At 39.2% G+C, this 106,210-nt stretch overlaps 3 protein-coding genes and 1 long non-coding RNA gene across 9 annotated transcripts; 1 reads left to right on the top strand and 3 right to left on the bottom strand.

Moving 5' to 3' along the window:
- Nucleotides 1-9,806: 9,806 nt before the first annotated feature.
- Nucleotides 9,807-23,606, bottom strand: LOC111582898 (RNA polymerase II elongation factor ELL-like). Its single transcript, XM_023291769.3, has 12 exons — nucleotides 23,307-23,606; nucleotides 20,666-20,710; nucleotides 20,423-20,544; nucleotides 19,678-19,838; nucleotides 18,380-18,678; nucleotides 18,039-18,163; nucleotides 14,113-14,596; nucleotides 13,934-14,018; nucleotides 13,788-13,854; nucleotides 12,941-13,112; nucleotides 11,076-11,120; nucleotides 9,807-10,950 (listed from the first exon to the last, which is right to left on the bottom strand). The coding sequence occupies exons 1-12, from the start codon at nucleotides 23,439-23,441 to the stop codon at nucleotides 10,822-10,824; spliced, it is 1,869 nt and encodes a 622-aa protein (XP_023147537.2). The 5' UTR covers nucleotides 23,442-23,606; the 3' UTR covers nucleotides 9,807-10,821.
- A 6,499-nt stretch (nucleotides 23,607-30,105) lies between these two features.
- Nucleotides 30,106-41,468, top strand: LOC111582900 (ankyrin repeat domain-containing protein 34C). The gene is made up of 5 exons (XM_035957938.2): nucleotides 30,106-30,380; nucleotides 32,213-32,428; nucleotides 33,430-33,612; nucleotides 35,287-35,503; nucleotides 39,241-41,468. The coding sequence occupies exons 2-5, from the start codon at nucleotides 32,216-32,218 to the stop codon at nucleotides 40,224-40,226; spliced, it is 1,599 nt and encodes a 532-aa protein (XP_035813831.2). The 5' UTR covers nucleotides 30,106-30,380; nucleotides 32,213-32,215; the 3' UTR covers nucleotides 40,227-41,468.
- Nucleotides 36,103-39,350, bottom strand: LOC111582906 (uncharacterized). 2 transcript variants are annotated; one of them, XR_002747360.3, is made up of 4 exons: nucleotides 37,817-39,350; nucleotides 36,974-37,163; nucleotides 36,337-36,551; nucleotides 36,103-36,240 (listed from the first exon to the last, which is right to left on the bottom strand). It is a non-coding gene; the product is annotated as an uncharacterized LOC111582906 (long non-coding RNA). The 2 variants fall into 2 exon arrangements; XR_004849091.2 differs by having other exon boundaries at nucleotides 36,103-36,263; nucleotides 36,368-36,551.
- Nucleotides 41,469-42,049: 581 nt separating the features above from the next.
- zgc:110158 (uncharacterized protein LOC553590 homolog) lies at nucleotides 42,050-81,492 on the bottom strand. 5 transcript variants are annotated; one of them, XM_055006055.1, is made up of 18 exons: nucleotides 81,248-81,492; nucleotides 73,732-73,804; nucleotides 72,957-73,018; nucleotides 68,871-68,955; nucleotides 56,172-56,261; nucleotides 52,367-52,450; nucleotides 51,024-51,083; nucleotides 50,841-50,907; nucleotides 50,200-50,264; nucleotides 49,046-49,107; nucleotides 48,586-48,631; nucleotides 48,135-48,170; nucleotides 47,981-48,032; nucleotides 47,647-47,717; nucleotides 47,151-47,229; nucleotides 47,015-47,043; nucleotides 46,792-46,893; nucleotides 42,050-44,958 (listed from the first exon to the last, which is right to left on the bottom strand). In XM_055006055.1, exons 1-18 carry the CDS (start codon nucleotides 81,301-81,303, stop codon nucleotides 44,788-44,790), a joined length of 1,290 nt encoding a protein of 429 aa, XP_054862030.1. In that variant the 5' UTR covers nucleotides 81,304-81,492; the 3' UTR covers nucleotides 42,050-44,787. The 5 variants fall into 5 exon arrangements, with proteins under 5 accessions (XP_054862030.1, XP_054862029.1, XP_054862031.1 ...); XM_055006054.1 differs by having other exon boundaries at nucleotides 47,978-48,032; nucleotides 81,248-81,491; XM_023291767.3 differs by having other exon boundaries at nucleotides 44,815-45,239; nucleotides 47,978-48,032; nucleotides 81,248-81,488.
- Nucleotides 81,493-106,210: the final 24,718 nt, after the last annotated feature.

The raw sequence follows: 106,210 nt of genomic DNA, 5'->3' as shown, positions 1-106,210 counted from the left end.
TACTATGAGGTTTTTACAATGATGGTTCTACTATGAAACCAGTTTGACATGTTCAGGCGTTCTTTGTGTGAAAACTCAGAGATTTCAGGTATCAGAAGGTGGTTTTCAACTTTCTTTATTAACTTTCTGCTTCAACTTTAAACTAAATTTCCTTCAGTAAGCTGTGTTCCTATTGGCTGTCCAGGTGGCTGCTTGGTGTTATTAGGAACACCTGAGCAGCTCAGTGTCTTCCTGCTTTATTTAGCTGCAGTCAAACATTTCCTCTGCTTCTCTTCACCACAGAATCGGGTTTGGCTCCATTGCTTTAGTTTGTTCTTTAGGCTTTGGCTTGCAGCTTCCAGCAGTAAAATCGTCTTTAATGTGTTTCTTGGTGTGTTTTAGGGCTTTGTACTGGATAGTTGTCTTTGTAAATGTGGTTCTTTAGCCACAGTTAGCACATGGTGCTAATGTGTGCAGTGATTAGTGGATTTGGTACAGCTGAGTTGTGTCTTTATCTTGGCTGTAGTGAGTCTTCAGAGGTTTTTGGTCAGACACATTCTGTGTTCTTGTTTGTGAACCAACGTTGGTTGTCCAGAAGGTAAGAGTTCCTGTCCTGATTCTCTGTTCTCAGAGGTTCTCTGGTAGGCTGCAGGAGACTTTAGCGTTTGGGTTGTGCTAGTTTGGTTTTTGTATGGTTTCATTTGGATGACTATCTTGAGGCCCCTCCATGTGGTTTAGTGAGGTTTTCTGGAACAGTTCTACAAAGCAACCTGCAGCAGAAGAGACTGAGAGTTTTTAGGAAGTTCTGGAGATCAGACTTTAGAGCAGCAGAAACATTTGTCAGCAGTTTGAGCAGGAGAAGGTGAGCTTCAGAGTAGAAATGAGATGGAAACCTTCTTGACCCGTGTGGTGAGGTTTGAGCAGGTTGTGAAGAGTCTGTAGTTCTTTGGTCTGAAAGCACAAGAAGAGTCGACTCATTAAAAGATAAAACAGGAGATATTGTTGGTTCTTCTGTCACTCAAGTTTCCAGTTTCCTTAGACTGAATATCAAGTTTATATTTTAAATGATTTTCCATGTGAGCCCAAGAAGACTTCAGTAAACTCCCTCCATCCCCTGGACACAACATATTTTATTACCATGTTAAATGTTTTTTTTTTTTTTAATGTTTTTGAGTTTTAGCATAGTTTTAGCACAGTTTTTTCTCTTTGCTTGTTTAGTTTTGTCATCTGTGTGAAAGGTGCTAAACAAATAAAGTTGAATTGATGAACTGAATAATTGACTAAGTCATGACTGTGACAACAGAAGTATTTTCATTGTGATTTAAGGGTTTATTTCATTTCTAAGGTTGAGGTTAAAATCTTGACAGAAAAAAAAGATTAAAGAAATAAACTACATTTTAAAAAAGCAATTCAAAGGAAAAAGACATCTAATACAACAAAACTTTTAAAAAGAAAATTAAACATTAAATACAAATAAATTATATTAAACAAAATATTAAATAATTAAACAAAAGATACAAAACATGTAATTATGAAATTAAACACATTTTTTAAACAAAAATATGAAACATTAAAGATGAAATGTTTTAGATAATTAAACACTTAAAAAATAAAATTAAATGAGAAGAATATTAAACATTTTTAAAAATACAAAACATTAGATTATTAAACCTTTAAAAAGACAAAACATTGAATTAAAAATTAAATGTTTAATTAGAAAATTAAATCTTAAAGACAATCAAACTTTAAATAGGAATTAAACAGAAAATACAATGAAGCATGTAAAAAGAAAATTAAACATTAAAGGGTGGTAAAACATTTAAAAAGAAATACCTTAAAGATTGAATCGAAAAATTAAACCAGGGGAAAGAAAAGGAAATTTTTCAAACAAGCCGATAAAACGCTTGAAAAAACAATTAAACATTAAAAAGACAAAACATTTGGAAATCAAATCAGACATTAGAAAAGAATAAAAGGTGAGAAAAGAGCAAAACTAAACATTTAAGAAGAATCAAACTAAAGACAAAACATTTGAAAAGACACCAGTTAGATTTTAGAAGATCAAATTAAACAGAAGGGACAATAAAACGATCAAAAAGAGCAAAAACAGATAAAAGTGTGAAAGCGTTTTCTAGTCTGAAATGAAAACATCAAGTTGTTTCTTCAAATGTTTCCTCTTTCTATGTTCTTGGTTTGATTGTGGACAGATTTACTAAGAACTCATTCCAGAAAACTGCTTTCCAGATAAAGTCTACTAGTAGTTGAAGGCATCGATCAAACTAATGTTACCTTCTGATCTCCACAAACTTTACTGTTCAGTGAAGAGAATCAAAGTTTGTTGAGGATTTCTAAAAAACCCACAGGTGAAGGTCTGAGAAGTACTCGGATGGTCTAAATGTGAAATCAAGACTCATGGTCACAAGTTTTAAGGCTTCTGTTAACCATAAAGTTCAAACTAACAGAGAAGTACTGAGAAACTTTTAAAATTTCAGTCCTCAGACTGTCTGAAGGTTCAAACTAACAGAGAACTACTCATGAACTTTTAGGTTTTCAGTCCTCAGACTGTCTGAAGGTTCAAACTAACAGAGAACTACTCAAGAACTTTTAGGATTTCAGTCCTCAGACTGTGGAAAGGTTCAAACTAACAGAGAACTACTCAGGAACTTAGAAGATATCAGTCCTTGGACTGTCTGAAAGTTCAATCTAACAGAGAACTACTGTGGGACTTAGAAAATTTCAGCCCTCAGACTGTGTGAAAGCTCAGGTCCTGAGGACTCGGGAGGTCTGGAGGCTTTGGAAAGTCTTGGAACTGAGGGTTCCACCCTCCAGCACAAAGGCTGAAGCCCAACCTCCTGAGAAAAACGGTCGAGACGAGACTCAAGTTAAAAAAAAAAACTCGAAAACGACAAAAAATAGATGATAAATGCGCAAAAAAAAGAAGAATTAGTATCTGAGTGTGTAGCTCAGGGGATAAGAAGACAGACTACCAAGTGGAAGGTCGCAGGTTCAAGACCCACCACCGGCATTTTCTTTCTTAGTCTTTGTCAGGATTTTGATAAAAACTTAAGAAGGGTCTGGTCTTGAACCAGCGACCTGCAGCTCCATAGGCAAATCCTTAACTCACTGAGCTACAGATCAGATGAAAAGAAATAATTTCGTCGTCCCTTTGGCATCGTAGTTTCTGAAGTGACCACATGGGTGGAGCTAAGGCGGAGTCTGGGTGGAGTCAGGGCGGAGAGTAGGCGGTTAGGTGGGTGGCGGCCTCCCCCCTCTACTCCCCCACCTACCCCCACCACCCACCACACCTTCCCCCGCCCAACGAGTTCTTCGAGTCTCGACAGGTTTTCCCGAGTTTCTGGAGTCTCCACCAGGTCGGAGGCAGAACAAGTTGTCATGAAGAGGTGTTGAAGTCGGCCAGGATGGAGTGACTTTTTACAGCGACTAGAAGGACGACGACCAGAAGAGCAGGTCTTTAACCAGCATCCATAAAATCCATGGAGTCGGCTCCAGAGAAATGAAAGAAGGTCAACTTTTATCAACTTTCATCCAGATGTTCAACTTGATATCTTTACTTTGACATTTTTAGCACCACAAACCTTTAGTGTCACACTTTATTATCATTTATTAGGACTTTAATGGAATCCACCAGCAGATTTAGTTTTTGTTGACAAACTTTATTCTTGTCATCGTGGGACTGCAGTATTTAAAACTCTTCCTTCTATTTGACCTCATGTTTATTAGTTTTAGTGGAGAAAGTTATTTTAGTTGTCGATTAGTCTCTTAAAAACCAAATAATTAATTGGATTAGTCAAGAGGTTTAAATTTCTTACTTTGTCATATTTTAAATATGACAAAATATATAAAGTGCCTTGAGACAATTTGACCTGTAATTGGCATTATATAAATAAAATTGAATTCAAATTGTATGTATCTTGTAATGTTGGAGTAATTCAGCCATATATGTTGGAAAACACATTTTCTTTGACCATTAATCTGTTTGTTTTCTCCAGTAATTCATTTCTTGTTTTGGTTTATAAAATGTCAAACCCAAATACATTCAGTTTACTGTTATAAAAACCAAAAAGATGCATTCATGATGCAGGAATCAGGCAGTTTTTCACTTTTTATCTTAGTTTAGTCAGAAAGATAGTTGATAAAGTGTGAATTGTTGCAGCTTGTGAGCCGTAGAAGGTTTTAATCTTTGGGGCCGAGTGTCAAAAAACATTTAGAAACAAACATCAGCAAAGTACTCAAAGATGTGAACATCATTTGCATGACAATGTCAAATTAAAGGACACTTATTTCCAATGTAAATGTGTGATATTCATCCTCTGGAGCTTTCTCTTCACATCGTCTTCCATCTGGACTGCTTTGGTCGGGAGCATGTGCAAGAAACATTTGAAAAACTGCACTTTAACATCAATGAATGACACTGAAGTTTAATCTCTACATAAATGAGACTGAGTCTGGATGTGCTGCTCTGTCATTAACTCCTAAGTTTAGGGAAAGTTCAAACAAAAGAGGACAGTTCAGATAAGACTTGAGAATGAGCTTATTTTGAACAAACATCTCAGACTTTCTGAGCTTCAGCACCTCTAGCAAGATATTTTAACAACAAGCAACTCAAGAGATCCAGAAGTTGGAGAGAGTTAGCTTTAGCTGAGCCAAAGAACATGTGGGACGCTAACCTAGCAAACATTTCAGACTTTTCTCTGTGAATTCTGAGAAATAATTTCCTATTTAATGACAGAGCTACACATCTTAACTCAGTCTCATGAAAACAGACTCTAATTCAGTGTCATCCATCCATCCATATTAAAGTACAGTTACCCAAAATGTTTGTTGCATGAGCTCCAACAAAACCTGTCCAGGTAGAAGGCCACTTTGACAAACAGGAAGTGGGCGATTCCAAGCAGATTTATAGAAGGGGGAACTAGACTGTACTAAGTGTGGTCCAGTATAGAGGGGTGTTTTGTGGGTTTTTAAGGCTGATAGTGGTTATTACTGAGACATTTGGAGTCGATATTCATTTGCAGTAAATGAAAGTATTTAAAATCTTGGAGTTAAACTTAGAAGAACACAAACTCTAACAGGAAACTTTGTTGATACGTTTTTGTTTTGTTTACAGATGTTAAGTTAAAGGAGTTTTATTTATACATTCCTGAAATGACAGATACTAGAACCCGGACACTATTTTATTTTATTTACTACAGAGGCATTAATTTAGATCTTGAACAGATGAGATGTTAATTTCTCTCTACGAAACACAGCAATAACAAACCATCAGATGCTGAAATCCTACCAGAGAAATGATAAGTTCTGTTTTAAGAAAAAAATTTGAACTGAGCCATGTTGGTTTTTAAAAAAGCTGACTTTTCAGATTGAGACAGATCACTCCAGAAGACAGAGCGACCACAGGTAGATTGAGGTTCAGAGCCAAAGTAGCGCCATTTTTAAATGTATTTATTACCATAAATCAGTAAAAAATAAAATACTGATGATCAGTAAATCAGTCAGCCCACAATTACTACAATTCTACAATGTATGTCTCTTTCCTTTGACTTATTTGTACCATATACGATGTATATGATGGCGTTTTTTCATACCAAAGGCTATACTATGATGTTTTCTAAGAGACATACAATGCTACTCTGTTTGTTTTGCCACTAGGCCACTGCACTCCTCCTCTGTTGTTTTCTGGATTGTACTCAGCTGCATGCCTTCGTCCATCCGGCCTCCGTTGACTCGTCCCACCCGCCGTCTCTGGAGCTGAAGCTGGATTGGAACAGACCAAAGTACAGTCCAATCACGATGCCAGCTGCCTCTCAAAAGGCTCCTTCATCTGGCAGGTGGCGGCACTTCTTCTGAGGGGAAGCTGAGCTGGCCCGGCAGAACTTTGGAGATGTGTTCCAGTGGTTGGTGGATGTGTAGGGAGATAGAGAGGGACCTTTGACTTGTTCAGACAGGAAAACAGGAAACCCATTGGTAATTTTAGTTTAGGGTATGTTTTGGGCTTGAAGAGGTGAATAGGAAGAATTTTTTTTTTGTATTGATTATCTTTTACATTGTTCCTGGTTGGAATGCCCAACAATGTCAACATGAAGTTCAGTTTTAGTTCTGTTTATTTATTTTTATTTTACTAACACCCATTTGTTTTTAACCCCCTCACATGTTGTGTTGTTGTAAACTTCCTCTTTCAAATAAATACTCATCTAACCCTCTAGAAACCAGCGTTTGGACTGTTTTTGTGTTGCTCCTCACCTACTTCACACAGCCAGGACAAAACAACGTTTTGTGGATCAAAGGCTGTACTATGATGTTTTCAGAGCGACATGCTATACTGTGATGTTTTTTGAGCGACAGGCTATACTCTGACGTTTTTTGGGTGACATGCTATACAATGACGTTTTAAGAGTGACATGCTATAGTATGACGTTTTTTGGACGACATGCTATACCCTGACGTTTTTTGGGCACATGCTAAACTATGACATTTTTTGGACCAAAGGATATACTATGACATTTTTTGAGCGATATGCTATACTATGACGTTTGTTGGACGACATGCTATACTATGACGTTTTTCGGACCAAAGGCTATACTATGACGTTTTTAGAGCGACATGCTATACTACGACTTTTTTTGAGCGACATGCTATACTATGACGTTTTTTTGGACGACATGCTAAACTATGACGTTTTTTGGACCAAAGGCTATACTATGACATTTTTAGAGCGACATGCTATACTGTGACATTTTTTGGGCGACATGCTATACTATGACTTTTTTTTGATGACATGCTATACTACGACGTTTTTTGAACGACCTGCTATACTATGACGTTTTTTGGACCAAAGGCTATACTATGATGTTTTTAGAGTGACAGTTGTCGGAGTCCTTCAGTGTCTGTTGGTCTAATCAGCCGAAGGTCTGAATTACTGAACTGAAAACTGATTAAAACAAGACAATGGACAGTAAAACTGTCTGTGGAAAATGTGCTGCTCCTCTACCGATAAATACCAACAAACTAAAACAAACTTGGTGGAAGTGTTGCTTTTAGTGATTTTTTAATAAATAGCAAATATGAGGCTTTTATTGTTCTGAAGTAAAAGGAAACGTTGCTTATCCGTAGTTTTGCTAACTTACCATTAGCTGCACTTTCACCATGTTCTAACTGACAGATAATTTTTTTATATTAAAATTGCTGCACTTCCATTGTATATTTGGTAGTTTCTTAAGTTGCTGCTGTTTCATTGCAATTATATTTGAATAACATCACTTTAAATGCAGATAATTGAAGAAAAAACTGGCTCTGAAATACTCAATGAACTGATACGTCATCTAGTGTTAAACTGAATAAGAATTCTTAATAATATAAAATGTAACTGACTGAGCTGTATTAATTAAATCAAGATATTTCAAATTGAAAGAAACACAACATTGACTGAAAGATTTCAGTCAATTAAACCTTAAATTCATTTACCAAAGAAAACCATCCTTTAATGTCTTACCTTAAAATGACCTACATTTTAAAAAAATATTGGTGCAAAGTTAAAGTTTCACACTAAAGATTAATCAATGATGAACATTTAATTGCTCAGCAGATATTCAGGACTACTGACAACTGGGGCTGCCACAAACGACGAATCGCCTGCACACCATACATCATCAAAAGCGGAAGTGAGCGCGCAATGCAACAGAAATCACCGTCCGAGCGGATGTCCACGCTGTATTGTGCATATATAATATATGCATATACTATATATGCACGATACAACGCGGATGTCCGTGCGTGTTCCGCGCTCTGCTCGGACGGTGATTTCTGTTGCATTGCGCGCTCACTTCCGCTTTTGATGATGTATTGTGCTCAGGCGATTCTTTGATTCGTCCTTTGTGGCAGCCCTACTGACAACACAGAACCTTAACCTTACTGTTTTTAGGTTTTCTAAACGTTACATTAATGTGAACCAGCGTCTCCACTGACAGTTTTATTAACTAAATGTACCACATTACAGTAACACAACACACTTCAGCTGTTTACATGAAACTCAACACGAACATTGTTAGCTTAATGCTACGTTAGCTTTAATCAGGCTACGACTGAGCAGCTAGCTCGGTTAGCATCGCTAACATTAAAACTGATACTTAACGGATGCTAACTTTCTTCTCTGGTCAACACACACAGAAATAAACTCCACCAACATCTGGAGTGCATGGCACACATTATATCTGACACTAAAGCTGCATATAAAGTGCATTTAAAGCAGCACTGATAGGAAAATAAACATTAACTTACCAAACTATCAGTCCTTTCAGTGTCAGCCGAAGGCAGAAAACTGGTTAACACAAGCCAACGGGCAGGAAAACTGTGGAAAATGTTCTGCTGCTGCACCGATAAATAAACCAACAGCTATTATATCAGAATTAATCCAAACCAGGAGAGCAGAGTCTGGGCTGCCTCCTCCATAGGCCCTGTCAATCATTCCAAACCGGACTGTCAATCAAGTAGTCCCGCCCCCTGGCTTCGCAAAACTTTAACGCTCTATAAAAAATTCAATATTGATTTATTTTAAGATCGGCCACCTGATCTCTCATTTTGACCATGGAAACTAACGGAAAAAAATGATATACAGTCTATGCACCACTCTGTTTGGCTCCACACTTGCTGATGACCACTTCCAGTCTCAGAAAATGAAAAAACGGACCTTTTTTTTCGTTTCTGTCTCTGATTTTACTTTTTGTTATTCTAAATTTAAAATGAAAATCAAAGCATTTTTAAAATTTCGTATATCCCTTTTTGATCATGAAAAGGAAAAACGCCTTGTATTTCAATTTTAATTTTTGTATTTTAAAACGAAAATCAAATAGCCACTCGTTTTTTGTTTTTCAATACCCGTTTCAGAACGGAAAACCAAATTGCCAAAATATACACGGACCCTTTACTTAACTTTTTACTACCAGGGAAATTCTATCCTGTGCACGATTTGCCAGACATGCTTTTGTTTTTTTTTTTTCCCCAAACACAGTTCCCTTGGAATATGTGCAATTAAACTGGGACATTGGTTTAAAAGTGAATTGAAAATGTCTGAGCACATACAGGAGACAATTTGTTGTCTATAATTGATTGGATGCATATTTTTTCTTCCAGAAAATGAAAACATGTCTTAAGTTATAGGTTTTTAATCTAATTCTTCATTTATATTTTCACATTCTGAGGTATTCATATTAGGTGCACTTTTGAAATTTTATAGTACATGAACAAATTTAAAAATTGACTAACTCGTGTTTAAATTCAGATTTGAGGATTCTCTCAGATGTACGATAGAACTTATTTTTAGTGCACTTGTCTTGAATAAAGCACTGATTAAGAGTCTCTTTAGGACTTAAGTTATGCAATAGCATGTATGCAGTATTTATTCACAGTCAAAGTTAAAAATAAACAGGTTGTACTTAAAATATACCAAATTACCTGACATACTAATTGTTTATGTGGGCTATCTTTGTAGGTTTTTTTTCAGCTGTATATCTGTGCCCATCTTTTACATTTGTATAAATACACTAATCCTCTGGAATATGAACATCTAACGCAAGATGCAACTCATTAGGGAAATTACACACATTTTAGATCTAAATTAAAAAAGGTCACAAGGACGTGCTTGATAATAAAAACAGTGTTATCATGAATTCATCATCACATACAATATGATCTGTTGTATGCCTAATGTACCTCATTTATGCCTTCTCTTTGGTCGTTTTTTAACTTTAGGGTTTTTATTGGTTGGCTTTATAAAGAAAAAACGTATTGCAAATTAGGAAAAGCATCGCAGAGTAAATACAAATGAATTTATTTGAAACTCAGACAAAATCTCTTGATTTATTCATCATGCTTTCTGTAAAGTACACAGCATGCCACAAAACCTCTTTAATTTCTCAATTCTATACCATCTCATCCTACAGTAACAATAATCCCACAACTTTGCTCCACCTGATAATGAAAACCTGTTTCAATTTACACTTTGATCAAAGCTCATACTGTACATTCCCTGAATACATCTTTTAAGTTCACATTGTGATCAACCTAACAGTCCGGTGTGACCCTGGAAAACCACCTGAAAGATAAAACCAGTCAAATACTATGAAACCCAGTCCAGAATAAGGAACCATTGGAGGCAATGACTAAACTCAGGACTCATTACTCCCGAATTGACGGCCAAACAAACACTGATCTTCTGTGCAAAATACTTATGGACAGATGTCTCCTCAGGACACATCTGCATCCCAGCTTCCATCAGAAGTAACTCTCACCTGACCACACATGAGCTGTCTGAGTATGTACAGCATACAGTTTTCTCATGCTTCCAGCGTAAAACATGAACACTGACATGGCCAACAGAACACATAAGCAAATATTCAAATTGATTTAAGTCACAAAGAAACTAAAATGTGTGATGAGAATGGGAATCTACAAATGATTGTTTTTAGGCTTAGCACCTCGTCTCCACATCCATTTGCAGTTTAAAAGTAAGAGTTTAAAGACTTTTGCAAAAAGCTATTGTTACTCCCTGTGCCCGTGTCATGTTGCTATAGTCGTAGCCCTTCGGTCAAACCAGTTTCAAAGAAAAGATCTCATATTAAAGGGCTACCTTTCTGTCCACCCTTACTGTTGCACAGCTGGCCTCCACAAATGTCTCCCAACCTTGCTGACATTTACAGCAGGGCTCGTGGGACTGCGTTCAGCCATAGACTCCAGCTCGATGGCATTCAGCTCAGCAGCGTGATCCTTTTCTTGCCTCAGGATGTTTTTTTGTACTCGATAAGTTCACTCGTCTCCCGGTGAGGCTCTTCAGTTGGGGCAGGAATGGTCCACACTGAGCTGCTGCTGGTCGTACTCTGATATGAGCTTCTTGATGTGGGCCAGTTTGTTGTGTAGATATTCACAGCGAACTTTGTCCTGGTTGTAGTTGGGGTTGGACTACAAAGGACAAAAAAAAATAACATCTAGATTATGTGATAGCAAAAAAAAGAGAGAAGTGGTGTCACTGTCTATGTAGCAGCAGAACTGGAATAAGTACAGACAAGTTTTAAGGAAGTTGTTACCTTCTTAATTTTGCGATACTCTTGAAGAATTTGATTACGAACCGTCTGCCAGGGAAAAACAGAAACAAGACTTCATTATTATTAATTTAAATCAAGTTAGGTAAATGTTGTAATACCATTTTTGTGTGAGAAAAAACAAAACAAGAAAGCTTTCAAAGAACTTTAACTGTACTTTTAACGCTACTGTCCCATATACTTACTAATATGCAAAACTTGAAAATAAGAAACAATAGAGTCTTAACCAAGTATTAGGATAACCTGTATCAGTTGCTGTAAAAAGACATTTAAGTTTAATTACTTCCACTCAACTATAATTCTGGAGAATTCCTAAAAAACACCTAATTTGACATTAAATTGCAAAGTTGAAGTAATCTTTATTATCCCTGTGGGGCAATTTGTCTTGCAGTCAGCAGCACACCACAGTGGTACACAATTCCAGCACACTTTAAGACTACATAACAGACCAAAAATGTGACGATAAAATTGAATGAAATAGATTAAATGCAATGTCTATAGCTGCTGAAATATAAATATATAAATAAATATATGCATAAACAAGGTTTTGCCAGATTGGAAACTCCAAAGTTTCTTATGAAAAACATAAGATTTCAGTCAGAATAACTATCTGTGGCTTTATAAGTACATGTGAAAGACACTGAGGGGTTTTAAACAAAATACCAAAAATAACTGCATCAAGATTTGACAGTGATATCGTGATATTTACAAGGCTACTGTGTTTTTTACTCTGCCAAGGAATGCAGCAGAGTTATGTGATGATCGGCGTATGTTTGTCCGTCTGTCTGTCTGTGAGCAACATTACTCAAAAACAGAACAATGGATTTGGATGAAATTTTCAGGGAAGGCCAGAAATGACACAAGGAAGGACCACCTGATTGGATTTTGGCAGTGATGCGGCTTATACTCTGGAGCCATGGATTTCTTAAAGTTTTCTCAAGATAGCGGCACGGCGTCACTGTAACTATGACAACAAGTGAACGCTACATCAACTGCCTGCTGACGATCACATGATTGAAATCCTGCTACAAATTCACAAGTGCCTTTCTTGTTTTTCATTAAGTACTGTGCATGAAAAAGACAAAAACACAAAATGTAATTTTATAGTAGTTCTTGCTTGTGATAGGATCCAGCTATTGCCATTTAGTTAGCAGTCAGTTTCTGGAATATGTGGCGCAAAGTGTATTCAAAATAAATTGAAACAGATGCCATTTTCTTAAACACAGGATCTATCTTGTTCTGGCAGTGCCACGTTTGCATGTGTTTATTAAAAACATATGATGTATGGAGATGAGAACGGTAGAGGACCAACTTGTTGAGTTTAATAGTTTGGAACTTTCGCTTAATACTCGAAAATATGCAGATTCAATTCTTGATCAAGCATTACTTTGAGTGTATAATGTCTCCAAGTTTCTCACTAAAACACTATGACCCAAGAATTTCCCCTTAGCTATTGAACTTTGTTCATTGTTGCACTCCTAGTCAGTGTATCTGAAACAGTCATTTTATGAAAATGTCATTGAGTGTTCTTCCTCTGAGGTAGCGTCAGAGTGAAGAGCAAAAATCCATTGATGTCTAAAACAAAGACTCATTACGCACAGGGAGGCAGATGAGTGTGCAGCAGGAGGGCCAGACTAGCAGAAGTTTCAATGGAATTCTCTTGTAAAGGTGGCACGATTTCAAGCTGCCTACAGCCTCTATTCTCTATAAAAAACTACAAAGTTACAAGCCTACAGCAACAGGAGGTGAGTGTTGATCTAAACTTAGATTTTATCCCTTGAAAAGCACCGTATGACTAAGCTTTATGACGGCTGTGAAATTATCTAGGTGCAGCATTTCCTTCCATGTACCTTGTACTTATGGGACTCGCGGTGAAGCTGTTTGAGCTGCGTGTCCAGCTCCATGAACTGCCGCGTCACGATGTCGATGTGAGCGTGCAGATCTCGGTACTCGCTGTACTCCTTGTTAAAGTCCTGTTTGTAGCTCTGCCTCTGGTCAGGGCTGCAAATCGCTGTGTACTTTCTGCGCAGAGACAGTAAAGAGAAAGCACTGGTCAGAGCAGACACAAATTCCAGAATGTTGTTCAAGGAAAATAAAGTAGATCAAGACAAGAAAACAACCTTTACTTAAGCCTCGTGTTGTCCTGAGGGTCAAAATTGACTCATTTTAAAGTTTGAAAATGCGGAGAAAAAAATATTTTCACAGTGAAACTTCTGACGTCCACATTTTTGGGAAATCTTTTTTGGTGGAAAAAAAACAAATGTTAAAAATGTTTCTGAAGAACATTCACATAAAAATCAACCAAAATCCAGCGAAATTCACTGGATTTTGGTTGATTTTTTTGTTAATGTTTTGTGAAGAAAATATTAGAAGTTTTACTGATATATATGTAATCACTTTAGATATTTTTAGGATTTTTTTTGGAAGATTTTTGCTCATTTTTTGTAAACATTTAAAATAATTTTCTTGCCAAATTTGGGGGATTTAAAAAAAAAAAAAAAAAAAAACTTTTAAGGGAAACTTTTAAGGAATTATTGGAATTTTCTTCCTGAAGGTTTGGAAATTTTCAGAAATTTGGGGGATTTTTTGCTGAATTTTGGGATTTTTTTCAGACAAGGAAACAATATTTTTTGGTGCCCGTAAATGAAGACAACAGGAGGGTTAAATGGAATACATCTACAAATAAATGCTACTTACGATAGATAATCTGCTGTGTCGTTGTCAACTTGAAGCACTTTAGAGTCAAATAAAATGTCACTTGGCTCTGAAAGAACAAAACAGTGTTAGTCAATTGGAAAAAACAGAAAAACTAACACTTCAGGTCACCGATGCTCAGTGCTCACCTTTACAATCTGGGGAGACTTTGTTTGGATCCTCTGAACTGCGATCTTTTCTTCTGTCTTTCCTGTCTCTCCATCTGTCCTTCTCCTTAATAATTAAAAACAAATTCAAGTTAGCAACAGATGACATTAAAAGGGAAAAAAAAAAACATAAAAACCTGAAGAAGAAGTAGCTTTCTCACGTGGTCTTTGTGTTTGTGTTTGCTCTTTTTCTTTTTGATAGCGTGTTTACTGAGATCGGGCACTATCATAGGGGACGGGGAGCGATCACAGTTCAGTTGAGGGGAATCATTTCTGGCTTCAGTCTTCAGCTGAATGGCACAAGTTGGCTCGAACCTTTTAGCCACCTCTGCTTCCTGCTTACAGACTACCGAAAGGGAGTCAAAAAGTTTTTTAGGATCCAGCGATTGCCTTTGTCCATTGTCTGCCGTCACTTTTGAGTCTTTATAAGCGGTTTGTGCAGACGGCTTCGGCTTCGACTTGTCGTTGACCGTTTTGCTCGACAAGTGGGATATTCTGGGCTTCTTACTGGCCAGAGGGTCAGTGTATTCCTCTGGCAGGGAGTGTTTTGGACGGTGGGCTGGCGAGGAGTTGGGGGTGTCTCGAAGCGGGCTGACCTGGGCCTCGGGGACAGTGAGGAGGTTCTGCTGTGGTTGAAACAGTCTCCTGCAGAGAAAGCAATGCACATTAATCACAACTAGTATTTTCTTACGTGTAATGGACAGTATGGCAGCCTGCAGATAAACACATACTGATGTGGGAAAGAAATGTTGTGGTTAACAGGTGCAGCAAGTGTTGAATGTGAAACCTCAGACCAACATAGCGAACAATAAAAACACCGATAAAAAGCTGCAGCTGTGTCACCTACGGCCTGCAGTTGGTAACTGTTTACTTGTAGCACCTCTTTTTCAAATGCACAGTACTGAAACGTTTTTTTTAACCCCTTAAATAAAATATCAAGCTATTAAACGACACATAAGGAAAAAGGTAACCCAACCAAAATTCTGTTAAAATTTTTGTTTCTTCAATGTATCCGCTTTTGCTTTGGACACTCACACCAGCTTCATGTACTCATCACCTGACATGCCTTTTAGCCTTTACATGTATGCTGAGCACTTGTTGGATGCTATTCCTTAACTTTGCAATCCAAATAATCTAAATTTATCTGAACTGATTTTAAGGCGAGTGACTGCGGAGGTCAGGTCATCCGATGTCGCCCTTCGTCACTCTAGTCCACGGTTAAATAGACCTAACAGAGCTCGGGGTTGCATTTCGGGTCGTCATTCCTCAAACTAGCTGAAACGGTGCATCACTGACATGCTGTATGCTGTGGTAGTCGTGCCGTTAGCTTTTGAATTCTGAATAAATTGTCCAGTTTCATTGATTGTTTTTGCAACTGCTTCTGAAAGAAGGCATGAATTTTTAGGGGCTGACTCACCTTCATGTCATGACATCTACTGAATACCAACACCTACTTCAGTACCACACAACTGATGTTTCAAACAAACTGGCAAACTCAAAGACTTACATTTAAATAAATGTCTTTTAAGTCTATATCTGTTGCTGAATGGACTAAAACAATGATGATTCTGCCTATGGCCCACTGAAGAAAGTACTGCAGTTTGTGATACTATCTGAAGTATCACAAACTGGGTGTTTTTTGTTTTTTTAAAAATTTATTTAGCCTTTATTTAACCAGGTCGGTCCCGTTGAGATACAATGACCTCTTTTTCAAGGGAAGCCTGGCAAAGACAGCAGCCACAGAAACATTAAATTGCAACAATTAAAAACAGACAACACTAACTCACTCAACAAAATAAATAAAATGCATGTGTCTGTGGTGATATTCTGGTTAAAAAAAAGTAATATTAAGTTAGTGCAAATGCAAACTGAGCATGCCCTATTGTTGCAGCTTCGCACTAAAATCATTTAAATGGTGAAACAGGAGTTGATTTTTATCATATATTTGCCACAGGAAACGTGTTTATTTCTGAGCGCAACACTAACTGCTATCTTTCATCAAAAACGCTTCTACACAACAAGATAATGGTCCTTTTTTTTGCATTTTCAACTGCAGATTAGCTTGAAATGCTGCATTAGTAATGAAAAAAGGAGCAACCACAGTAGGCTGTCAGGTTAAGAGCTGCAAGCAACACACTGCACACCTCCAACTTCTCAGCGAGGTAACCACCTTTCACTTTCACTGTGCCCTGCTGTTCTTAAAGTCACACTCTGTGCAGAATAAAATGAGATCATGGTTGCTCACTGAATAATGGTTAAGGGCTAATTATTGCTTGACTTCTTTGTTAGAATGACAGCAGTTTGTTTTGTTGCCCCCAGAATTTTTTGACTCGTGTGTTACTACTGAAAATTACGAGTGTTTCCAAATCACCAAGGCTGAAATTTTCAAGATTTCCATTTTAAAAAGGCAACAAAAATCCTCCCATAATGTTTGAAAGCGTTCACTTGTTAACTGTTAACCAATGCAGGTTGATGACTGACTGTGTTTACATGCACATGAGAACCGTGTGAACATTCAGAAAGATGATTACACATCTGCTTTCTTCAGAAGGAAATTGATCAATCAAGACATCTATCTGGGGAAATCGGGCTTCTCTAGTCTCCTGACTTAGTTCAGCTGAGCTAACGCGCCAGGAGTTTTGCAATCCTGACAGATTTAACATCAGGTTGCATCACGCTCTAAAGAGGAAACTTCACAGACACCAAACTGCAATATGCACGATATTGCAACTCTTGCAGTATCGCAGGAATATGCACGTAGCAGATACCACATTAAAACTGGTCATCACTCAATTTCCCAATCCAACACATTTTCTCATTAAGACGCAGTTAAAGGGTATTCAATATAGGCTCTGTATACCTACACAAATATACTATGAACTGCTCTTATATTTGACCTGTTAAATTCTACTATTGCTTTTCTATATGTCCACCATATAGTAAAAGCAATAACAGAGTTTAACCCTCTATTATTGTATATTGCATCGTGCTTGAATGCCCTCATTGCCTCGACATGCCCCAGCCTCTACATCATATTCTCCAGAGGTAAAGGAACATGCTTGTTTCGAACAGACTGCAACTAATTTTTTTATTAAATTTTTTGGGGTGGAAAAGAAATGCAAAAATTCCAATTCTCACTAAAATCGCTACCAATGTTGCAATCTCAAAATCTGTCTGAATAATTGCAAGATAATTTTTTTTTATGTATATTGGTCATCTCTAATATACAGATTGGACAGCAATGGCAGGCATATCACACACAGCGGGATATTAAGAAAACTGTGCAGTGATCACATAGGAAGGTAGATGTAATTTAAAAAAAGTCTGTGGTGCAACAACTTGCCGTAACTCTAATAATACTTTCCTGTGAGAACAAATAAACAAAAAACAAAAGGAGAAGGCTTGATGAGAAAATGGCTGGGGAGATGTAATGTGAGAACTGGACATAAGATTGTAGGTTCATTGTGTGTTTGTCTGGTTGCTAGCATAATAACAATAACCATCCCGATGTTAATTTGCATGTATCAAATATGTGTAATATTATCCAGGCAGCCCTGATGAGTCTGCGAGCAGATCAGGAGGTTGACAGTTGGATCTGTAAACCGCTTCCATTAGCAAATAATCTGGGCCTAACACTGGTTCAGACGAAAGTCCCAGACCAGATTTTTCCTCTGCTTGTCAGGAGGTAAAATAGGGATATATCACCCTGAAAGTCCTGTAGTGTGAGCCTGGCTTTATATGAATTTGTAAATTCAGGTTGTTGCAGAAACCCAACTGTAACCCACAAATGCATATAGACGCAAAAATTGATCAGCTCCCATTAGTGAATAACGATGTTCTGGCTGAAAATTGTAAATGAGAAACACAGACTAAAGAAAGTGTGCTAAAAGGCCAAATATTTTCGTTATATTTACCCTACCTCCACAATTCTTTAACAAAATACTAACACTGTGTCCTGGAAGAACCCTAGAACCACTGATAGTTTCCTGAGGCTGCATAGTTTCTGGAAAGCTTATTTGATTAACTACATATTGGTGACATTTTCATAATGCGAAAAAGGCAGGAGGTACATCCTTATTGGAGTTACCTGACGAGAATGCGTTTAAGGAGCTGCTGGTCCCCTGAGGTGTAGCCGGGCCAGTCCTTCTGCAGCTCCTTGTACAGACTGTCCTTCAGAACAAATGTGTTGTCTCTGCTATTGAGCTGGCCGACCTGCACACACAAAAACAGAAAACAACAGACTTATTTTCAGCACTCAGTGTTCACAGTTACCTCATTTTATACATTTTTGATCTGGGGTGAATTAGTGTTTGATCGCCAAACATTCATGTGTACAATGTGCAAAACGGCAGTTTTTGCAGCGACGCATGCTCCAAAATCCTTCCTCCTGTGTACATATGCATCTGGGTTGAATGGAAGAAGACTTACCTCTGTCAGAACCGAGTCCAGCACATCTTTGTCTCCTGCTGTCAGTTTATCTCTCTGCAGCCTCAAGATCAGCTCAGGCCTCTTGTACGGCCTCAGAGCCAGCAGGTGAGTTACTCTCTCCCTGAGGGGTCTTTCCTGCACGTCACCCACGCTCTTCCTGTTCGACGCACAGGCACCTTTCTTCAGCTTGGACGGGCCGACCCCCCTCTTAATGCTGCTGAGAAGGGACTGGCACGAGGGTTTGGGCTTGGTCAGGCTGGCCAGAGCAGGGGGTGGGGCTCGCACCGTCACCTTCTTGCCTATAAAGAAGCAGGAAAGCTCACATCAAAAGGAAGCCCGGCAAGAATAAAGCAAAAAATATCTTCAAAGGAGATCATGGAAGGTTCACGGGGGTTTTACTGAGGTTTCTATCATCAAAGCTACCTTCTGCTGCGCTTGTTTTTCTTAAAATGCTGCCCATTAGAAGGTGACTGGGTTGTAAATGCGCGTTAACTCTTGCTATTTCAGGCTGGATGCGGCAACACGACTCTTTCCACCGCTAGAATTGTGCATCGCAGAGGAAGCATTTGACCCCTTCAGGAACTCACACTCAGGGTAAAAAGCTGCATCTCTGCGAGCAAAAGCTGCCACCTAATTTAAGAAATAACCACATGGTTGCACAAGACTGTAGTGAGTACGTTTTTTTTTTTTTTTTTTTTAAGCTTCCTTTGAAGGCACATACACCACCCATGCTCACACGAACATATTCGTATACGTTAGTTTTCATGATTCTTTGTGTGCATTCAGAGCGAGAAGATGACGCCATCTGACATGAATGTTTAGAAGGAAGTGGTTTTGTGGTTGGAAATAGAAAAACAGCGGTGGCACAAAAAAAAACCTAGCTAAATCACTGGTTGTATTGTGTGTATGTATGTGTGGTAAGTTTATGCAAAACAGTCTGTATGATCTGAGTTTGTAGATTACAGAGACACATTTAAAACTACACAGTTAAAATGTAGACTTGAATATATACTCTAATGTCTATGTGTGTGTCTGAGGTATAGAACGTTACCTAATAGGTAAAACACACACACAAAAAGGACAAAACATGCAGGAGAAAACAAGAGAGATTGTTACTATGTCACTGGTTACCACACATGTTGCCACAGCAACCGATGCAATATGGCTGACAGTGTTTTCTGGATGTTATCAGCACAGTACAAATTTGTCCTCAGGCCAGTGTTATTTCTTAGCAGGAGTTATGTGTTGTATAACCACGCAGACTCTGTGGACGCGTGAGTGTCTTCTATACTTCCTACCCTGGAAACGCCCTCCATGTTTGATGACAATGGCCCCTCGGCTGCGTGTCTCCTCCTCAGCTTGGGCCATGCTCTGACGAGCTTTATCGTACGAGTCATCTGTAGCGTTCACCGTCATCTTCTTCTGAATCACCCCGAGACACGACAGCTCCTCGGCAGCACTGAGAAGATGAGCACAGACAGTGATCTGACAGAGCTTTCAGGCTGCTTCCACACGTTATCCATTTCAAATAAAGCCTTGTTTTTCAGTGCAGGGTTGCTTTGGTGAGGATTATGCTTAGTTAAATGTATTATCAGATTAGAATGACCTCTATATTTGACAAATTATGAGGTGGATTACTCCTCAACTTGTCGCAGCTCCTGACATTTATCAGAGTCACTTTGCACCTCTGCAATTTCTGTGCTTTCCTAGACATGTACAGTCAGGAACCCTGGGTTTCCCCTGGCATTTAAACACAGAACAGCAGGGTGACTTTCACACAGCAGCGGAGCGGAGACATTTTAAAATATTTAAACACATTCAGGCAGTCAGCTAATTCTATATATAGAATACAAAGTAAACATATAATCATGTCATCACTGTGGAACAAAAACATGCTTACAGCCCTCATGTTTTTGCAACCCTACACTTATGACCTGCTTTTTTCCCCTTACAATCCAATTTAATCAGAAAAAAATTTGACCTGTGCCAAAAGAGTTGAGGTTATTTGTGTTTAATGTGACATATTTAATGCTTTTTTTTTACCCAGTGCTGAGCTGTTTGACACAATCAAAGCTTCCATGTGGATTGTCACGGGCAACGTTAGTCACGCCAAAGGTGAAAATCCTCACTTCATCTCTGTTCTCCGAACACGGGATGGTGATTTGCTGCGAGAAAGAAGAAGAAAACAGACGCAGACAATAAGATTTAACCTCTTTAAAATGTACAAAACATATGAGATGAAATGATGAATTACTGTATGCGAGTAGTAAGATTGGTCCTTCTTACCCCTTTATTGCCACTAAAACAGATGGTGGGATGGGAAGACGAGCCCTGGAGAAAAGAGCAACACGTGATTGATTTACATGTGTTTTGGAAACCCATGAGCATGAACATACAGATCCACACATGTACATGCATGCAGATCTGATAAGACACCAGCATAGATATATGTAAATCATTCAACACAGATGATGTTTTGGTAACTGTATGAGTGCTTTTGACTCCTTTTCTGACTGATATTCTGACTTTCAATTGCCTAGGCCGATATTTATAGAGCAGGGTGGCAAACGGCTGATATACAATACAAATATCGTCCTATTGGGGTTTTTTCTGCTGCTGTTTTTTTTGCATCTGACACAACTGAATGAGACACAAACGCCTGCATCTTGTTTGCTTGCTTAAGTAGATCTGCTATTTGTCTTCAGCTCACTCATTTTTATAATCACAAGCATATATTCAAATGCAATAGTGACATAAATGTCAAATCAAAAAACCATGGATGAAAAATAAACAGTATTAATCAGCAGTCGCTCACATTTTCCTCCCGCTTAATGTGTCACAAGTTTCAGTTTTCTTTTTTTTATGGCATCTGTAATAAATTTCGCCCTTCCACAGCATTGGAAGTGCAGCTCTGAACCATGAAAAGTAACCTATTAGCTGCAGTAGCCACTCAGGCCCCAGTAGCCGGTGCAGACTGACCCAGTATAACCCATTCACATGTTAATCGGCCTACCACTAGCTAACACCCATTTGCTTTGTGTTCCGGAAGCGCTTTCTTTGTAAATGTGTATCGTGTATGACAGAAAATCTGAATTTTTATTTGTGTGACAAACGAACCCCACAGATGAAGCACGTCTTAATATTTTCTGTTAAACATCTGTGTACAGGTCTCAAGTACTAATGCACATGACGAAACGTGTCTTTTTTTGTCTTAGGAAGACGCTGCAACTCAAGAACTGTCACTGAAGTCATCATCTGTCTGAAGACTGCAATTTTAATCTAAAAAAAATACTGGAAAGAAGCCAGCTTACAAGATCGATCATGATCTCTGCCCGAGACTGGCCAATCTTAGTAACATCAGCTTCTATTAACACAACACACCTTAATGTCAGAGCCAGCTGTCAGTGGTGGAGTTGCATTATGGGTAATGTAGGTTTTGATGAGAAAGAACATTGCATAGAGTAAAAAGGACATTATTTGTGGTGCTGGTGCACTGAATCTGGATCTATTTAGGAAAAGTGGTCTCACATGAGTCTGACAGTTTGTAGCGCTAATACCATTCAATAATCCCAAACCCATCATCAAACTGATGTATGATAAATGCTAAAATTGGATCCTGTCACCACTTTGTAATCCTACCTTAAGTGTTTATTTTCCTCCTGACCACACATATGTGACTATAGACGCTAAACAAAGTATTCATTTGTTTATTTGCGCATACTAAGTGAACTGCTCTGCATCTTTCCCTTAATCCTAACTGCAAAAGGTCCTCCAAGAACACATGCACCTTTCTGATGCTTGTGCATCAAGTGTCCTTTAAGTAGATTCAGTTTGATTTTAAAAGAAAGAGGGCCAGCTAAGGTCGCTGCACCCTGCCGTTCAAATACTGAAACACTCAGAATACAGTGAAATGAGGTGTCATCTCTCGCAGCGGGTGAAACGGCCTGCTGGAATATGCAGAAATGACAGGCTAAAGTGACACATTTTCAGCACGGATGGAAAGTATGTGATGGCTAGAATCCGAGATGACCTTTGCATGGAGAGGATCTGTAAAGTCCACCTGTTGATGAGCGCAGAAAGTGGGTTGGCAGCCAGTGCAGAGTCTGGCCCAGCTGCATGTGGAGGTGGTGTTGTTTATAAATATATATAAATATATCTGTGATCTGGACAAGTAGGTTGTGAATAGCCACACTTGGAGCTATATAAAGACACCAAATGGATGCACAGGAACAAGTGTGTGCATGTTGGACTCACTCACTCACAGTGCGCCAGGTGTTTTCCCCTCCTTTCTGTTTACCTCATCACTACACTAAACATGACAGGAGCCGTGTGGTTTTCAGCTTTCATCAGAAGTGCTGTCATTTCTTCACAGAGGAGTTTCCAATGTGCATTACAAGGAATTAGCGAATTGAGGAAGTGTGCATGACTGTGCTCGGCTTCCTGCAGCTTCTATTCATCTGTGGTAAACTGGGTCAAATGGTTGATTTCTGTCTATTTGATAAAAATGATTTTTCTCTCATAATATCCTCCTCCTCCTCCTACTACTACTCCTAGCAGCCTTTCCCTTTCTTCTCCAGCACTGATTAGCATTCACAATACTTGCCAGCAGCTTGTGAAGACTTGGCTAGCAGCTTGTTACGAGCAGCATCACACACAGGACAGCGTTTCCGCGTCGTATTATGCAACATGTAGATCTATTTCATAGCTAAAAAGGGGGGCATATGGGAGAAAACAACAACAACAACAACAACAGAGGACGGTGCTGCTGAACTTCGGCCGAAATGCGAACCCGCCTTCCTCGCCTCGTCTCACGGTTCCGTTTCAAACTAAAGCTAACAAAGTGCTACAACACATTCGGCCGCTAATGTTTGTGTTAGCTAGTTATTCCAGGAGGAAATAGTGAAAAAATAAAACATAAAGCGCCCACCTTGGCGTTGTGAAAGCCATCAATGGCTCTTGCCGCGCTGTCAGTGAGTTTGACATGAAAAACCGAGACGTTACCGCCACCGCTCAGTTTACCGCTGGACAGTCCGTAGCTCTGCCGCTCCTTTAGCGCCGACATCCCGCCGCCGATCCCGCCTCCCGCCGGGCTGTTCTACCGAGGACCGAGAGGCATGAACAGACACGAACATGGAGCGGAGGAACCGGAGGGGAGAAGGACGGAAGGAGCTCCAACGGATCCGTGTGCCCGCTGCTCCTCCGCCGCGCGCTATTCTGGAGTGGATCGCATTACGTCATGGCGGCTGAGCTGATTTTATTGGCCCAGAGACATAAATAAACCATTACGTAGGTTTACGTAACCACTTCCACTTTTCACCGTGCTGCTCCTGCTTTCTGCAGATGAAGGGAATCACACTGGAGTGGACAGCTGCCTGTAGTTTTTACTGATTTATATTATATAGATTTATATTTTTATTTTTTAAATAAGCACGGCGTAAAGCTTGTGAATGGCTAGAAAAAGCGACTAGATGAGGTGAAAAATGCCCAAAAGACATTTAAACAAATATTAGCATTTCTGTATGGATATTTTTGACCCACAGATCTTTCTTTCAGAGGACCTATAATGAATCTATAAAGGAATCAAAATTAAATATTTTTTGTCACAAAAATGCATGTATTTCAATCACTTCATCATAGAAAGTTCAGAGATATAGGAGTATTTGAACATTCAATACAGCCATGATATAATGTATAATAATAAATCTTAGAGTTTTATTAGTACACCTCAAATCAATCAATTCAAAAATGAATTGGCAATAATCAAAAAGCTGTAATTAAAGTATCAAAAATAATGTCTGTATGTGTTGTCTAGCATTTATGTTGCAGTTAAAGTAATATTAGAAAATGAAAAATAAATATTTGTAATGACTCATGAGATAAGATTTGTTCTCTAAGACATTTAACCAAATATTAGCATTTCTGTATGAATAACAATACAGATTTGGTCTTCCTTTTTTTTTTTTTCCAAAAAACCAACAATGACTCTATAAAAGAATCAAATTTAAACATGTATATATTTAAATTTAACTCCATCACAGAAAATTCAGCATTCTAGGAATCATTACATATTCAAGACTGCCAGGATATACATGATCTTTACAAGTGTATCTAAACTTTTGTTCATGATCAAAGTGGCTGAAAGTCTAAGGAGCACTAATGAATCTTATATAGTTTGATCAGAGCATCTAAATTTAAACAGTTCAAAAATGGCAAAATTGACATTAATCAAAAAGTTGCAAAAAAAACCTATCAAAAATAATGTCTGTTTGTACTATATAGTATTTAAGTTCCCATTAAAATATCAATAAAATTTTTTTTTAAAAAATAATTATTAATCACAGTGACTTGTGATGTAAGATGTATCGGCACTCTAAAAACTTATTCAACTGACCTATTTGCACCACTTAAATAAATGCATGATTTTAAAAGCCCAATATAAGCCCATTTTCAAACTCCAGAACTTTACTTGGATTAAGCTTGCTGTGGGAAAAAAAACAAGGACAAAACAAAACAAAACAAAAAAATAAAGGTGATATGATATGATATGATATGATATGATATGATATGATATGATATGATATGATATGATATGATATGATATGATATGATATGATATGATATGATATGATATGATATGATATGATATGATATGATATGATATGATGATGATATGATGTATAAAAATGAATATGTAACTTTGATACAGATGGGCCTTAATCCAATCACAATCCATCCATTATCTATACATCACTTAATCCTCATCAGGGTGGTAGGGGGCTGGAGTCTATCCCAGCTGACTTAGGGTGAAGGCAGGGGACACCTGGACAGGTAACCAGTCTGTCACAGGACTACAAAGAGACAAACATTCACACCTATGGACAATTTAGAGTTACCAGTTAACCTCAGCATGTCTTTGGACTGTAGGAGGAAGCTGGAGAACCCAGAGAAAACCCATCCATGTACAGGGAGAACATTCAAACTCCATGCAGAAAGATCCTGGGAAGGCGAGGACGTGAACCAGGGATCTTCTAGCTGCAAGGCGAAAGTGCAGCTCTCAAATCACAATGACTGCTTAAATTAGATGTTCCTTATTCACATCCTTTAATAGCGTCGCCTTTTCTGGCTTTGCACCAGCTTCATATTGTATGTAATTTAAACTCTCTTTTTTTGCATTAACTGGTTTTAAAATAAATTTGAGTTTAGGTAACTTAATGATATTGACTTGATAACTTCATCTTGAGTTCAGAATTTCAAATCCCCTCTTCTATCTTAACATGTTAGGACTGATTAATAAGCCTATTTATATATTATTAAGCTGGGTAATTGAAAATATCTTTGATTGTAAAGGGAAACACTAATTTCCTGAACTCAATTTACTCTTTTGGTGAAACATAATTTCATTAAAAGTTGTCATAAATCTTCAAGATTTTTAAAATATATTTGTAAGAGATCTAAAACTGTTGAGGATAAAGTACTTTTGTGTCTTTTATATGGTTTTGTGGGTTTTTTTGTCTTGGTTTTTTGGTAGACTTTTATTGATTCTTGTTTTTCACTTGCAAAGTTTTGTAAAAATGTAGATTATAATCATGTTTTTTATTAGAGTTACTATATGTTTTCTATTTTGTATGAAACTAATGTTTGGTTTTTTGTCATGTTGTGCAAATAAAATTTATGGCTTTGCACTTTGAGGAAGGAAATGAGGAAGTAGAAAACAGCTGACAGAACATTATTTATGATCTGAAAGCAAAACCAGTCTGGTCAGCCTGAGTCAACAGTACAGGTCTGTCAGTCTGTAATGTACTGAGCCTAATTCAGGGTTTGTGTGGTACAGAAAAAAGTATTTTTTAAACCATACACTATAATTTTGTTTGATTTACTCTCATTTAGAGAAAAAATGTGCTGAGGCACATACAGTGAATGCAGACATACTCAAATAGCAATAAAAGGCTACATCAGACTAAAACAATCTACCTCTAATAACTGATATTATAATATGTTGTAACATGGACTACGTATATTAGTGCTATAAACTAAAGCCCCAAATGAACAAAAATGAAGAAAGAAAAAGAAGAAATCAAACCTCAACCAGCATAAAGTGAGCTTTGTAAAATGTCGTGCAAAAATGTACTGTAATCTACTGTACATCCATCTGTCATATCAAACAGACTCTCGGCTTTTTCCAAATCACTTCCTGTCCTCCTCTGGGACTCAGTGGTAGCGTCCAGTTTCCACAGCCAAAGGCAGAAAGCCAAAGGCACAAACAGACCTCTGAGCTCAGGTTAAAGCGACATACTGCTCAGATTGGTTTTTAAAAATGCAATACTGTCACAAGCAAAAGTCATTTTAAAAAAACATTTACTCAAATAAAAGTAGAAAAGTAAGAGCATAAAAATATACTTAAACTACGAAAAGTAAAAGTACCCATTAGGCAGAAGGGCCCATTTCAAAATAATACACAGTGTCATAGTACAGGATTAAAATGATTGATAATTTAATGTATCTATTACTTTGATGTTGCAGTGTTTAAATGTGATGAATTCAACTTTTTCATTCAGTGCTGGGTACTTTAATCTCTAACTAAAAAGTGTGTTGGTTGATTATATTTTGTGTTATTTATCAAAATCTCTAAACTAACTGTATTCAAAGCTTTAAAATATCTGTTGTGATGAGAAAGGTGTAATATTTGCTTCTGGAATCTAAAGTGTGAAGTACACTTTTAAATTGTACTCAAGTGCAAAAATTCCATCTTAAATCACCAAAAATTCTAAATAACTTCTGTTCCACCATCTCTGATTTGCCTGAAATTTTTCTAGCAGAATATATGGATATCTATAAAGATATTTGGGAAATTTTAGCTTGATATATCCAATATTATCGTAGACAATTTTTTTCTAAAAAATGCCTCTCAACTCACATTTCAGCACATTTTTTTGTGCTTTGACATTTGACGCAGCATTTGGATGACAATATCACAGGAACTTATAAAGAAATGAAAACATTTCATTTTGAGAATGACTTTGAAACACATTTTGGTTTGTATTATTTTTGACAAGCAGCTATGGTTCAGAAAATATCCCTAGCTGGATTCTGCATTATCAGGTTTTTGGTAGCATGAGGGTTAGGATTACAGTTAGGGTTAGTTAATGAAGTTAGCTAACCCTAACCCTAATGAAGTCTGGAATTTTTACACTTTACAAAGTCGTCCCAGAGGCCAGATTGAACCCTGTGGTGGGTCGGTTTTGGCCCACAAGCCGCATGTTTGACACCCCTGATCTAAATGATTCTGTAGACAGGGTCAGAACAATACAGGGAGAAGCAGAGCTCAGTTTTTATGCTCCATCTTTTTAAATCCTACTTATATGTATATTTGTTATATTATCTGTTTTGTATAAGCTGTTATGTTTTTATAAAAATCTGAAATTATAGTTGTGTGCTATCTACATGATCACATAATCAGAGTTTATGGTGGTGATGGTCATATAGCTCAAGCAAGTTTCAAGAGTCTGCTGGTTTTCATTCCCACATACAGAAGTGAAACCTGGAACTGGACATACATAAACTAGAAAAGCTCCCAGAGAGCGCAGTACCCCGCCAGGGCCGTTCATCCCCCCATACTCATTTTGGACGACATACTAAACTATGATGTTTTTCTAAGTTGTTTTTTGGGCCCTTTTGTTATTTTTTTTCAATAAGTAAGTAGAGAGGAAGACAGGAAAGCAGGGATGACCTGCAGTAAAGGGCCATGAGCTGGAATCAAATCTGCATCTCTGATGCAGTCCTGTTTGTGAGTCACCCTCTCAATCAGTTGAGCTACCTGGGCCATTTTTTGACATTTATGACGTTTTTGTCATATTTTGGACCACATACTAAACTATGACTTTTTAGACGACATACTAAACTATGACATTTTCTTCCACATTCAGTACGACATCCTATGATGTTTTTTTTCTAAGTTGTTTTTTGGGCCCTTTTGTTGGTTTTATTCAATAGAGAAGTACAGAGGAAGACAGAAAAGCAGGGAAGAGCACCTTTTTGTACACATTTTGGACAACATACAAAACTATGTTGTTTTTTTACACATTTATGATGACATACTAAACTATGACGTGTTAGTAACATTTTGGATGACATACTAAACTATGACATTTTTTTGTCCCTTTTGTTGGTTTTATTCAATAGGTAAGTAGAGAGGAAGACAGGAGAAGACCTGCAGTAAAGGGCCGTAAGCTGGAATCAAACCTGTGACTGACACAGTTCTGTTTGAGTCACCCTCTCAACCAGCTGAGCTACCTGGGCACCTTTTTTTCAGATGTTGGACAACATACTAAACTATGATGTTTTTGTGACATTTTGGATGACATACTAAACTACTACAAAAGCACTCTGAGAGCACACTACTCCGCCAAGGCTACTTAGTTGACGTATCATTTCCTTGTATGATTTCCAACTGATAAATCACAGTCAATTGGTAGTAGGATCGCAATCATGTGATCGTCAGCAGGTAACTGATACAGTGTTGTGTCAGTCTTGTTGTCATGGCTACAGTGACACCATGCTGGCAGCTATATCTGGCAGTGGGAAATCCTTCACAAAGCCTTGGATCCAGACTATAAGCCGCATCACTGTGAAAATCTAATGAGGTGGTTCTTGTGTCATTTCTGATTTCCCCTGAAAATTTCATCCAAATCCGTAGTCCGTTTTTGAGTAATGTTTCACACAGACAGATTCACAGACAAACTTACGCCGATTGTCACATAACTCCACCGTTCCTTGGTGGAGTAACAAAACTGTAGTGGTAGCATTAAAAAAATGGTCTATAAAAGTGTTCTGCTGCCAAACACACTGGTGAGGGCTTTTAACAGTCACTGTAAATTAGCGTTTCGCTCAATAATGATTGAGATTCCAGATTCCACTCTGCTTTCGCTGTGCTCCTAACAGCTTCGTTAAATTGCTTTTTTAAACTTGGTTAATTTGAATCGGTGCTTTGGAAAGCTCCTTTGGTAACTTATGAGACAACTCTGTTTGGCCAGGTGCGGTTAGCCTCCACACTAATCCATTTGCACTGCTTTTTGGCTCTTGGCTTGGAGACAGAATTTGCAAGTGGATCGAATGTGGTTCTAAAAATTCTCCTCCTGTTTTAAGTGTGTTGATAATTTATGAATATTTGTCTGGCTCGGCCCATTATCTGTGGAAGAGACGACATTTATCATCTGAAATGTTCATCTGTCCATCTCATATTGATGCAATGAAGGTTACAAGAAATACTGCTTCACTCATACTTGCTACTTCGCCATCTGGCATGGGATGGATGTAGAAAAAAATGGATCGATATGGCTGATTGCTGCTTTTGGCTATTGCTAATTTTGCTAGCTTCAAGTAATTGTGGTTTTGGCTTAATTGCACATCAGGTATTTGCTGAAAATGTTTTGAAATCTTAAGTTAAATCGTGCAACAGGACAGTGCTCGGTGCTTTGCAAAGGACAAAAACCCAGAAAAATACAAAAGAAAGAACAAGTGCATTCAGATTGTCAGATACAAATGATCTGCTGGGAGGTTTGGTGAGTGTGCCTCATCTCTTTGCCAGCGTTTGAACGCAGATGGTGGTCACAAGGCGGAGGAGAACTGTTCAAAGCTGACTCATATCAAAAGGCCTCTGGCTCTTTGTAGTCCAGCGTTTGCAACAAGTGACATTTTGGGGCTCAAAACCGTTTAGAAGTTTAGAAACGCTTGCTGTGGGCCGAAGCCTCCCCTCGGCCCAGCAGGTAAAGGAGAAGGACTGAGGAGTTACAGAGGCAGGAGATGAAAGTCAGGATGCTTCACTTCATTGTTCTGCAGTTTGCTGCAGGCTGGAAACATGAGGACGCTTCACCTGAAATACAAGGTAGATATGTGAAAGGATGAGGAGTAAAAAAAAAAGAAAAAAAAGAATAGTGAACAAACTCAGGATGATTGTTTTTCTCCTGTTTTGTAGAAGAGGAGCAGATAAATAACCAGTGAAAAGGTGAGTATGATGTCTTTATCTTTATTTAATTACCATATGGATATTGTTTATTATGTCATTTTTTTCACCTTTTGTAGTGGCATTTGCAGTCTATAATATCTGTTTGTAATTCAAAATCACTTGAATGTACACTGAATGACAGTAGCTGATGTCTGTCTCTAATTTTGTCTTTTTTTTTTTTGATTAAACATTTTATTGACAGTTTGAAGAAAGAAACAGACAAATAAAACCCACCTAAACTGGTTAATGTAAGTTTAGCATTTAATTCAGCTTCTTTGCACTCTACTGAGTAGTTTGATGTGTTATTTAAAAAACTTATTTGTTAATTATATGTTGAATTAATTATCAGAATCTGCAAAGCATCCATATGTAAAGGCATAAAATACCAGTTTTGTTCTGTTGTGGAGGGATATGTGCAATTTTTGCCTTTTAAAATGTGAAGTATGATGTAAAAAGTATCATATAATTTATGTGGGTAAATTTTATGGTATTTAGTTGTAATTTAAATGGACTGCAATGTACACTGAGTGCCAGTAGTTAACATCTGCCTCTCGTTTTGTCAATTTCTTAAAATTAATTAAACATTTTTCTGGCAGTTTGAAGAAGGAAACAGACAAATTAAACCCACTGAAACTTCTTTAAATAAATTTAGCTTTAAATTAAACTTCTTATGTACTACTGGGTAGTTTAATCTATAATTTTAAAATGTACCTGTTGATAATTATTGTATTATTTATCAGAATCTGCAAAGTAACTATATTTAAAGGTTTAAAATACCTGCTGTGGAGGGAAATGTGCAATATTTGCCTTTTAGCTAATATCTCCTTCTGGTTTTGTCAAAAAAATATATATTAATTTAACATATTACTGACAGTTTGAAGAAGGAAACAGACAAATTAAGCCCACTGAAACTTATTTAAATAAATTTAGCTTTAAATTAAACTTCTTATATACTACTGGGTAGTTTAATCTATAATTTTAAAGTGTACCTGTTGATAATTATTGTATTATTTATCAGAATCTGCAAAGTAACTATATTTAAAGGTTTAAAATACCTGCTGTGGAGGGAAATGTGCAATATTTGCCTTTTAGCTAATATCTCCTTCTGGTTTTGTCAAAAAAATATATATTAATTTAACATATTACTGACAGTTTGAAGAAGGAAACAGACAGATAAAACTCACCTAAACTTGTTAAAATAGGTTTATTATTAATCTCATCTTCTTTACACACTAATGGGTAGTTTAGTCTATAATCTAAAAATGTACCTGTTGATTATATTTTGCACTATTTATTTTGTAGAATCTGCAAAGTAGCTGTATTTAAAGATTTAAAATACCTGCTGTGGAGAGAAAAGTGCAACATTTGCTTTTTAAATGTAAAGTGTGTTGTAAAAAGTACTTTAAAACTGTACCACAACACTGTAAGTGAGTAAATTATTATGGCTCATTCCAGTCGTCAAGTTTTCAGTGACATTTCTAAGTGAAATGGACTGGAATGTACACTGAGTGACAGCAGCTGATACCTGTCTCTGGCTTTGTCTCTTTTTTTTTTATCATTTAAACATTTTACTGACAGTTTGAGGACAGAAGTAGACAAATACAATCCATTTAAACTTGTTTTATAGTTCATGTGAAGGATTTTGTTGGTAGAATTATGTGCAGTAATACCTGAAATTAAATTGCATCTTGAAAAATGTGACCATTAATAACAGAAAAACGAATACTATCAGGAAAATGATGTCAAAGGCAGGCAGTAAAAGTGTTTTTTTGGATAAAATTTAAATGCTGTAACCTACTACACTTGATGATTATGAGTGTGCCCCCCCCCAGGAGATGGTGGATCCTCTGTCAGACTGCAGCCCCCTCATCAGTGCAGCGTCCTCGGGGAAGCTCCGTCTGGTTCGCCTGCTGGTGGAAGGTGGAGCTCAGGTGAACGGACACAACCCCGGAGGAGAGACGCCTCTGCTGGCTGCCTGCAAGGCTCTGAGAGGGGAACCTGCTGGGCCCAACACCATGAGACTCCTCACATACCTGCTGCAGAACAAGGTCAGTCTGCTAATGACAAATAGTCACCATTTTAACTGAGAATACAGGCACTTAAATGTAATTCTCTGTACTTAAAAATTCAACAGGTTATTGATTCAGGTGTATTTCTAATGCATGAAAAATCTGTAGCTGCTCTAAGAAAGGTGTCCTTTTAATGCATAGTAAACAGATTCCTGTTTTTGTCCCCAGTCCACCCAGCAATATGCTTGGCTCTATGGATAACAGAACAGCTACTCTCATGCATTAGATGCATTATGAGGCTGTTTCATAAAGTGTGTCCTCATTCAACAAACAACTCCAAAGCAGCCATGTCAGATTAGGTCTTATTAACCCTCCTGTTGTCCTCATTTACGGGCATCAAAAAATATTGTTTCCTTGTCTGATAAAAAATCCCAAAAAATCAGCAAAAAAAATTCTCCAAATTTCAGAAAATTTGCAAAACCTTCAGGAAGAAAACTCCAATAATTCCTTAAAACTTTCCCTTTAAAGTTTTATTTAAAAAAAAAAAAAATCCTCCAAATTTGGCAAGAAAACTCTTGTAAATATTTTCAAAAAATTTGTAAAAATCTTCCAAAAAAAATCCTAAAAATATCAAAAGTGATAACATATATATTAGTAAAACTTATAATATTTTCTTTAAGAACACTCACAAAAAAATTTCGCTGGATTTTAGTAGATTTTTTTGTGAATGTTCTTCAGAAATGTTTTTAACATTTCTTTTTTTACACCAAAAAAAGTTTAAAGATTTCCCAAAAATGTTGAAAATGTGGACATCAAAACTTTCACTGTGAAAATAAATATTTTTTTCCACATTTTCAAACTTTAAAACGGGTCAATTTTTACCCGCAGGATGACACGAGGGTTAAGAGACCATTAAGCAAATTACCTGTAATTCTACTAAAGCTGTGCTTTTCTCTGACTGATTCCTGACTCACCTTGCACTATTGCCCATCTTGAATTGTCACATTCTGACTGGATCTATCATCCTTTATATCAACTAGGCGGATCCTAACGCCCAGGACCGGGCTGGTCGTACTGCTCTCATGTACGCCTGTATGGAGCGAGCAGGAGCTCAGGTGGCCTCCACCCTGCTGGCAGCAGGAGCCGACCCCAGCATGGAGGACTATTCTGGAGCCTCAGCCCTGGTCTACGCCATCAACGCCCAGCACCACCCTACAGTGAAGGTCAGTCAGGAGGAAAGAAAAGAATGATCCTAGAGCAGGGATGTCAAAGTCATTTTTGTTCCCAAGTGGGCTGCACCACTAAAATCAGAGCATAATAACCTACAAATAACCACAACTCCAACTTTTTTCCTTTGTTTTCATTCCAAAAAGTACATTCTGAAAATGATTGCATTTAATGAACACTCTTTTTTATAAAACATTATGATCATCCTGAAATTTCTGACAAAAAACAAGTTCAGTTTCAACAATATTATGCCTCCTTCGATCATTTACACATGTACATTACAAATGACAGATCACAGTTTGTCTACAAATGCAAAAAACATTCAATCACAGCTATCTGGAATGGAACAATCTAGTATTTTACTTTATGATCAAAAGCTACTTTTGTTGGTCTAGAAATCATTTAAAATTTACAGTTTACAAATTTACAATTTACAGTTAATGTCTTCTTTGTAATTGTAAAGTCATCCCTTGGGACAGAATGGACCATCTGTTGGGCCGGTTTTGGCCCGTGGGCCATATGTTTGACACCCCTGTCCTAGAGAATCCAAGTCAGTACATTTGGTGGATGGTGGAAGATATTATGGTTGTAATGATGCGTAAAGATGTGTGTTTGCTAAGTACAAACACCACAATGCAAGCAATATTTCAAATAAAGTTTAAGTCTTGCATGCACAATTTCATTGTGCAACATTACATAGAAAGGATGAATAAGTGTCTTTTAATGCTGTCATGTCAAAGTGAAGTTAATTTCAAGTTAATTTATTTGAACACTTGATCAAAGGTTTTGGATGATCTTAATTTGAAAAGGTCCATAAAAAAAATCTGTAAAAACCCAATGGAATACTGTAACTTTCAAAACCTGTAAATTCTGATATTTTTAGCTGAAATAATTAAGTCACACATTGTAAAAGATTTCTTTTTCTTTGTCACAGTGGTATAAACTAAAACTTTTTTGTGTGTTTTCATTGGATATTTGTATTTTGGCAAAACGGAGAGAATTGGTTAGCTAACAGTTAAAAAATGGATTACTATTTTTTAAAACCTTAATATACATAATTTTTCTTTCAATTAACAGTTAATATTTGAAAAACTGATTTAGATACAGTTAGAAATAATGGAATTTTGTGGTCAAATGTAAAAGAACAAATTTTTGTTCATTGAAATACAGATTTTTGATGGAGAAGTTACAGTTTTGGCATGTTTTTGTTTGTTTGTTTACAGTAAACATGTCATTTTATTATTTTTTTGCTGTCATTTTATTAGATATTATCCATTATTTAACAAAACAGGGAAATCTGTAAAATAACAGTAAACTCAAAGAATGCTTTTTTTTTTACAGTGTACAGCTGTAAGGAAATGGAAGAAAAAAGTACATTTCCTTCCGAAATGTAGCAGAGTGAAAGCTTAAAGCAGTATGAAATGGAAATGCACAATTAAAGTAGAAGAAATGAAATTTTTTAAGTTTTAGTGGAAGGTTTGGATGGTTCAGGATGTTTCAGATGCTTTTTGTCCAAACAAATTGCCGTATTTGTCTTTAAAATAGTCCTGAAAACTGTCAAAATCTATAAAACCCAGAATAACATTTCAAAAATATCAGAATGAGACTTAAACACCTCCCCAGCACTGGTCAAATCCCATCAGTACCTCACCAGCTCTCACCTACCTCAGGTTCTGATGGACGCCTGCCGGGCCAGAGGTCGTGACATCATCATCATCGCCACGGAGATGGGTGTGAACGGGGGTTCTGTGACCAGGCGTTACCTGAACGTACCTCCGTCACCGGACACCTCGCCGGTGTCCTGCATGTCTCCCTCTGATATCTTCCTCAAGACAGGATCCCCAAACTCACCCAAGGGAGAAAACATCTTCAACTTCAGAGGAACAAGTGAGTCGTGCTGGTTGTATTTATTAAGGCAAACATTTTCTGTATGGCCTCGATTAGTCATGTTACTGTGTGTTTTCCACCAACAAGCAGGGACTTAAGAATTGCTTCAGATATATGATGATCTGTTTTTACATGTGTATGCATGGGTGTTGTTGTTCTACTGGGTGTTTTTGAAGAAAACAGAGCAGATTTATGCAAGTTTCAAAGTCGCTCATTTGTTAAATGTCCAAGAAAATGGCTGCATCTTGAAAATTAAGAATGGCTTTTTAAGAAAACTTAAAAATCACAATTTGTTTTTGTCTAATGCTCACCTTGCTGCAGTTACGTGCAGATTCACTATGACACATCGATTTCATTGTTGAGTGTGGTTCAAGTTGCAACTGAGTGCATTTCTGACCACACCCAACCACTCCGCTCAGAGATAGGACAAGTATTAAACATTCAATCAGATATTGCCTTTAAACCTTTTCTGTTTAAAATGCTCCATGTTTAAAAGCAGGAACGTGCATGAGGCTGCTCTGTGCATGTAACTGGCTGCATACGTGCATCTTTGAACTGACAGATATAATACACTTTCTACATCTGCAACTCAAGCCGCGTCTCACTCTGTGATGTTTTATTCAACATGCTATTAATGATGAGTCATAACTCAGACAGATGCCCATCCTGTCTGTCTGGAATCTGCAGTTGTTTCTTCTCTTCACCTCCACAGGTTGATGGGAGGGTAAGTAGCTTCTCTGTGCACACAAGAGGACAGTTTCTAAGTGAAAAGAAAACAGATTTACAAAGAAAAAATGAAGTCACCAATAGGCATAAATTCTGCATAAATGCACCTGTGGGTGTACTGATGACATGCAGCCTCACGTTCACTACTTTATGGTATTTCCTGTTCCATTGTTTCTAAGGCTACCTCAGGCAACCCAACAGCCGAGTAGGTAGGATGCATACATCGCAGTGCAAATGTGGTCAGTAGTGAGTCCCCAGTTCCATTTTTGAGGCATTTTCCTGCTCTCTCACTCTTTATATTCTCTGTATATCTCTGCTGTTCCTGTTGACATAAAGGCAGAAAGGCAAAATTTTAAAAAGTCACTTTTTTAGTAAGTTTAAGCTGAGGTACAAGCAAACAGATATAGCAGATATAATGTATGTTAATTCTTCTAATTTAATTAAGAATTATACCCCAAACTATTGAAAGTATTTCTTCTTTTTTTAAAATCAGATGGTAAAATGATATTTGCACTGTTTTCGTCTGGCCAGCAGTATGTCTGCAACTCCGTAACCACACCCTTTCCTGCACTAATGTCTATGATATATAGTTTGTAGTTAAAAGGCAAAAACATGCAAAACAACAGCACAAAAAATCATCGCTACACTTAGCCAATAGACATCTGCGTATAATCCTAATTCAATAATCCATTCCAATTGTGATATGACAATTTTTAGGATTTATAGATACGCAAATATACAAACCAGGTGTGTAAAACATTCTGTGAGTCTGTAGAACCACCTTGATGCAGAGGTCAGTACTTTTACAGTCTCTGTATGCAGACAGCATCTCTCTTCCCGCATAAACTCCAGCAGACTAGTGTTTAACAAAGGCAAGTCTGGACAGATGAGAATAGATGCTGTGTGGTTGAAATCATTAGCTGCATGCTCATTCCTGAGGAGAGAAAATGAAAATATGCTGCCAGGGTGAGGTGAGGCTACTCTGCAATGGATGAAGCTACATTTCTTGCACAGGAGCTGACACCTAATTTATCCCACAGACACAAACAAGCAAATAAAGCCAGATAGTTGTTGGAGAGAAGGTGTGAGGATAAAATGTGGACGGGGAACACCTGGCTGTACACAACGAGTACTTTTAGAATATAAATCGCTTTGAAAGCTAGCGACACGAACCAATATGGATGTTAATGTTAACCAATCCTTCTTCTTTAAATGTCTCAGCAACCAATGGATGGATTGGATATTCATGGTTCCCAGAGTATCAACTCTGTTACCTCTGGTGGTCCTCTGCATTATCCTCTGGTATCACCAAGATGGTGACATTTGTGGACTTTCCAAATTGCCTGAAAAGCGGTGGCCAACACAACATGACAGTGATCCATCTTTTGCAGAAACAGATTGTTGAGATCTGATAACAGTTGTGTTTTTCTACAATACATTTACAGGTCTAATGAGTTGGGTTTAGCTTCAGGGTGGAGAGAAGTTCAAACCTGAACAAGAAAACTTCACCAAAATCAACCAACCAAAATACAATACCTTACCAACATGCCTAACATAAAAGAAACAAAGGTCAAAAGAATGTTTTACCTTCCTGCTAATGCCTAAAGATTCACAAATCCATCCGTATAGCAAAAGCTCCAGGTGGACACATTAGATATAAGCGAAGCTGGTTGAAAGGAGAAGGGAATGAATGATTCCTCTACAGTATGGCATCTTGGATGTTGTTCTGTAGTTGAGCCAATCACCTGCAGGCAGGTAGTTGATCCACCAATCACTGCCTCTCACATCCACACCTGCACACATGGTTCCAATATCAGATTAAATATGGCCACAGTCACAAAGTGACAGCCGTGTTATTCGAGTGAACTGAAGTAACTCTGGTAAACCATTAGTAATCTGGCATTCAAAGTTTTTTTTTTCAGTTTAGGAAAGTCACTTTCCTTTTCCTTTGTTCAATTTTCAGTTGAATTTTATCAATACAGCACCCATTGACAATATATGTCATCTTAAAGCACTTCACATACAAAATTTAAACAGAGAAACCCAACAAAATCCAAAGTGTTCTTTGGTTTGCCTTTGAGCAACCACTTTGTGACAGTGGGAAAGAACAAAAAACAAACCAAAAAATCAGAAAGAACCAGGCACAGGGAATTCAGCCATCTGCCTCGACCACTTGAGGTGAGGGCGGGAATGAGGGGAGTGGGGGAGTGGTTGGGGTGAGGGTAGCAGAACAGCAGGTGGAGAACAGACAATACATGAGAGAACAATGAACATTCTGGAGGTTGGTGATTCCAGCGACTGCGGATCATGTAGCTGCAGAGAGAACAAAACACAAACTACAGGGAAGATACAAAGTTAGTGACACGTAATGGTGATATATAATTATATGGAAGACAGGGAGAGGACAGTAGCGGAGAGGTGCTCAGTGCATCATGGGAAGTCCCCAAGCAGTCTAAACCTAAACCTCTGTCTCTCTGTCTGTCTGAGTTTCTGAGCAGCCCTAACCATAAGCTTAATAAAAGAGGAACGTTTTAAGCCTAGTCCTAAAAGTAAAGAGGGTGTCTGCCTCCCGAAGCCAAACCAGGAGCAGATTCCAAAACGGAGGCGCCTGATAACTGAAAGCTCTGCAGCTCATTCAACTTCTGCAAACTCTAGAAAACCACAAAGCAAACCTGCAGTCTGAGAGCGAAGGGCTCTGTTCAGATAATATCGCACAAGGAGGGCTTTATGTATTGAATTGTAGGAGAAAAAATATGTATCAGACACCTTTTTCAAGCAGTTTTAACACTAAATATTAAAAAATAGCACAGACTTAGACCTAGCTCCACTCCTGAAAACCAGACAGTCAGTTTTCATTGTCAACTTCCTTAAAAAAAAACTTCAAAAAAGAGCAACAGATGATCCCTATTCCTCCTCCATGACATCTAAAATTTAATGCTAGACAGAATTTTCTCAACCTCCTTCCATATGTGTGAGTTTAACTGATAAACTGTTTTATTCTTGCACATCAGGCAAATATGGCAGCAGCAGCAGCAGCAGCAGCAGCAGCAGCAGCAGCAGCAGCAGCAGCAGCAGCAGCAGCAGCAGCAGCAGCAGCAGCAGCAGCAGCAGCAGCAGCAGCAGCAGCAGCAGCAGCAGCAGCAGCAGCAGCAGCAGCAGCAGCAGCAGCAGCAGCAGCAGCAGCAGCAGCAGCAGCAGCAGCAGCAGCAGCAGCAGCAGCAGCAGCAGCAGCAGCAGCAGCAGCAGCAGCAGCAGCAGCAGCAGACTTCCCTCCTCAGAGCCGAGTCCACTAAGTCAGTGCAGCTCTCCATCTCCCAGACAGAGGATATTATCTGAACCTTGGCTCGCCATCCACAACCTGGCCTGTCTGAACAGAGCTTACGACGAGGGCACGAGGGAGAGGAGCCCGCTGGAGGAGGGAGGACGGAAAGAGGATGAGGAGGATGAAGACGAGGGGTCGCGCCAGCCCAGGGTGGCTCACAGGAGGGATAACAGACATGAAGAGGAGAATTACAGCAGCTGCTGTGAGGATTTCTCTCTGAGGGCTTCTCTGTCAGTCCTCTCGCTCACAGAGATGGACTCGGCTCACGCACAGTCAAGCATCCTGAGGAGGTGTCTAACTCCTGGAGGGTCAAACTCAGACAACAAGCTGCCTGCCTTCCCTCCGTTTAACTCCCAGCTCCGTAGAAACACCCTTCCATCTGTCACCGTGGTCCCACCTCTGCTTCACCTCCCTCCCTTGGACGCTCACCTCCAGGTTCCGACCCAAGCTTCACCCTCCAGAAGCAGGAGGATGGTGTTTCTGCCTCACCCGCCCAGCTCCTCTCCTCCCTCATCTTCCTCCTCCAGAGCCAGGCCAGCGTTACTCCCCCCGCTGGCCCTCTCCTCCTCCGTCACCTCCCTGGTTGCTCTGTCCACCTCCAGGAAGTCGCAGCGACGTCACTCGGTGCAGATGGAACAGACCCTTCAGACCTGTGATACTTTCAGTAGTCAGTAGTGTCCAAAATAAAGTTAACCCTCCTGTTGTCCTCATTTACGGGCACCAAAAAATATTGTTTCCTTGTCTGAAAAAAACCCAAAAATTCAGCAAAAAAAATCCCCAAATTTCTGAAAATTTGCAAAACCTTCAGGAAGAAAATTCCAATAATTCGTTAAAAGTTTCCCTTAAAAGTTTTATTTAAAAAATGAATCCTCCAAATTTGGCAAGAAAATTCTTGGAAATATTTTTAAAATATGAGTAAAAATCTTCCAAAAAAATCCTAAAAATATCTAAAGTGATTACAGATACATCAGTAAAACTTCTAATATTTTCTTAAGAACATTCACAAAAAAATCAACCAAAATCCAGCAAAATTCGCTGGATTTTGGTTGATTTTTTGATGAATGTCCTTAAGAAACATTTCTAACATCTTTTTTTCCACAAAAAATGTTGAAAAATTTCCCAAAAATGTTGAAAATGTGGAGACCAGAAGTTTCACTGTGAAAATACTTTTTTTCCCCACACATTTTTAAACTTTAAAAAGGGGTCAATTTTGACCTGCAGGACGACACGAGGGTTAGAGACTAGAATATTTTCACAAAACAGTTCAGGAAGCACAGTTTGAAACGGCAACTTGATTTTGGTAGCTAAGAATATTGTTGCTCCTCACTGTTAAGTGGCGACAATTTAGTTTTTCTTCGCATTAAGTTCAATTATATTTCTTGGCTTACACCATTTATTTAATAGACTACTATTTGTCATACTTTGCTGCCTTTGAAAAAAATGTTTCCAATCCATAAAAATATTTCCTTTTTAACCTTTGTTTTAGGTAATTTAGTTGTATTTTTAAATCTTAAACAATGTTTCAGATCTCAAGTCTGGATCATGAAGATTAATGACACATTGTTATTTATGGCACGTCTGCAAATTACAGTTTATACATGTTTAAAGATGAAAAAGTTGCAATTTATAGGCAACAATATATAAATACAATATATCATTGGAAAGTCTAGTTACAGTATTAAACAGTAAACCTCATACCTTCTACCATAGAGCACTGTACAAAATTATGCAGTTATACAAATAATAATAAACGGTTGATTTAGCTTGATTTTCATCATGGGAGTGTTTAATAGTTGGGAATCAAGTAAATGAAATTTAAAAAAAACTGATTTAAACATATTTTTGCTGACTTCTAAGTTGCCGATATGTTCTTTCAATGTCTTTGAACTATTCAGTCAATAAAAAATAAATCTCTTTTTTGTGCCTTTTTTTTTTTTTTTTTAACTAACTTGCTAGCTGTATTTATCTTGGGAGCCCAAACCCTTGAACAGGGATTCACTCATTTAATCTACAACATTAAAATCACATCATCTGCATACAATCAAGTGTTCTGCTGGGAAATCTTAGATCCTGGCATTCATCTGGATGTTACCTCACACCTAAACACACCATCCAAAGGTACCAGCGCTCCCAGCAGGAAAAAGCCCCCTGCCAACCTGCACAGATATGGCTAGAGGAACACGATCAAGAGCCCAAAGTGTTGACTCTGTCCCCAAACTCCCCACATCCTAATCTGCTCGAGCATCCGCTAGATCAACACAGTATTTGGCTGGTGGTTTTAATGTCGTTTCTCAGAATACAGAGCAATAAATTCTCTGGAAGCGCTATTCTGAACATCTATACTAAAACATTTTGTATGTGACTCTACATTTTGTCCGAAATGTCACAAAAAAAAAAATCAATTTTATCATGAGCAAAGTCACACAAAACTTAAAAGACCAAAAGTCCATTTCTGCTGGAGTAATCTCTTCGATTTAGAGGGGGGGAAAAATTGCCTGTTCATGGCAAAAGGAGTGAAGTCATTTTATTTGTTTTTAATATGTATCTACAACAAGGGGGACACAAGCAAAAAACGACTGACAACTTGATGAAAATTAAAACCCCAAAAAAATAAAAACAAAAAATACATTAATTATCAATGCAGATTTCCCACCTTTTTTCCAATAAGCAACATTTTTTTGTCTAAAGAAACTTTACAATATAAAGAAACATACGAAGGAACCTCTTATTTTACTACACGAGACATTTAGGATCTGAAACTACCCTAACATGAGATACAAAGCAACTCCCCAAGGACAGACTGCCTCATATTCAATACTGCTTTGTCATCAAGAGGAAAAATGAGGAACTGAACAGAAAATTTTTACTCCCCACCCCCCCAAAAGTCCTCTCTTAACCCTCCCTTCCCCCGAATGTTACAGTATTATACATCAGCACGATAGAAATACAGAAATGATCAACGTTGTGACGGCTTTACTTACAGGACAGAAAGATAGAGAGAAGTTGGACTGCATTTTATACAACAGTATTTCAAAGTACAGGGGAGGAAACGCCTGTTCCTGCACTCTCTCTACTTCTTCTCAGCAACAAGTTTGTCCATGTGTTTTTTTCCTTCTCTTTTTACTTTCCCCAAACATTTCTCCTGCCACATTTTAAATAGATAAAAAAATCCTTCATAGTAAAGTATGTACTCTGGTCCCTGGTGCGTTGGATGGAGAGCCAGTGTCCTGTGTGCCCTGCTTTCTGATTCAGTTGTGTCAGGAGGATAAAAGCTGAAATGCAGAGTGGTGGAGGCAGACACAGAAGTTTTATTATTTTAAAAAAAAAAAAAAAAAAAAACTGCCCTCTTTAGCTCTGCTCTTGCAAATTCCCTGTCAAAAATGACAATATATTCCCATTTAAGTAGCTTTTTGGCCACTTCAAACCAAGTTTCCAGGAACAGAGGCAGAAGAGGGAGAGTTTGTGTTTAGTTTTTAGGGAAATGTGTGTGACAGTGACTTAGCTAATGGTGTTCACCCACATTTTGACTACATACAATTTCCTCCCTTGTCCTGGCGGACCCCTCGACGCGACAGCTCCGACGCACAGTAAAAGCCCCGCGTTTAGTCTGTGATGAGGTGAGATAGCATAATAGTCTATAGCAGCTCCAGTTTTCTGTTTCTCGTCATTCATATTAATTCTGAGTAAAAGACACGCCATCTCTGAACAAATACACACAGTTGCCCGAGTCAGCACGTTTCTGATCAACTGTTAAGTTGTGATTTGAAATATCAAAAACATGTCAATGATATCAAAATGCATTTTACAGTATTTACAAAAAATTAAAATCAAAAAAAGATGGAGAGCTGTACAAAAAAAAATAAAAATCAGAGAGGGATGGTGTGTTACCGAGTGTCTGTGTGTCAATGCTGGCCTGTTGGAAAGGTAAGAAAAAAGAGGGGAAGGTGGGGGTTTTTGTTTTTTTTTTTTTTTTTTTGTTCAAGGTGAGGGAAAGGGAGGGATGCCACTCGTTACGGTCAACAGAGCAACGGCTTGCTGCGTAAAAAACACCGAGATCCGATCAGCAGGTGGCCAGAAGTCCTCTCACCAGACACGACGGTGAAGAGGGAGCACTGCGAGTGTGACAACAAAAAAGTGTGCAAGCTGAACTGACTGACTGCTGTGTGAAAGCAAAGACGTGCATCACAGTGTGTTGAGAATTTATCAGCAAAACAAACAAACAAAAAAAAACAATCCGAGTGTTCACGACAGGTCAGCAGACAGACGCAACCTATGTACACGATGGAGTAAAGTGTGAAGCGTTAGTGGAAGCAGCGTGAGTGGGGTCGAAATGGTTGACGCTTGTTATAACACAATCAGCACCTTCGGGGGGCGGGGGGGCTCGGATAGAGGGGTCTACTGATGTCAGACGGAGATGAAGGAGTGGATCTGCATATTTACACAGTTGCTACTAGTTCTGCAGTTGACAAAAAAAACCAAACAGGGATAACACTTAAAAAAAAACATAACAATGATTCATAAGACAAATTAAAAGTACATAAATAAATAGAGCTGTGCATTTCACTGCAGGGAAGATACTAAAGCAGGAGGCGCTTCTTCTTCTTCTTGTGTGGGTTATCAAGAAAAACAATTTAGAATTTTTTTTTTTTTAAAGAAAGTCTGAGGAAGATTTTTTTTAAAAATACGACCAATCTGTACCGTGATGGGTAAAATCTTACCTGCAGGGGGCAGTGTGCTCAAACAGAGCCACATGATACACAGCAAATAATTTCTGATTTGTGCGCACATACGCTGTCTTCATCATATTAATGTGCCCTTAAACACAACAGAAATTAGAACCTAATCTTAAAATGATCATAACAATATCATTAATAACAATAATACAATAATAAAAATAGCAATGATACAATACATACACAAAAAAATTATTTAAAAATGGAAAAAACCATGTTCACTGATCATCACAACACCTCTGTTACAAATGTACACGCACAGAGAACAACGTGAAGGAGGGCGAAAATGGGGATCGTATTGTTTGACCCTCCACTGAATCCGTCGGGAACAGGGACAAAAAAATTATGATTTAAAAAAAAAAGAAAGAAAAAAAAGTCCAAAGTCGAGGTTGAGAAGCTTCCAGGCAGCTGCTAAGAGACCTGACACTCGTCTGTAAGGGAGGGCTGTGTTTTCCAGTCTCCTCTCTCCCTCTTTTTCTCTCTGTTTGTCCCCCGTCCCTCGCTCATTGTCTAGACCCCGACAGAAAGCCAGGGAGGCCGGGGCCGGAGTCAGAGAGGAGGCTCTTCCTGTTGCTCTGTGACTGCTTCCTGTTCACGCCGGCAGCCATTTTGCATGCTCCAGGAGGGCCCGTCTTAATCAAAGTCCCAGCATGCTCGAGGGCTGTCCCAGAAGGCTGTGTGGCCGCAGAGTTTTCCCGAGTGAGAAGAAAAGGGGAAAAGTGGGTGGAGGTGGCGGCGGCGGTGGGTTTGGGTAGTTGTGGAGGCAGGAGGTGTGTGCGTTTGTGTGTAAGGAGGGAAGGTGGTCCAATCCGAGGTGAAGTAAGGATTGAGTTGAAGAAAAAAAAATCAGGTGCAGGGATACAAAAATAGGGGTTGGTGGGAAGGGGAAATAAACAAAAATACAAAAAAAAAAGGAAAAATAAAATCACACACTCATCGTCATGTTGGGTGAATACTGAAAAGAGAGAGAGGGAAGGGGGAGGAGGGCACAGATGAGTGGAAATGTCACTGACAACATTTAAACACCAGAGGGCGCTCAAACCAAGGCCTGCAGAGCTACAGGAGCCACAGACTCAGGCTTTAAACAGGCTCTAATACATTGGACTCAAACAATCAGTACTGTTATCATCACCTGTATTTCTAACGATAAGTTTAGGGTATTGAACCTTTAGATTTTTGAAAATGATTTGCCAAAAACGACCCAAATTTGACACTGCATACCCAGATTCACAGAACAGATACAGGAAGAATGTTATTAGTGTGTTTTTAAATCAGGCGTTTAATGATTTACAATGTTTTATTCAGATTAAGCCCAGCCTTGCTACTGATTAGCTGAATCCAATTATTAGAGCTCGGTTATGACTTCATTTTGTGCATCCTTTGGCTCTCCAGGTCGAGGTTAAAAGCCTGTCACAGTTTTACACAATACAAGGAGCAGTACCCCCCTCCACCTGTTGTGCCTCGAACACAAGGCTCAACAAATACTGTCATATATGCTTACTTTAGCTTTTATACAATCAAAATCCACAACTATCAGTGTATTTAAATATAATAAAACACGGAGGGCATTTACATTAATCAGCTGTAACCACATCACTGATACGGAGGGTATAGAATGAATTTCTAAGTGATTAGTAAGCGGCTACAATGCAAGCAGAACACAGGCTAGAAATGATTCTTTATGGTCCCATGCGCTCCAGAAAGCATGTTTTACTTTTCAAATTTACAGTGCCATGTCCCAAGTGAGAAAATACAATAGAAAACTTTTAAGTATTTCAGCAATAGCGCCACACTTCAGCTCTGTTTGGGTCCTGATCTGGAAATCCAGTTGGGTCAAGTGGGGTCCTGCTGTGTTGCCATAGGCCTCCTGTTTGTGTGTGCCAAGTGCATCTTAGTGGATTTGTAATCAGCTCAGATCATGCCACAGTAATAAAATGTTTTTGTTTTTTTTTGTTGCATGACAGAGTTTGGACTGTGAGATGCAGGAAAAATGGCATGTATTGCTGTTACTTGTGACCGTGGCTGCTTGTTAATTCTACTCAAATTAATGAACTCTTTCTATTTATGCCTTTTCACAACCACATTCTGGATTTGGTTCTCTTATCCATATGGGTCTATTTGGACTTTTAATTAACTTTGCTTGGCTTTGCATGTCTGGACCTGTGAAGACCTCGACTTCATACTGCTTCTTAGCTACTGTTCTTCTTAATAGCATCTCTTTTACTGCTGAAAAACAAAGTTAGGCGTCCAAAACAGAGGCGCCAGTTTAAAAGCAACACTCCTACCTCTCTGCTAAAATGATAAGACTCTACAGGACAAATAAATGGACAAATTAAAACTAAAAATAGGGACAGAACACACATTTTTACCATAATATTTACAATAATTTGAGCTCATGATTGAAAAAACAGGCGATTCCTCTGCTTGCATTCTCCCACTGGTTTATGTCGGGACGTGAAGGATCAACTGTTAAGGGTCGTGAGATGTCATCCACTCACTCTACTTACACTTTCGCTTTGGAATGGGTTCAAGAAGTTGCCGCCCATTTCGCCGTCATCTCTGGGCGTTCCAGGAGGGTTGTTCATGCCCCCCATGTTATTAGGAGAGCTCTGTGGGGAGAAGAAGGCTGCTTATTGAAGTGTAGAAGGTACAGGTCGGAAATAAATGTTTTCGTTTACTAGAACGCTCGGCAAACAACAGATGTGTATAGAAAATTTGATGTTTGCTCACCTTTGGCAACCCATCCATATCCCCAGACCCTGAGGATGGAGGAGGAGAAGAATAGTTCAATTGTTTAGTTAAAGCTTAATCTAAAATAGATGCTGGTCTCATTTGCATGCATAAGAGACACTGTGCCTACACCCACCTAGTGATCCATTCATGTGGTGTGGTTCCATGGCTCCCATAGCTCCCATTGGCCCGTCAGGCCCAGGTCCCATAGGGAACTGGTAAAAAGATGAAGAATAAGCGTCATAAATGACTCTAACATCATGCTTCATCTTTGACCTCTTTGATATGACTGTGATCTCTTCAACTCAGGGTGAAGCTGAGGTTATTTAATTTATTTTCTCTGGTTTGTTTCCAGTTAATTCTCATTGAGCTCAGTGTGGCAGCATTACATTTTTTTAATGCTGAATTGTACTGTTGCCCAGCGATGTGGTTATAAGCCCAATTTGAGCTGGATTATATTTTGCGGGCAAGTCTGTGTAATTTTAATCATTACAAAAACAGCCATTATTTTAACCCAAGAATCAATCTGCAATGTCTGCAAGTGTAACAAGCTTGGAAAGTGGAACTTTTACAATAACAATACGGAGCCTTCGGTCCAATAACCAAGTGAGGTTAAATCATCTGAGACTCACATTGGGTCTGTTGCCTCCGGGTCCGATAGGATTCATCATTGTATAGATGTTTTCACTGGAGTTAGTTGAATCTAAGGAGGAACACAAAACAAAAACTTCAGTTAGAGGATATCACAGAGAGGATGTAAAGCCTCTGAATCAACCATGAAGATTTAATCAAGCAGTGAATTAAACATGAAAATGAAAAAAAGGAGACATGAGAAATGAGAACACTCAGACTGAGACAGACTGTGGTTAAGGGGACACATTCATGCTTGTTTAGTGAGGATAAATGGGAGACATCTAATTCTGAGACAAGTGTTAGTGCCGGGGACATAGGTAGGTGACGCACCACCTGGGCTGGGCATGATGGGAGTTCCAGGTGGACCTCCTCCGCCTGGTGGACCCTGAGACACAATCATTGGCAAATATTTAAAATGACAATCATCAGAACATGAATTCCGTATCAATATAAAAACAACAACTGCTTTTGATAGATTTTCACTCACCACATAGTTTCCTGGAGATGAGGAGGAGTAGGCTATCTGCAGGGGGAAAGGGGAAAAAAAATCCAGATTTGAGGGTCAGAAGATCATCTATACAAGATAGAAAAACTAGAATCCACACCATGCAATCGAATAAAACCCAACAGCAGTTGGGCAAAAATAGCTAAAATGTTATTGGTTTGTTGAGACTGCCAAGAAGGTGAAAAGTTTGTGAAAAGTTTTTGTTGTGCTGTTAAGCAAAAAGCCGTCCAACACTGTTTTCAGGGGGAAAAACTGTGGTTACAGGAAATACTTGGCAAAACTGAATGATAGACCATAACAGAATTACCCTTTCTGAAATGGTTTAAACTAAAACTAGAGATCTTAACTAGTATCAAGAGCTTTCCAAATCTGCTTAAGAAAGTATCATATCCAAATCATAAAGTCTGAATTTTGCATAGTAGTTCTGACTCACAGAGTTAGCATTAGGTCCTGGCCAAGGCCCTCTTCCTCCGGGACCCCTGAGGAAAACACAGAGAGATGGTGTTAGATAAAGACAAGAATAAAGGTAAAACAAAGAGAAAACATAGGAAGGTGACAATAGTGTAGAAAGGACACAAAAATAACTAGATACAGCACAAAATAATGTGATAAACCTGCTTTGAGACAATGATGAAGAGTCACTGCATTTTACTTGATACAGAGGTGCAGCCGAGGGGACAGATTTTACATTTGAACTCATTTTCTAGTAATTCCAAACTGTTAACTATGGGTGGACACAGAACAGACAAAACCTTCTTTGGCCTTTTAAAACAAACAGGGAACAGCACAACAGTTTGACTGAGGAGGAGAAGAGTCATTGCTACCCGATGAAGCTACCTGTAAACGAATGCTAGGATGCTAATGCAACAAATGAAGCAATTCACAGGACTTACATGTTCATTCCTGGCATTGGACCACCCATGGAGTTGGGAGGAGGCCTCATGCCACCATAATTCTATAAGACAAGACATTAAAAATCACTGTCAGGACATGCCGTGCTAAGTTATCAAAAAAAAACAGTTTGTCTTGATCTTGGTGACTGCAAAAGAGTCAATGTTTTGTGCTGCATTTCCTAGCAATGTGCTCACAAATACAACAAACGGGCCCCTGCTATTAGTGAGATGTTCCATTTTAAATCATTAGAGGCTTTCTGCTCGACCCTCTCTGATTTGCTTAAAACTTTTTTTTTTATCATTAACTATGGATCTTTAACATGGTATCTGTGAAATATCAGGTTAGCTTATTAAGTACTTTCTAAGTGTTTAAATGAATTCATTTTTGTGACCAAGTATTTCATATTAAAAGTACTCTACATATTTTGTTTTTTTTAAATTTGTGACAAGCAACTAGATATAGTTCAGAAAATATCACTAGTTGACTTCTGCTTCATCGGTTTTTTGATTAAACTGCTTAAAAATTGAACTTTTCATGGCGGCTTCAAATTTTCTTCACATTTCAATTTACCCTTGATCAGAGACTATTTGTTCCACTTGCCCAGTATTGCAGACTCTAAATCAGTGGCATGATGAGAAATAACTTTATCCAACTAATCTTTAAAAGTTCCAGAGATATTGTCATCCAAACATACTCTAAAATGTCAACGTGCAATAAAAATGTGCTGACAGTAGGTAGAAGGACAGCAATATATATATATATTTTTTTTTTTTTTAAATCTCTGAAAGTATTATATATACACACACACACAGGAAATATTTTAAATATTTCTATAAACTATCTACATCACATGCTATAAGAATGTCAGGAAAATCAGAGATGACCAAGCAGGAATTGTTCTAAAAATTGGATGCTTTGAGAAGTACCCTCTTGTAAGAGTAATAAAGAATCTATACTTGAAGAAAAGTTAGAACTTTAGCCCATAAGAGAAACCACATCCATATGGACACACACAGTGAAGTATACTCCTTGTCAAAGCGTTCACATTCACAGAATCGATTGCATTTACTAGATGTAGAAACACAGACTCATCAGATTCTACCTGACATTGAGTTATTGTGTGAATTTTTTGCACTACTAGGTTTCGTCCTACCTGTGGGCCCATGGCCATTCCTCGGGGAGGGTTCATCCTCATTGGTCCACCCATGTTGGGATGTCCTGCAAGAAAAGACCCCCAGAGTCACAAACCGAGCGTGACACACTCATGTAAATCCACATATGTCTCGTCTCCTAAATTAGGAATTAAGGCTTGCCACAGACAATGCTTCATCCTAATCCCATTAGTTTTAACCCCCAGGGCTCCCGAAACTGTAATCTGCTGCCAAAATCACTACAGACCCCTTCCTGAACCAGATCCACCCACAAGTATTCTGTCTACAGTGGGGAAAGGAAACAATCACACACACTGAATCTATACAGAAACACAAAAAGATGACAAATATTTGTTGGGTGCTGGTTTATCAACAAAATTTCAATATTTGTAGGTTGCAGATTCCCCAAAATGAGGACATGTTGCCTTTTTATAAACGTCTCATCATTACAGACCTAAATTTTGTTCAAGTAATTGCATTTTCGAAAAATGTACAGGCTGAAAAACTTTATTTGAAACATTTTTAGCTGTTTCAGCTATTGCAAATAGAATCATTTGTTAAAGACAAATTATGTTTTATAGAAAATGAGCATATTTCGTAATAAATCACCCCAATTTAGGGATTAGACTCTCTCCAGCCTTACCTTGCGGTCTTGTTGGGTCCAAACTGTTTGGCAGGAGAGGCTGGGATCCTGGGATTCCTCCAGGAGGCTGAGAAGAGAGCAGACATGGACACTGATCAAACACTGGAGCACTCCTGGCAACACAGACTCTCAGAGTCGTCAAAAAACATCAACATAAAATTGAGTAAACATCGAGTTCAGTACCTGATTTGGCATTCGGAGTGAGGGGCGCGGCCCACCTGGATACCGCGGTGACATGAAAGGCTGCAGAGGGAAATGGAAGAAGGAGAAAAGAGGGGGAAGGAAAACGAGGGTAGGAAATGTGGGGGAATAGGGACACAGGAAAAAAAACGACATTTCTATTATTGATAAGTCCAAAAGCACTCAAACAGAGGGGGCACTGAGGACACACAGATGGACACGGTGTGGTTGGAGAATGGAGGATGACACTGAAAAACTTGCAAATTCAGCAACGTATCAGCCTGGAAACCAGAGGACGAAATAAAAATACACTGGCACAAGAGTTTATGATCTTAAACAACGTTCGCTTACACCAACAATATGCTCTCCAAGCATGAATTTGAGTGTGTGTGCATGTTTTTGTGTGTGTGTGTGTGTGTGTGTGTGTGTGTGTGTGTGTGTGTGTGTGTGTGTGTGTGTAATGGCAGCGCTAACCCAGCGTCCCTGCACAGCCTGCCTGCTCTCACTGTGGTGTAAGCTGATTCGGCCTGTGGTCTGCCTGGCGTAGTTAGAGACACCTCAGGCCAACAACACCGTTCAAAACCTTAGCGGAAGCATGTCCACACTCTCTCGCACACAAGACGGAAACCAAAAACCACAAGAATGAAGAGCTGAGTTGCCGCAGTTAATGGGCAAAGGCTAGCTTTACCTCCACAGTGGCATCTGTAGCTGCTGTTCTGGATAAGTGCAGCGACTGAGGATGGAAGTTTTTGAATATGCTCTTATCTAATTATCAGCTTTGGCAACCCAAACCTCTGGCTGCCCCTATATGTGTGGAAAGTTTAACGGTGTAACCCGTGTGTTTTGTACGTATATGTGACGTGTTTATAAGGCCTGTCCCTTGGTTTATTTATAAGGTGCTAGAACAAGTAAGCAACGGGGGGAGGGAGAGAGGTGTGCGTCTGTGTGCGTTTGTGCATGTGTGTTAAGAGTGCAGGAGAAGATAAGTGTGCAACCCCCCACAAGCTGCTCCAGGGGAGGGGCAAGGAGTGAATTATTCATCCCACAGAGGGACAGCCGATTCTGGGCCTTGAAGAGGAGCGGGCCCTGCTGCCTCTGGATGCTCGGCTTTCATAAAAAAGGACCTGGCAACTGGAGGGGCTGATGTCTATGGGGAGTTAGCCAGAACAAAACTAGAGCTCGCAGGGCTCAAGGGTAGAAGAAGAAGAAGAAAGTGTGCAAGTCGTGAATGGGCAGAAAAATAATGCTTGTGTGTGGGTGAGGGGTGTGTGTTTGAAGGGGGGGGGGGGATTTAGAGGGAATGAAAGAGGAGAGGGGAGTTTGAGAGAAAGTGTTTGTCGTCTTACCTGGCCATGGGGTCCCATCATGGGGTTGCTGGGGTTGTGTGGGGGGGGCTGTGCGTGGGGGGACTGCTGAGAGCCGGGTGGTCCCTTTAAGAAAGAAGAGTGATATCAGCGAAGGGGAAGGGGGCAAAATGTGGGTTTACACCTGGGGGGGGGGTCTTTAGTTTGAAAAGGAAGAAGAGAAGCAGGATAGTGGAAAAAGCTGGACATTGTGGGCAAATCCTCTAAAATCTGTAGGTGAATAAGGCACTTATTAACAAGAAACACACAATGAAAGCTCCTAATCTGACAGAAATCAGTATTTATCTTGCTGGATGGCCTTGACGTGCAGCTACAACAGTAGAAGTGATCCTCGGGACACCAGCAGAGGATTATATGTTTTCCACTGGGCCACATGGGGGCAGTATTGCCAAAGGCTCGCTGCAACAGGCCAGGCAGCAGCAGCAGGACAGGCACTAGTGGCAACTTCAAACCAGAAAGATGATACTGACAAAAACAAGTACAGGTCGGAAGTTTTTTAAGCTCACTGTAAGCCTACTTCAACATAAAACCATGTTTCTGTGTACCAAGCAGGGTAACCCGTCTCCTCGTTCGTCCGACACTCTGCTGCTTTTATTGCTGACATGTCACCCCAAGACAAGAGGTTAATGACCTCTGATAAATAAGTCATTACGCAACAGTCTCTTTTTGGCTCTATCGCTGTCGATGCTTCACTTTTTTTTTCCTTTATCAGTTGTCCGAAGAAAACAAAAGCTGCCCGATTTATGGATGGCAAATGGAATTTTCCATGTATCCCTCCTAGGCATCCGGACACACACAAAGACAACACACATTGATTACCTCAGTGAGTCTGGGAGCGTATGTACTTACATTTAGCCAGTGAAAGCAACATTTTGGGTTGGACATTAGAAATACTGACATTTGACAAAAAGGCCTCAATAAAGAACACCTTACAATACTTATTTGGTAAAGTGATAATGAGTTAATATTGTAATGTTAGGAGAGGTTGGTCAAAAAAGCCAGATTCACACATATTTAGTAGTTTACAGCACTGAGTATCAGGAACTGTCAGATACCAAAAGCCAACATCGTATCTTTCTGGTTTGTAACAATGATTCACCAATTGCACCAATTCTCAAAATGTTTCTCTCCTGACAGCAAATCTAATGCCTCAACTGAGAGTATATGCCAATACAGATGATGACTGATCTGATACCAGTGCTCTCTTTTCCCACACTGAAAAATTGCGTGGATCTGCTGCGCTGCTAAAAGCTGAGTCAGTTTAATGAAAGCGACTGGGAAAAAAAACTCAACTTAATGATGACAGAAATGAGAAAGAAACAGTTTTTAATGCCTCTTGACCCACTTAATAAGGTCGGTATCTCAAAAGAAAATTAATTTAGAGAACATTAAATCGGCAACTGTGTTGATAGTTGATTAATGAGTCAGTTTTTTGGCAAACTGACGAAGGTTGCTGGTGTTTGTGTGTAAACTATGAGGATGTGCTACCTTCTTTTTGTATGTATGTATGATACTAAACTGATTATAATGACATTTGACCTTGTGATCTGGAAAACTGTTGTGATGTTCTTATTGTGACATTTTCTTACTAAAATAATTACAATTAAAACAAAAAGAAAGAAAAAATTCTTCTTTTGGTAATGAAAGTATCAGTTGCAGCTCTAATCTTTTTCTTTGATCAGAGACTTTTGCACAGCTGCTTGTGTTGCATGTGGCCTCTTGTTAAATGACAAAGAGTTTGGTAAAAATGAAAACATAAATTAACATTTCTTACAGTTGAGTATCAGAAAAGGTATCTCTTAGTTTTCAGGGCTGACGTTAAGCACAAGCACCGCTGTCAAAAAGATTTCAAATGACACTGCCTGAGCATTTCCGCATTTGCAGCGAACAACCAAAGCTTTCCGTTAGGTCCCTTGAACACAACATACACACAAACACATACACACACAAACCAACCCTCGCCCAATCTCACTCCCCCACCAACGTTAAAAATAGCACACTTCCATGCGTCTCTCGTCACCCTCTCTCTCTCTCTCCCCCACCCTTCCCCTTGCTTATTCACAGTCGTACTCTCACTAGTCCCCCCCCACTACCATCACCACCGTCCTCGCTCTCAGCCAGCAAACAATGGGGTGGTAGGTAGCCACAGAAACAAACGCTGGGCCACAATCCTGGTGGCACTGATCTTTCACATTTCCCTCTCTTATTCCTCCTCCTCACCCCTCTTCCTCCCTTTCTAACCGTCCCCCCTCCTCTCATTGTGTCACTCGCTTTTTCGCTCCTACTCCTCTCCACCACCTTATCGTGCCTCCTGCCAAATGCCAGTGCTGTCCATCACACCACTGCCTCACGGAGGATGTGTGTGTGTTTTTGTTTGTGAATGTGCATGCTTGTGCGTGTTTGTATATGTATCGGTGTGTGTGTGTGTTTGTACGTCTCATTCTCCTCACTCTTCAGACAGCCATCTCCCACACTAAAACCTTTCCCTTCACAGAGCCGGGACAGGTCAGAGACAGACGGAGATGGAGATGGAGGAGTGGGGAGAGGATGAATGCGGGGATGGCTGAATCACAAATCGGTTGAACAGCAGCCCAGCGAGAGCAGAGCCACAGATGAATGAACAGTGTGAGCTTCAGAGGCTCTGGTGGGTGTAAATATCAAGAGCGGAATAAACACTGTTTTGGAAAAATGTGAGGGGGAGAAAAGAAAGTGGGAGAATTGGAGTCTCAAACTGTAACTGTGATGTCACTTGATCAAACTCCATTATTGATTTTACAGGAAGAGACTTAATTAATAGAGCTGAGACTGATACTGCATTTCTGAAGCTGATACCGATATTTGGCAAACTTCCAAAGTCTGATAACCTATCAGACAATATTGTTATTGTTCTACATGAACGTGACACATTTTATGATAAAAATATGTCTGATTAGTTGCCAAAAATGTTAGTTTGTAATTGAACAATATACTTTTCAGTGAATTACAACATTCATATAATATAGCGTTATTGTCCCGTGACAATGTTGTTTTTTTTTAGGTAAACGAAACATTTAGTTAAATAAACCAATAAAAACGCCATTGGATTATTCATACAACACGTTGTCACAGCCAGGCTTGTACTCTTTGATCCTAGAAAAGTTCTGAGAAGACTGTATTCCTATAAAAGCAGTCGACTGTGGTACGGGAAAAAGTTTAATTAGAGTCACAACCATATCGATAAACATGACTGAAAATGCAAAAAACTAAAATCTCAATAACCTTTTCAATTGAGAGACTGTTGAGTACTATACATAAATGTGTTGCCAATAAAACATTTACAGCTACAGTTTAGTGCTCCGCATCTATTTAGTAAATCGGAAAACAGAGATTCTAATAAAAATGCTGATATCAGTCTGGCTGAAAATGCTACGCCTGAGCTTTTCACACAACATCGAAAGGATCTGAAAATGAAAGTTAAGTTCTTCTCCACCTTAAAGCCATAAACGGATACACTACACATGCTTGTCACACAGTAAAAGTGGACATGAATTTTAAGACAGGGCAAGTAAGTCAAGTGTGAAAGACATGTTTTTGCCAGAAAAACTGAAAAAAAAAGATTACTCATATTGGTGATTTTCAGTTTTTATCTTAAGTGGTTTATTGGTAGGTGGGCAAATTCTCTTTCAGTATCTGATGCTTGAAATGGAATTCAATGAAAATTTCTTTTATTCTGGAGAGTCAGAAATGGATGGATGAGAGACAGATAAGGTAAAAAAGGATCAGTGGATTTGGAGGTGGTGGGTCATACCTGGAAGAAGCCTGGGGGCATGGGACCACCTGGCATGGCGTCGTTGGGGGGCATGTTGCCCATCACAGGGCTGGGCGCCGCCGCTGCGCTCTGAAAAACAGATATCATCAGTTAAATATGGTGTTTTATATGTGAGAGTTGATGTGGGGGTCTCACTGTTCTACAATAATTTTGATGAGCATGATGCACTGGCCTCCAAATTACTACAGGGGGCAGTGTCTGCATCTGCAATCACAGCAAACCCCCCACCCTCTCAACCGATTTAAAGTTTAAATTGTTAATTCAAAGTATCTTCTATTACAACCTTTAAACTGCTCCCTCATTTCTGCAGCAATGTGAGAGGAAGAGAAGGGCATTAACCAGCTCTTTTTTTTGTAGACAAGGATAGAAGCCAAGGGGACTGTTTCAGGGAGGAACATCACCAAAATGGTGTTCTTATGGTCTAGAAGAGTCACTCAAAGCTGTAAAGATAGCAGCCTGTGATCTATACTATCACATGCACTATTATGTACTGAGGAGTAACGCGGTCCTGACCAAAACTGAGCTGTTGCCTTTAAGACAACACTTGAATGATAAGAACTATAATCTGTTTGCATTTTGCAGTTCTTCTGAGTTTTTGATGATGTAATGAAACACACAAGTATTCCATGTTTCAACGTTCGCCCACACTTTTTGATCATTTTCTTGTGCACAAATCGAACAAATACTGACACCTTGTATGGCAATATTGTAACATGCAACACACTCTTTAAATAATCTTAGAAAAACCAAATACACTTCTAGTTTGTTAGTTACAGCTGAGAATATGAAATGCAATCAAAACACTTGCAATCAGTAGTTTTTTTTTGTTTGGCATCATTGTTTTTTTTCTACACTGTAGTCATCTTGGTGATGTTAAATTCACTTCAATAGATGTTTTGCAGAACGCTGCTAGTTATTTAGTTCAAAAATAAGCCTCTGCATAAACTTGACATATATGTACCATAACTTTACGCAGATATGTGTCAATAAAGCACATTTTTAAAAGTTCTGGATTTATATTTTTTACAAAATATATCTATTTTTTGTTGACTTGAAAGGTTCATTTATTTCATGATTCAATTTGTTGACAATAAATTTGTATTTTTCAAAAAACATTTGAATGTCAACAGAAAATAGAAACATATATTGTATTGGCTAGCACTAGCTACATATAGAAAATAATCACTTCAATAAGTACAGGCTACCATTCAACATCAATATAATTTCCATTAAGTCAGATCAGTCATATCTATTAGGATTAAGTTTTTAAGTATTTAAACTATTTAAATAGAGTAACGAGTCATCTGCAAATAAGTTGTTTATACTGTTTTTGTCCATTAAATGCTGCAAAAATATTTGAAACTTGATACTGTGTAAAGCCAATGCTTCTTTCTTCCTTTTCATTCACAGTCAAATTCCAAAACAGTCAAAGAAATCTAAATGTTTAATAATGTTAAATAAAAATGACACATCTACTAGGTCTTCAGTAAATCTTCCACCACTGGTAACAAATATTTTGCTTTGAATTTCTAATTCACAGCAATACTGCATTAAATCCTACGGTAATACTTCACATACAGAAAATGTATTATGAAACGAAGGAGAGCAACTGCAGAGTTGTTTAAAAGCCACAAACGTGTAACACTCAAACCTGCTGCTTAACTACTGCTGATCACATTAACACCACTATGGATTTCTGTCCCCTTTACGTCAGTATAACAATGTGGATGCAAAAGAAACAAAATCTAGAATATAAAAATGGGGGGAAAATGATTCAGCCCGGGAGTTAAATATGATATAACTCTATTCTTGTCAACACACATAGAAGGAGACGCATGTTCAGAGTGCTTACATAAGCAAGCCGGAACAAACACACACATGCACGCAACCCACATGAATGTGAAATCAAACACACACACATAGACACACAAAGAGTTGCATCACAGGCTCACAAAGTGCAGCCCTTCAGTACAGAAAGGCAGACAGGGGAGAACCGCAGGCTACAGGACAGAACAGAGAGAGGGTTTAAGACCCAGGGGAGGCAGCCGCTCTTACAAACACACAGAGACACACACACCAATCCACCAGCACGCACACCTAGCGAACACACTGCGTCCATGTGACACATACTGTACGCTTGGACAACAACGCATGCTCCCAATTACACGCATGTACACAAATACACTCGCTGCCCTTCGTCCCTTATCTGAAACCAACGCAACATGAAAACTGAAAAATCGCACACCTCCCCCCATCTTTATGCTAATTCTGCTAGTGAACATGAGCAGGCCACTGAGTCCCTGGGGAGGAGGCAGGGTCGTCTGCCTCTTTCTCTCCTTCTCCATCCTCCCTTCCTCCCTCCGTGCACTTTTCTCCGTCTTTTTTCTCCTACCCGTGACCCCCCACACTTGTTTTTCTCAACACTGGTGCACACAGACGTTCATACACCTTCCCTGTGCCCCAACCCCTGTACTATTCCTACCCATCACAACCTCTCCTCCCCTCAGTCCCCCCCAGTAGGGTGTCAGCAGCTTGCAGAAGCTGTTGCTATGGAGACAGGTCCTATCTGCACTCTGTCCCCCTGGCATCCCCCGCTCCAGGAGCGCAGAGAGAGAGAGAATAAGAAGATGCAGGAGAGAGCGAGGAGGCACAAGAGTGAGATCGAGAGAGAGGGAGTGAGTTAGAAGATGCAAGAGTGAGACAAAAAAAAAACATAACAAAGAAGGAAATGCAACAAAAAGAGAGATTTCTGTCTACAATCTATTGCTTATTGTTACAGACTAATAATGACAATTTATCTGCTCGTACAGTCTCCAGTTTGCTGATTGAAAATGAATGCAAAGCATGCAGATTGAGCGCAGTTGCCACCAGCGAAAAGGAAGGTAGATTTAGTATGCAGTTGGACTTTATTAAAATCAACTGGCCTGGGGAAATACAAAAGGATCCAACAGTGCTTTTTTAGTTTTTTGTAGTGGCACACACAGTATTGTCTATATCTATCTTTCCATTTCAAGTCCTCACTCAGAAGGAGGAAGACTGTCAGAGAATCTCGCTACAAGACTACCTCCTGGAAACAGAATAGCATGATTCACCAATGAAGTAAATCCACAGGAATTTGTCTTGTTGACATTTGTGCAGGTAAACAATGACTGTTAATGCAAAGAGAACATGCAGGTATAGTGAGTAGAACTGTGTACCTTCATGTACGGAAACAAATCCAAGACGACAGAACATTCCACAGCAGACATTAGCACTGTGGTAATTAGTTGATATAATGGACATGTTTTTTTAGGTGAGTTGAATAATTCATTTTCAGGCATAGTGTATGGAAAAGTCTATATGTGAAGGAGCGTGCAACATACCGGGTGGCAACAAAAAGTGAAAGCGCTTTATTGCCTGACATGCAGCAGGAAGGAGAAGAATATGTTTCTTTCATTGAAGCCGGCTGAAAGTTCAACAAAACCCACGGGACACATTTTCAAATGCCTGGGAATATTTACACTGTTTAAACTGTAAACTATATTTTAATGGCCTTCCTCAGCAGCACTGCACCAACACCCTGTCAAAGCATCCTGGAGCCACGGCTGCTCAAAAATAATATTAGGTACGTTTTTAATGTTACCTGGCTATCAATAATATAGTATCTGGCCTACAGACCTGAACTGCGGCTACAGTGATTCTGGATGGAGAACTGCTGTCTTTTGCATTTTTACAGCATCACATAACATTGTCAGTCTCTTTAGAATTAGATTTAAGGATCTACTGCCTGGCTCACTATATGAAGAAAAACTACACTAAGTGCTAATTTAAAAACTCAACAAATACAAATTCACCTGACTGTATATATACATAAATACACATAAATTACCGTTTGCTATAATCAAATCAAACAATGAAAGCGATCTATTATCTGTATTAACACCTCGGTCAACAAAAAACAAAATTTCTCTAACCAGCGATTGTGGCACAGGTAGTCATTAAAATGTATAAATATCCATTACAATAACATATTGGTGACACAAAACTATTTAATTCAAGCAAAATATTATAAAAATAGATTTTAAAAAATCAAATCAAGCTGTGATATCTGTGACCTACTGTCTGATCAGTGCATGCAGTCTATTCTGACAGACACCAGCCACTGGTTTCTCCTTTTGTGATGAAACCTCAGACCAGTGCTTAAATTAGGTGCTGTGGTGGCCCAAGGCTTTTGTGCATGTCATCCCACTTTCCCTCCTCAGGCTTCCTGTTCCACTCTATTACACTCTTAAAAAAATATAACAGGCAAAAATGGGCATCCTGGTGAACAAGTAGGTGTACTGTAATTGCAGCTTCCCTGGTTTGATTCAGTCTCAATCTCTGTTGCAAGTCACCCTCCTCTCTGTTTCCTGTCACCTCTTGAATAGAGCTAAATGATATAGCTGAAAAGCTTACAATATCAATAACTGTTGGTCAATTTTTATGACCTGTTCTTATTAAAGTGGACTAGCGGACCTCAGGACACCTGCACAGCAGCCACAGGGAGCATGACAAAGGGCAAAGATGCTCCAGCAGCGAGGTAGGTATGAAACGGGACGGTAACACCCTTGGGGTTTGCTAAGGCAATCAAACTTAGAATTTTCCTTTCATTATAGTAGTTTGTGTACCTACAAAATATCCTTTATTAATGATGAAGCGTCCACAGCAGGTAAATATTGCTATCATTGTTTGGCCTCTTGGGTATAAACAATCCAGTAAAGTCAAAAAATGCCCTCCTCTTATATCTCTTGGTTTAATAATAACAACAATAATTACAGATATTTATTCAATTTCCCACAATATATGAATATATAACATACTAAGCATCACTGCAAGATGCGAACTTGGGCTCTGTGAAACCGATGATGTGCACTGTTTACATTTTATAGCTTAAATGACTGATCAAGAAGAAAAACATTACACCACACTGAGGCAGGTGTCACTTGGCTGCTCTTCTGATTTGGTAATTTTACAGAAGCTGGTCTGAGTAGAGTTAAGTGGTTCAGTCTGTGGAAAGCTGGTTAAGATCTCATTTTGGACAGAAAAGCTATAATCGTTGACTACTGCATATAAAACACAATCTTACCCACCGCCATGTGGCATCACCATGGTGTTTTTGTGGCAAAATAATTCAAACTCTGACGTCTTAATCCAGAGTTTGGCTGCCTGCTGGGACACCGTGTTGTGCTTGCTTTTCCTCCTCACTGCAAACCCACAATGTTGATGAATAATCTATCAGAGAACAAACGACTAATGATCTGATTGGCCGGTACAGTACGGTATGTAGATGGGATCTACAGAATAGCATTGATCTCTCCCTCTCCATTTCCCTCTCCCCTTCCCTCACCCATAGGACCTACCGGACAGATCAATAGTGCTCAACACATTATTGACCTCCGCCTGATACCTTTCACAGTGATAAAGACAGAGACATAAACACTGGATGGAGAGGTAGGAAGAGACAGCAAATGTATCAGTGTGTGTGCCTGTATTTATGTGTGTCCCTGCCTGGAGAGGTACTAATCTACATTCTGGTTCACACTGATATGTACCTCATCACTGTCTCCTTGACCTGCTGTCCTTAGCGCACAGAGAAAGAGGGAGAGAAAAAAAGAGAGTAAGGAGGGGGTGTGTGTGACGGAGTGAGGATGGTGAGCGTGTGGAGACGTGAGGGGAAAAATAGCTGACTGTGGTGATCTAGCTAATTTATCGGCCCAGTCAAAACAGTGTGTTTCGCTCGAGAGCAACAGGATACGGCTGCTACTCTCACCGTCACGTCTGACAAACAAATGCACAAACACATGCGTGCACAATCTCTGAAAACCCAGCTGGTCCTCAAAACTGGCACAACATGCACACCGAACACACACTTCCCAAAAAGCTGCTGCCAAGGTAGCAGTACTGAACCAGACAGGCGGACTTGTGCGCACACATGCACACGCACGCGCACACACACACACACACACACCGGATGACAGCACTAATACATGCTGCAGACACAACATCCACTTAGCCAACGCTCCAGAGAGAAGGCAGAGGGGCCGAAAAGACAAGAAGATGAGGAGAATGGGAACTAGAATATGGCTTTAAATTACAGAGGAGGAATTAACTAATGCAATTCTGAATGTTCATGGTATATTTCTTCTAATTAACACAAAAAGCAAAGTGATAATCAATTGTCCACAAATTAGAGACTCCTTTTCTTGAAATACTTCAATCTGAGGGTATTGCCCCTTTAGCTGATTTGGAGTCAGGATGTAATTTATTTCCTTGGGCCAGACAATGAACAAAAAACCCAGATGCAAATGAAGGGACAGCCTCAGTCTTGTTGCCCTCTAGACAAGAATGCATAAATAACTATTGTTTTACAGTCGGTTTATAGACAGGTTTAATTGTGGGTCACTCATTTGTAAAGCAGAGTTTTGATGTTTAACCCTCTAAACCTCAATACCTGCAAGTGAGTTTGAAAGGTACGCCATCTTTTTTTTTTTTTTTTGAAATGCCAACGTTAAACCATTTATTGTAACCAGAAACTATAAAAACAGAAAGAATTGCTGCATTTTCAGTCTTCCAGTGGTCCCTGAACAACTTCTGACTTCCAGTTTTATCAGAACTGATTCTGTAAAAAATGTGAAATTCGGCACTCACGGTGCAACCAAGGAGCCATAAGTGACTCAGCTACAACCAACAGTCACATGACAAAAATTCTGGAACTACTCAGCTGACCTGGGCTGAACTGCAGGCTGTGTTTACAGAGAGCAAATACAAGACAAGTATGGAAACAAATTAAACATGTATGTAGTAAAACACCTATAGCAAATAGAGCCACCATTCTTCCCCAGTATTGCCAAGACCTGGGCACACTTTGAAAAATGTTGTACAAGTTGATTGTTTAAGTAACCAAAGAAATTCGACATTTTTTGTTTTTGTTGGCAACATAACTTTGTCATCCTGCACCGAACACATTTCTGAGTTTCCTCAACTTGTAGCCATGGTTAAGCTGTTGTCATAGAGATCCAGAAAATAAGTCCAAAAATATGACTGAAGCAAAAAAAAAAGCCCAAAAATTGCTTGGCATTCAGAGGATTAAAGGAGTATTCCATCTATGTGGTGGTCTAAGATCTAGAAAGTTAGAGGAGTCACTGGAAACAGGTTTTGTTTAAATATGGACACAATAGGGCTTCCAATAATTATCATTATTAACAGTTGAATATTTTCTCTATCATTTGTTTATAAAATGTCAGAAAAACTGAAAAATGCACATTATAATTTCACAAGTTTCAAATTAGTTTGTTTAATCTGGCCAACAGTTCTAAACCCAAAGACATTAGAAACATTGCTGATACTGCTGGTGTCAGAGAAGAGGCAAACCAGAGGTTAAGGCAGGATGAGTTTTAGCAGAGCAACTTTTTTCCCTTTAAAGCAATGATAGTAAAAAAAAAAGATGTGTACTGCAGGTTGTTTAAAATGCTGGATAATGTGGGCTGGTTTTAATGTATTTTGACTGCTGTGTAACAAAGAGCTGCTGTCACTGATAATCATGTTTAAACATTTTATGAACATTACAGGAAATGGTACAAACACTATTACACCTCTGCTATCCTCCAGGGCTTCAGAAGATACTGAAAAGTCCCAAAACACACTCCACAATGATGTCTGCTACACTGTTTGCTGTTTGACTGCACTATCACATATGCTTTAATCTAACAAATGTGATGAGTAATGGTGAAATGTGTTTACATACATACTGTAGGTACATATTTACCAACATGATAGCTTATCAATTTCCTAAAATAGCCAGCCATCATAATTTAAAAGAAAAGTTGTTCCTCATGCTTTAAGTGATTTAAAATGTAATTAAAGCTATAGACTAATCTTCGCTTTCCCTCACGTTCCATCTGGTTTGACATTTGCTCACCGAGCTCCATTTTCAAATACCTCAACTGTCTCTTGGTTGTGTCTTTATGTTGTCTACACTGCCCTCTCCTCCTCAGCGCTACTAGGCATTGTGGGTAAACGGCTAGATTAGCCAATCAATCTTCTCCCGGGAACAGGGGCAATAGTGGTGGTGGTGGTGAGGGGAGGTGAGCAGGAGATGGCTCAGGGAGGAGATAGGAAAAGAGAGAGACAAAAAGAGGAGGAGAGTCAGGGAGAGGGAGTGAGCGATAAGCCGAGTGAGATGAGAGGGGGCGGACTGGTGTGTTGGGTGAAGGAGAGAGTAAGATATAGTAAAAAGGGATGGCAGGAAAGAGAGGTGAGGGGAGAAATGGGCAAAGAGAAAGAAAAGACGAGGGGGAGGGCAGAAAGATGCAGATGTGAGGGCGTCGCAGAGAAACCACAAGCTGCAAGAAAACATGAAGTGAAGAGAGTGAAGTTGCACAAAATGCAAAAGAGAAGGAGAGCCGGGAAGGAGCGTGAGAAAAGTGTCAAATGTGGGAAGGTGTGTAAAGAAAGAGTGAAGAGAAAATAGAGGAATCCATGAGAAAGAGCCTCAAAAATGTAAAACAACACACCTGCAGACTGACACTTGCACTTACAGTTGGTAGAAGCGGTTTACTTGCAAACACACTTGATAATATTTCTTTGTATCTTATCCAGCTATGTTAAAAAAAACTGGATGCAAAATTTGTGACAAGTGTTTCTAATCATGATCCATCATCCCAGGATGAAGACACCTATGAGCAATGAGCATTTCAACTAAGAACCAAAGATATTTCTTTGTTACACATATTAGTGGAGGCAGTTCATCTGAAATAAAAACTAAACTAAAACTAGTAAAAAAAATTATTACACTTTTAGCAGACATGCTAATTTACACTAGATATGAGAAACTGAATGTATCTGTGATTATGCAGCTCTACGAGGAAATATTTTAGCCATTTTAAACAGTAACAAAATAGAAAATCAATATGTTTTGGTTTGTGTTGATATTACGTGTGGCCACCCCTAATAAATCAATGTTTGGGGAAACACTGCTCTGATGCCATTGGACTCTTTTTCAAATAGTGTTGGACACCTCTGTGAAATGTTGGACTGACGGTGTCCAGTTGGAAAATTTTAACACATTGCCCACCCCTAATTTACACAGCACACGCAACATATTCAAGAGCTGAGTCGACTGTTTATACCACCACTATCATAACTTGATCGGTTGATCCTGCGTCTGGCGGGTGGTGCTGACCTTCATTGCAAGTGATTTCTTCGGGGAAACCCCAAATATTCTCAAAAATCACAAGAAAAACAGTTGTGTTGCCTAAATGTAATCAATTTTTATGGGGCTGTAATGCAATCAACCCAGCAAATCGACTGATACAAGCATGATGTTTGAATAATGAAACACCCTGCATACTTAAAGCAGGAGATAACATGCATGCCAGCTAAAATTAATAGAACTTAACAGAAAGCAGGCGCAGACAACCTAAACATACAAAACCAACACATCTCTTGCTCTGTGTTGATGAATGCGTACAATTTATACTATGCATTAGCTTTGGTTTTCCTCGTGGTCCCACTTCAACTGAGTATCGTCCAATAAAAGCATAATACTTTTACAGACAAATAACTAAACAGTAAGAATCTGTCTTTAGGAAACTCCATTAATAGATCCATTAAAAACACATCAAAATAATGATATTAATCTCACTATGAGGGAAAATGTTCTATTCTGTTCTCCAAATGCTAAACCCTATAAGCCTGTCTCTTTGGTGAATTAGACATTTACAGCAGCTAGATACTTGGAAGCAATGATAAAACCAAAACTTTAACAATATCACCACCTCTGTATTTTTTCTATAACCAGTGTCCAGACATGTGGGGGGAAAAAAAGCAGCCCTGACAGTAACCAAAAACCTTTGCTGTGTCTCTGCAGTGCACCCAGCAGAGAGAACTGTGATAATGTTTCTTAAACGCTGGCTTGCAATCTAGCAATCCTCAAAAGACAAAGAAACTCTTTTGAGGTAAGGTGAAATTTCTTTTTTTTTTACTTCTTCTTCTTCCGATGCCTCTAACCGGCTCATTCTTTTGAAAACCAGTAGAAAGGACCTGTGCTCAGAGACTAGCCTCAGGGGGCTGGAGCCAAAATTAAACTGGTCCCGTCTCCTCCGCTTCATCACTGTTAGGAGCAGACAGCAAGCCACCGTGTAGCACGCCCATCTACATTTATACACAGGGTTAACTGGAAGGAGGGTGTGAGCCCATCCACCCGCCTCCTATGGGCTGGTTGCCAAAGATGCCCCCCATCCAAACACACACACACGCACGCACGCACGCACGCACGCGCACACACGCGCACACGCGCACACACGCGCACACACACACACACACACACACACACACACACACACACACACACACACACACACACACACACACACACACACACACACACACACACACACACACACACACACACACACACACACACAAATCCCTGGCTTAGCCTCGGCCCAGTGCTGGGATTACCGGATTAGAACTCTATTCCATTATCTCCCCACACTATACACTGCACACACACACACAACCACACACACATAGACACACACACACACACACACACACACATACACACACACACACACACACACACAATGCCACACTGTCTTGACCAGAGAGGACAAGCTGAAGACAGACACAGTGTCAATCACAACAGATGACATTTGCACACAAGAGCATACAGTTACAGTTTCTCCTCACAATAGAGGAACACAACACTTTTCTTCATTAACAGCATTATTAGACGGAATGCTGCAGTTGTTATTATTCTTTGCCCAAAAGATGGTAACTCGTGAACCTGCGACAACAAGCACCCACCGCTACAAACTGTCCTTGGGTGAGACACTGAATCTTTACAAAATCTGGAAAGGCTGCCGACCCTGATCTCTGACCCCCATGCATAGTGAGACATTAGAAAAGCAGAATTACTCCATTAGTGCTTCAAACGCATGAAATATTTCCTCAAGGATGCATGCACATTAAAGCCTACAATGCAAACAGAACCTGGAGCTACACAATTTGAATTTTGAAAAGCTCTAAAGCCATGATTTTCTCAATTCAGACATGTCAATTTCTTTATAAAACAAACAAAAAAAACCCCACAATTTTTAAGAATTGGTTTTCTCTCATGACTCACATAGAAATTATAGAGGCCTGAAGTAGAAGAAGTAAATGTGGGTGTCCCTAGTTCTGGACGTAAAGGTGCCATTAATTTCCTTCTTTGACTATTGTAAAGGCAGCACTTCCAAAGCTCAGATGGTAAAGCTGCTGGCTGAATCATCAGTACAAAAGATGAAAAACTGTATGAGAAAATGCTTGGGTCTTTGTTAACAAGTGAAATAATTAAAACTGGGGGCACTGCACATCATACAATTTTCCAGTAGTGCTGTGATTCCATGTTAAGTAACATTAAAGACATCATTAAAATAAGAAAGTGTAATAAGGATAAAGAAGGGCTAAAAACTTCTCCAGAAGCAGCATCCAGTCACCGCAAGACTATATTATATTTAGTGTGCAGCAAGTTGAGAAATTTCGTCAAGTTGTGCTCTGTGATGATGTCTGATGCAGCTGGATGAAGCCATGGTGATCTTGTGCATTAGAACAAAAGCGTAAAAGAGTAAAATTGTTAAGTATGGCATTATGTGCCAGTATTGTCACTGACTGAATCACCAAAACAGCAGAATGTGACTCTTTCTTTCCAGTGATTCTGACTCATTTTGCTATTTTGTTATTTCTCAAACACTTTTTATACTTTTCTGCTCTTCTAAAATCTCTTCTGATTTGTCATTTTTGATGCACGTAAATACATACGGAACATTTGGTTTGCTATGGGACAGAAACCCTGCTATAGCACAAATTATTTATTACTTACTGATTTCAAGTTTTGGTCCACTTTGCTCATCCTATACAAATTTAATACCTGTATGTAGGGCCCATGTGAGATGTGGAAACTTGAAAAATCTAGTGCACATACAATAAGAATGGACTTACAGTAAAGAAAGAGATATACTATGTCCAATAGTTGGAATTTTTCATTGAAGGGGAAAATAACATGGAAACTTTTTCATTTTCTCAAGATTTTGTTTAACATTTTGGCTATATTCAATAGCATCTGTGGACATACATCAGACAAATTACAATTCTAAAAACAGTAATTTCAAACATGTCTGGGCGATTTCACTTTAACTTATTTGTCAAGCAAAACGACAAAATATTTATTCGTTTGAGTTTCTAAATTTTGAGAATTTCTTCTTTTTTAAGGCACCACCTTAAGTTATAAAAGGATGCCACTGACATCACCATTTTCTGGATTTTATATTGCCCAACAATTAATCAACAAAATAGTCCCTGACTGATAATTAGACTGTATTAGAGTCCTACTCCCCACTAACAGAAATGTGACAGACTACACAAAGTAAGTTGTATAATCTGAAATTTCTTTTATAAAAATCATGATTTGTGTGGTCAAAAAAAAAGTGAAAGGTCAGCTGAGATCTCTAGCTGTTAAACAAAGTCTGTTACACCCAATGATTGGATTCTCTGTCCAAATGTCCTTGAACAAGACACGATCCTCTATGTGCTGCTGTGGTTTCCACTTCAAGACTCTTCACCACGCTTGACCTAACTATAAAATACGTACAGTGTTGGCAGAGCCAGTGTGTCACTTACATAGTCATGGAAGGCCTTGGCCTCACTGGAGTGTTCACATGTCTCCCTTCGGTCTGGAGCTGCACAATACAAATCCCAGAATACACTGAAATGGAGGGGAGGTGGGGGGCGGAAGAGAAAAAGTCAAAGGTTACCAAACAGCGCCATACAAGCAAATGTGTAATAGCTATTCATAACCCATTCACACACTCTCACTATCTCCGTAGCGCTCTTAAACTACCTCTTACACACTTGAGCATCTTTGTAAGAGGGCCACAATGCCAGTCGCCCCCTCAATCAACCTCTCACTCACTCAAAATACACACACACACAGTTGCATTAACATACTTGCATGGACCTTTTATTACCTATTCCTTGACCCTACACTTTAGCTGTTACACTGACTTCACAAACCCCTAAAATACCCTCTTTTATAAAAAATGATGCCTGATAAATGGCGCATTGTGACAAAATTTGCTCATCATTTGATAATTATCAGGATAACCAACAACAGGGGACACACAAGTTTTTCTTTAGAGTGTATTTGGGCACCACAAGTGGAAAAATCACACACATACACACAGCTAACAGCTGTCTGTATGTTACCTGTCTAAGAGGTCCCACCTGATTTAGCAGAAGTGCTATAAACCCAGTGAAACAGCAACATGGCTAACAAGAAGACTAGTCAGGCAGCTACTTCACATGTCCTGGTAATCTGGAAAACTCACAGACACGTTGATTCCAAAAAATCTGGATGTTTTCATACACTTTGCGCTCCATGAGACAGTTATATTTAGGAGGCTTAGGACATTTCCATGATGAAATCACAAACTTATCTTGATCCCCACTGTTTAAGTAGAATGAGGAGAATGTAGCAGATTAAGCTGATCTCAAAAGTTGACTTATCCTAACTTAACTGCGTTCCATGAGAAGGTCAGAGTGAACGTGTAAGCTACAAAGGAGTATGTGATAAAGATGTCAGCGTGTTGCTCAAGGACACTGCTGGGGAAATGCTTAAAAGCCAAAAAATCTCTCTTTTATCAATACAAGCTCTAACAAAAAGAAGAACAAGAAGGAAGAGAAACCATATTCTTCCAAAAATACTGACTAGTTTGATCACAGTTAAAAGCCAAAGTGTGCTACATTAAAAGAAAAAAATCCACTTTGCTCTCAAGAAGCTGCACTTTTAAAGTGTGAGCTTACTTGCATTTACTTTATCATATCTTACATACACAAAGAGCAAACCTCCAGATTTAAGTTCTTAATTGAACAAGAGCTCTAACTTATTCTTTAGATTTACCTGCCTTGTATGGTTTCAAATTATCATTCTGTTCTTTCATTTTCTTCTTATTAAAACATGTCCTTGGTCTCATATTGCTGATGGTGCTCTATAGGCCTGATGTTCATTCTTCTGACTCAGCAGAGACAACCCCCTAGGGTGAAAAGTTACATTGTACTTTTTAAGACCATTTAAGGGTATATTTACAAGTCTGTGTGTTTAAATCCACAGGTTTTCAAATGTGTTCTTTATAAATATGTACAGTACTAATTTCAGCGCAGTGCGTCCTTCAGCAACGCTGTGAATCTTTCCGAAATCCAGCGACACAGTTTTTGTAGCGGATAATGTGCTCTTTATATTTCTGTAGTATTAAAACGTGTTAGAAAATTTGCAGCAATTGGTAATTAGATTTACAGGGATAAGTCTGGTAATTTTCCATATTTTTCTTGTTGCAAACACATATAGAACTGAAACCAACAATAAACCGATTCTTCTAAAAAGGTAGTTAAAGTAAGTTATTCAGTCATTAAAACGCATAAGTGAGTCACGTTGTTGCACTGTTTAACATGTTTTTTTCATTATGACAAACGCGGGCAGTTTAGGCTCACAAACACCATCCTGCTGCTGCAAATTGTGAACCAAATGCAACACTGAAAATAATCCCAATCAAACACACAACTTATTATTGTTTGAGCAACATTAGCTAAATACTGCAGTGTCAAGCTGTTTCAGGGAATTATTCAGCATCTTTTAAAAATACGAGTATATATTTATAACCTGGTTTTGCAGATTTATGTGTTCAGTAAGAACAATGGGCTTTGAATGCCTCATGAAAAGTGGGGAGATAAGAAAAAATATGGAAGGACTTATTATTTGATTGTGGGTTGAGTTTTGTTCTAATTATGAGACTGTTTTACAACAAGAAAGGAAAGAATTTGACCAGCCAAAATAGGTGTTTAACTGCTGTCACAAAGCTAATTAAATCTGGTTAAAACTATGACTGTTTTAATTGAGTAAGGCATTTCAGTAGCTTCCTTTTCAGCTTAGATTATCTGCTGACCTGGCTCAGTCTTCAGCTCTCTAAGCTTCAGAATTATTTCAGCATGGATTGACTGAAGTCTCAGTAGTCTTAACTACAGTCATGTATGGAGTGGAACCCTCCGCAGTTCAATTTTTATGATTTAACTATTAACTATAAGTTAAAGGGTTGAGTACCATTAGATTGGAAGTATATTGATATTGCACTCATTTGCATTGACTGAGTCCTCAGAAAGCACAAATATCAATAAGTTTTCCAGCCTGGGTTTGAAAAAGGTATGGACTGATTATTAGGGCATTTACCAGTTATCGGTATTGTAATTTTAATAACTGATTATCAATAAATTAAATGCATTTTGGGTCTGATGCAGCTGCCATTCTGTCTGCAGTCACTTTGTGGTCTCAACAATGTCTTTCTAGCAGAGACACAACCTGCAAAAATTTAACAAAAAGCACAGGAATCGCCACAAAACTGGATATTGGCTGCTCTCACAGTAACTAAAGCTATGCTAACGGGCAAGTCATAAGGCAGCCACAGGTTACTCTGAAACAGCATCTGGACAACATTACCTAATACTGCTTTAAGATATGGACCTTAGTGGGCAATAAAAGTAAGAGAAGAGCAAAAGACTAAGAAAACTGAGGACAAACTGATTCATTTCAATCAGCTGTTCTCACAGTAGGCAGAGATGCTAACATGCTGTGACGATCTGACGTCACGACTTCTCTTGCTAGGGCACATACTCATTTATAGAAATCCTTTTTAATGAAGAATCCTAGTGACAAATGACAGGTTCCCTGTTATCACAGATATCGGTAATTCTTGATCACCAATAATTGTCATTAATGTCAGTCCTGAAGAGCTTAGTCTATCGGTCAATCCAGAGTGTAAAAAAGTTGTACATGTCAGAGAAAAAAATCTGATTGTTGGTCATATGCTTGTAATGTGAGTTTTTTATGGTAAAACATATCTTGCTGGAAATGTGAAACCACAGGCGACGGCAGTGTCTAAAAACAAGTGAAACTGCTGATCAGAGCTTAAGATGTTGACCCTAAAGGTCAAATCTTAGCCAGGGGCAGAAATGACAGGAGAAGGGGGGTAAGAAGGAGGTAGAGGTGACACAAAGGAAGCTGGAATGTAACGGGTTAATCTGCTAAGAATCCCCTCTCCCACGTGAACAAAGGGGGAAAAAGTGGGAGGTGGGGGGCACACAAAGGGTGACGAGAGGGTGAGGAGGGGGAGGGGAGTGTCAGGGAGGAGGGGTTCATTCCCTAACCATCTGGATCTATTGTTTCAGAAACTAGGGGGGTGAAGGTTGGAGAAGCTGGAGGAGGGGAGAAGACGGGGTGGGAGGGGGTCATGCCCTCGGAGAGTCTGGTCAACCTCGGGGTTGAGACTCCGCCAGACCTCCCACCTATGGAAGTTAATAATAAATTAGGTCAAACACCTTTAATTAAATCACAATTTATCACTTTTTCCAAGCACCTGTTTGTCTGATGTTTATATACATTATGAGTTTCATATATTTAACAATAAATTACGGCTCTTTGAGGCTATGACAGCTCAAATGAAGCTGCTGTTTACGCATATTACAGTAATGAATTATGTAGGGTCAAGACAGACACTGGGGCCCCATCAAGAGTGTATATGCGAGGAGGGGGAAGACATGTACTGTAAAATATGTTTACACAGTCAAGCAAATAACATGGACACGCTTATCAAAACAAACAAGGATAAACGGAGAAGAGTGGCTGCCCACACTGGAAAAATAAGTGAAAGCAACACTTACCACCACCACGAATGGAGGAATCCAGGGGGCTCCCCTAATGTAATATTCTTCTCCCATCGAATCTAGAAGAGAAGAGAAAAAGAAGAAGAGAAAAAAATAAGAAGTCACTTGCAGCCCCTAGAGAGAGGATTATGTCTGCAGGTCCAGGGGTTAAGAACATATAATCAGTCAGTCTCAAACTGTCAATGGCCTCGAATGTGAAGATCGGCATCTTTCTAGCTCTGTCGATCTCCATCTTCCTGATTCTCCACCTTCTATTAGGCCTTGTCTTGTTGCTCTTTTTACATGTCAAGTACATTGATGAACTCATTCACTGTTAGCTTGCTTGTGCCTTTTACAAACAACACAATTAGCTATAACATCCACAAACCATGACATCAGTTGGTTTTCCTTTACCACTTCACTAAGATTCACCATGGTGGACACAGTGAGTGTGATATGGTGTAACTTTATAGGATTTCCTTATAAACAATTTACGCAACACCTTGCACCCTGTAATCATGTTCAGCATGTTTGCACTGACGATGTATGTCTGAGAAGGTACAAGTTGCGGTAAACATGTGCTATAGTAGGGATATATTATGTAAAGCTTAGTAATCAGCAAAGTTGTTTTGCATTCATAAATAATCAAGGTCTGTGTCTCAGGTAACATGGAGCTGCTTGAAGTTAAAAGAGACAGGCGATTTTCACAGAAAGACATAAAGAGTGGCTCTATAACCTGTCAGTCTGAGCTCAGTACCTTCTAAACTGCTTTGAGTTATAGATGCCATCTTACCTCAGACAGGAAGGTCTGTGCTGACTTCTGTGCTCCGACATGTAGCAGGTACTCGTACACATATAATGCTAACCTGAAAGTAAAGAAGAAGAATGTTAGGGACTGAATTCAGTCTTCTCAGCACTAGAATAAAGTCAGATTCCTCCCACTAACATTTAAAATGCATTTTCCATTCACACAAAAACACCTCATGTAGATAAATTCGCTTGATTCACTTGATTCAACTTGGGTAATCTGTGACACAGTAACTGAGTGGAGACTAGAGGCTTCACCATGCACAACTTACTAGCTAGTTTCTAACTGCGTCTATCGATGGCATCTATTGATAAGCAGATGTCCAGCGAGGCGCTTTGGCTACAGTTCTATTTATATTTTGCTTCTAGGAGATACACAAAATTTTGTGAAGTAAATTATTTTAAGTTTGATTTTGTTTCAAAGATTAGTTAACTAGCACAAATGTAGCACAACATTGGAGTGAAACTGTGAAAGTGCAACAAAAATATTTTCTCTAAAATCAAAGAATAATTCTGATAAATAATCTCAAAATTTATCAAAAACTATTTCGATAAATATTTTTGCTGTAATCGTGCAGCCCTAAACCTCTGTCATTTGACATGTAGAAGAGTGATCAAAGATTTTTTTAAAAAAAAGGAAAAAAAGGTACTTGTTGGCTATTATTCTGTCACCTACACCTTCGTCCTTTTTCTACCACAGGAAGTTTTACGTAGGAACGGGCCTAAAAAATTGCCGGGCGGGGTTCGACACTGACTAAGTAAACTCAGAAACGATAATAACAAAAAGCACCTTTTTTCTGCTCTCTTGGAGTAACAGCCTTCCCCTTTCAAACACAACCAACATCAGCCACAATTTGGCTTTTTGGCTGACGTTTCCTCCAATGATTGGAATTGCCGTTACAGTCTAACTTGGCAAGTCTACACCACAAAAGAAAACTGTAAATGTCTGTGCCACCTCATGCCTGCCCTGAGTTCCTGCAGTGGAAAGGCACCACGTGACCTTTAGTACGTAACTTACTGAAACAAGTTAAGTTACACTTTATTTTTCTTGCTTGGTGATTTGTTTTCTCAATCAATAGATGGCTGCATGACTGTCACTTTACCATCTGTAAGACTAAATAACAATCCATCCTCGTTCCTGTTATTAATACTAACAGGATCCAATACTGCAACCAGTCAGGTTCGGGAATTTTCAAGATGGGACTTGGTGGGACCAAATTTTGTTGAATGCCAGCATTTAATGAAGCATTTCACAGCCATTTTAATAACCAACATGGAGCATTAGAGGAATGGACCAACAGTGAATCCCCAAGTTTTGTTGTGTGCAATAATAACACAGTAAAACCACCGTCACTTTCTGAAACACAAGCTGACTAATTCGCTTAATCGTCACGGCTGTGGAGTCAAAAACACAGGTAACAAAGGGCACTTGTTCCTGAATATAAAACTTCTGGTGGAAATGCAGTTATTCAGTAATGCTACCTTCACTTTGATAGTTACTTGCCGACTGTTAAGCTCTCTCTCAGGAGATTGTTGGGGGCAGAAACCATGAAACAGAAACTACAACTGGCTCAAGGTTCCTGTTGCTGAAATGCAAGTGAAGCTTTACACTACCTCTGTTTGGATAGAGCATAAATCCCGCTTTAAGTTTCCAGGGTTCCAGGTGGCCTGTATAATTTTTCCACTACTGCTTCTGTGCATCTTATCAAGCCTAATCCTCCAAAGTCCTCTAATCACAAAGGAATCACAAAAACATTCAAAATGCACAAAAAAATGTGATCTGACTGAAAGCAGCACATACTAACAGAAATAGCTGCGTACAACGGGCATTCCTTCCAAAAAAGCTCTTGTCGTCAGACTTTTTTTTTTTTTTTTTTTTTTTAAATCGCTGCTATTATAACAGGCCAGCAACACTTGAAAATGGCAATCCACCAGGGTCTATTAACAGACAGAAGAACCATGCTGTGGAGTGGGAAACCCCCATTGGCCCAACATTGTACTCCTAACTCCTTCACTTAGTCATGTTTAATAGGCTGTTAATGGACCATCAATCGACCGGCAGTGTGGATATGACAGTGCCCTGTGTGCCCAGAGCAGACGGTCCTCTGACAGGCCAATAAGGTCCTAATGAGAAGGACAGTAGCTCAGTGTCATAGTCCCCATCATTAGTCAATGAACTGATCAATGAAACATGGTTTTGAGATAATAAGGCTGTTGTGCACTTTGTTTTTAATCACTGATGGCTCTTTTGTTTTTCTAACACTGCATTCCTTTCCACTCTTACTGAATGGTGACACGAAATTAACATTTATTTAAATACATTTTGTGCATTAAAGCCACTTATGATATATAGAAACATGACAACAAACTGGATCTGAAGCTGATAAGTGGGGATACAATTTATTAACTGCATTCAAATTGCAAATGCTGAATTTATCTACATGCTCCTGCATCACCACCCATCTAAAGTGCTTATAAACCAGGTGAAACCCTGAGGGGCGTCTGCTGAAAGAAAAGTAATCTGCCACTATTTCATTCATCGATTGAATGTTTAAACATCATTTTTCAAGCAAATATGCCAAATGCGTGATGACTTCAGATGCTCAGATGTTAGATTTTGCTGCATCTCTTAGTCATAGCAAACTGAATATATGCTGGGACTAATGATGACATTTGACGGTGCCACCTTGTACTTTAGGATATTATAAGGGACATTTTCACTGTGTTCCGAGTCTGTATTCACCATTCAATTAATCCAGGAGATTAACCTACAAGTAAGCGATGAGTAAAATCTTGCAATCCTGCACTTTCAGTTTATATGATCGCAATTCTTTCCACAATTCAAGTCAGAAGCAAAGTGCTACATTGTGTTTTGGTTAATATTTTGTCTCCAGCTTTGAAGAACACCCTCTCTGCTGCAAGGCTAGTACAGGGGAAAAGTCATTAAACCCAAAATCTGCCTTGAACATTTGCCTTGCCTTTGAAGATGAACTACAAGATAACTCCAGCGTGTGCATGTGGGACACTATCCAGGTGCTGCCTTTGTGTTTCACTCCTGCCTTTTTCATTCCAATATAACAACATTGGCAATTTATTTTTGATACTTGTTACTAAACTGAGAATCTTAAAGCTAGTAAAAACTGCTATGTGAATCATTTCTTTTTACCCACCCTTATTAATCAGAACTACAAACATATAAATGCTATGATATACGGTGTTCCTATGATTAGTTAATAGCTGACACTTATGTGCGTCACTCTAAAAAATGCCCATCAATAAAGAAGTGTACCTAATAGAAATGTCCACATGGGGGATAGCAAAGCAATGTACTTTTCTGTGAGGGGGAAGGCAAAAATGCATTCATGTTTAGCACCATTCCTGTTACGAGGGAAGAAAAATGACAATTGCTGCAGTGTGATACGATAGAGATATGATCTTTGCCTGACCTGTTCTTACTACTAATGGCATGCAAATGTTTAAAATATGCATTGTTAGTATGCAAATGTAGTCTGTAACAGATATGAATAGGCAAATAGACAGTAACCGTAGTATGGAGCCGATGGTCCCTACATGATAATACCTTGTCCTTCACATGGAAACAACACAAGCAGGGGACGTATTCAAGGCTATGAGCAGATTTCATTGTGGTTTTTTTCAGAATTTAAGATGACATATCAACAAATGTGTCTTTAAGATATGCAGAGAGCAGCAAAGTTCTAATTCAAGTGTCACACATGATCAGTTCTGCTTGCTATTCAGAGTGCTTTCGTAGGTATGAAGAGGTGCACTTCACATATTAATGAACACACACTAATATAATGTACTATATCATACATATTACAAGACTAAAAGACAATGCTAACAATTCAGATACAGCAATACCTCTGTATAATGTACTCACACGCCAGCCTCGTAAATTGTGCAACCCTACATACTTTCAAGACTGCTCACAACATCCCATCTCACCATAGGCAATGAAATAACTAAAATAGATGAAATTGTTCATGTACAGTGTACACTGAAAGACTGCCACAGTAGTTGAACAGGTCAACACGAGGCACCAGACCTGCCAAGCTCCTAACCTGAGCTGTACGTAGGTTGGATACTGCTTTGTTGAACAAGCTTTTGTGCTATGCTATGGGCAATTAAAGTTATTGACTTTTGAAGAACATTTAATGACTCCCTGACTTGTCTAAAAAACACTCAGTGCAAGAGTGATACGAGCATCCAGAGAGAGCAGAAACTTTGCTCAGTGCTCAAGTAAAATGATTCTCTGTGATACCACAGTTTATCTGTAACAAGCATCAAACCATAGTTGCAAACATGAGTCTCAGTGGACGATAATGACCACATATGAACATGTGACATCAGTATTTTCTTATGACTGTGTTAAACCGGATTGAACATGCATATCTGCGCTTCTTGTGTAAAAGGGATAATGGTTTCAATATGTGTCTCTGTACATGTAAAGCAGGCCATCCTGCTCAGAAGGTAATAAATAGCTGAGGGTGTTTCCCTCTAGCAGCCAGTCACCAAGATAAGACAACATACACAAACATGCAGATGAACAATAAAAAAAAAAAATAGAGCAGTAGTCGCCTTGAATTCTCAGCTTTCCACAGTAAATTACACAGATTTATCACATTCAACTGTAAATAATCTAGCCATGCTGAACAACAGTAACATATAAAACAGCAAAGAATACATCCTGGTTACATCCACTTAATTATTTCAAAACGGACAGTTGGACGGATTGTTTGTCGTACAAATGGTCGATGCTTTAAGAGGCTAAAGACTGCACTTCTGCTGAGACACGCACACGCAAACACTTGACCACTTTAGCCAGGGGAATCTGACCACTTTCTGAGGCTCCTGGCAATTTGTAGGTCACAAAGCTCTCTGTGACCGCTGGTGTAGAGTGTAAGTCACTGCCACTTGCAGGTCAGCCTAGTATTGGGCCACACACAAGCTCCTACATAGCGCGCGCGCGCACACACACACACACACACACACACACACACACACACACTATACATGATGGAGCATTTTACCTCTGCACTTCGCTTAAAGGCCTAAAGATTTCTTAGATCTGAAATGATTTGGAGAATTTTGAAATGCCTGGCGAAGGCTCACAGGAAGCTTTAGGAAACAGCAAGTGCTTCAAATATTGATACTGTTTGCATCTCCCTGTGCACTGCAGGCTTACGGGCTTGCTCAATACATGTGCATCCTTATAGAGGAGTTTGACTAGCAGTAGAAAATAGTTAAGGACTTTTCCTTATGTCAGGGGATAGGAGGATCACACTGCAGATGCCCCCCAAGAGGTTTTCAATGAAATTTTTATGTGTGGAGTGTGTATGTGTGTGTTTTTGTGTGTGCTGCAAACGGGGCGGCTTGTGCATGCACCTGGCCTACTGCATTATTAAAGCTCTGAAGCTAGCTCATAGAAAACGAAGAGAAGTTTGAGGAGTCGAGCCACTATAGGATGGTGGAGCACAGGGAGGGGAGTGAGAGATTCACTTTGACTGGAACTTATGGGGGGATGTACCTGGTTTTTACTAGAGGAAGAAAACAGTAGGGGATCAGAGGAGCAGTCAAATTGTGACAGAGACGAAAAAGAGAACAGCGGTGCTCGTTCTTGACAGACAGAATGAGAAATTATATTCGCCAGGGAAGGAAAAATATCTTAAAGACAGCATCAGGAACCTTCAGTGGCCAGGTTTTAGGGGTGACACCTAACTTTTATACCATATAGCTAGAATTACACTCTATTTGCTTCAGATTTCTGCACATTCCCGACTCTCTTTCATGCTTAAACAAAACGTTCTCTCTCTCCATCACACCATGTGAGGTGACCTCTGACCTCTCTACCCGCCATTCCCCTCTGTGTTCCGAGGTGGGACATCAGTGAGCAGACACTTGCACGGAGCGAGAAATCTCCCCGACGTGCACCATCGGCACACCTGACATCCTGCCCGAGGCTCCCGACAAAACCCCCTCTTTAAACATGGATGAGTCTGCCCACCATATCTCCCTCTCTCTTCTGTTTCTTTCTTTCCCTTCTGTCTCTCTCAACTCTGACGCAAAGCCGAGAGCAGCTGCTTCAGTCTGTCTCAATAATTCAACACCGAAGTGAGGGATGAGGACTTTGAGGACCAGCAGTGGATGGGAAGCGAGAGTTAGGAGGCAGATGAAGGGAAGACATTAGGGGAGAACGTGGGCTCACAAAGGGAGGTTGCTGAGATGGTGGTCTTCATGCAGACATTCACATGAGCCTGAGAACTGTGTCCCACTTCACTTCCCTAACCGGCTGCCTGATCCTATCAAGTCTGGTGTGTCTAACTCGTGTTGTGAGGAAGAAGGGCACAACCTGTGTGACTCCTTTGCATCTAGGTGGTTGTGCAACTATTACATCCAGCAAAGTTTAATTAAAGGCTCTAATGATTGCCAGCATAAGACGTTTGTTGTAGATGGTGGCTTCTATTGTGGATCTAATGCACAGAGGTTTGTGCAATTAATATCTCAGCTTGGTGTGAATGCTCTGCAGCTTGTTGAAGTGTTGCTAACCGTGCGGCGCGTATCTCCAGAGCGAACAACAGGCATCGAGACAGAGGCATGCAGACAAAGGGACTGGAGGGCTACAGCTCCCCAAGCTAACACCGCCTAAGTTTCCGGACAAAACCGGCCACTGTGAAGCCCCATCTCCGGAGCTAACACGGGGAACGGTGCGGGGAGTTGAACCCCGCAAGTGAGTCGCACAACTCGGGGTAGAAAATCTGTACGGGCCACAAAAGTTACGAGGCGCAGCTGCACACGGCGGCGGCTCCTCTCCGCTGCCCGAAAGCAGCCACAGCACGGACACAATACGAGCTCCACAGCCAGTCTCGGCGTGGAACAATAACTAGAACACGTTCCTGCGTTATTCTCTAACAAAGCCCCACAAACAGCTGTATTCTATTTTTACCTGCTGCTTCGGCGGGGCGACACAAAAGCCGAGCTAGCTTACAATGCGCGGCGTCACTTCCAAATGCATTGTTCGAGATGGAAGTGGGATCCCCATCAATGCTTCCCCTCACACACACGCACACATACATATACATATAGGCACAATTCAAAAGAGCAAACACTAGTGCACGTTTAATGCATTATTACTGGAAACACGTGCAGAAACACTCCTGCATGTGTAAGTGCTACAACTTTACTCTCTTTTTTTGCATCAGAAAAGAGTGAAACAGCAGCTACTTAGCTTGGGGGGGCTAACTTAGCAGCCATGCCTGTTAGTTGGAGGATGCAGGAGAAGAAAGGAAGAAGCACATATGTGTACACAGAAACAATGTTAACGAATAAACTACCACGGCATCACTTTTTCTGTCGCTTCTTAAGACAAACACAACCCCTGCCGAAGTGGCTCAACTGCTCCACATCAGTTAGCAACTTTAGCCAGCTAGCACACTCCTCTTCTTTGCTAGATTTGTGTTGTGACAGTGCAATAATGTACTTACTTTTCTCTCGCTTGGCTATCGGAGGGGACCACAGCTCCTTTACCTTTGCCGTACATCTTGGAGGCTGTTCTGACACTTTATTTTATCCCACTCGACACCTGTCAAAGAAAGCTACTAGGAAAACCTACTATCTCCATAGCTACCCAGTTAGTGTTGTCTCCCTATCTCTCCCTTGCGCTCTCTTTGCTCCGGTTTCCTTTTTTTTCTACATCCCCAACATTGCCCACAAATCAGGCAGGGTTTCAGCCGGAGGGGGGGAACTTGAAACAGTCCGCTGGTGGAGCGTTTTTTTTTTTTCAATCGCTGTTCCTGGATTCAGCTCACGCCCCCCCTGTTGTGAGACGGTGGGGGCTTCTTAAAGCCACAGCGCCTCAGTTTGTGTCGACTTCGCTCAAGTTCAAGTTTTCTTTCCGAGGCCTTCAAGTTCAGGCCTTACGTTAGATTTTTGCTCATGTACAGCACCCAAGTGTTAAAAATATGACAATTTTTCCTGGATAAATCGCTTTGTACGAGCAGATCTTAACTTTCTGTACTATAAATACTGCAAACGTGTCCTTTTAAACAGGTTTTCCTGTACAGATCCTTATATGCAATGTTCTTGTGTATTCCCATTTGCTACCTCCGAGACCTAAAAACTTCATTGCATTGAACTTGTTATTGCTGCATATGACAATAAAAGCCTTTGAGTCTTAAATATGTGTATGTCTGTCCATCTGGTATGTTTCAGTGTTTCATTTTTTTCTCAATGCAACACCTTTAAGTACTATGTACTAAGACAAGTGCAAAGCAGCAGTAAAGTGCATTATTTACAGCATGGTATCTACTGTATGTTACATTATAAACAGAATTCACAGTATGGACAGAGCATTATGAACACACTCATATATGAATATATAGATACATGGATACAATATAAAATAGATAACCTAAATCAGTCTACAGGCAGAGATAAATTATGTAAATGATCGAAAGATGTACGCTTGATTGGTCCAAATGCCCACCCTTGCTGGTTCATGTACCTCTATAGTGGCATTTTTCATTCATTAACAACATTGTGTTGTTTTTGTTGGTTCTAATGCACTACTGGCACAACAAATTAATGCATTATTCTTATGTTTTTAGTTTTAAAAAATAATACATAAAAACTGAGATGCGTGGCTGTAACCTCTGACACCCAAGCCTGACTGCTATCGCTATTATTAACAATGACATGTATGTATGTGTCCAACTGGTATGAGTTGTTTTTGCCCAAAATGCAACACCAGATGTGCGCTTGATTGGTCCAAATGCCCACCCTTGTTGGTTCATGTACCTCTAAAGTGCCCCCTGTGTTCTGTCCAAATACCTGTCCTGCAGCGACACTTCAGAAAACAACCCAGAGGCTTATTAACCCCTTCAAGAAAATCTTACAGTTGCACCATTTTCAAGTTATCTGAGAGTAAAATTAATGTAAAAATTGAGCCACTGAGCTCCAGGCTAAGTAAGGTCATCCCGCTTTCTTTCTATGCTCATGGTCCACATTAATATCACATTGAGTGATGACTAGCTAGACTAAATGTTCTCTTACTATGTTTTAAAGAGCTAGAATCATATGAAGTAGATCTACTGCCAAAATACAGCCTACTTGCATTTTTGATAAACAATATCATGCTCTTTTTGTGGGCACTAACGCCTGACTGGAGTGACAAATGAATGGATCTTGGGCTATCTTTTTTAAAAATATTCAGATTTTAGTAAAATAAACAAATGAATACATTAAAAAATGCAATCTGGGGTTAAAGCCTCAGACCACTGGGGTAACTCCAATCCTGACACTCAGAATAAGTTGCCTTCTCTTATTATTGATCATTGGCACCTCACTGATTGGTGCCATTATTTTACCTGATTATGTTACCTGATAATACAACTGCAATCAGGAGTCCATAAGTGGATTTATTTCTTTTGTTCCTCATGCAATTCTAGGCCTTTGGTTTCCATACTAGAGTTCAGGAACCCCCAAGGGGTCTAAGAAAAGTGCAGCAGGACCATAACTAATTAAAGATTGTACTCATTGTTTATCAAAATTAGCTCCCAGTTAAAAAAAAAAAATGTGGTTTTTTTTTGTTGTTTTTAAACATTTTATGTAGGGAGTGTGGCTAAGGGAGCATGGAGGGGAGTGACATGCAGTGAGAGTCCAGGCAGCTGCTAATCGAGCTGGGGTCTCACTGCTTGATGGCATTTGCCCCCATGTGGTATGCAGCCTAACCGCTCCGCTATCGGGTCGCACCTCCTGAAAGAATACGGCTATTTTAGGTGTTCTTAAAGGCGGAGAAGAATGTTTTAGGATATCTAGCTGACAAATACAGACAAACTGAGCAATCTGGAGAACAGACAATACTAGTTTGTACAGCTTTGACCATCCTTATTGACTCATTGATAGTTTTTTTGTGTTTCGTTAGGGTGCAATATGTAGGTTTCCATTTTCGACTGGTAAGTTTTCTGCTCTTACACATTACAGCAGATGTAGACCAGAAGTTATTGTCTTAATTTCAAGATGTAACCACTGAATTTTAAACATTTCACTCAATTTTTGGACTTTACAGCACCGTTTCTTGTCAATAACATTACAGTTTCTTTATAATTGTCGATGTACCACCTCTGAAATCTAGTAAAGCACTAAGTCATCTAAACTATAAACATGCAAACGGAATATTTGAGGAACAGAATCGGAAGAAATGTCTTCTGTTAACTGTTGCCACTAGTTTATTGTAGTGTACTAGGGATCGCACAAGCACACTGCATGTTCTTGTTCTATTACCTCAGTGATAGCAACAGAATTATTTCATTTTTGATGGCTTTCCCAAACAATTCCAACAAAAAACCCCCACATTGTTCTGGTTTTAACCTGTCAAATATTTTACTGCTCTTATGTTTGAGAACATATAATCTTTTAAAGTCAATAAAATACACTCTAACCAATAAAGGATGATACAGTTCTTGCTCACGCACTTATTTAATATTCAGGTATGGTGGTTGGCGCTAGATAGCGAAGTGTAAGTTTGTGTCATGTCCCTTTAAGAGTGTGTAGAGGGCCGTTGCAGAGTTTGTGTGCACGTGTGTGTGTGTATGTGTGTATGTGTGTAAGGCAGGGGCAGGCAGTGTGTTCTGTTTTCGTGCTACTAGCTGTGGGAAGGGCACAGCTGACTGTCTGTGTGCGTGTCTGTTTGTGTGCACGTCGGTGTATGTGTGGAAACGAGCGCATGTATTTCCGTGTGCATGAGAGAGAAAAGAAGGGAAGAGAAAGAGAGAGAGAGAGACAGAAAATATCTTTCTGTTTATGTGCTGAGGCCTGTTTTTTTTTTCTTTATACATGAGAATCCAAACACCTCACGATGAGCAGACATATTGTAAAAGAACAGAGGGATAAGAGAGTCAGAAAACACAGAGAACCGGAGTGAGGAGCATCATTTTTTTGTGAAAGACCAAAAAAATTTTACCCTGCGAACTAGTGCATGTAACATACAGCAGCACAGATTCACTGAGTGATGCAAGAGACATATGAGTAATGGGATTTAACATGTGATACCGAGTGTATGTTTATAGTGTGTATAAGCTGATTTGTAGTTAATTACAGGTAGACAGACAAGAATTGTGCTTTGATTTCAGCTGTTGTATTTGGAATTACTTGTAGAAATACATATCCATAGGCACACATACACATGCAATACAACATTAAATAACCACTGTGATGTAGATGTGCATTGATATTTGTTACATCCTCATTTTTTTCTTATGTTTGCATGTGATGTTGCAGACTATGTTGACACTAAGTGGATTCAATTTGAAATACATATATTATACATAGACACACATGCTAACATTTACAATGTTTATAATGCTCTTATCACTGTCTGTAGCACATGTAACAGAGCCGACAGCGCAGTTGATCAGAAAGTGGTGCGGAGTCAAACGGTGACTTAAGTTGCTAACTTGACTGTGAAACATATTGCATTGCTTCTATCTATCTATCTATCTATCTATCTATCTATCTATCTATCTATCTATCTATCTATCTATCTATCTATCTATCTATCTATCTATCTATCTATCTATCTATCTATCTATCTATCTATCTATCTGCATCTCTGTAGGTCGCAGCTCATTCCGTTTGTTTTCCTTATCAGCATCAATGTGACTGTAAACCAGTAACAACACCATAAACACAAATTCCTCCTGCAAAAGTTTAAACTGAAAACAAAGTATTTGAATTTACCAAGACAACACTGCTTGACTCACTGGCTACTCAGCTGTGAAGCGTACTCTGCTACATGTGCTGCAGACAGTGAATCATAAATATGTCTGAACACTTATCAGCACAGAATTCAATATGTTCACTCTTAAGTTGCTCACAGAGGTCCTACATAACTTAGCTTCCAGTGTATTTCACAATTTAAGACCTTACTGTGAAGACACTGCTTGACTGCATACCACTGTCTACTCAGCTGTAAAGCATACTCTGCTGCATGTGCTGCAAAAAATAAATCCTAAATCCTTCTGCACACTTCATTTAGCTTACAATCCAATGTGTTCTAATTTTCTTAAGTGACTCTCAGAGGTCCTACATAACGCAGCTTCCAGTAATGTATTTCACAGAAAGGTTAGCAACTTACCGTGAAGGCACTGCTTGACTCTGCACCATTGTCTGCTCAGCTGTGAAGTGTACTCTGTTACATATGCTGCAGACAACAAACCATAAATACTTCTGCACACTTCTCAGCTCACAAATCAAAATGTTCTAGCTCTCTTAAGCGACTCAGAGATAGATAACTCAGTTACCAGTGATGTATTTCACAGAAAGGTTAGCATCCTACCGTGAAGACACTGCTTGACTCCGAACCACTGTCTGCTCAGCTATGATACATGCTCTGCTGCTTGTGCTGAAGACTATAAATCATAAATACTTCCACACACTTATCATCTCAGAATTAAATGTGTTATACCGCACATCACTGTTTGCTCAGCTATGATGCTTACTCTGCTACATGTGCTGCAGAGAGTCCTGAGACGATTGTAAACATTCAGAGGTGCTCTGCTCGCACTATGTGATGATATCATTTATGGAGTAAAAAAATAAATAAAATTCCAGATTGGCACACATCAAACAACATATACGTTGAAGCATTTGTGGCAAGCCAGTATCGGTCTGGCAGGAATTATATGACTGTGATTCCCAAAAGATCTCCCCACCCCCATCCAACATAAAAACAAGAGGCTGCCATTTTCAGGTTTATCTTGTAAACAACTTTACAAAAAAAAAAAAATCCTGCACAGCGTGGACGGAGAACCAAAACAATGAGAACGAGGTGCATTTTCAAATTTTTGCCAGTATACTGTGCACATCCTCTCGGAGAGAAAGAGAGAAAGTGATGGTGTAGGTATCTTTTAAGCTCTAGACCACAAACTCTATCACTGTCTCATCATAGCACCAGTATTGATCCAAGAACCCAATGATCCCCGGGAACACTGGCTCTTCCTCTTTTGCACAGAATAAACACAGGCAGCATCATTGTGTACTCTCTCTTTCTCTCTGTTTCCTCTGTTTTATCAACATGCAGATAAGTTTGTGTGGTGTTTTGTCCACATGCTGTCCATCTATCGCCCCATCCACCCGTCTAATCACACCACACTCCTGCAGAGTTTTTGTAGATGCACAGAATCATTATGGATGAATAAGAATTTTGCCATTTGTGCCATGTATAAGTGATGCTTCCAAATATGTAGTAATTTCTTTTTCAATAATAATGAAATCAAGTGAAGGTGCTTTGGGGGAAAAAAAGCATTACAGATCTTATGTTAATTACATCAGTTATATATCGCAGAAACTGGCCTGTCTTCTACCACATTTCTGTTGAAATCTGAACGCTACAGTTCACAACTTTTCTTTGTGCAATGCTTTAACATTGACTATCTTCGAGTTTTATTTTGGATTTACAATACTTTACCCTTAACAACAGCTCTCAAGTTTTGTTTGGTTTATTATTGGTTTTTGCAGCACCAGGCAAGGCTGCCCTCCAAACTCCCTGTTATCTTCCCTCTATCCATCCCATCCCATCTCCATCCCTTCTCCTGCCTCTCCCACTGCTATCTCTCTCTCCATCTCGCCTCCCGTCTTCCTCCTCTTCCACGTCCTCTCCTCTGACCCACTTTAATGCCTTCTCGCCACTACCTCCCTCTGTTCCTCCTCCTGCACCCACATCCTTCATCTCTCTCGCTTTCTCCTCCTCCCCCCTTCCTGTTGTTCCTCCATCTCCGTTCATGCTTCTCCACCCTCCTTCCTCTCCATCTCCCATTACCGCTCCTTCTCCCGCTTCTTCTCGCCTTCTTCTTCACCTCCACGTCGAATATTTTCCTCTCTCAGCTCTGCTGTCCTCTCGTTATCTTCTGCATTCTTCATCACTCCCCTCTCCTTTCTCTCTCCTCTCTCCTTCTCCCCCTTTCTGCCCTTCTCCCTCATCTTTCCACCTTGTCTTCCTCCCTCCCTCCTCCTCATCCTCCCCCCTTCTCCTCCTTTCTCCTTCCACCATGACTCATTTTGTGCTCTCTCTCTCTCTCTCTGCTCGGCTCTCCTCACTACGCCACAGAGCCATTCAGGACAGACATTCATCAGCGGCCTGAGATGATAGATGCTGCTCACCACAGCTCCAGCAGCCAGTTAGCCCTGGGTGATGCCTTATGCATACAGATATCACCTGGCTAGCTGTAGTCTACCGCCTCAACCGGGATCGAATAAACACACACAAAATGCTCTCAACTTTACAAACACATACACACACACACTGCGCCGCCTGGCATCTAAAACCAACTCTGTGTGGACTGGAAAAGTTTGGTGCATGCGAAAATTCGTTGATGAATCTTCAGTATTTGCGCTTTAATAAAAGTGTATACGCATGCGGTAATGTTGGATTTCGTCTGTGTGTGTACATATGTGTCTGTGTGCGTGCTGCAGATTGTTAGGTATGTAAATTCCAGGGGAGTTAGGTTAATTGGGTCTGAAAAAGAGGTGGGTGTGTCTCTCTCCTCTATGACAGGCTTATTTACATAGCAAAGCTGTAATTACCCTAACGAAGCCCCTATCCTATCAGGGGGAGGGCACACACACACACACACACTCACACACACACATGCACGCACATGTACAATCCCCCAAACAGGTTTGAGCTCAATCATACCAAACCTGTATTTTTCATCACTCCAGATCCCTCTCAGAAGCATTCCATTCACATGTTCATTTCTAATTGAATGGCATCCTTTGCGGTGCCAATCAGTCAGTTTGTTGGAATTTCTCTATCAGAGCTCATTGGCTTCTAAGAGAGATGTGGGACTCTTTCCAACACTTAGCAATCACTTCCTTCCTCCCACCCCTCCACCCCCCTTCTGTAGTCTTTTGTAAAAAACAGGCTTTCCCTTTGTGAGTTTGAATTAATACTGCAAAAAAATTGGTTTTCTTTGTGTGAAATTGGTTAAAATCACAATTCCAAAGCCATTGTTACAGAAAAGATGTGAGAACAGCGTTGGCATTTTGGGAGGGGATCATTATCCGCCAAACCCGTTGAAAGTACATTAGAACTTATGTAGCGAGGCAAGCAGATTGCTGACAGAACAATTCAACCACAAATCTTTATCACTTTTGTGTTGTCATTGCATTTTTTACAAATGAATTATTAGCAGATATTTCAGTGGATCCTGAAATGGAGTTTAGGACCCCGAAAACTAAAGACATCTGAAGGGTTTGGGAGATGTTAGACAGGGTAGAAAGTATGACAAACCATATTTCTGCTGCACAGGTTTGTGTTCTCTCTAATTCCACCCTGATTTTCGTTCTTGCAAATTACTGGGTAGGTTTTACCTCCACAGATCTCTAAATTGTTTAAGAGATGTAAGGGAAAAGTCGGTCTTTAGTTGATCTCATAGCAACTTGTAGCAACCTGTGACAAGCTGAAAAAGGGTGGGGAACTGCTGTGTTAACGTTTAGGTAATGTGCATGATGAAATCTGTGCATTGGAGCAGCGGCAAGAAAATAAGAAATTTTCCCCATGGAGATATGCCTTATTAAAAACATGTTGCAGGAGTAAAATGTCCTTTTGAGATAAAAGTCACTGGAGAAAATTGTAGGTTTGCATCATTTACGGTGTACAATGATCACAAAGGTAACCCTTTTGTTCAGAAAAAAAGCATTAATTTCCAAAATCAGATGCTGATCTGTTAATAATTTAGCAAAAAAAAAAGCATGCTCTCACTTTCCTCTAATGGTATCTAGCCATAAAAGTAAGTTAATTCCTTCAGAATTGTTTTTGCAATGAGATTACACATAAATTGTCATTGCAAGAACATGACTGGACATGAAGAAATGCAAATTTGCCCTGTATGGTGAAAGTTTTAACTTGAGTTTAAAAAAATATGCTCCACCCCGGAGTTGTGTCACTCTACCACATCAGCACAGTAGGGAGACATGAAGAAAAAATTGGGATTGGAGGAAAATAACACAAGAACCAGAGCTGGAGCTGCCACTCAAACTCACACAGTCGCATTCTTCAGGTAGTTAGTTATAGCACACTGTGTCTACATGAACTATCTGGGCTAGTGAAACACTAACTTCAAAAGCAGTGCAGATTATCATTGAAGGAGAAACAAATGACTACATGTTAAATCTGAATACACCCAAGCACTCCTCACACCACCCTAACACAAAAGAAATAAACGCAATATGTCTGTGAAGACTGTTAGTCATCTAGGTCATGGTATGTCTGAGTGCTAAGACGAAGGCAGCTGGACTTGCTTGAGTTTCTTGAAGACGCTTCACTTCCCAATAAAGCTGCAGAAATCTTCAGATGAGAGGTGAAGCGTCTTCAAGACATGCAAGCTTGTTCAGTGGCCTTTGTTTTAGGAGTCAGGTGTAAATGCAATTACATTTGTAGACTTGATGACACTGACAAATCAGATTTGAAAAAATGTACAGCCAAAACATAGACGATGAACAGATTCCAGTTAACTTTAGCTACCTTCTATCAAAGAAACATTCCTGATGAAAGCCAACACTGAGATCTGTTGAAGATCCAGGGGAACCAGTTTTAATATGGGATTTTGAAGTTGTTTTTTTTTTAACCATTTGGACCCTAAAACATGGCTGCAGGTTGGGATGGCATGTTTATTGTTAAAAAAAATTGCCCAAATAACACCATTTATCAGAGCCACAAGCTGTATAAACAGAAAGAATTATCAGATTTTACATTTTTCAAGAGTTGTTGAACTACCCATGTGGGATGCAGCTTTCCTATGTGATAACACACTAATCTAAACTTAAAATTGTGATTTTTGAAATCAAAACTTTACTAAAATAAATAGTTTACACTAACCAGATTCCATCCATCCATCCATCCATTATCTATACACTGCTTAATCCTCACTAGGGTCGTGGAGGGGGGGGGCTGGAGCCTATCCCAGCTCTAACCAGGTTCTCTAATAATGATAATAATAATAATAATAATAATAATAATAATAATAATAATAATAATAATAATAAAATTCTACACTCATTAGTGTAACCATAAACCCATGAATGAATCAGTTACAATCAACACAGAGGTGACGAAAATTCTGCAACTTTTTGGCTGCACTGAGCAGAACTGAAGACAATGTTTACACAGAGCAGATAAGAGACATAGTCAAAGACAAGTAGAGACATTTAAAAATGTAAGTATTAAAATATCCATAGTATGGGAAGGAACATTTTCTGACAATATTAGTAACACCTGTGAGCACTTGGGAAATGTTGTAAATGTTGATTGAAGTATTTTTTTGATTTTGTACTTTCAAACTTTAGTTATTTTTTTATTATAATGACTTATAATATGCTAACTTTACCACGCTGCACAGATGATTTTGACAGTATCTACTTTTAGCCATGGTTGAGCTGTTTACGTAGAGGTGCAGAACTTTATGCTGCACTGAAAAAAGAGCTCACAGTGTGTAAAAGTGTAAGGAGCAAAAAAAACTCCTAAAAACTGCTAGCGTTTGAGAGAACTAGTAGCATAATAAAATTAGGAAAACATGTAAATAACCCCTTCTTGAATAGGTTATCTATAAGATGTGGACCTTCTATTTTTTTCTGGTATTGGTAACACTTGTTCACACCTGGAAAAATGCCGATTCTATTTTTTCCCCCCAATTTTCGTAAATCAAAAGAAATTCAACTTTCATTTCTGTGGGGTTGTTTCATTATTTATGTCATTATTATCATGCCATACTGCACAAAATACAGTTTTGAGTTTGCTCTACTTCTAGTCACAGTTGTGCTGTTTCCATGGAGATGCAGAACTTAATATTGCAGTGAAAAATGAGCCCACAGTGAGTAAAAATGTGACAGGGGCAAAAAAACGCCTTGAAACTGAGAGTGTTAATAATACACTCTTTGGACTTAAGTAATGCTGGGCTATAGGCCTGGACGTTTATTCCATAGAGGAACAAGACTTTAGATTGGAGTGAAAAATGAGCCCACAGTGAGTAACAATGTGACAGAGGCAAAAAAAAAAAATGCCATGAAACTGCACAGGATTAAGAGAGTTAATGTGTTCCTTGGACTAGAAGTAATGCTGGGCTATAGTCCTGCACCTCTTCTTTAGATGGGAGTGAACAATAAGCACACAGTGAGTAAAAACGTGACAGAAGCAAAAATCGCTTCAAAGGAGCATCCAAGTAATCCAAGTAACCTCATTTTATTGGAGCCGTTAGATGCAAATGCCTCAGAAGTTTGACTCTGTATCTGCATAGATGATTGCCACTAACTATGAGAGTTTTTTTGTTTTTTGTAATTTTTGATTTAGGTGATCACTGCTGCTGCAAACCACTTCTAGAAAGCTGTTAAGTGACACCCAGGCATCCAACATCATGTCAGTATGTGAGCTTTTTACGGTGGATTTTTCCTTTAAACAATGAGCACTGGAGCCAAAAGCCAGTACCTTTACCCTGCCATCCCATTGCCTCCCTCAGTATCTGCCCTTCCCTCTCTCTCTCTGTACTTCCTATTCCAACAGGAATTTAATCTTTCAAGCCATCGTTGTTTTTCCTCTCCCCTATTTTTACTGCTGCTGCTGCTGCTGCTTGGAAGACCACAGACTGCCTCTGTATGCTGATGCCCCCCCACCCCCATCTCCTCTCCCAGCCTGTCTCTCTCTTTCTTTCTCTATCTCTATTTGTCTAACTCTCTCATGCTCACATCTTTCTGCCTCTCTTCCTCTGCTCTCTGTCCTCATCTCTCCTCCTCCTCCTCCTCACTTGTTCTCTCCTCTACTTCTTCTCTCTCCCCCACCACACACACACACACACACACACACACACACACACACACACACGAACAGACACACACACACACACACACACACACACACACACGAACAGACACACACACACACACTTCTTCCTCTTTTCCTCCTGCCTCCCTCCTGTCTGTCTATCTGCTGTTTCGTAGCTCTGCTGTACGTGCCACAGATTCAGATGGCAGTCAAATAGTAGAGAGAGACAAACACGGAGACACATGCATGCAATTACATGCTCACACACACACACACACACACACACACACACACACACACACACACACATGTACGCACACACGCGCGAATGCACGCTGGCAACTGCACGCATGGACTCTCGCACACATGTGTGCACACCTGCACACACGCCGACGTGCACACTTTTACAAGAACATACTGTAGTGTCACATAAATTCAAGCATTTCAAGTCGCCTCCCTCAGTCAGTTTACTGGGAGGAATATTACTGTCGGAGCACAAAGCTATCAGAAAACAGAATGCAGGAAATATTAATGAGAACCGAGACTTTTGTGAGGGATTACAAAAAATGAAGAAAGAGCAGAAGAAGTTGAAATATGCTGCAGTGGAATGACAAAAAAAGTAGACTTTTCAGGTGTCACAGTGCATACCGTCGTAAAAGTATATGATAGTGTTTTTTTATTTCATTTTTTTTTTTTTTTTGCATTGACTGTTTCAATGTTTAGGTAAGAGGGAGACAGCGACACCAAGAGAGAGAGAAAGGGGAAAGGGGGTGGGGTGGGGGAGACAGCAGAGAGGGAGAAAACAGAGAGGAAGGAGGTCAGTCTACGCTTATGAAACATTTTCTAACCTAACCCGGCCTATTTCTGACAGGGCACGACTGTGGACTTACAGACAACAAGTTCCCATGGTTGACAGCAACATGCCTTCAGGGAGTGACACACATAAATGCGCACACAGAAGAAAAAAAAAAGAAGGATTCACACTGTAACCAGTAGCATGGTTAACAACCTCACACTTTATTCAGCTGTAGGAAGCTTTATCAGAGTCTGCACTGACTTTAGAAAATCAAGGAAATGCTCCAAAAGACACTTTTCTTTGTTTATCCTGAGACTGTGCGACGCATGGCATTAAAGTTGCAGTGCAACATTTTAGGGAATATGTTACATCTTCTGTAGGAGGTCAATAATGTCTCTGTTCTGAAAAATACCCGTGACAACAGGAGGCGATTAGCTTAGCTTAGCATAGAATAGTAAATAAAGCTAGCCTGGCTCTGTCCCAAATTCAAATCTACACTATATGTTGTTTATGAAGTTTTTGAGTTTCTTCTTTTGTGGTGCATTTTATAGTGCTTTCAGACAGAATGCTTACAATACAACAGCACTGCTGCACTAGAATCCCCAGTATTTCCAATGACATATGCTGCCCCATACATGCAAACTGGTAAAAGTTTGGCAAATTTCAAATGAGGTTTCCAGGCAGGGAAGGAGGGCACTTTGGAAGAAACATTGATACTCGGTGTATCTGAATTCCTCACATCATATGACACAAGTTTGTGCTTGTATCGGGACCTCAGGATGCCTCTGGAAACAGGTTTCCATCCAAACAGGCATGTCAGCTGTTGTAGGTAGGTACTGTGTTAGATTTATGATGTGTTCCCCATCAGCAGCTCTACAGTCCATCTAAAGTTCCCTAATTATGTTAATGAGAGGATATTTTATTGACAGAGTACCTTTCTTTTTGCCCTGGTCTCTGTGATTCCCTCAACCAGATCATTGAACCCAACAGCAAGTGCAACGCATGTCATGCTGTGTTTAAAAGTCACAATAAAGTGAAACTGTTCAGATTTTCTGCCTTGCTTATGCACTAAAACCACCATTACTTCTGTTTTGGCTGCTAATTCATGAAGAGCTTCTATGTATAGTCAGGTATACGACCACCATGACGCAGCAGAGCAAGACAAGAATAACTCTCAGTCCAACAATAACACGATGGAACGAAGAAGAGCAACAGCTGGAGTTCTGAACAGACTGAGATCTGTTTTACTCGATTGGTAATGTTTGGAAGCGGTGGTAGTTAAAATCAAATTAATTGAAAATGAAATTATTCTGTCAGTTCTGTTTTTGGCTGCGATTCTTAATGTCGGGACGGTGAGTCCTACAAAGTACGCTAACATTTGTGCTTTATTCAGCTGTGGCATACACAAAACAAATGACCTCATAATGCAGCATGTCATAGCTGAAATTACTGCCAAATGCATCCCAGTTGCTCTCTTTCCTTTATCAGCCCCTTCGATGAATTACATCATTCATTCACAGCTCAGACTAGCAGCCCTCAGCCTGTGATTCTAACTTAGCTGGTCATCAACAGAGCTAAAAGAGCATCTTCACATGCTAATGTTGGTCTGATATATTCACATGCAGGTTAACTCAATAGCTGGCTGTTGCTGTGGAGTTGTCACTGAGAGATTGTCAAAAGAAGATAGTTCTCTGCTGCTGTAGTAACTCAGCCATTGTAAAACCACCACCTGATGCCTGCTGTTGGTATAGAAGTTTTTGGGACTCAAAACCAGCAATCTGCACAATTGCTGGTTTGTTTTGCGATAATGATCTTGTGTTTGTCGCATAAGCAGTTGATAGGCCATGTTCCAGTGGTTCCAGCACAAAAGAATTTAATGTGCTAAAGTCCTGTAATTACCACTTGTGGGTGCAGAGAGCACTGTTGCTGCTGAACAGCAAAAGTTACACAAGCGCACTCTAACTTTCATACATCCATTAGTTTTACCTGTATTATCATGCAGAGAATCGCAGGGAGCCTACACTGTAAAAAATGTCAGTTTTGAACAGTAGTTTTTAAAAAAGTTACAGATTTTCTTTTTTGTTTTTAATTACAGATAATAACTAGAAAAAATAAAGCATTCACTTACATTCAAGTGGAAAAAATGTAAAAACAAAACAAAAAAATTGTCAAAATGGTAAATAATGTTCACACTAAAAATCTGTATGTTTATGAAGTTGACCAGAAATTAAATTAAAAATATTGTTATTTTACAGATATTTGTTGTTGTTGATAACTGTTAAATTACAGATAATATTTAGCAAAATCAGAGAAAAAGTATTAATTTAAATGTTGACTGAAAATTTAAAAAAAGACATCTACATCAAAAATCTGTGTTTTTACAGATAATGATTCATTTTTGTACAAAATGTGATCATAAAAACACGGAATTTTACAGTTAATCGGCTAAAAAAAATATTACTTTACAGACCTATATTTTAGAATTGTTGAACTTCACAGTATTCATCCAATTTCTAACATATTTTTCTGACAAATTTGCTGCCAGGTTTCCTCAAATTTTTTAAATCTTTCTTATTTTTACACAGTGTACTCAAGAAATCATCAACACAAAAAGTCAAATAATAGTTCACATTCAAACTCACACTTGCAGCCAAAGTAGATCATCAGTTAATCTACTGTGTATTTTCTGGACTTTGCGAGGAACACCCAGAGAAAACCCCCTCAAGAAGAGCTACAACATTCTGCGAAATACTTGTTTTAGAGCATTACGCAGAAATATGTCTGTCACACTTTTGTCTGTGCACTAAATATGGCACTGGATTAGGGATGCAGCATTTAACCTGCTTAAAAAGTGGGAACAGGGGGCAACAACTAGGTTATCTCATCAAACATACACCTTTGATTCTTGCATCTCACTGGTTTAATCCATACACAAACAGAAAATGACACTTGGTGATCATGGATGGCTTGGACCCAGGGGCACAAGAGATGAGGGGACATAAAATGACCATTTCAAGGTTTTCATTACGGATTTCGTTTCTATGAGCACGGTTTAACATGATATTATGCAGGTATTTCTTTACAAACAAGACTTCAAGCCACTGGTCTGTCAGGACCAGAACCTCCTGTCACAGGAACAGCTTCTTCCCAACAGCAGCTGGCATCATCAACAAGGCCAGAGACCCCCAGTGACATTATGCTCTGCCCCCCACCCCCTACTATAGCTATTGACTCAATCCGTCACATTAACACACAGCTTTTTAAACAGGATTATTATCATCCTTTGTACATTTCAAGTTGTTCACATCGCATACTATATAATCTGGCACATTGCTGCATATTGTAAATGCATCTGTTACTTTTCAGTCCTTTGATTCGCCACATTTTTTTGTAATATTTACTTCTTATTTATTTCTTTGACCTTTATGGTCTACTGACTTGCAACAATTGCTTAAAAACAAACAAACAAAAAAATCCTCCTTTGTTAAAATATTCTATTCATCAATGTTAGCTGTTGTGCTCTACAACATAATGCCAAATTCCTTGTATGTGAAAACCCATTTGGCGATAAAACTGATTCTCATTGTAAGATATAGAGATTCTCCAGCACTGGTTGGCTTTGTGACAGCACGATCCCGAGAAGTCACTGCTTTGTCGACAAGAAATAGCTAAAGTTTGTACTTTGCTACTTTAAAAGCAGAAAAAGGACAGAGGAAGCCTTGATCGTGTGCCTGTAAGTCATATGCATATTCTCTCTTATGTTTTCCCCACATTTACTTCAACAAGTGCGACAAACTGTTCCTTCCTGTGCTGTCAGCAGTCATTCTACTGTCCGATGTGATGCAAGAGCAAAAACCAAAAGTGAAAGACCTGGGATGTTTACGTGCCAAAATACAGCGATTATGGTAATCAGATAATTTAGTGATTTTAATTGGTGATTATAACCGATCGGAATGGCAGATGATATTTAGTTACTATAAATCAACAAAGCAATAGAAATAATGCAGACTTCTGTGCTTCTGTAGCAACTGTTACAACATATGAACATTTAGGGTTTTAAAAAAAGATCTTAAAATAAAAGCAATTTCTTATCTGACAGTCCCAGAATTCAGCTTAAAACATAATAGAGCAGGAAATATATAATTATACTTGATAAAATAATACACACATGATCTAACTTTTTTTCACCCACACATCAGGTCAATACTTCATTCAATACTCCATAAAAGTCATACATTTGGTACGGATTTAGCAAAGTGGGAATTTTTGTTTTTCTTCTGCTTTTGCGTGAGGAATTCACAACATGAGGCGTTCACAGACTTCTATTTACATTTGACCTGAAAGCTCGCGACAGAAACATATGTTGACTTGGATGTCAAATTGGATCCAGATTGTGTGTCCTCTCACAAACGTTTGAACAGTTACGAGGCCTTTTTTTTCCCCTTATTTTTTATCAGAGACACAAACATGAGTGTGCGGTGGTATAATTGGCTGCACAGACAGTCTACAGATGTTAGTTTCTTTCAACTAGTAGAGTAATTTCAGACGCTGTTTTCCTGTCACCTTCTTAGATTGAGAATGCGTCTTGTTTCATGAGTGATCATGGAGATGTTGCCCTTCACAGGCCTCTAGCAGCACTTCATATATTAACAACCGCTACTGTCAAGGTGTGTTGATGATGAAGATTTTCAGTCCTGATTTTTCACTTGGTCACGTGTTTTATTTTTGTGATATCCTCATATGTCCGGAAACACAGCACTGTCCTGGATTATCCACAGCAGGTTTAGTTTTACGGTCGTCAGTTTTAATAACCACTTTGCTTCCACGAAGTCGTGTTTATTCCTCCAGCATGATACGCCAGATAGCTCTAAACACTACGATGCCCATGAGCCTCAGCTCCTGTTGCTATGGAGATGAGGCAAATCAGAGGTACAAAACTACATGAAGAAAATTCCGAATGCTTCATTGTTGGAGAACGGCACAACAATGAGTCACTGAATTTATTCAACATGGACCCAGAATCCAAAAGCAAGCAAATGTGAAATTTGCTGAATATTTTACCAGGCTTACCAAATGCAGTCTTAAGGTTTTGCTCAATGTTGCACACAACAGAAATGTTCAGCTTAGTGGCTAAATGTTTCTTACAAGGCAGTTGACTTCATTCCTTTTTACTCCAACAGGAAACGCCACATATTTTGTAAAGCAGTTGATCATCTGTTGTGCTGATGATTAAATCTGGACAGTTTGTGCCTATCTAAGACTTGGAAATGCTCCAGTATATAATTTGTTTAACATTATGAGTGTAGAGATTATGTCTATCTTATATAGAGATTGAACGGAACACAACATAACGGATTTAAAATAACATGAATCAACATTTTTATATGAACAGTGGCTCTGATGATGATCTGTAAAGTGAAAGAAGTCACCCAATATTCTACACATTCTGATCTACTGAACATTTTAGTGTCTTTTAGCACATTGCTTTGTTTTCGACTTAGCTGAGCCAGGTTGCTGCTTTTAGTGGAACAGTTTTAATAAAGCGACTGCATGCTTATCAATTAGATTGTGAACATAATGATACATTCAGAAGCTATAGAGCCATTTTTAAATTAAAAAATAATTTGAGAAAGATTAAATATTGAATTTTCATCAACAGCTCAGAAACATTACTCCATATTTATGCTATGTGTAAATCAACAAATGTTTGCTAAATTGTTAGCAATATTAACATTATACAGTCATAATATGGGAAAATATGTTCATCCTTAATTTTTATCTTGAGTTGAGATACGCACTGATTGTGATACATTTTGTTCTTAAACTGTTCATTGTGAATCTGACAATGTTGTGAGAGTGCAAGTCCAAACTGATTAAGTACTGTTTAAACCTTTAAAACCCAAAACCTTCTGGCAGGTTTAAAATACATGCTATCTTTTAAAAAGTTATACAAAGTTACACCATTTAGCAGAGCAAGAAACTTAAAAAACTGCGAAAATTAGCAAACTTCAACTTTCTAACTGTCTAACAATATTAAAAATGGTATGCAGTAGAGTAAGATGTCAGCTTATTGTGGGAACACACATTCTGCATGGTGAAATATCTTTCTAATCTAGGTTGTACAAATTTAAGTAGAACAATATCTATACTATGTAAAGTCACAATTTTTTCTCAATATTAGCGACATCTGAGGGCACTTCAAGGTTTCTTCAAATTTTGTACAATAAATAAAAGTTCAGCGTTCATTTTTTTTCATTTTTAGATCATTATAACAATAACTTTTCATTCAAAAATGAACCAAAATAGTGTTTTTTGCTAAAACTTCACTAACAATAAATGAACATGTTGATTCAAGGATTTTTCTGTCTTTTTCTAACTTTTAAACCTTTTTCTGCTTTTAATAATTTACAGCATTACAACTTTCCCACACTACATGAAAGACATTTTGTGTTCTCTACTTCTAGCCATGATTGTTCTGTTTCCACAGAGGTGCAGGACTTTAGATTGAATTTAAAAATGAGCCCACAGTGAGTAAAATGAAGCAAATAATGCCTAGAAACTGCTTGGGGTTCCGAGGGTTAAATCTATAGAATACATTTAGCTAAAAACTAAATGGGAACAAACCTAGACTATATATCAATATGGCTTAAAGAAGGATTTTTGGACTATTAAGTCTTTCTGTAAAACAGGAGATTAATATAATAAAACTAGTGAAAAGCAAAGTGGTTTGAGAGTTTTTGGTTGCCCAAAGTTGTGTTTGCAGTCCAGTGTTTCATACCTGATCATTACTTAGAAACACATTTTCTGTCTACCTACACTGTACATTGACTTTATTTGGAGCGTTATTCTTGCCCCAGGAAGTGTGCAAGTCACTGAAGAAACCCCTGATCTTTCACGGTGCATTCACATCCCCACCGGTTATCACAACAGCAGCTCCGGAGTCGACACGAAACATTATCAGAAACCGACGAGGACGAATCTGCGGTGGTTTGCAAACATGTAGAGCAGGTCTACATGAGATTCGTAGTTGCGATTCTCTGCCATTGTCCTCGACGAGGAGGTTTGTCTGAAGGTTTGGATACGTGTTGTTGACTGTCTTGCCCCTCGGCCAAAACTACAGGGCCTCCTTTCCCCCCTGCACAGGGCCCCTCAACCTCTCTCCCTTCTTTCTCTTTCTCTTATTCCCAGCCATTCACTCTATCCTCCCTGCTTTCTCTCGCTCTCTGCTTGCTTTCCTTCTCTTTTTCCCGTCTCATCCACACACACACACACACACACACACACACAAACACACACACACACACACACACACACTCTTACTCTCTCTCTCTCTCACACACACACACCCATTCCATCCTTTTGCCTTTGCTCACTGCCCATATCTTTCTCCTTTCTCTCCTCACCCCCCCTCCTTCTCGTTACCTCCCCTCCCCCTTAGCCTTCCACCCTCCCCTCCCCACCATCCCCCATCCTTCTGAAACTGAGTGTGTGTTCTGCCACACACACACACACACACACACACACACACACACACACATGCACACACGCACACACTCACAAAAACTGGTGCTTTATCTCCCCTAGGAGTTGTTCTTAACTCGCTGACTGAGGCACGCTCTGTGCTGTGCGTATTTGTGCGCATGTGTCTGTGTGTGTGTGTGCGTGCGTGCGTTTTGCGTGCACAGGAGTGTTAATGCGGACCGTGCATGGGGGGTGGGGGTTACCATGTTTTTGTGTGTCTACGCTGCTGACTCCACACATGATCCCCATTAAAGGCTGGCGGGAGTAGACACAAACACACACACTTTCATCTGCACCCACACACACACACAAATTCACGCTCACACACACACACACACACACACACACACACACACACACACACACACGCTCATGTACATACAGGTACATGTGCATCCACCAAGCACACACAGACACATGCACTGTGGGGTTCTGTGGGGCCTGATCCCATTTCACCCCTGAGGCTTTTCCACCAACAAGGGGCCGATGTTGGAATCTGTTTCTGAAAAATTTCTGGAGCATTTTCATTGCAAAAAAAAAAAACCAAAAAACATGTTCTCAAACATTAAAATTGACCTTGTTCTGGCCACTTAAACCTGCTTTTTTAGAGCCACAGCAACACTGAGGATTGGGGGAGTGGTGGTGGTGGTGGTGATGTCATCACCATGTAAAACCTAACATCATTCCTAGGCAACCACAAGTGTCCTAGGAAACCAGATGTGTAGTGAGCATGAAGGAGAGTTTTGAGGCTTGGTTTAGTAAATATGGTAGCACGAACACTGAAAGCATCATTCAGCAGCCGGCTGAAGGGGTCGACGCCTGAGCAGCTGCACAGTTCTTGAAAAATCACAGGGATTGAAAAGTTTGCCAACACAAGTTGGAAATGCAAAACCACAATGTGGAAGGACAAATCCAGGTTCTCCAGAATAATGGAATTAAAATGGAATATATCTTTCATAAGGGACTACACAAAGAACTCAACAAGTGACCACAACAACAACAGTGGCCTGAAATATTTGCTGTAGATAAAGTGACTGTATAACCGAACGTAGCAACTATCATATTTAAGATAATTGCAAAATTTTCCAATAAAATAACAGTTTTCTTTTTTTTTTTTTGCATTTTTTTGCCCTTGACCAGACAAATCATATGATTGCACTTGAATGGGTTACATGTGACAACAGCAGTGAGAGAAATGAACAATCAGGGTGAGGGTTGAGGTCAGGTTTAGGTTCTGTCCAATCAGGGCCTTTGCGAACTTAACAATGTAACAGCTCTGCTCTGGAAAAATATGCCTTATCAGGTTGCTGGTGGGGACAAATTGGCAGTGATTGCTGCAATTATGATTATATTCTGTACATAGGCTGTTGTAAAATGATTCTGGGCTCACTTAAAAGAGATTTATCTACCTCAGTCCATCAATAATGACTGGAGATATGCCAAGAGAAATGGCAACCAAACCACAACCACCTAACTCTCGATCCCAATCTAAAGAGCGCTACTTAACTTGTTAAACATTTAACTTGTCATAATTAATGTTGAAGCTGCTTTCTCGCTGTACAAATTAGCTCTACGAGATTTATTACTCTCAGAATATTTGAATTACTCCCTTTTACTGCCAGAAACGCTCTCATTATTTTGAATCTATGTGATTAAAAGATAAGAACGCCACCATAAAATGTTCCCATTGACTGCAGCAAACACATAATCTGGTGGATCATCTTATGAGAAAACTGGTGGCAAAAGAGCGTGAATGATGGTTGCAAAGTGCCAGTGTTTGCTAAGTTAACATTAGTTTTTGATTGGCTCTGGTAGACATGAGAGTTGCTTCAAGCTGCGTGATCGAGAAGCACTACCCATCTCACTAAAAACTAGAGTAACTTCTGTGTGTGTGTGTGTGTGTGTGTGTGTGTGTGTGTGTGTGTGTGTGTGTGTGTGTGTGTGTGTGTGTGTGTGTGTGTATGTGTGTGTCTGTTCTTTGCATATCTTGATAACTGCTCATTTGGTTTACTCCAAACATGGTGGGTATATTACTGAGAACCAAAGGATATGTAGTGTGAAATGTGAAGTCATTTGTAAAAGTGGTTCCTGAGAAACTCTTGAACAGCCGTCATTGACAACAGCAGGGTTAGTGGGAGTGACTTAATGACATCACCAGTTCCAGCTACAATGTATTGTATAGAGAGCTGCGTTATATCAAAGCATGATTTTTTTCAATATCTTGTCATTACTCCAGTGTACAAAGTAATTTCTGCATGACTAATGTTATGGTATTGTAATGTTGTACCATGCATCAACTAACCTGGTGATGAGGCCATTTTATATTTTTAATTTAACAACCATCTACGAGTGAGAAAACTAATGTAACCTAATGTTACAGATTGTTGCTACTGTCAGTGAATTGTTTGTTATTTTCTTTGTCCCACAGTGGTACATTTCCCAAGGATTATTTTAGTTGCATAGTGCTTTAATGATTAAGTTGATTTACGTGATAACCATTTTAAGTATAGTGCTTCAGTAAAAATGTAGGTTTTCCTGAAAAGTTGCTCTAACAGACAGTGATTAAATTAATCTTTTGAATTTGAGGTCCAGTTTTTAGCTGATTTGGCATCTGGCAAATATGAACTATTAGTATTGTTGACCTCAAAACACAGCAGCGATGTGGAAATTAAATAATGACGATTAGATGATGGCTGAAATGCTAATGAGATTTTGGGTAATTGCTAATCTAATTGAGTATGAAAAATCTAATAATTATTGTTAGATGCAGCCCTAGGTGTAGACTACATTATATTCAGAACTGATTATACCAAATGAAGTAACAGTTGATCTGAGTGTTAATGCACTGGTAACTCAATGCATTTAGAGTCAAGAGTGAAAGAGTTTGGATCAGCGACTGGTTGATGATATTGATTGAAAAGTGTTTTGGCCATCAAATAGTGGCAACCCTAAAGATTATAGTTACTATGTTTTATTATGTTGTTTGCTACCCATGGGCGCAGAACCACTTTTTCAACTTCTGAAGGTGAAATCAACTAGTCTCTATAGCTGCGGTGGATATATCCATATATACATCTTTTTCCTCACTGATGTATCCAAAATCCCACTTTACATTTCAAGTTTTATGGTTCCATCAGTAAATAATTCATCTACACCTTTGTAAAGAAAACCTCAGAGTAAAGTTTCCCAATGCATCCCCTGTCTGTGTTCAAACTTTCTACCATCAGAAAGTTGAACTAATCTGAAAATAGCAGACAACTCCAAATTCTGTGCATGTTTTTTTTAAATGTTATACTAGCTTTCTTATTGTTTCAGCTCATGAGAAATTTCCATAACACTGTCACTGTTAGTCATACTCATTGATCTCATTTCAAATGGTCTGTGAACTGAGTTGCTTCTAGTAATTCTAGTTGATCTCTGAAGTGATCCTTGATGCTGCTTTTTACCCATTTTTCTAATCTGCTGCTGGTCCTTCTGAGCCTGCCTGTGCGCCCTTCTGTTCTCAGTCACAAGTCCTCCATTTTGGAACTTTTTAGACAACATACCCATCTGTAGAGGACGGAGAATTGAATAGCGTGGCCTTCTTTGTGCACGCAAACAAGGTGCTTTTAACAGAATATTCATATGCATAGGTTGCCACATTAATGATAGATGGAAAATTTTGTTAAATGCTTTTTTATTTCCACCAAAGGAGTATATTTTCAAGTGACAACTTGAAAATATGTGTCAGTGATGGTGTAAATGTGTTTTTCTACAACTCAAATGTCAGATTATCTAGCATTTTATAAAACAACTTTATGGACCTCATTTATGCTCATAGTGTAACTGTGCAATCTGGGGCCACTGTATTGGTATTCTATGGAAGCGATGCAGCTTGTAATACAGTGTTGCTGTGTGTAATGTTAAATCAGTGACATTGGCCTTAATGTTTACTGTTCTCTCTGCTAATGCTTCATCAGAAGTGCATTAAGTTACTATACTGTGGCCAACATTTCTTTCTGCTGCTGCTTTACAATAAAAGCATTCAACTGGTGAAACATGGTAACAGGAAATGCAGTTTATTTGTCGCTGAGGTTTGCACTGACTGTAAACATCAATTTGCATTTGCTGTTGCTCTCAGTTTACTGCCTTTGTTGTACTTGTGACACATTTAAGGAATGTTTTCTGTAGTATTATGCTGCACTATTGGTGTTACCAAATGAACCAGGATTGAAATCTTAATTAATATTGTAATTTCAGGAAAAATTGTGGTTGACTGTACCTTTAACACTCTCTGTCTGACATTAATGTTTCTTCAAACTTAACCACTGTATTGAAATGGTGGTAAGTTAAAATGTAAGTGTATGTTATCAGTTGAAGCAATTAAAGAAAAGCAAAATTATGCAAAAATATCTTTAGATGCACCCTTAGAGACACAAACCACCAAAATGAGATTTGAAACTACTATAGAAAGACACAAAATTATCAAAATGAAACACAAAATGGAACCAAAAATGATCACAAAGGGCTGAAATTATGCAAAATATGTATAAGCACAGAATTCGTAGAAAAAATAGAAGTAAACAGAGACATACAAAATCGGAAATTGGCTGGTGCTGGATTGGTATGTGGAAGATGATACACATAACCATCCATGGTTATGTATTTCCATGGGAGAAGATTTCATTTACAGTTGGGGGGACACATTAAGCAGGAGTCTAGGAAACCAGAGCATTAAGTGCTTAATTTTCTGCATTCTGCTCAATATTTATGCACCATTTTGTGTCTGTTCTGCATCATTTTTAGCATATAGATTTATAAGTAAATACATAGCATTTGAGGTGACTTATGCCATGAAATCTACACCAATTTAACCATCTAAACTTTTTGCTACATTGAAGTCAATAGGACCATACTGACAAACCTACAAGGACAAAATTTAGTGTTACAGACATTATCAGATAAACCCGCTATATATACGCTGTAGTGTGCAGATGTGACATTATTTAGGCTACGACGGAGGTAGCTGCAGGTAAGTAGAGCACATCACCTTCTGTATGCCAAAGATATTGTTATCTCGTTGGCTGGAAGCACCACTGTTTAACTGTCATTACTTCATAAAGATTCATTTTACTGCATCTCTGCATCACTGGCTTGTATACAGTGGACAGCTACAGAAGAGGAGGGGGAAAGATGAAATTTCTGACGCCAGATCCACACATGAGGCATTATACTTACAGTGTGTAACTTTATTTTTACATTGTCATGATTTTTCAAATTCAAGTTGTGCTCATTTAATATAACAATGGCTGTTCTTCTGTTCCAACATGTGTGGAAGTG

This window comes from Amphiprion ocellaris, chromosome 20 (genome assembly GCF_022539595.1).
Source record: "Amphiprion ocellaris isolate individual 3 ecotype Okinawa chromosome 20, ASM2253959v1, whole genome shotgun sequence".
In the NCBI taxonomy this organism is placed as follows: domain Eukaryota; kingdom Metazoa; phylum Chordata; class Actinopteri; family Pomacentridae; genus Amphiprion; species Amphiprion ocellaris.
This window is presented reverse-complemented; position numbering and strand designations above follow the sequence as displayed.

Bases quoted from the DNA above. Each gene is read 5' to 3' on its own strand.
- LOC111582898 (XM_023291769.3), bottom strand. From the start codon at position 23,441: ATGTCGGCGCTAAAGGAGCGGCAGAGCTACGGACTGTCCAGCGGTAAA. The intron at 20,545-20,665 runs GTAAGAAGGACC...TCTTTCTCGCAG, and splicing joins GTTTTAGTGGCAATAAAGGG to CAAATCACCATCCCGTGTTC. The intron at 18,164-18,379 runs GTAAGTCTTCTT...TTGTGTGTGCAG, and splicing joins TGGACTCGGTTCTGACAGAG to GTCGGCCAGCTCAATAGCAG.
- zgc:110158 (XM_055006054.1), bottom strand. From the start codon at position 81,303: ATGTACGGCAAAGGTAAAGGAGCTGTGGTCCCCTCCGATAGCCAAGCG. The intron at 68,956-72,956 runs GTAAGTGTTGCT...CCTCCATTTCAG, and splicing joins TTCCTCCATTCGTGGTGGTG to TGTATTCTGGGATTTGTATT. The intron at 48,033-48,134 runs GTGAGTGAAAAT...ATTGTGTCTCAG, and splicing joins CATCTCCAGGAAACTATGTG to GGTCCACCAGGCGGAGGAGG.
- LOC111582900 (XM_035957938.2), top strand. From the start codon at position 32,216: ATGGTGGATCCTCTGTCAGACTGCAGCCCCCTCATCAGTGCAGCGTCC. The intron at 32,429-33,429 runs GTCAGTCTGCTA...TATATCAACTAG, and splicing joins CATACCTGCTGCAGAACAAG to GCGGATCCTAACGCCCAGGA. The intron at 35,504-39,240 runs GTGAGTCGTGCT...CTTGCACATCAG, and splicing joins CTTCAACTTCAGAGGAACAA to GCAAATATGGCAGCAGCAGC.